The following is a 120,266-nucleotide window of genomic DNA, read 5'->3' as shown; positions in this document are numbered from 1 at the left end:
GTAACCAAGGAAGATTTTGTGTGAACAATTATTTTGAGTAAAAACCAATAGTGTCCAGTGCCTTTAACTAAGCTTGGGCGATATTGATTTATTTTATTCACGATATATCGCCGACAATATATCGCGATACTCGATATAATCGCGATAAATTAAATTTGACATCATCAGTCTTCAAACTCCCAGTGAAAGTTGTAGAAGAGACAGTCATAGCATTTAGAGAGGTGTTCTAATGACCTATTCTACTGGTTTTACTCCAAACCTATGGGGTGCAAGATGTCTCAGCTAGGAAATACATTGCGATACTTAATCGATATCGCGATATATCTCGATTAAAACCAAATCGATCCGATATCAAAATCGTTTCCAAATTAGTATCGCGATATTCGATTATATCGAGGTATCGCCCAAGCTTACCTTAAACTGCTATTGATTGTTTTGAGTGCTATCAGTTATACTACAATTTCTGAGGTGATTATATTGAGGCGAACAAAGAGAAAATAGACACCTCTGTGGTCACCGAGGGAATTGTTGCTTTAATCATAGCCTTATGTCAATGTTTCTTTTATAATACCCAATACATGTACATATAATTGCGTCTACGGGATTAACATTAAAGTCATTCATCATTTTCTCTCCTAGAAACGGGCAGAGTGTTGACCCATTTCACCTGACGTCATCATCAGAAAAATCTTGAATGCGCCATACTGGTGGGCAATTTCACTGTGCGTTTTCATATATATAACTCTATGTATAGAGTATGCTGTGCGTTATGCAGTGAAGTGCGCGTTTTAGGCAATGCGGCGTTAATACACGTAAACCTAACTGCCTACCAACATGGTGAGCGTGGCATCAGTCGCCGCATGTGACGCGCGTGCAAGGGGTCAATACATGTACTGTTCAAAATCTTCATTGAGAAAAACCCTGCCTCTGTGGAGGACAGTACTGTACAAAATGTTGTTTGTGGTTGTATAAAGAATTTTCTCCTACATTATGCAAAGCATTTAATCCTACTCAAGTCTGTTTCATTTCATTTTTAATTTTAACGCATACTAACTGTTAATTTTGTTTTGCTTTGCCTTCGTAGAAGTGTTTGTGTATAGAAATTTTAATTCCATGACAGTGCCTTATAGTGAGACTATCTTTCATCATAAACATCTACTAAGCGAAAAAGCTTTTGCAGGTTTGCAGGTAACAGGGAATCTGAGGATGGAGTAAAAGTTCCTATTATAAGTTAGCACACAAGCGCAAATTGAATACTAAAAAAAATATAGCGCTTCTGCGTCCCATATCCATTGAGGCCGAAGGGACAGAGGCGCGCTATAGGCCTATATGTCTGTAATCCACGAGCGCGCGTGTTACAAAAAAATTCTTTCAGTCTCACATACAACGTGCAAAGTTCGGGGCGAACAGCATGCGCGCACTCAAAATTTAGAATGTAATTCGTGCACTGACTGTATATGGAGCGTGACGCATTGTCGCTCACAATATGCACTGTGTAATAAAACAAAACTGGAAGTAGGTTAAAGGTTTTTATGCCACCCTCCAGTTCGATCATCTGATTGGTGGATTAGCGCGTACTGGAAAAAGTATCGTATACACCCCTGCTATGAAAGCTTTGTCATTAAAGGCAGAGGACACTAATGAGTAATGAGGAGAGGTTGATGGTATAAAACATCGTGAGAAACGGCTCCCTCTGAAGTGCCATAGTTTTGGAGAAAGAAGTAATTTTACACGAATTTGATTTTGAAACCTTGAGTTTAGAATTTGACGTCTCGAAAGCAAGCGTCTGAAAGCACACAACTTTTTGTGATAAGGGTGTTTTTTATTTCATTCATATCTCGCAACTTCCGACGACCAATTGAGCTCAAATTTTCACAGGTTGGTTATTTTATGCATTATGTTGAGAAAAATCCAAATTAATACAAGTTTCTATCGTCGTACATTTTTGGAGTGTTTACCAAACGACTATCTTCAAAACTTGTCTTCTGTGTACATGTACAATCCAATACAATTTAAACTGCAATAGAGTATTTGTGTTTGTACATGAGAAGTCCTAATTCATCGGTTCTCCCAGCCTTCAATATTCCCCCTCGATCACTGGCCAGTGCTACTGGCAACTGGCCAGTGCTACTGGCAACTGGCCAGTGCTACTGGCAACTGGCCAGTGCTACTGGCAACTGGCCAGTGCCACTGGGCCAGTAATAACATTGAAACCGATTAAATCATGCATTCTTAGGTTACTTCGATACACATACTTTTGAAAATTGATAATCGTGCCAGACTTTAGCTTTTGAAGTCCATACTTCCTTACAAAAAGTTACACATACAGAAAAACACACTGAAAATTCCAGTAGCTTCTGATCCAGTGAAAATTCTGAGCTACACACATAACCTGTGTATGTGGTTTTGTAATGACAGTCAAGTCATGATTTTGGGTGAACCTCCTTGCCTTGTTGTGTTTTTACTCTATTTGGGCACTCTTTATGTAGTTGGTTAAAAGTTTATCAATTATGTACATTATTGAAAACACATGTTTATTCCTTTCTCTGGGTTCTTTTTTCCTTTAGCCTTAAAAGATTTCTTTTGCTGTGTTGGTATTAAACTAATTGCCGAAACATGAATTGCTGTACTGATTGACTTAAATAAAAACCAATTTGTTAATGCACACATTACTTTGAATCTAGTGTGAACTTTATTGCTCTTATGCTTTGTAAATCTTAGAGATAAAGGGTGCGTTTTATTACTGTAACCAGTAACTGTTTCGGTCAATAGAGAGGTTTCGCAAAGTCGCGGATACAAATACACATACAGATATCGAACCGTACGTGTTCGCGTCAAGTGAGCTGTGAAGTTCTGTTTCGCAAAATTCTAACGAATACCCTCAACTTGAGGCTCAAGAGGGCGCTATTAACCAAATGGCTGCACCCATGGACAATCGCCATTTTTATATTTCTGAAGCATGGTGATAACAAATGTCCAACTACATCCATGTATGATACCTCTAAAAGACATGGTGAAACCTGGTACATTAAAAAAAAACAATCCGCTACTAAAACATGCTCAAAATGTACTCGTCGTTTACGTGTATGGCGACTGATTCCCGTTTTGAGCGACTATTCTAACTTGTGTACAACGGTTATTCGTCACATGGACCTCAAAAAGTGATGACGTATTATGACCTATCCGTTCACGTAAGAGTATCTGTGACTCTGCGAAACCTCTCATATGGCCAGTGGCAAAACCAACGGAAACAATTACATGTATTGGTTACAACCGTTGAAACGCACCCAAAGATACATAATTTGTATTAACATTATTATCTCAATGTCATTCTCTCTCATCTCTTGGTGTTTCTAATTCCACAGCTTTTGAACCAAAGGTGGTATCAAAATATTCTAAAGCAGATATAGATTATGCTCTTTTAAAATGTATGAAAAATACCAAATTACACATCGGTCAACTAGCCAGTCATTTTGCTCGATCGCATTGCACCCCGGCATCACCTCTAGACTTGATGACAAGTCGTTAGGCGCTGCCTATTTGTCTGCCTTTCATGCAACAGTCACAGTGCGATGTTACACATGCAACAGTCGTAGGTAGCGCTGTAACTGCACACCGCGCTTAACAATTACTGTCTTGACTTCAAGATTACATCCCCTCTAGCATTAACCGCCATGACCTCCCAGCAATCAAGTTGTGAAAGGTATTGTGGTGAATCGGGTGTTTCCTTTCCAGACAATTTGTGGCTAAAGCCTTGAGTAAAGGCTACCCTTACATTTGAAAACAAATCTGTAGTTATCCCAATATGCACAAAAAACCACCAAAAACATCTTTGTTTTCCAAGATACATAGTTTTATTATCCAGCTTCAATGAATACACACTCCATGAATGCAAAAACAACGCTGTAAAAAAGCTCTAAAAAAACCCAAATTTATTTGCTGATAGAATTTTCTCACTAAAAATTGCTACAAGATACAATAAAAAGGATACATACCAATATTTTGTTTTTGATTTGTCCCTTTACCCTGGTGGAGAACATAAAGTGTAGGTTTTACAACGACATAATACAAAACAAAAAATCCTACCCAAGCAAATAAAGTTTTGTTTGACACAAAAAAGTTGAAGTTCAGACACATAACTATAAGAAACACATGGAATAAAACTTGGAAGATGTTTGGTTCAATCACTTTCTCCTCTTGTCCGAAAAAAACAAACACAGAAAAAGTTTTTCCAGATTAAACACAATGTACACCTAAAATTTCAAAACTGAAAAAATTAATTCTTCGGTTTGTCATAGTGGTACTTTTATATCAATGTGGGCAAACTGACGCTTGAAAGAAAACAACATAGTCAGATCCCTTTATGTAATAAACGGGTCAGAACTTGCTGTTGCAGAATACAGTTGCACACAGGGTGCCAAACAAAGGTGTAGACACATGATCATGTACAATGCATTCCTGAGAATATTCCTGAGCAATACTTTGCTGGCTGCTATTTGAGCGTGTGTTTTGAGACAAAAAGATCTGTCTGACAAAATGTACCATTTTGCTCTCGCAGTTACAGACTGACAAAATGTATACAGGTCATTGGCACGATATTTCATATTAAAACGTCACCATTTGCTCCTGTTTTGTTTTGGCAGTCACAAAGTATACACAAGTAGAATGATATTTCATACTAAATCCTACCCCAATTTGCATGACAAAATACCAACAAATGACTAATGATGTAATGTCCCTTGAAGCAACATAAAATCGTTTTAAAATTATCCTACTACGCAATGCCGTGTACACCCCTACCACCAGTACAACCATTTTAGAACATAATGCAATAGTACGGCGATATAACGCAATAGTACGGCGATATAACGCAATAGTACGTCGATATAATGCAATAAAATACAGCGATATAAAGCAATAAAATATGGCGATATAGCGCAATAATACGATATAACGCACTAGTACGGCGATATAACGCAATAGTATGGCGATATATCGCCGTAAAATAAAACAAGAATTCTCTAGGAATTGGCGGATATGAGCCACCGTAGATATGAGCTAAATATTGAGTAAATTTGTGTTTTGTACAAACCATAAAAAAACAAAGACAACAACAACACCACCATGTAACAGTATCGTCGAACACTAACTAACCTCTAAAGATAAAACAGATAGACCAAAGTCCCTCAGTATGATACTTTTATTAACTAAATTTATTTATAGAAAGCTGAATATTTTCTAAAGCTACTCAAAAACCGTATTTTAGTCAAATATGTTAATCTTTCACCGACCCCAGGGCCAATTTTCAAAAAGCCTTCTGGTAGACAATTTCTGCGTATGCAGTTGCTCTTTACCCATTGTCACAGTTGATGCCTACCTAAACAAAAGTACTCAACTGTAAAAGATCCTGTGAGCCTATATGAGTGAAGCAACACTTCAAACCCATTGTATGATATTGACCGCATATGAAATATACTTTCTTTTGCCCACATTCTTCTGCTGTATTACTTCAAAAACTTGCTTAGTACCGATAAAAACAGCTTCAGAAAATTGGGCCATGGGTTGGAATCTACAAGCTAAACAGAATAATATGTTTTCTTTATATTAATGAGTTGTTTCAACAAAATCCAACAGAGACGAGCTGATGTATTAACCAAAAATGTATTCATTTTCTGTGCATGAATTTCTCAAACTTTTGCTTTCATAAAACATGCTGTTTTTTTAAACTTAAAACCGATAAGTGTACATTTAGACAAATTATTTAAGGGTTTTATTGGTTTGCACTTATGAAGTCAAACACTGAAATTCATATACTCCATTACTTTTATAGTCACCTTTTTTTAAATGCGGGGAATGTTAAATCCATCTGGGCAAATATTGTTAATAGTTTTTCCGTCAAAATGTTTCGTTTTAATTACCTTTGACACAGTTAAATGCTAGTACTGAAAAGCTGTGGTTACAAATAGTCAATTACTTTAAAGACATCCACGGGGATATAACAAAAAAACTTAAAACCTTGTGAGCTGCGTCTGCATGAAATGGTAACTCCTAGAACTGAACAACCAAACAGTCTCGCCCAACACTTCAACTTTTTGTAATTTTGTACACCAACAAAGGTCACTGCTACTTTTCAAAAAGCTATATTTTGGTCCGACTCTAACAGTTGTAACTTAAGGGGAAAATAAGTCAAGTGGATGTAGCCAGTAGCCAGTAGCCAAAGCATTCATTTTCGCAAGTCTAAAACAAAGGTTACATTTTTTGTTTGCGATGGGATACAAAATCTCTTAACAATCAAATTTGAAAGTGTGGAGTACAATTTTATCAGAGGTGACTTCTTAGTGTATGAGCTTGACGTCATCCCTACGTTTGAAACGCATCCTACTTGACGCAAAACACAGGAACGAGACGGACATAGTCATAATGATAAGGGCGAGGATACCGATCACGGCTACCATCATCCAGTGCATGCCCATTTCCTCTTTATCCCACACCTCTGGTGAATGCTCGCCTGGTCGCTCTACCTCATACATTTCTGTCACACACACACAAAATGAGAAGTTTGGGTTACTATTATTATTATTAGCGTTATTGTTATTTCACAAAGTACAATAACAATACATGTAATTGCAAATAAAAGTTGAGTTATAGAAAAAAATAAAAATAAAATAAACATGTTGAGCAACTAAAGCACTGGTTCTGAATGAAGATGACTGACATAAGGTTTGAATACAATAAGGAACATGTGAAGAATAGATGATGAAGGTAGATTGGGTAAATGCTGAGTCACACTGCAGCGGTAACGAGAACGATAACGATCACGACGCTAGAGAACGCATTGCATTGGTTGATCTGCTCCACGCAGAATACGCACACGCTCATTCAACCAATAGAATGCATTCTCTTTAAGGCGTTCTCTTTAAGTTGTATCGCTGCAGTGGGACCGGGCCTTAAGGCCAGGAAATAGGGTGGGAGAGGGAACAGCAGGGAACTAGGGACAGAGACAACCCATTTCAAGCTAGTCAGGATTAACATAATAATATTATACAAATAATGAGTGCAAAGAAAGCAGGGCGGGGACGCTAACAAGTTTTAATTTCTTTTATTTGGCCCTACAACTGTAATTTTATAAGATAATTAATTGAGTGGAAAATAAACTGAACTGAACTGAAGAGGAGTGTAGTGAAGCCTACATACCATTGAGACAGGTGGGTCCGGTCCATCCAGGCGCACACTGGCAGCGCATTGCTTCTCCTAGAGTGGGACTCATTACAGACAGGCAGGTACCGTTGTGCGCACAAGGATGAGAGTCACACAAAGAAACACCACCTGGTAATTCTGTATGAGCGGGGAAAAAAAGAAAGCTGCTGTCATTGTTGGCCATGTTTTGAGTTGCTGTTACTGTCATCCAAATGGTGTAGCAGTGTCATGGCCGAGCGATTAAGAGCACTGGATTCAAGCACTGGTGTTTGATCGGCAGGGTGTGGGTTCGGATCCCAGTCGTGACACTTGCTACGTAAAATTGGGGAGGTAGTGCTTTCTGCTCTACCGGCCAGGCTTCGGACTGATGATACCCAAGCCTAACTTTCGTATGGACTGTAAAAGGGGTAACCCTGTTTCAGCCCAAGGAGTATGAGGCAACGGCCTCTGGAAAAAATAATTGTAGCCCACAAAGTGGCCTTCAGGCCTTGTGTGTCAGGCGACTTGCATAAAAAAAAAATAAAAAAAAATATATCCACATATTTTCTGGTTGTAACGACTTAAAATTCTCTATTTTTGTGTATATATTTTAATATCTATAAATTGTTAACTTTTCTTGCTGATGTAATAATAAAAACTCAATTCAGCCTCCTTAAGTTTTTGAAATTAACCAATCAACCATATTATCTAGATGCCGAATAGGCTTTGATGAGTACTGACATAGATGTAGATGTAGAAAAGACAGAAGGAATGTTTAATTTTGTTAAACAAAATTATTTATATATTTATAACCAACAGTGTGGTCGCAATTGACACTAACAGGTATCATCAAGCAAGAAACAAGAAAGCATAACCAATAGTAACTAAAGTAACCTTCGACTGTGAAAACCATAAAAAGTAAAAATGAACAAAAATAAAACGTAGAATTAGAATAAATAACTATAATGTTAGTAAGTCAACAATATACATATCAACCATCAAAATGACCGAAACCGAGGAAAAGAAGAATATCAACATCAATAACCAGAACAAGAAACAAATATGAAACAAATAATATAAAAATAATAATTTTGCCAAGCTGCGTTGCGTTTAGACCCCTACCCGACGTACGACGACAACCTCACCAGGTGTTTGTACGGAGACCAATACAGATAATACACATAATAATAAAGTACAGTGATTGTACAGTGCTATTCCAAAGAGCATGATCATAGCACCTTACAATAATAAGAAAAAAATACACACAAAAGTTGTTAAAAACAGACAAAGCAAAAAAATCATTTATAGATATTAGCAAAGCATCAAAGATACATTAGTTAACTCTTCCAGTGTCAAGATCGTACATGTCTACCTATTTTATGTACTCCAAAAGTGTCATTAATTGTACATGTACATGACCCATAATAGACCGATCCATTAAGCTCCGCCCCATTGCGTATTGACCAATCACAACGCAACGGAGGTTCGACATTAAGGTCAGACATGCGTGCGCCAATCTTGGCGCATGCGGCAGAGTTGTGCAGAAAGGCATTGGAGAGCCCCACATGTTCTTGCTGACACATGCGTCGTGGGCGGAGCCTACTGGATCGGTCAATTTACATCACGAGAAGGCATTGTTACCCCAACAGAAAGGCATTGGAGAGCCCCACGTGTTCTTGCTCACATGTGCGTCGTGGGAGGAGCCTACTGGATCGGTAAATTTACATGCTATCACGAGAGGGCATTGTCACCCTAATAAGAAATGCTTGGCTTTAGAATTTACCACGACAACACAAATCAGCAAGATACACTTTGATTTGGTAATTAGACTTACTTTGAAGCTGGGCATTTTAGATCCAAAACGCAAAAATAAAAGGGAAGCAATTCGGGGAATGCAAGCGTTAGTTTCACTTAGAAAAGAATTTATCGAAGAAGAACCGAACACATCACAGATTGTTGTAGGCAGAGGAGATTCTCGATCTCAATTATTTATATGTTGGATTACATAAAGTGCATACTGCCAGCAATTGCTTTGTTACCAAAAAATAATTATGTAATTTTACTTATATTGCGCACGTAACTACCTTACAAGGTACATGTAGGTACTCAATGTGTTTAAAATATACAAACTTTCAGAAAGATATTAAGGTTATTGAAGTGGTGAATTCTGAGACCCAATTATGTAACATCGTACAAGGATTTAAACGGTGCTATGGCGCATTTAGCAGCTAAAGCCAGGAACACCGGGGCGAACCCCTTCTCTTTTTGATAAGTGCACTGGGGTCCTTTTACATGCGTAACACAATTACACATGGGACCAAGAGCTTTACATACTTAAAGGCCACTAAGTGTCAAGACCAGGACTTGAACCCAAACTCAGACACACCGGAGCTCGAGTCCAGTGCGCTAGACTTGTCAGCCACGTCAGAAAGGTAAAACAAATTATTGGAGCAGACACAAAAATGGTTGAATCTCTATGTAAAAGGATCAAGCATTGTCAAAGGCAGTGACTTACCAAGTCGGTCGACTGATCGTCTACGACGACCTACAGGAAAACAAAGAGGAACAGATCATTGGAGTGGATTTTCAATTCAATTCAATTCAATTCAATTCGATTCAATTCAAGAATACATTTATTTCCATCCTCTCATTAAAGAATTACGACAGTTACATGTATTACTGAGGAAAGTAAAACATAACTTACCTGTTGCCATACAGAGGAATGTGTTTTCAAAAAAGAAACACTCTTGTCCAAACGGGCATGGGTTGGGGAAGCACGGATTAATAACTGAAATTTGGAAATATAGATTAAATTTATAAGCATCAATAACGTTTAGCAACAAGTGAATGCCACCCATATTATCACAAGCCTATATGTATCAAAAATTTAAGTAATAATAATAATGAAAACTTGTATTGCGTCAATATCCGCAGCAAGCAGCGCTCATGGCGCTGCGCTACAAAAAACAACCAACAAGCAATGGAGTGCAGGTGTACTTAAAATTACTCAAACAATTGAATCGCTATAAAAACATACCTAGTAGGAAGCGTTATGAATTACGTCTTGAGAACCATTTACCTTTACAGGAACTTGCTTTTAGAAAAAGAGATTCCAAAGCAATTAAAACATTTTTGCATGATTCGTTTTCTCAGATTGTGTATTTCAATAAGGGAATCAATGTGTGGTGAAGAGCTTTTCAACTAATAATAATAATAATAATAACCGTAGTTATAACGCGCCTTTTGCCAAAGGGTACAAAGCACCAGGTATTATTACTGCAAGGAGTGGGGCGACTTTTTGAGATATAAGACCTAATCCTTAAGCACCATGTAATGGTTTACAAGGTGCTATGGCGCAATATGCTGCCAATCCAGCCAGGAACACCGGGGAGAACCCCTTCTCTTTTCGATAAGTGCACTGGGTTCTTTTACATGCGTTTACACAACACATGGGACCAACGGCTTGTCGTCCCATCCGAAGGACGAAGCAATGGTTATGTGTCTTGCTTAAGGACACAAGTGTCACGGCTGGGGATTCAAACCCACACTCTGCTGATCAGAAACACCAGAGTTTGAATTCGGTGCTCTTAACCGCTCGGCCACGACACTCGTGGTTTAATCCCAACGAGGCATGGTTCTTGATAATTTTACCGAGACAAAGTCAAGGTAAATTATCAAGAACCAGGCCTCGGCGGTTTAAACCATTAGTTGAAAACCGATTCAACACACTTTGATTCCCATTCATAAATTCCTTTTCGGTCAAAAAACATCAACACTTTTGGTCAAAAAGTAAAATAAATGCAAAAATTAATATTATTCAATGATTACTTTGAACACAACACCCCTCCAGCTATGAAATGGTAAAGCCCTCCGCCGCCCTCGCGTAAACAACTCCTTATAAGGGAATGCTGTGAGGGCATATCGCTTGATGTTGCACAACGGTTTTAGCCGTTGCTTTCGACCAATAGCAATGAAGAAACTGTCTTATAAACAGGTAAAAGCGCGCATGTCACGCCCATGTTATAACACTTTTTACTGGTGTTATATCATCCGTTCAAACAACCCCTCGTGATGCCCTCTCGACCAATCAGAATGGATAAACTGTCTTAGGTATTTATGAATAACGGATTATTCTCCATGCAGGAAAAAACTGATTCAGATTTTGGGTGAAAAAAAACCCGCTATCACCTTTTGCAATGAAATGCTCAGAAGTTGCTTTAGTATCTGCGTTAGGACTAAAAATCCACCATAACAAAGATATACTTTGCTTTTGACAAGGGGCTTGAAGGTTGATTATCTGTTTTTGTAACATTTTCTGAGATAAGTCGTTATAAAACCTCTCTAACCTCACATGGAAACAACTTTAAAAACCTTGTATTATAGACCTTTATCACGGTGTGGCCTTCTTGATTTTACTCCATCCCAACTCATTGTAACCAAACTGAGGCTGGATGAAATAATAGTCGTGTGCCATTGTTTGCACAATGAATGTTTGCTTTCATTACTGTTATTGGAAACAGGGAACATGACCGAAGATGGTGACAGGGTGATAAAGGTCTATAGAGCACTTCCAGTGGCAATTCGGTCAACATCCTAAACCTTGCAATGGAGTCATATTTCAAATAGGTCTGTACGTGTTAGTACAGGAATGTTTAAAGGCAGTGGACACTATTGGTAATTACTCAAAATAATTATCAGCATAAAACTTTACTTGGTAACGAGTAATGGGGAGAGGTCGATAGAATAAAACATTGTGAGAAACGACTCCCTCTGAAGTAACGTAGTTTCCGGAAAAGAAGTAATTTTCCACGAATTTGATTTCGAGACCCCAAGTTTAGAATTTGAGGTCTCGAAATCAAGCATCTGAAAGCACACAACTTCATGCGACAAGGGCGTTTTTTTTTCTTTCATAGTTATCTCGCAACTCCGACGACCAATCAAGCTCAAATTTTCACAGGTTTGTTATTTTATGCATATGTTGAGATACACCAAGTGGGGAAACTAGTCTTTGGCAATTACCAACAGTGTCCTTTGTCTTTAAAGCTCATTCCTGAATTTGTTTTTATATATTCAATCAAAAAGGCATTGAATTTGACCTTTTGACCGAAGAAAAAATCGTCTAAAAACAAACAAGATTCTTGTTTGATGGTGAATACTACGTTGAGAAACGTAGAGACCAAATTCAATTCAATTTAATTCAGTTTGATTCAATTCAATTCAGTTCATTTTGATTAAATCTCATTTCAATTAAATTAAATTTATTTCAGTTCAATTCATTTCAGTTTCTATTCAATTCAATACAATTCATCCCAATTCCATTCCATTCAATTCAACTCAATATGATGCTTATTTCATACTCTTTTTGGAAAATAACGAGAATTTTATAAGTACATGTACATTAGAAAAGTAACAACATCGAAATTGTATACAAAATTAACATAAATGGATGAATTGATACAAACCTGTGACTGTCACAACGATGGTACAAGAGTCCTGCTGACTACCGAAGATGCCGGTCACACCAACGTTAACCATGATGACGCCGTTCTGAGGAGAATTCACCATAAATGCCCTGGGATTTGGAATAGTGTTCCCGCTTTGATCGGTGTAGATAAAGTTCGGGGTATTAGTAGTACCGCTGAAAGTTGGTTCAGGCAGGTTAACGGAGGTGGGGGTGTTTGGTGCTCCCTCAACTGCTACAGGCGAGCAACTAATCTGGAAACCTAATAACAATAATGAAAAATAATACTCATGAAAAATAATAACGAAAAATTGTATAGAGTGCAAAAATCCATCAAAGTGCTGAGTATACAGTGCTAACACACCGGTGTATGGGTAAAAAAAAAAAAAAAAAAAAAAAAAAAAAAAAAAAAAAAAAAAAAAAAATATTCCCATGTATAATAACCAAAAATTGAAACGTAAGCCTAAGCTGAGACGAAATCCAGAACATGTGGTAGAGAAATAGAATACAAATGCGACATCTAAGAAAAACATCGTGCAGGGTAAAACTCCAACGATTTACTCAACGAGACGAACATGGGATTGAAAACGTGACATCATCACCACAAACAATTGGTAGAAAGAAAACTTTTCCCTTGAAGAGCCACTCTTTATAGAAAACAAAGGGATTCTTTGTTTATTTATTAAAACTATTATTATTCTTATTATTTTTTTTTAAGGGGCAGGGTGCGTGAGCAGGATTTAGACCTGCGATATTTGGATTCACGTGCCGCTGCTCTACCAACTGAGCTACATGTATTCGCACCATGATGGTGGTCACCCGACTTGGTCATTATTATCCTTGTTAATCAGTTCAATTGAAAGGCCAGCTAATTTAAATTGCTATTTATCAGGTTCAGGTTCATTTCCATACCATTAAGCAGTACAATATAAGGGAAAACTACTTATCGGAACTTGATAATAGTATGGGGAGGTCGGACAAAAAGCCAAAGGTTGTATACATGGTGTGGCCACTTCAAAAAAGTATAAAGTTAAAATCTGGGATCACACCAAACTTAATATTTTATTTCATATTTTATATTTATTCATTTCTCGGGTGATAAATAGTATTGCTGGTTTGATTTATTTTTAAAAAAATAAATAAAATAAATGGAACTTTGGTTAAAAACGAAAATCACATCCCTGAGGGGTGTTACAGTTATTGATTATTTCTGTTACGCACTACCGGTTGGAGGATTTTGACAGTTCGCTCCAGAGTATCCGTTTATGCACTGACAGAAGCCGTTAGATCCACTGACTTGGCAGGCTCCTCCGTTTAGACAATTGACGCTGTTGCATGGATCTGCAAAGTAGTCATAATAATACCAATAATAATAACAATGATAATAACAATTGTTTATATAGCGCTTTTCAGACCTGAAAGGGGTCTTAAAGCACTTCCAAACTTATTATCCCAGCAAATTCAATCCCTAAACTATCTCAGCTCCCTGGGGGAGGTATTCAAATACAAAACAAATATGCGATACTATAAGCTAAATCAATCACAAGAACCATCTCTGCCCTCACAGGTAACCATTTACCCCGGGGTGGAGAGAAGTAGTTTTAGTTCAATTGTCTCTCCCAGGGACACAAGTGTCACGACCGGGATTCGAACCCATACCCACACTTGATTCGTATTGAATCGAACAGAAACACCAGGGCCCAATTTCATAGAGGTGCTTAAGCAAAAAATTCTGCTTAAGCAAAAAAAATCCTTGCTTAGTAAAATCAGATTATCGGCCAAGACCCCACTCAATTGTTATGCTAAGTAAACAACAGCTAAATACCAGTCTCAAGCAATGTACATGGCATGAAATTTTGGCCAGTAACATGTGTAAAATAAGCCAGCTATTTTCGTGCTTAAGCAATTTTTTTTGCTTAAGCAGCTCTATGAAATTGGCCCCAGAGCTTGAGTTCAGTGCTCTTTTTCGCTCTAGGCCATGACACCCCATTAGGGGTACATTTATGTAATACAAATCATTAATACATAGTACTAAAGGCAGTGGACACTATTGGTACATGTACATGTTATTAGCTATGAAAGCTTTGTCATTAAAGGCAGTGGACACTATTGGTAATTACTCAAAATAATTGTCAGCATAAAACCTCACTTGGTAACGAGTAATGGGGAGAGGTTGATGTATAAAACATTGTGAGAAACAGCTCCCTCTGAAGTGCCATAGTTTTTCGAGAAACAAGTAATTTTCCACTATTTGATTTCGAGACCTCAGATTTAGAATTTGAGGTCTTGAAGTCAAGCATTTGAAAGCACACAACTTCGTGTGACAAGGGTGTGTTGTTCTTTCATTATTATCTCGCAACTCCGACGACCGATTTGAGCTCAAATTTTTACAGGTTTGCTATTTTGTGCATTTGTTGAGCTACACCAGGTGAGAAGACTGGTCTTTGACAATTACCAGTAGTGTCCAGTGTCTTTAAAACAAATTGGTGGAATGCGTAATCGTGCATGGGCTTTGGACTACAGCAAGGGGCAGACTAGCTGGAAACACAAATCTAAAATGGGTTATTTTAATAATTCACCAGGTGTGTAAATGTTGTTAAAGGCAGTGGACACTATTGGTAATTACTCAAAATAGTTATTAGCATAAAACCTTTCTTGGTGACGAGTAATGGGGAGAGGTTGATGGTAAAAAACATTGTGAGAAACGGCTTCCTCTGAAGTGCCATACATGTAGCTTTAGAGAAAGAAATAATTTTCCACGAATTTGATTTCGAGACCTCAGATTTAGAACTTGAGGTCTCGAAATCAACCATCTAAACATACGCAACTTCGTGTGACGAAGCTCAAGTGTTCACAGGTTAGTTATTTTGTGCATATGTTGAGATACACCATGGAGGACCAACTGTGAAGACTAGTCGTTGACATAGTCCACTGTCTTTAAGTACATTAGAATCAATTGAAGGAACTGTGACAAAATGTTAACCCACCTATTTGGCAAAGAGAGTGCGGTTACTTTTGTGTTACGAGTTAAAATTTTAATTGCATGTGCCTCTCATAACCTTTGTTAAATTTGGTTTTAATTAAGACTTTTGTGGCCATATATCAAAGTTTTTTTTATAATCAACCAACAATAAAAATGCTAGATGGTACCCGTTGGTAACTGCAGCTAAAATAATAGGAATCCAACTGCCGGGCAATCTTGGTGGTCTAGTTGGTATGACACTACTCTAGTTGCAATGGTGGAGGGTGCGAATCCAAACCAGGGTAATATGCCTGTTTTTTTATTTAAAAAAAAATTTTTTTTTACCAGAGCTCAGGAAATTAGTGAGTATACATATGGGTAAAACCAAAATTAATAATGAAAATAATTTAAATGTCCATTGATACTCTCGCCATTTTGGGAGTCAAATTACAACTAAAAATGATGGTATATCCATGAAAGCGCTGCGTTGGCTAAACGCACGACATACAAGGAAAATGACTCCCAAAATGGCAGTACCAAGTATTGTGATGATTGTGTTGCGGAAATTGGGTCAATAACAGGTTGGTTGTTAACCATTGATTATACCAAATTGACAGTTCGTTCCAGTATAGCCAGTCGGGCATGAACAGAAGTAAACATTTCCACTGACTTGGCAATTTCCTCCATTTACACACGGGTTGCTCGAACATGGGTTGGTGTCAGTGACTGCAGAAACAAAACAAAGAATGGACAATTATTCAAAGTAAACGGTTACGACAATATACAAGCATGACATCCGACTCTTGAACAAACAGTAGAAAAATTCCTGTTTAGGGGTGTCAAAAACACCATCTAGACATAAACACTAATGTCAACACTGAAGTTTCATAAATTTTAACCAAAATATCACAGCGCAGCAGGTTCTTCTGTGATTTGGCCCAACGTTTTGTCGTGTTGTCCTTGCTTGTGCCTTTAAAGGGAAGGTACACGTTTGGTAATTGTCAAAGACCAGTCTTCTCACTTGGTGTATCTCGACTAAGCAGGAAATAACAAGCCTGTGAAAATTTGAGCTAAATTGGTCATCGAAGTTGCCAGATAATGAGAGAAAAGACACCCTTGTTGGACGAATTTGTGTGCTTTCCGATAGGAATAAAAGACTCATAGCTAGAAGTCGTTTATTATTTTAGTGAGAAAATACCTCTTTCTCAAAAACAACGTTACTTCATAGGGAGTTGTTTCTCACAATGTTTTATATTATCAACAGCTCTTCAATGCTTGTTACCAAGTCAGTTTTTAAGTTAATATTTGTTTTGAGTAATTACCAAACGTGTACACTCCCTTTAAATAAAAAACAAACGAAACAAAAACCACAATTAAATATTATATTTTTAGCTCCTTGAAAAGAATTTCTAACAGTACAAAAAGCTGTAAATCAGACTTTAGTCAAAAAGAATCATGGAAGAGTATCATGGTTGAATAAAAGGTCAACATTATTTTTTAATTGCCTTTGGAGTTTTCATACAGAACACTCTTAATCCACTTCTGAACTCATGATATGGTTTTAGGAACCACATTAAAAACATAAACAAAAACATAAACAAAAACATACTAGCAGATGGATATTATACATCTTTAACCTCGATCTGTGAGATTGTCTTATTATTCCATCGCCAATTTGCACGGATGGCGCGATGTCTACCTTTAAACAATATCATGCCATTCGTGCGAAATAATGGAGCGAAGAAGCAATATAGCATGACATAATGCACTTGGTGTAAACGCCCTCGGGTCATTTCTACCCCCGAATGGCATGCACCGCGGGCATCCTATACATCACAAGGATATAATACAGGCCAGTTTCTAACCCTTGCAGTCAAGGGCCCAATCTGTGTAGTTTCCCGGTTTGATATTTGACTAGACCAGATTGAATAACCCTTTCTCGCTATGAAAGTAGCCATCTTGTAAGGCAAAATGTATGCGCGTCTAAACGCGTGTATCAAATAAGCATGCACTGTTCCCGGTTTGATTTCTACGTCACATAAATGCACACCCCACACACGCACTCACAGACCCCATATTTTAGGGCAGATATTTGAGAAGTGGCGTCATATACGGTCTATACCGCACTGCTTCAAAATCAGAGCACCATGATGGTTGCTGGGATTGCTTAGACTCATTGAATTTCACCCACAATCATTTGCGCTATCATCATGCGCCTTGGGACACGCATATGGGCTATTAGGCTGATTTAATCCACATTGCTTTAAGGCAGTGGACACTATTGGTAACTACTCAAAATAATTATTAGCATAAAAACCTCACTTGGTAATGAGTAATGGGGAGAGGTTGATAATATAAAACATTATGAGAAACGGCTCCCTCTGAAGTGACGTAGTTGTCGAGAAAGAAATTTTCCACGAATTTGATTTCGAGACCTCAGAATTAGATTTTGAGGCCTCGAAACCAAGCATCTGAAAGCACACAACTTCGATGTGACAAGTGTGTTTTCTTTCATTATTATCGCAAAACTTTGGTGACCAATTGAGCTCAAATTTTCACAGGATCGTTATTTTGTGCACCAAGTGACAAGACTGGTGTTTGACAATTACCAATAGTGTCCAGTGTCTTTAAAGGCAGTGGACAATATTGGTAATTACTCAAAATAATTATTAGCATAAAACCTTTCTTGATGAAGAGTAATGGGGAGAGGTTGATGGTATAAAACATTCTCAAATGCCATAGTTTTCGAGAAAGAAGTAATTTTCCACGAATTTGATTTCGAGACTTCAGATCTAGAACTTGAGGTCTCGAAATCAACCATCTAAACGCACACAACTTTGTGTAACAAGGGTGTTTTTTCTTTCATCATTATCTCACAAGTTCGAAGACCGATTGAGCTCAAGTTTTCACAGGTTTGTTATTTTATGCTTATGTTGAGATACACCAATTGTGAAGGCTAGTCTTTGACAATTACCAATAGTGTCCAGTGTCTTTGAGTTGGTTTATTTACCTGCTGTAACTGTGATTTGAGTGATGCAGTTATCTTGTATGTTTGTATTAGGAACAATACCATACACGGTAACGTCAACTACAGATGGGGATGACCCCGCAGCTGGTACAAGAACATCGTAAGCGGTAGGGTCTTGGATGATGGTTGACCCTTGATGCAAAAAGTAGATCGTGGGTGCGACATTGCTACCAGTGTAGGTTGGCTGTGGTAGGTTCACTTGTTGAGTGGAGCCAGGAGGCCCAGCAGCAGCAGCAGGGCTACATGTTAGCTGGAAAACTAGAACAATCAATGACAACAAAATAATCAATCAGACAATTTTGAAAGCAATGTTACTCCGGTCAATGTTCTCATCCTAAAGTTTCAACTTTATATCTGAACAAAATTGGTGAATCTTAAAAGTATGACACTGGATCGATAGAGCTGACAAAAAAAGTTGACGACAGTGTTCATGCTTTGTTTCATAAGAACCATGTTTGTTTTAACGACTGCTATATACAGTTCATTCCTATATAACCTTTTATAAAAAAAAGACCTTCATCCCCAGTTTTTCTCGTAAGCGTAGTTGATATACATGTGACTGTGCAAGTCTCGTGCAAGTCTTGTGCAAGTCTCGAGCAAGTATCGCCTGTAAGTAGCTGAACTTCTGCGACCATTATAGTCTCAACCTTATGGGGTTTTGCATGGGGGTGATTTTCTTTCGTCAATTATTATAGTTTACTTATTTGGTGACCATGAAAATTATATATGTTGTTGAAAATGTAATACTAATTAGCAAAACATATAAAAGGTACAATCAAATCAACAAATTAACAATGAAAAACCGAGAATAAAACCCGACCTCAGCTTCCGGTTACTTGCAAAATTTAAGAATTTGTGCCCGCCTCTGATAATTAAAATTATGCAAACGCTTGTTTTGGTCAATTTTCATTAGGCGATGATGCTTCCTCTTTACACCACGTCACGCATTAATTTACGCCCTTGCAACCCTCAGGAGACCGCGTATAAACATTCGGGCATAGATTTAATATCAAAGAAACATCCTTGTCCAAGAGCCTTACTTTTATTTACATAATATTTAACAAATTATTTGTGTATTTCATATAACAATAAAACAAACTCGTACATGTCAGAACGAGTATTTTCGTCCTTCAGATTTTGTCATCATGAATAATCTGAAGCAAAGATTTGATTTCAGAAAGAATAAAGTTTTTGTTTGATGTGCTTTCTCGTTTCGATACGCGCGAGACTTGCAGTCTATTACGCTGATCACATCAGTTTTATTTGTCCTACTTTCCCAGCCACCATAATCAAGTTAGACTATACATACCACCAGTAGGAGGACTTGCACAGAATTGTCCAGTGTACCCATTGACGCATTGGCAGTTGAAGGTATTGCCGACAACTTGGCATGCACCTCCGTTAAGACAATTGATATTGGTGCAAGGATCTGGATAAAAATGACAGGTGTTTCTGTTAAAGAAGATAATTGTTACTGTGGGTGAAGAATTGAACTAGAAGGAAGGGGTTCCTCTTGAGGCAATCAGTCAATGGAAATGTGGTCGGAAAATGCACAGAGGAAAACAACAAACAAAAACAAGACAACCCCCCCCAAAAAAAAAAAAAAAAACCAAAATAAATAAATAAATAAATAAATAAATAAATATATAAGAAATAACTAAAAATACACCCCAAACCGAATACCTTAGAGAAACAATTTTTGGGGCACATTGCTTTAAAGGAACATGCTGACTTGGATCGGTCGAGTTGGTCTTTGAAAAGAGTTTGTGACCGTTTGTTATAAAATGCATATGGGTAGAAAGATGTTGTAAAAGTAGAATACAATCATCAACACAAACATGCCTCGAAATTGCACAGTTTTCCTTTTACCTCGTCGACTAACACGGTCGGCCATTTATGGGAGTAAAATTTTTGACTCCCATAAATGGCCGACCGTGTTAGTTCGCAAAGTAAAAGGAAAACCACGCACATGCGAGACAAATTTGTGTGGATCATTGTATTCTACTTTTAAAACATCTTTCCAACCATATGCATTTTATAACAAACGGTTACAAACGCTTTTTATAGACCGACTCGTCCGATCCAAGGCAAAGTGTTCCTTTTTTAGTTTTGGACAATAATTTGTCGAAAATTGTTTAATTGGTTTTAAAAGAAACAGGTTTATAGCTTCGTTATATACGCAGCATTTATTTCACATGTTGTATTAATCTTGAGCATGCTGAGGGAAGCTTCTTATAAATATTTCATAAACAAAGACCAGCTTCTTACAGTTGATTCCTCCAAAATTGTGGGTGGGTAGGTTAAAAGATATAACTGAAAATCGCAATTCAGTTTTCTGAAAAAAAAGATATTCAGTTTTTAGTTGTTGGAGACAAACTCCAACTTGGGAAAATCAGCACGGATGGGTTAAAAAAAAATAAAAAAATAAAAAAAATACCCAGCTGGCCAAGATCGTTAATTTAATTAAATAAAATTCTAAAGCCTAACTGGAGAAATCACATCCCTGAGGGGTGTTACAGTTATTGATTATTTCTGTTACGCACTACCGGTTGGAGGATTTTGACAGTTCGCTCCAGAGTATCCATTTATGCACTGACAGAAGCCAGTAGATCCACTGACTTGGCAGGCTCCTCCGTTTAGACAAGTGACGCTGTTGCATGGATCTGCAAAGTAGTCATAATAAAAATAATAATTCAAATAATAATAATTGATTCTTAAATAGCGCTTTACACATATGAGGGGCCTCTCAAAGCACTTCCAACATTATTATTTCTGGTCACTGGGCCATTTAAAGGGACATTACAGGATTGGTTTTTGCTAGCAAAAAAGTTGCTGGCCGTGTAAGCACTTTATGTAATCCACCGTATACATAAACTGACAAACCTGTAGAAGTTCGAGATCGATCGGCCATCTTGGTCACGACAGAATAGTGAAAAACCGATTACAAATTTTGCATTGCATCGATGGCAAAATAAAAATGAATAAAACGCTCACTGAGCGATAAACTCCAAACGCGAAATAGATAATTTTTTCTCATCAAATATGAAGTTTCAGACAGAAATATTTCAAGAGATGTTTTCTACTGTCATCATCTTTAGACTGTGTAAGTTTTATGTAAATCTGTGATCTTCGCGATATTTGTTTCTTACCAATTCTGTAACATTCCTTTAATCAATTACTTAAACCATCCCAACCCCCCCCCCCCCCCCCCCCCCGCCCGCCTCGGAGTATACAGCCTTGTGCAATAATTATGCGCTACTACAAGCTAAATCAATCACAAGAACCATCTCTGCCCTCACAGGTATCCATTTTGAGATAAACTCAAAGTTGGGAAACCAGCACCAATGGGTCAGCAAAAAAAAAAAAAAGACAAAATACCAAATTGGCCAAGATCGTTTATTTAACTAAATTAAACTATAAAGCCAATTTGTTTTGTTCTAAGTCAAAGTTGGAGCAGTTTGCACTAAAATATCTTTTTTTGGGGCATCACTTTGAGCATATATTATATTATAAAGCCATTCAATTTTTAAAATAATAAAATAAGGATGGGCAGGTGGGTCAAAACAACTTTTAAAAAAATTAAACAAAATAAAATCCATATAAAAAAAACCCCTGAAACATTGGCTTCTCCAATATGGCCTCTAAATTGGGTCAATAACGGATTAATTGTTAACCATTGATAATACCTAATTGACAGTTCGTTCCAGTATAGCCAGTCGGGCATGAACAGAAGTAAGCATTTTCATTGAATTGGCAATTTCCTCCATTTACACACGGGTTGCTCGAACATGGGGTGTTGCCAGTGACTGCAGAAACAAAACAAAGAATGGAACAATTATTCAAAGTATATGGACACCGGTGTCCCGGCCTAAGCCGTCCGGCATACTCAGAGCTCCGGGTGACGTCACCGGTAATTTTGGCACGCAGTAATCAAGGTCTCAGATCTCTAGCATGTCAAGCTCTCCGGGATGACGTAGCATGCTGTCGTTGCGGGTGTAAGTCTCCGGTGCTCCTCTGCTATATGATACCTCTTCGAGATCTGTTTTGTTATCGTTTGAGTGCTTTTTCGACAAGCAAACCCAAAACCCTCTTCTTGTACAGCTTTTACTTTCACAACTCATGGATTTTATGTGGAAATTATGACACACAATGTCAACTTTCCCATATAGGACCAGTGTAGTATCTTGCCTGCCAGACTACTCTCAGATTGACAAGGTCACACTTTTTGTAAACCAGGTTCCCATGGTCTAAACAGTTAAACAGTGAATCAAAATGGACGCCATGCTGTAGTTGTCAGGTTTATTATTTGAGTACAGCATTGCAAGAGAATCAGAGCGCCAGGATTGAGGCTGGTGCTGCTCATGTTTTACCCATAGAGTAATATAGTTTATATAAAAGAACTAGAGGGCGCCCTGGTGATGCTTCTTGCAGAAACGCGACAGGACCGCAAGGAGACACGCACGTGCCATTCTGTACGATGCTGTTTAATCAACTTACATAATGGCCGCACAAACACACGCTGTGCAGTAGCAGTTTTGTCAACTTAGAAAATGGCTGCCTACGCGCATGCCTAGTCGCATATATAGGTCAGTGCGCCCTCTAGTTCTTATATATAACTCTATGGTTTTACCCAGAATCCTTTGCGCTTGATTATTTGCATTTGGACACGCACATGGGTTATTAAGCTGATTAAATCCATATTGCTTGAGTTGGTTTATTTACCTGCTGTAACTGTGATTTGAGTGATGCAGTTATCTTGTATGTTTGTATTAGGAACAATACCATACACTGTAACGTCAACTACAGATGGGGATGACCCCGCAGCTGGTACAAGGACATCGTAAGCGGTAGGGTCTTGGATGATGGTTGACCCTTGATGCAAAAAGTAGATCGTGGGTGCGACATTGCTACCAGTGTAGGTTGGCTGTGGTAGGTTCACTTGTTGAGTAGAGCCAGGAGGCCCAGCAGCAGCAGCAGGGCTACATGTTAGCTGGAAAGCTAGAACAATCAATAACAACAAAATAATCAATCAGACAATTTCAATGGTTGGAAGTTGGGGAAATGATATTGCTCTAGTCAATGTTACCATAACAGATTCAACTTTAAATCGTACAAAATTTGTGAACTTTAAAGTCAGGAGAAAATAGTGAGAAACCACGCAATATTCAGCATGTAAACACAGTCCTTGATTTCAGTTTTAATAAACCAAAGTTAGCTGCTGCATTTTTGTTCAGCTACAGATTTCTTGCATGTTCAGAGGGAAAAAAAATCACAGAAAACTTCATAATCAGTATACTTTCAGACTAAAATTAAAGAACTATGTTTTGTAATCCTAACCAATCTGTGTGCAACCTTTAATGAGACTGTGTTAAAAAATTAATACACTTTATTGGTTAAAACCAATTTACATACCACCAGTAGGAGGGTTTGCACAGAATTGTCCACTGTATCCATTGACGCACTGGCAGTTGAAGGTATTGCCGACAACTTGGCATGCACCTCCGTTAAGACAATTGATATTGGTGCAAGGATCTGGATAAAAAATGACAGGTGTTTCTGTTAAAGAAGATAATTGCTACTGTGGGTGAAGTATATTGGACTAGAAGGAAGGGGTTCCTCTTGAGGCAATCAGTCAATGGAAATGTGGGACGAAAGTCCATGGGGAAAGAAGAAAAAAAAGAAGAAAAAAAAGAAGAAAAAAAAGAAGAAACAAAAGAAGAAAAATAGTTTTTGACCACACCTTGGTTTAAACTTCATTAGTCTTGACAATCTTTTGATGAAATTATTTTTAAACTTTTTAAACTTTAAATAAGGGAGTCAATGTGTGGTGATGAGGTTTTCAACTAGTGGTTTAATCCCAACGAGGCCTTGTTCTTGATAATTTACCGAGACGAAGTCGAGGTAAGTTATAAAGAACCAGGCCTCGGCGGGTTTAAACCACTAGTTGAAAACCGATTCAACACACTTTGATTCCCATTCATAAATACCTTTTTAGTCAAAAACATCATCACTTTTTGGTCAAAAAGTAAAATAAATGCAAAAATTATAATTGTTAAATGATTTCTTTAAACACAACACCCCTCCAGCTATGAAATGGTAGAGCCCTCCGCTGCCCTCACGTAAACAACTCCTTATAAGGGAATGCTGTGAGGCGTCAAGCGTATCGCGTGATGTGGCGCAACTGTTTCAGCCGTTGCTCTCGACCAATAGGAATGAAGAAACTGTCTTATAAGAACAGGTGCAAGGTCGTGTGTCACGCTTATGAATTAACACTTTTTACCGGTCATTAACAAATGGTTTATGCACACCCACGTGACGTGCTCTCCACCAATAGGAGTAGAGAAACTGTCTGGGGTATTTATGAATGTTTTGTTAACGTATATTGAAGGATGTTATAAACAAAAGCAAAGGCTACAAATACCTGTCCCCGCGTTTTTGCCAGTTTTGGACAACTCTAATGTTTCCTTATACGTACATGTACATAGGTGAAACAATTTATGTTATGTAAGGTTAGAACAATATTAATAAAGGTTTCATTTGATATCTTGTATTACTCCAAAGGAACATATCCCATTACCCTAGGGGAAGGGTAACAACAATATTTAAAAATATAAAAATTGCTGTTTACATCATGATGAAGGAGTTAGCAAAAGCCTCAATGTTAAACCATATAAACTATAATTAGTGTTTAAAATGTTGGACAAATTAGCCTAATGCAACTCTTATGGGCTTCTGGTAACCCAGTGGAGTAAGAATTCAATTTCCCATTACATTGTAAACTTTTGCAAAACTTAAAGGCAGTGGACACTATTAGTTATTACTCAAAATAATTGTCAGCAAAAAACCTCCTTTGGTAACAAGTAATGGGGAGGGGGTTGATGGTATAAAACATTGTGTGAAATGGTTTCCTCTGAAGTGACGTAGTTTTCAAGAAAGAAGTAATTTTCCGCGAGTTTGATTTTGAGACCTCAAGTTTAGAATTTGAGGTCTCGAAATCAAGCATAAAACACACAACTTCGTGTGACAAGGGTGTTTTTTTCTTTCATAGTCAACTCACAACTCCAACGACCAATCGAGCTCAAATTTTCACAGGTTTGTTTGAGACACACCAAGTGAGAAGACTGGTCTTTGACATTTACCAATAGTGTCCATTGTCTTTAAAGGAACATTACAGAATCGGTTTTTGCCAACAATACAGTGTCAGCACTCTATGTATCCACCATAAAACATGTACATGTACATAAACTGACAAACCTGTAGAGTTTGATCAGCCATCTTTGTCACCAAAACAATAGTGAAAAACTTATAACACATTTTGAATGACACTGATATAAAAGAAAAATGAATAAAATGATCACTGAGCGACCAACTCCAAACAGAAAATTAGTCTTATTTATTTCTCATCAAATATGACATTTCAGACAGAAACATTTCAAGGGATGTTTTCTACTACATGTTTCATCATCATTAGACTGTGTAAGTTTGATGTAAACCCGGTAATTTTCCCTAAAAAAAAACCCCCAAAAACCCACAAAAATATCAACACTTTTAAAAACTTCATCCCTCCCCCAATTAAGTTACTTGAAGTTAGTCGTACATGTACATACCTCCAACCACTAGTTGGCAGTTATTGCCTGTAAAGCCTGTGGTACAAGCACACGTATAACTTGTTCCGACATTAGTACACTGACCACCATTTAAACAAGGACTGTTACTGCATGCACCAGCAGCTGAGGGGGAAAAATACAAACACACATCCTCAGATAAATGTTTCTCTAGCCACTCCACCACCTATAGTCACCACTGAAGTATCTACGTGAACTTTGATTCAAATGGGTTTTATCGGGAGGGGAGAGGTGGGTTATACAAAAATAGCTTTGGTTAAAACAGTTTTTGTTACTAAAGCTTGGTTTTTACTTCCAGCGAATGCGAATGCAAAGCTAACATCGACGCCAAAAGTTCCCAACAAATAGGTCGCAGCAGTTGATGTGTGTGTTTAAAACTATGCTGCGAAAATAGCCCTATGACGTCAAAATTCTTATTGAATTTGCATTCGCATTCGAAGGAAGTATGAACCAGGCTTTTTTAGATGTACTTAAAACCCCTCAAACAAGTTAAAATAATAACTAAATTCTGCCGCCGATTTCACAAAGAGTTAGGACTCGTCTTATCTCGAGTTAGGACGAGTAACTCGTCCTAACTTAGGATTAATCTTAAGGTCTGCATGCTACAGTGCAGGGTTGGGACTCGTCCTAAGTCCTAAGATTAGTCTTAAGTTAGGAAGAGTTTTGTGAAATTGACGGCTGGATACTTACTTAAGAATGTGATATCAATCATGCACACTTCTTGCATTCCACCACCGGATATTCCATGTACAGTAATCGTCTCTGTTGCTGGAAGAGTGTTTGGAACAGTGACAACATGGGCAGTTGCGTCTGGGATCACGATCCCCAGAGAAGTCACAAAGTAGAACTGCGGCGGGGTAGTAGTACCGGTATACGTGGGCGTTGGTAGATCCACAGTGACCATTGAACCGGGGTTACCAGGAGGCGCGGTGATGTCAGTACAGGCGATATTGAAACCTAGTGTAAAGAACACGAGCCAGTTGGTGATAGCAAAAAGGGCTTTCAGACACAATGCACAGCAAACAGAAACGATATTCTTTATCTAGAAACAAGGAACATAATTTATTTGTCCTTTGTTATACTCCAAACTTATTGACAACAGGGCAAAAGTAACCTGCGACCGATTTCATGGCTCTGCTTACCGTAAGCACAGAATCGGCGCTTAAGGAAACAGTGAATTCTGTGCTTACGGCAAGTGTATTTCACGGGTTAGCAGCGAATTTTGGCTTCTGCGCATGCGTACATGTACTCCACATTACTAGGCATTCTATGGAACAATTTGCCAGCAAACATTTGTAAACTGCATTCACAAAGTCTTTTTAAATCACATCTCAAAACTTTTCTTTTTTAGAAAGCCTTCGGCAATGTTTAGTGAGTTTTGTATCTGTTGGTTTTTGATGTTATAGTTGATATTTGTGTGTGAACTTAAGAAAGCCTTCGGTAATGTGTAGCGAGTTTTGTATCTGTTGGTTTTTGTTGTTATAGTTGATATTTGTGTGTGAACTTTTAAAATCTTGTCTTGTACCAAAGTTGCATTGTTCTTTTCAGCCTTCTTTGTTTTATGGTGTTCATGCACCTTTTTTGCCTATAAATTTGTTAATACTATTTTGCTTTTATTTTTTACTGGTGTACTTTTCTTAAAACTGTTCACTTAATGTATGTAATTTCCTTTATCTTTTGCCATTTTTACATGTTATGCACTCTCAAACAGGCTGGTACTGGCGAGAGCGCAATAAAAACCATTATTATTATTATGCTTACAAGGCTAGCGCAGAAATTTGGCGTTTGTATGTAAGCGGGGAATCGTGATCGTGAGCACAGAATTTGGCGGTAAGCACAGCCACGAAATTGGGCCCTGGGGATGTGAGGTGGCCCTTTTAGAACTATTTTACGCACCTGTTACAAGGGTTTCACAGAATGTTCCAGTGTGGGTGGCAGGACATTGGCAACTGGTAAATGTAGAACCTGTGGGGACTTGGCAAATACCTCCGTTCTGGCAAACGATGCCACTGCATGGACCTGGAATGTAGAAAGTGAACAATTTGACTCTGACCAAATGACAAAGCATGGCAGTGGCAATAACAAATTTCTACAAATCAGTGTTTTGTGACTAGTTTATTTATTTTTTAATATTCCTGTCATAAGTGTAATACATTAAAAAAAAAATTCCGCATCAAGACATGAGTTTTGAAAAAACTGTCATCATAGATACATGTATGTTAGACTCATGTATGTTAGACTTTTTATGTTAAAAATCTCTATAAAATAAGAAGGTTAAAGGCAGTGGACACTATTGGTAATTGTCAAAGACTAGCCTTCACAGTTGGTGTATCTCAACATATCCATAAAATAACAAACCTGTGAAAATTTGAGCTCAATCGGTCATCGAACTTGCGAGATAATAATGAAAGAAAAAACACCCTTGTCAGACGAAGTTGTGTGCGTTTAGATGGTTGATTTCGAGACCTCAAATTCTAAATCTGAGGTCTCGAAATCAAATTTGTGGAATATTACGTCTTTCTCTAAAACTATGGCACTTCAGAGGGAGCCGTTTCTCACAATGTTTTCTACCATCAACCTCTCCCCATAACTCGTCACCAAGAAAGGTTTTATGCTAATAAATATTTTGAGTAATTACCAATAGTGTCCACTGCCTTTAACCAAATTTGCGTAGTATTTTACATACCTGCGTTAGGAGTTTGGCAAAACTGCCCAGAGTAATCGTTTGTACACTGACAGTTGAAATTTGTTCCAACAACCTGGCAATTTCCTCCATTCTGGCACACAATACCGGAGCACGGAGCTGTAGTCAAGGTTCAAAAAGGAGGAGGAAAATTGTTTGTTGTTTGAAAGTGTCTGAGTACATAAATTATAATGTCCTGGCTGTGACACTTGCTATACATACACTGCTAAAAATGGTATTCTTGAAACAAGAAAAATATCTTATTTTGAGAAAATATTTTTTGTGTCACGCCCTAGAAAAAGTTTCTAGGGCGTGACACAAGAAATAATCTTATTTCAAGAATACCAATTTGAGCAGTGGTAATGTTTGGGAGTTACTGCTTTCTGCTCTACCAGCCAGGCTTGTGTTATTCTTGATCCTACATTTACATCCGTATGGACTGTAAAAGGGGTTACCCTGTTTCAGCCCATGAGTAGCTGGCAACGGCCTCTGGAAAAAATAATTGATTGTAACCCACACCTTGAAGTGGCCTTCAGGCCTTGTGTGTCTGGCGACTTGCTTAAAAAATATATACAACAAAACCCTCCCAGCCGAAATAACACACCTTGAGTATAGAAAAGACCTTGCAGTAAAGACAAGAAACTTTAAAGGGAGACGTTGCCTTGAAAACGGTTTGTGCAAAAATGCATATGGGATGGAAAGATATTGTAAAAGTAGAATATAATGATCCACACACAAAATGCCACGAAACTGCCCAGTTTTCCCTATACATGGTGAGCTAACACAGCATGCCATTTTGAGAAGTCAAGGACCTCTGTGGTAGTGCGAGAAAAAAAGAGAGAAAAAAAAGGAAAACCTCGCAATGTCCAGGCATATTTGTGTGGATTATTATATTCTACTTTTAAAACATCTTTCTAACCATATGTGTTTCATAGACCAACTCGCCCCGATCCAAGGCAACGTGCCCCTTTAATTTCAGAGAAAGATTATATAAATCTACATGTTCCCTACATGCCATCGTTGTAAGAGTCAACTGGAAGTTACAATCTGCCGTCTGTCCGGAACCGTCCACAGCTTTATATGCGATAATTCCAGAGAATGGTACATTGGTGAAGAACTGTTGCCCGGTGGCACCGGCGTTGGTAACGAAGTAGCCCAGTGTAGGATTGCCGGCTTGATTTGTGTACGAGGGATTGGGTAATGTGTAGGTGTAGCATGTTGTGCCTTGTGCCAGCTCCAATGTAACTGGATCGGGACACTGCATGGTGAAAGCTGTTCAGGAAAAAAAACAGAACATTTTGTAGGTCACAAATATAATTATTCAAGTCCTCAACACTTTTTAAACGAATAATAATAACTAATTCTTACATAGCGAATTTCACAATAAAGTCTCAATGTGCTTTACATCAGTGCCCTGGGGTGAAATCGACCCCTGGTCTTTGGGTCAAACACATCCTGTTAATGTTTCTCAGCTCCGTGTGGAGTATACAGCCCTGAGCTGCCAGATGGCGCTAATGGCTTTTTCATATACGATATCAAACCTCTCTATACCCTCACAGGTCCCCCGGGTACAGAGAAGCAATTGAGCTCAAATTGTCACAGGTTTGTCATTTTATGCATACATGTATGTTGAGATACACCAAGTGAGAAGACTGGTCTTTGACAATTACCAATAGTGTCCAGTGTCAATGTACATGTATATTTGGTTTGCGGTAACACCATGTGTGTATCTACTTGCTAGGTAGAGTTGTTCTTAGAGAACTGTCTTGCTATATTCTACTGCCGCGGAGTAGATAATCGGAGGTTCGGGAGACTTCTCAGTTCTGAAAAGTACTGTCCTGCTTTTAACTATTACCAGGGCGGATGGTATAGAAAATAGACTGGACTACTACTTAGCTTATAGGATGGTAATAAACTGTACTGCCGCGGAGTCAGTTCTAAAAAAAAACACCCCAAAAACATGACGTTATGGTCGTAAATATTAGACAAGTTTACCTGGGACTCTGGTGACTACAACATCCATCTGGCATGTAGCCGTATTGCCAGAGATATCAATCGCTGTGAAAGTGACCTGCACTGTCCCCTCAGTGAACAGCGAACCAGACTCCCGATCACTGGTAACCAGGGCGTTTCCTTGGTTGTCAAACACAGTTGGAAAGGGGAACGTCACTCGCACTGACTGCTCGTTGCCGTAGATGAAATTGTTGGCAGTAGGCGGGCACGTGATTATTGGGCTGTTGGAGTCTCCTACCATGTTTCCTGTTGAGCGGATTGAGAAAAGAGGACATGCGTTAATCAATGCAAACAAAAGAAACCGAGAAACGCACATGATCGCTGCGCAGCACTTTGGAAATTAGTTTCTGTAACCATGATTAATACCAATTTATTACTATCAAATGCTCAACACTTATACATGTATAGCACACTTTATCTGTGGGACATTCAAAGGTGCTGGTCAAGAACAAGAAGAAAATTTCACTCGATATCTTTATAGGCTAATCTGAAGAGATGGGTTTTGAGAGAATGTTGGAATTGTGAGATGTCATGTGTGTCCTTGAGATCAATGAGATGTTGAGGTAGAGAGTTGCAGAGGCGTGGTGAAATGTAACTGAATGGCCTATCCCCATACATGTACATTGTACATGTAGCTGGATAAACGGGACAGTAGAGGAACAAAGAGCATGCTGCATGATGACCTCAGACCCGGCCAGACACTACGGGGCTGATTATGCTCTGTATGTGGGTAGGGGCTAATAAAGAGATGATCGAGATTAAACTATTGAGAGAGTATCACCCGTTTCAGAGAGGCCTGAAGTACGTGAAAAGTTTGAGGTCTGAAACAGTTAGGAGCGACTGGACAAGCTACAATGTAAAAGTCAAAAGATCTACTGTTACTGTCGTTCGAAACCACTCTGGAACGTCTTGGTTTCAAACGCCAATCTTGTCATGAGATGAACCTAATGTAAATGCTACGATAAGTTCGACTGTCTAAAACCAAAATTTATTTGGGTCGACCCATGAGTTTGGTGCGACTCTGGTGCGCCTGTCTGAGACGGGTGTTACAGTAAGAGTGAAACTGTGGAAAGATGTGGTCTGTATGCAAGGTGTGCTGAGTGAGGCCACTGGGCAAACTCGGTTTGTCTGGATCATAGTTCATCTTGGTTATCATATCTTTTGGCGGAAGAAGGGTGAGATCATAATGAGAAAGATGTAAGAAAGAAGTGCAAAATTATTGTATCTCGATTAAGCAAAAATGCACACAGAGTTTGTGCTTGTACTTGTTTTATGCCTGTACATCCGGGCTTCGATCAGCGAGACATGACATTTTTAACAATGTCAAATTTGCGAGTAAGTTAAGTGCTATTTTACGCTATCTTCAAGTACGTGCTAATCCTCCCATCAGATTTGCAGTGATTAAAAACCTATATTGCACGGCTAATATCACTACATGCGTCTTGTGTGTTCTATGGTTACGCGCCAAGTTTGCTTGAAGATAAATACATTATCACACGCGTGCTTGTGGAAATATGGAAAATATAGCGCGTCTGCGTACCATATCCAACGAGGCTTCGGCCTCGTTGGATATGGGACGCAGGAGCCCTATATTTTTCCGCACTCCACTCGCGCTTGTGTGATAACTTGTGGTATTTACAAGCTGACAACAATAATGAGAGCAAGAATTAAAACCCGTATCAACATCATCATCGTAATTACCAAAGACCAAAACGTTAAACGTGCACTTGGCGACATTTCCAGCGTCGTCGGCATAGATGTAGCTGACAGGGGTGTTGGTTCCAACGTTGAAAGTGTCGTCAGGTTGATGGGACTGGTATTCCAGAGTTCCACCGACAACTTGGGGAGGGGGCCAATTGAGAACGAGACTCTGCTGTGAACCAGCGTCACGGATGAAATTTGACGGGCAGGATATGACAAGCGGTGCAGTAGTATCTGTCGAAACAACAATAACAAACAATTGATCAGACTGTGTAATAATAATAGTAATAGTGGCTTCTTAGGTTTTTCTGCAATTTTCAACAAATCTATTTTTAATAAAACTCTGTATTTTAAAAGTATTTCAGCCTTTGGCTGCCAAGTCTGAATGTTTCTAATAAATCAATAATAAAATATATAGAAAAAAACCCAGTGACGCTCAATGCGCTTCAACATTTATCGATGAAAACAAAATATTGTACATTTTATTTTTGTGGGATTTGTGGAATTATTAAGGTAGAATACGAAGAGTTAAAAAAGGTAATATTTAGAGTTGTCTTTATCAAAAAATAAACTTGCCTTTTGTGTGTGTGAATTTAAACAATGAATGGCATGGCACTAATGCAAGACTATGCTCACTCTCGAATTTGAGACAACATTAGGGAACGAAAAGTGTTTCACATGAACCTGGCAGACATTTTCCTTTCCTTAAAAAAAAAGTGTTATCTACCTGTATCAAGTCTTTTCATTTGAACTTAAACAATGAATGTCATTATGACAGGCCTCACACATTGTATGAATATCCTTACTTATGCATGTGGTGAATGAAAATAATAAAAATAATAATAACAATAACCCGTTTTTATATAGCACTTTTCACACCCGGAGGGCGTCCCAAAGTGCTTCACATTATTACCCCTGGTCACTGGCCCTTAAATCACTCCTTAAACCATCTCAGCCTGTGCAACATTAATGCGCTACTCGGCTAAATCAATCACAAGAACCATCTCTGCCCTCACAGGTACCCGTTAACCCCTGGGTGGAGAGAAGTTAATATTTATCAATATCTTTGAAACACAAAAACAAACAAACATTAAAAAAAAACCAATACCTCCGGCAGTGTTTTCACACAGAGCTCCAGTGTAGCCGGGTGCACATGAACATGTATACTGGAGTTGATTCTGGGTGCACTGACCACCATTCAAGCATGGGCTCTCAAGACATGGGTTGACGACTAATGGAGAAATAAGGAAAATAGTATAATAATGATGAACACTTATAAAGCGCCAGTATCCGCCACTGATTGGCGCTCATGGACAGATACTCACTCTTTGTTTCACGCAGAGTTATGCATAAGAGACTTCTTTTCTTTATCTTAAAAACCTTGGGCCAATTTCATAGAGCTGTTTAAGCAAACAAATTGGTTACGCACGAAAACAAGCTTGCTCATTTAACACATGTTACTGGCCAAAATTTCATGTCATATACATTGCTTGTGACTGGTATTTAGCTGCTGTTTACTTAGCATAGCAAATGAGGGGAGTCTTGGTCGGTAATTTGATTTGACTAAGCATGGATGATTTTGCTTAAGCAGAATTTTGGGCTAAAGCAGCTCTATGAAATTGGGCCCTGCTTGACCGAAAATGTCAAGTCCTGAACTTTGCTGAATTACATTTAAAGGCACTGTACACGTTTGGTACTTGTCAAAGACCAGTGTTTTCACTTGGTGTATCCCATCATAAGCATAAATTAACAAGCCTTAGGAAATTTGGGCTCAATTGGTCATCGAAGTTGCGAGAAAATGAAAGGTGCTATGGTGCATACAGCAGCCACAGCCAGGAACACAGGGGCGAACCCCTTCTCTTTTTGATAAATCACTGGGTTCTTTTACATGCGTTACACAATACATGGGACCGACGGCTTTACGTCCCATATGCTACCTATGAATGCAATGCTTACCTTCAGTCTCACAGTGTTGTCCGATGAATCCAGCATTACATGTGCAGTAGTACTCCACCGACTGTGTGTAACTGTTGTAGACGTTGCTGCACACTCCGCCGTTTGCGCACGGTCTTACGAGCATTCCGCAGACGTTCATCCCTGGGGCAGATGCTGTTGTGGAGAAGAAAAAAATAATGAAAACCCTGACTCCGCGGCAGTATACTGTAGTTAATTACGATCCTACAAACTAAAGTACTAGTCCAGTCTATTTTCTATTACCATCCGCCCTGGTAATAGTTAAAAAGCAGGACAGTTCTTTTCAGAACTGAGAAGTCTCCCGAACCTCCGATTGTCTACTCCGCGGCAGTAGAATAAAGCAAGACAGTTCTCTAAGAACAAACTCTACCTGGCAAGTAGATACACACATGGTGTTACCGCAAACCAAATATACATTACTTCAAATATGTTACACTGTTGTAGGGTTGCTAAAATTTGCATCTCACAACTGAAAAGATGATTAAAGTTGCTATCCAAATACTACTAACAATTTTCATATTGAGCAAATCACATTTGGTCAACAATCAATGCAAAATGAAAATTTTATTTGGTAGTCATGTTTTTATCAAGGAAGAAATTTCATGCTTAGCAAATTTGTGTGCTTAGCAGCTCTATGAAATTGGGCCCTTGGTTAACCTTTTTGAAGTCTTTGAATCGAACTTACCTGATTGGGTGCCACAGTTAGATCCTGTGAAGCCATTACTACATACACATAGGTACTGGCTCTCGTAGTTAACATTGTTGGATGTACTGTCAAAGCTGTTACTACATGTTCCAGCTATGCATGGGTTAGGATTGGCAGAGCACGCACTGACTGCACCAGTTGCCGCTGAAACGGGAAAGAAACACAACAGAAAGCATGAATTATGTTTTAACTATTATTTTCCCGCTTTCGTGCACCACCAAGCTAATCTGCCTCCATAGTATTGACGCAGCGTGCAGCATCAGAGTCCAGCTTTCTCCAGAAGACGATCAGAGCATACTGATTGAAATGTCGAGTTGAAACCAACGGTTCTTTTCAGAACCACCCCAACTCATTAGAGATAGTCATTACATGGTGTTACCGCAAACCTTTCCATTTCGTGTTTCCACCATGCAAAGTTTCAAATCCTACTTCTTATTTTTTTAATTATTGGTAAACATTTATCAAAATGACCAGAAGCAGAAGCTGAAAGGGTCAAAGTAGCAACAATCACATATATTACATGGCAATAGGTGAATCAAAGCGCCTGTAGCAATCAGACATGCAACTCTTTAATTGCAAATAAAAAGAGGAACAACCGATCACTCTTAACTTTTGGCAATGTTTTATCAGTTTTCTATGGCACTGTTTGGAAAGAAAAAGAGCAAATCAGCTGATCAGCTAAAAATATTGCAAGCTTAGAAACCTCCGTTCTGCTAAAAAACAAAGATTCCCTTGTTAGGACTAATGTTGCCACCAAAGCATACGGTATGTAGTTTTCAGTTTGCTGCACCTCATTTATGGAACAATCTCCCGCTACACATCAAACACCACTATCTAAAACTTCAACACTCTTTTCAAAACATTTCTGATCATTGTTCCTCTGAGCGCTTAGAGACTTTCTTTTGGAGTTGTCAGGTGCTATAGAAATGCAGTTGTTATTATTATGGTCAAGTGCCTTGCTCACAAGGGCATAAGTGTCAAACCCAGGTATCGATCCCACACTCTGCTGCTGTTAACACCAGAGCTTGGGTCAGGTGAACTAGATCGCTCGGCCACAACACGCCACATACTATGGGTTAGTACATTGGTTGCTATGGAGGTAGAACATGTACATCGGTGCTTCAAGTGTAATTGGCAGCTGTCTCGGAAAAATAAGACACATCATGTGATGCTATCTCAACCAATCAAAATGCAGAATCTCTGTAATGGGTGTCACCTCCCCATCTCATTCTTACCTACATGAGGTACTGTACCTCTATTAATTTTGAATGGTTTTTATTATACAGTTTATCTTTCATCTTGACTGTCCTTGATATTTAACAATTCTTACTTCATACAGTATGTTCATGTTTATACTTTGGATGTTTTAGCCGAATAAATATAACGTTGAGACCAATTTAAGAACTCACTCCACGGTAGTACAGTTAATAACAATCCCAAAGTTGTAGTCTCAGCCAATTTTCTATAACTTCCGCCCAGGTAGTAGTTAAAAACCACAGTTCTTTTTAGAACTGAGAAGAGTCCCGATAAATCTACTCCGCAGTAGTAGAATATAGAAGTACAGTCCTCTAAAGAACAAACTCTACCTGGCAAGTAGATAACAAAAATATATTGACACCTCACCATGCAATGCCTCAAATCAAATAAATAATAATGATACTTACTGATTGCTACTGTGCATTGGACGCCAGTGTATCCAGTCAGGCATTTGCAAGTGTAGTCCTGTCCCCCGTCCATATTGAGGCAGGCAGCCCCGTTCGCACACGGAAAGCTGTTGCAAGGGTTGTTATGTATAGTAATTCCTGGGGAACAAACAGATTGAATTTGAGTCAATTTGAATATTCTGACGTCTCAATGTCAATGACATTTTTGAGTTCATGTACAGCTTCACCTCTGATAACTCAAACACTCTATTTAAAGGCACTGGACACTATTGGGAAGTACTCGAAATAATTGTCAGCATAAAACCACTGGTAAACAAGCAACGGAGAGCTGTTGAAAGTATAAAACATTGTGAGAAACGGCTCCCTCTGAGGTACGGTAGTTTTTGAGAAAGAGGTACTTTTTCTCACTCAAGTATTTAAATGTGATAAACTTCAGGCTTGAAGCCATTTTTAGGCAACAAGGGGGGTTTCTTCTTTCATTATTCTCTCGCAACTTTGATGACCAAATAAGTCAAAATTTTCACAGATTTGTTCTTTTATGCATATGTTGGGATACACTGGTAATACACAAGTGATAAGTGGTCTTTGACAATTACCAAAGGTGTCCAATGTCGTTAAGAGGAGATTAAAGTCCCCGTCACACTGGCCTTGAATAACGAGAACGAAAACGAGGACGTTAGAAATGCATGCCCTCAATTGGTTGATAAAGGGTGGGCGTATTCTACGTGGAGCAGTTCAACCAATACAATGCGCTCTCTTTACGTCGTTATCGTTATCGTCTTCGTATTGCTGCAGTGTGACTCGGCCTTATCTCTGACCAAAGAGAATCTGGAAAGGTAAAATATAAACTTACCCTGGCATCTGGGTCCAGAGAACCCATTGGTGCAGTCGCACTCATACGCATAGCAGAGACCAGAGGTTTGTCGACACGTTCCGCTGTTCTGACAAGGGTTCTGGTCACAGGGGTTTGGAATAGCTGAAACAGATTTAAATTCAGAGGAATGTGTTTTAGCGCTACATATGACGTGTCAATCTGAGAACAAGAGAAGTCTGAATAATGATAAGACTTGAAACACTATGTGGAATCACACAGTCGTGTTTGACCATTTCATAAGAGGACACCTATTGTTCTTTCTGTTGTTCCTGTATTAAAGCAATCCCTATTGGGTTTTTGTACACAAATGACTAGCGAGGACCCATGAAAACAAAGAACCGACTAGTGAGGACCTACATGTATTGCATACACACAGTCGTGTTTGTCCATTACATTAGAGGACACCTATTGTGCTCTCTGTTGTTCCTGTATTAAAGCAATCCCTATTGGGTTTTTGTACACAAATGACTAGTGAGGACCCATGAAAACAAAGAACTGACTAGTGAGGACCTATATTGCAAACACACAGTCGTGTTTGACCATTACGTTAGAGGACACCTATTGTGCTCTCTGTTGTTCCTGTATTGAAGCAATCCCTATTGGTTTTGTACACAAATGACTAGTGAGGACCTATTGCACACACACAGTCGTGTTTGACCATTACGTTAGAGGACACCTATTGTGCTCTCTGTTGTTCCTGTATTAAAGCAATCCCCTTTGGTTTTGTACACAAATGACTAGTGAGGACACATGAAAACAAAGAACCGACTAGTGAGGCCCTAATGCATACACACAGTCGTGTTTGACCATTACATTAGAGGACACCTATTGTACTCTCTGTTGTTCCTGTATTGAAGCAATCCCCTTTGGTTTTGTACACAAATGACTAGTGAGGACCTATTGCACACACACAGTCGTGTTTGACCATTACGTTAGAGGACACCTATTGTGCTCTCTGTTGTTCCTGTATTAAAGCAATCCCCTTTGGTTTTGTACACAAATGACTAGTGAGGACCCATGAAAACAAAGAACCGACTAGTGAGGCCCTATTGCATACACACAGTCGTGTTTGACCATTACATTAGAGGACACCTATTGTACTCTCTGTTGTTCCTGTATTAAAGCAATCCCCTTTGGTTTTGTACACAAATGACTAGTGAGGACCCATGAAAACAAAGAACCGACTAGTGAGGACCTATTGTCCCAATTGAAAAACGTCCTCGGAGGGTAGGCCATACAAACACACATGTACACCCATCCACACTCTGTTATTTACAGTGTTATTTTAATGTATACACTGGTCACATAAGATCATTCAGTTTCATTAGGCCGTATAAAAACTTGTTCAATTTCGTAAAAAGTCATCAGCTAGCTGGTAAACCATTCAATTTCAATAAATGCACATACATGACATAAAGTAGTAGAAATTCAACATACATGTAAGAATGGTGAAAGGTAGTCTAGGAGTGCTGTTTGTTGTGATACAGGTCCTCAGATCAATATCATTACGTACTATTCACTCAATACAAAGACTCACGGAAGACGATTTGTTGTTAACTTTTTCTGCGTGCAGTCTATTTATTTCTACCTAAGGCTTTTCATAAAGCAGTGCACCCTTAGGTGCCCAAGATAAGCGTAATTCATTTACATTTCCCATCCCTCTTTTATTTCCCTTCAACTCCTTAAGGAGTGCTCATTCCTGGAATGAGGCAAGAACCACATCCTTGAGTCCAGGTAGGTCACTGACCACTGACCTCCACACCCACCTCAGTATTCTAGGAATACCCATTACTACCACAATGACCTTCTCACCACCAGGCTCTGGGTGAAATTTAGGTCATGACTAATAATGACATCACAAATACCTATAAATAAAACAGATTGACTGAAATGAGTCTTAATGAGGTAAACAAAATCAAGCAAAAATAATTGGAACCAAAATTATTGGAACTTTCCCCTTATGCCAAGTTGATGGACTTACCTGTCTGGCAGTTATAACCGGTGAAGCAACCGACACACTGGCATGTGTAGCCCGTACATGAGTTGGCAAGTGAATTACAGAAACCTCCGTTCCCACATGGTGACCCATCGCACGGGTTGTACACTGAAAAAAAAAAGGGAACAGAGCCAAAACCAAGACATTTTATTCAGCTGAAAACCGGACCCCTAAGTCACGAGCGTTTCTTAGATGCACCACCAATGTTTTTCATTATAGGTTATCTTCCATTAAGTTATTCTCTGCCTCCAGACAATAAATACCAACATAAGATGTTTGCTACAAAAAGGATATTTAAAAATATCCTTGATCTAAAAAAACCAACTTGTTCACCACCTCCTGGGACTGTGCTACGAGTTACTGCGCTCCAAGCTACATGTAATCATTCTCATAAACCATCACTGCCTTCACAGGTACCCATTTTACCCCTGGGTGGAGAGAAGCAATGGTTAAATGTCTTGCTCAAGGACGCAACTGTCACAACCGGGATTCGAACCCACATCCCGATGACTTAACCACCAGAACTTGAGTCTGATGTTCTTATCCGCTCGGCCCCACAAGCCAGTTAAAATCTGGACCCAATTTCATATGCACAACAATTTGCTTAGCATGAAATTTTGTCCTTGATAAAGACAGCATAACCAACCAAATTTCCACGTGATTTTCAGCTGAATCAGCTGAATACCAGTAACAAGCAATATGCAACAACTGGAAATTTGGTTGGTAATCCTGTTTTTTACCAAAGAAGAACTTTCATGCTTAGCATATTTTGTGTGCTTAGCAGCTCTATAAAATTGGGCCCTGAACTCAAAAGTTGAAGTAGATTTGGACAACTCACCTTCACTGCAGTAGGCTCCTTGGAAGCAGCCAGTGCATGAGCAAGAATATTGGAGACAACCTTGGGCCATGCACATTGCACCGTTTGCACATTTGTGATTATCACAAGCGTCCACCTCTGCATTCGTTTACACACAAGAAAGAAAATAAGCGGTGACCGAAACAAAAATAAAAAACATACATTACTAGGAAATATAAAAAGCCTGTCTTCTTGTTGTGGGCACTTTTTGTGAGTCACAAAACACAAATGCTACAGATTGGCATTACATTTACACACTTTAAAGGCAGTGGACACTATTGGTAAATACTCAAAATAATTATTGGCATAAAACCTTTCTTGGTGACTAGTAATGGGGAGAGGTTGATGGTATAAAACATTGTGAGAAACGGCTCCCTGTGAAGTGCCATAATTTTCGAAGAAAGAAGTAATTTTCCACGAATTTGATTTCGAGACCTCAGATTTAGAACTTGAGGTCTCGAAATCAACCATCTAAACGCACACAACTTTGTGTGACAAGGGTGTTTTTTTCTTTCATTATTATCTCGCAAGTTCGATGACCGATTGAGCTCAAATTTTCACAGGTTTGTTATTTTATGCATATGTTGAGATACACCAACTGTGAAGGCTAGTCTTTGACAATTACCAATAGTGTCCACTGTCTTTAAGAAAGTTTTAATTTTATGATCTTAAATTATATATACACTGGACACTATTGGTAATTGTAAAGACCAGGGCCCAATTTCAAGCAAAAAAAAACCTTGCTTAGTAAAATCAGATTACCGGCCAAGACTCCACTCAATTGTTATGCGATTAGATGGTTGATTTCGAGACCTCAAGTTCTAAATCTGAGGTCTCGAAATCAAATTCATGGAAAATTACTTCTTTCTCGAAAACTATGGCACTTCAGAGGGAGCCGTTTTTCCCCATTTCTCGTCACCAAAAAAGGTTTTATGCGAATAATTATTAAGAGTAATTATTAATAGTGTCCACTGCCTTTAAGTAGCAGAGTATTTATTATTAATTTATTACGAGTGATGGCAGTGGCAGTGAAGCTAAGGACTCTTGGAAAACTCAGTTTTCCAAGTGCTTTGCGACGTCCGAAGATAAACGGCTATATTCATTTGTGTGTGAATATTATGATAATTAATACTACTCACGTTGGTCGCAGAAACGCCCATAGGAGCAGGCGTTACACTGACAGGTATAGGCCACACAAGACCCCGATACAGGCAGACATACGCTACCAGATGCACAGTTGTTATTGATACATGGGTTTGTAGCTGTCAGAAATTTGAAAAGAAAAGTACATTTAAATCACATTAAGCTTGGGCGATATCGATTTATTTTATTAACGATATATCGCCGACAATATATCGCGATATTCGATATAATCGCAATTAATTAAATTTGACAACATCAGTCTTCAAACTCCCAGTAAGTTGTAGAAGAGACAGTCATAGCATAAGAGAGGTGTTCTAATGACCTATTCTTGTGGTTTTACTCCAAACCCATGGGATGCAAGATGTCTCAGCTAGGAAATACATCGCGATATTGCGATATTTAATCGATATATTGCGATATATCGCGATATATCGATATTTCGATTAAAACCAAATCAATCCGATATCGAAATCAGTTCCAAATTAGTATCGCGATATTTGATAATATCGTGATATCGCCCAAGCTTAAATCACATAAAATATATTTTAAGCTTGTAATAAAAAGGTCGCCAAAAAATGATACCTTGGGTGAACATGGACATTTTTTGTCTTCTGATCCGAGTAGGTTTAAGTATAGCATAAGAAGATCGACCAGTTAGTAATTAACTTTTGTTTTAAAGATCTGGGGTGGATTTCACAAAGAGTTAGGACTAGTCTTATAATGAGTTAGGACCAGTTACTCGTCCTAACTTAAGACTATCCATGCAATTTGTATATCTCCTAGGACTGGTCATAAGTTAGGACTAGTCCTAACTCTTTGTGAAATCGACCCCAGGTGGACCTTCATCGGGGCTGAACAGTAACCAAACTGTACAATCAAGAATCCGATAAATAGCAAGCATAGACTAACTCAAGGGGAGGGGGTTAAAAAAAAAAAGGATTTCTGGTTAAAGACGAAGAAAATCACATCCCCTGCTACTTACATATTTGGCAAGTGGGGCCAGTGAAACATGGGGCACACACGCACATGAAGTCATTATTGTTTGGACCTGTAGGCACACAGTTTCCTCCCATGCCACATGGGTTGTTCGTACACGGGTTTGCTGCAAACAAGAACAAACAACAACAGGTTGAAATGTTTCTTCCAACGATTTATGACAGATGAAGCCCCTTCCATAACGAAAGAACAGCAACTAGTCTGATATTTTGTCACTTCATTTCAGAAAGAGTGGAAGCTAACAAACTTTTTTTTTTTTTTTTTGCTCTATATAATAATAATAATAATAATAATAATAATAATAATAATAATAATAATAATAATAATAATAATAATAATAATAGTAATAATAATAATAATAATAATAATAATAATAATAAAAAGATATTTATAAAGCCAAAATGGCCTCAAAGCGCTAGATACAAAGGAAAAAAAAAGCAATATCCAAAATACACATTACAATACAGAGGGTTTCCGAAGAAAACAATTTAAAAAGACAATTACAACAAAATGCTACAAGGCAGTTTAAAAATAAAAAAAAATATAATCAGCACAAATAGGCGCCTAGCTGTGTTCCAATACCATAAGGTGACCCAAGCTGTGACGCTACAACTTTTCCTTAATAGAAGTATATTAAAAAGAGACTGCACCAAGTATTGTATTGTAAATAGATCCCTTGTATGCGACGTCACACGCTCACAAAACGCCCTCAAAAAAGCGTCATCAATCGAATCAAAGGAGGCAGTTGACTGGACGATAGCAGGGCCTAATTTCATAGAGCTGCTATAAGCACAAAAATTTGCTTAGCATGAAATTTCTTCCTTGTGAAAAACAGGATTACCAACCAAATTTCTTCTTGTTGCATATTGCTTGTTACTGGTATTCAGCTGTAGTTTGCTCATCCTGAAAATCACGTGGAACTTTTGGTTGGTAATCCTGTTTTATCGAGGCAGAAATTTCATGCTAAGCAAATTTTTGTGCTTAGCAGCTCTATGAAATTGGGCCCTGGTCTTTGTGCGTGAAAGCATGAAAGCGTGCGCGCCAGTGAAGTACTTTTCGTTATGCAAGGGGTCTAGTGTTGACTTTCAATGACTGTAAACATTCTTGCATTAGACAAGTCTCAACACAAATAAGCACCTGCTGTTGGTTGACTCTAGTTCCCCAACCACCATCCCATCGGCAGGATCCCACTGTGGGAATCCCAGTCAATTTGTCTGGCAGAATGACAACCATTATTTCGACCGAATTCTGACAAATCTACTCCAAGGTAATAGAGAAGTCTCCAGAATTTCTTAAAAATGTACTCCGCAGCGGTAGAAGACAAGTCCTCAAATCAACATAATCTACCCAGCAAGTACACTTGTACATGTACATGTACATAAAACACATGAATACATATATACTGCAAACCAATAGACCGATCCATAAGGCTCCGCCCACAGCGCACGTGTGAGCAAGAACACGTGAGCCTTTCCAATGCCTTTCTGCACAATCTGCCGCGCACGCCAAGCTCACGTGCACGCATGTCGGACCTTATTTGTCAGACCTTCGTTGCGTTGTGATTGGTCAACACGCAATGGGGCGGAGCTTAATAGATCGGTCTATTGATACATGAACCTCACCATGCGAAAAGCCTAACATGCCATTTACAACCAACAGACCAATATAATTTGGATTCAAAATAGAGGTGGGCGAGGGCACAGAAAAGTTTGTAATGAAGTATGACTACTTACACACGGTAACAGTAACAAAGAAAGAGCATACATCTGAGAGTCCTGCACCGTCAGTAACAGTGTAGGAAACCTGTGTTGCTGTAGATGTGAACAGGGTACCATCAGGCGGAGTCCGAGAAGTGATTGATGCTATTCCTGAGGCATCAAAGAACAGCGGTGCGGGCCAATTCACTACAGCTCCCTGGGCTGGCAGCTCAAATACAGTGTGTACGATGTCAGACGGACAGCGAATGAACATTGGCCCTGTGGAATCCACTGCAAATACAAACCAAATCCAACATTAAAAATACAAATCAAACTGCCAATAGCTACCGGGCAATCCTGATAGTCCAGTTGGTAAGACACTGCTTTAGAATTGCAAGGGGTTTTGAATCACACCCCAGTAATATGCCTGTGGTATTTTTTCACATGACTCGGGAAAGTACTGAGTATACAGTACTAACACACATCAGAGTATGGGTAAAAACCAAAGTAAATATTGCTTATCCCGATGCAAATTTGACATCTATCAAATCCAACATGTTTTCAAACAGTGAATTCTTGATGATTTGGTTATATTCAAAAGGAAATTATGTAATTAGCTCGGTACTTTCAGCATTAACAAATTTTACTGAGGAAACCCATCTTACACTCCAAAAACTGGTTTTACTCTCACATATTCCATTCCATCTAATTCTAATTCCGAGGTCTCAAAATCAAATTCATGGAGAACTACTTCTTTCTCAAAACTACGTTACTTCAGAGGGAGCCGTTTCTCACAACGTTTTTATACTACATGTACAAACGTACCAACAGCTCTCCATCGCTCGTTACCAAGTAAGTTTACATGCTAACAATTATTTTGAGTAATTACCAATAGTGTCCAGTGTCTTTATTGGAGGTGTATTTAAAACCTTTTATTCAGGGTCATGACGATGTGATAAAGGACCTCTCCTTCAGCTATCGTGTAGCCACAATCCTGCCAGGGCCCAATTTCATAGAGCTGCTAAGCACAAAAATTTGCTTAGCATGAAATTGTTTACTTGATAAAAGCAGGATTACCAACCAAATTTCCACATGATTTTCAGGATAACCAAACAACACCTGAATACCAGTAACAAGCAATATGCCACAAATGGAAATTTGGTAGGTAGTCCTGTTTTTATCTGGGAAGAAATTTCATGTTAAGCAAATTTTTGTGCTTAGCAGCTCTATGAAATTGGGCCCTGGTCTTATGACCCTGTCACCTCTGCTTTTATTCCCTTTATTAAAAATCATAGTGAATATGAAGAGTAGAAGGGCCAACTGTACTGTACATGCATTCCATGGTACATGTACATGTATATCTATCATCTAAAATCTCAATGGATGATAGTCAAAAAGACTACACCAATTTATCCATCTACCCTATCTTAAACGGAAGGGACACGTTTGGTAATTACTCAAAACAAATGTTAACTTAAAGGCAGTGGACACTATTGGTAATTACTCAAAATAATTATTAGCATAAAACCTTACTTTGTAACAAGTAATGGGGAGAGGTTGGTGGTACAAAACATTGCGAGAACCAGCTCCCTCTGAAGTAAAGTAGTTTTCGAGAAAGAAGTAATTTTCCACGAAACTGATTTCGAGACCTCAAGTTTAGAATGTGAGGTCTCGAAATCAAGCATCTGAAAGCACACAACCCTCGTGTGACAAGGGTGATTTTTTCTTTCATAGTTATCTCGCAACTCCGACGACCAATCAAGCTCAAATTTTCACAGGTTTGTTATTTTATGTATATGTTGAGATACAGCAAGTAAGAACACTGGTCTTTGACAATTACCAATAGTGTCCACTGGCTTTAAAAACTGACTTGGTAACAGGTATTGGAGAGCTGTTGATAGTATAAAACAATGTGAGAAACGGCTTCCTCTGAAGTAATGTAGTTTTTGAGAAAGAGGTAATTTCTCCCTAAAATAATGAAAGACTTCTAGCTAGAAGTCTTTTATTCCTATCTGAAAGCACACAAGTTCGCCCAACAAGGTAGTTTTTTTCTTTCATCATTTTCTTGCAACTTCGATGACCGATTGAGCCCAAATTTTCACAGGCTTCTTATTTTATGCTAATGATGGGTAACACCAAGTGAGAACACTGGTCTTTGACAATTACTAAACGTGGTCAGTTGCTTTAATACCTGGATTAATTGTAACAGTAAAGTCACATGAAGCACTGCGACCACTTTGGTCAGTAGCACTGTACTGGACAGTGTGGGTTCCAGCCGGGAAGAAAGAGCCAGAGGGCCTGGCTGTCAGAAGAGTGACGGTGATTGGACCCCCTGATGCATCAGAGACGGTTGGTTCAGCCCAGTTAATGATTCTCCCATCGTATTTCCCGATCTCATATGTTTGTTGTATAGCGGCCGGGCATGTGATCATTGGGGCTACGGAGTCGACTAGAAACATAAGAGGGGAAACAAAGAGCTCATTAATTACCGGGTGAAGATAAACGTGATGCAATTACTCGAGCTTGGCAATCTCTCCATTGGCTTCCTATTCATGCCCACACAACCTTCGAAAATTCTCCTCCAAACATTCCAATGCAGTCGTGGAAGTGGACCAACTTACCTAAAAGATCTACTCACTCCTAACACTCCTACTAGAAACAGCGAAATCCTTGTTATCCCTAAAAGCCAGTTTATAGTCGGTCGCGCGATGAAACTCTTGACGCGCGATCCTAAAAAACACAGTCTATAGTCATCGCTGAGGCATAACAACTGTCTTTTTTGGATCGCCTGGCCATCGCGCGACCGACTATAACTCGGCCTTAATGTTGCCACCAAAGCGTACACACATTATATGGTCACATAGTTTTCAGTTTGCTGCACCTCAATTGTGAAACAATCTCCCGCTACACATCAAACAAGCTACTGCTAGCTCAAGTTTCAAGGCCATATTATAATTTTTCATATGTTTTCTCTAGTTCCTCTGAGCGCTTTTGGAGGTGTTAGGCTCTTTACAAATGCAGTTGTTATTAGTTTGACTACTATTATTATTATTTAGAGAATTCTTCATTTTCACTCGATAGAGTAAAAGAATAGACCTTTATCACGGTGTGGCCATCTTGATTTCACTCCATTCCAACTCATTGTAACCAAACTGAGGCTGGACGAAATAATAGTCTGGTGCCATGCGCAATGAACTATTATATTACTGTTATTGGAAACAGTGAACATGACCAAGATGGTGACAGCTAGCCTGATCAAGGTCTATAGAAGATTTCTAGTTCTGGGCCCAATGTCATAAAGCTGTAAAGCAGACTAAAGCTTTTTCTTTCCTGTTGAAAAATTGAGTGGGGCACCAGTTACAACAATGTAAACTTTATGGAGTTTTGGCTGGTGGCCACTTTCTGTTAAGCAAGATTTGTTGGTGCTGTAATTAAGTTTTTATACTTACAGGCTTTATGCAATTGGGTCAAGGTATGTACAGCAGGGACAACGAGTGTGCAACACTCTGAGTACACCCAGGTCAAAATTCCAGTTGAACCTAGTTAACTGGGGTCAACTGGTTCAACTGGATAGTGACCAAACTCGTCCATTTTCCATATTAACCAACTGGTTTGGACTAGGTTTAACTGTGTTCAACTAGGTTGAAATTATAAACCAGTTGGTCTCTGTCCATTTTCCATATTAAACCAACTGGTTTTAACTGTGTTTAACTAGTTTATCAACTGGTTTCCACTAGTTCCAGTTAAACCCAGTTTAACTAGGTTCAACTGGAATTTCGACCTGGGCATGCATGTACCCTGAGAGTAGCTGAAGAACAGGCGAAGTAACAGAAGGCAATAATTCTCAAGGAACAGACATAGGTTCTTAAAGCAATGTCAGCCTTGGATCGGACAAGTTGGTCTTTGAAAAGCGTTTGAAACTGTTTGTTAAGAAATACATTGGTTAGAAAGATATTTTAAAAGTATAACGTAACGATCTACACAAGTATCACTCGAGATTGCATGGTTTTTCTTTTACGCCGCGAATTAACACGGTTGGCCATTTTAGTAAAAATTTTTACTCAACAAAATGGTGGACCGTGTTTCTTCGCGACGTATGTGAAAACCGTACAATTTTGAGGCATGTATGCGTGGATATAAATACATTCTACCTTAAAATTATCTATCTAACCATTTGCATTTCACAACAAACGGTTTCAAACGCTTTTCAAAGGCCAACTCAACCGATCCAAGGCAATGTGTTCCTTTAATTCTCAGAAGAGCGTTCTAACCTGTGTTGACCACTATGCAGAATCTGCACTCCACAAAGTTGTTGTTTGCATCGGAGAGACGGTACACAACGTCATGTACCCCTGCACCTAATGGAGACCCACGCTCCGGGCCACTCATCTTGTTGACAGACACTTGCCCATTGGAGTTGTCCGAGGCAGTCGGTAGTGTCCAGTCCACGTTGACCGTTTCTGCAGAGTTTAACTCCACAGTCCGTATAATTGTGTTTGGGCAAGATGTCAGAACTGGAGGAATATCATCCACTACGACAAAAAGGAAAAAAACAATGATAAAGATTTGGGCTTGGCTCCCAAATGTCTTTCTTCCCAATGTAATATTAAATCTCTTGATCAAAACTTCAAACAGAAAAGCAGAGATTTTTGATCAAAACACTGGAATATCAAAATGTCCATAGCGGCAGCAAACAGCCTAAAAATACCCCAAATATTTCAGCCAAAAAGCTCAAGGTCATGGCTTGAATGGATCATTGACAAAATTTACTTCCAAAGTTATTAAGTTATGAACAGTACTTAAGGTGTTGGACACTGTTGGTAATTGTCAAAGACCATTATTCTCACTTGGTATATCTCAACATATGCATAAAATAACAAACCTGTGAAAACTTCATTGGCCAATACTGTGCACCGGGCGTACAAATCTGTGCGTTTCGATTGTTTTGTCATCGTTTTTCCTATAAGATAGCTGCTGGATGACATCAATGCATAAAGTCTATTTTGGTAGGTAGGAATTTTGGACTGCTTTGATAATTCTTTTCCAATAATTCTTCACGAAAGAGTTCCACAAAGAGTTTGAGACCTACAATTTTGTACAAAAATCCACAAAAGTGCTTATAGCACTTAATACATATAAAAGCACAAAGACTACTAAAATATTAAATGCAACAACAAAACAGAAAACCAGAAAGATATCTTTCAGCTTAAGAAACATTCAAGTACCTCCTACTGAAACGATGACACGGAATGAGCAAGTAGCTTCATTTCCAGCTGCATCTGTGGCTGTGTATGTGATGACAGTATTGCCGGCATTGAATGCACCCGGGCCTCTTGGTGAAACCTGTGGAACAATGTTGGCCAGGGAGTTGTCAGTTGCAGTCGGGGCAGTCCACGACACTGATACAGCTGTCGACCCAACAGGAATTTCACGAGTTATGTCAGACGGACAATCCACTAGTACCGGTGCCTCTGTATCAGCTGCAAAATAAAAGAATAGAGGAGATATGTATAAACAATATCCAATAGACTTTAATGCATGCGACATCATTTGAGTAGGGCGTTATTGCAAAGTGTGATGTCACAGTACACATCACTAAGGCAATACTGATAACTTAACTTAAGATGAATCTGACGGAGTGTAAACTTTAGGTCGTTCTTAGCCAAGTGGGGAGCCGTGCCGTTGAGTGCTTTGTTATGAAAACTATTTAACCATTGGTATCAGTTTTGTATCAACCCTACTCGTAAACTATTAAAACTTTAGTTTGAACTCTGCATATCTAGTTAGTAGATCTGTGTGGAACTTCCAATCTATATTTCAGGAATAATTTTGCTAATTTTTTGTTCACAATTGTCAATGCCAACTCAATGATTTATACTTTTGAACTGGCAATATTGTGTTACAGAACCTTAAAGCCAATGGGCACTTTCGGTAAACAGTATTGTCCAAAGGTTCACACTTCGTGTATCACAACTTGTACATAAAATAACAAACCTGTGAAAATTTAGGCTCAATCGATAATCGGAGTCGGGAGAAAGTAATGGGAAAACCCACCCTTGTTTCGGCACGTTTCGCCATGTCATTATATGTGATAAATCCGTAATTCTTGATATCGAAAATTGATAATTGTTTTAGTGTTTTCTCAAAAAGTAAAGTGTTTCATGGATAATATTTCAAGAGAAGTCTTTCACCATTACCTTCTGTAAACCCTGTAAGTTATTTGTAAATCTGTGAACCTTTTTTGTATTCTGTTCCGAAAGTGTATAATGGCTTTACAGGCAGTGGACACTATTGGTAATTACTCAAAATATTTGTCATCATAAAATCTTTCTTGATTACATGTAATGGGGAGAGATAGATGGTATAAAACATTGTGAGAAACAGCTCCCTCTGAAATGACGTAGTTTTCGAGAAAGAAGTAATTTTCCACGAATTTGATTTCGAGACCTCAAGTTTAGAATTTGAGGTCTCGAAAACAAGCATCAGAAAGCACACAACTTCGTGTGACAAGGGTGTTTTTTCTTTCATTATTATCTCGCAAATTCAACGGCCGATTGAGCTCAACTTTTCACAGGTTTGTTATTTTATACATATGTTGAGATACAGCAAGTGAGAAAGCTGGTTTTTGACAATTACCAATAGTGTCCAGTGTCTTTAAACAATGTTACAACCTAACCAGGCAGCTTAATACTCAGTGACGCTTGATTCCCCCACAAAATCCTGGTTAAAAAGCTATGAAATAAAGTAGTTTACCGTCCCATAATACTACTGGAAGTAACAGGCTACACCCTCCACTAATAACACAGCCAAAATGATTGTTGTAGAGGAGGATAACTCTCGAATTGATAAATTCAAACTTAGGTTGTGACCAATGATTTACAAAGTGTAAGATAATTTTTTTGAAGGTTAACAAATAGCGGCTTCAAATATTTGTCACATTTAAAAAAATATTTTGCTTTTCTTCTTTTGAGACATCACCCAATTCAACACCACGCTACCCCCCTCCCCCCCCCCCCCCCCCGAAACCCCCCCCCCTAATAAACACAGAAACCTCAAAACCTACCAACCAACAACCAACCATCAAATCCCCCCTCCCCCCCGAAAAAAAAAAAAAAATAAAATAAAAAACTTAAAAAACAAACAAACTTCTGTCTTACGTAATTGTGTAACTTCAACAATGAAATTGCATGTAGCCATGTTGCCACTTCCATCTGTGGCTGTGTACTCTATGGTGGTAGTTCCGACAGTGAAAGGACCTGGGCCTCTCGGTGAAACCGTAATATCAGGCGTCACCCCAGAGTTATCAACTGCAGTTGGTGGAGTCCACGTTACATCAACAGTTGAAGATAGAAACGGAACAGCCCCAAAAAGGGTCCCGGTTGGACAATTTAAGGAGGTTGTTCATTAGCCAATCCTTTGTGCTGCACATACGATTATGTGTGTTTTAATTGTTTCATCAAAGGTTTACGTCTAAGATTGCAGCTGGGTGACATCAGTGCAAGGTCTAATCAATTTTTGGAATAATACTAAAAAACACTTGCATAATGAAACATCACCAAACCCCCACCTGCCACCTCCAAAAAAATCCTCATAAACCAACCAAACAAACAAATACCTGGAAACAAACGCACAAACACCTCAACGAAACAAACAAAAAACCCAACAACTACATGTATACAAATAAACAAGCTTCTGTCTTACGTAATTGTTGAACTTGAACAATGAAATTGCATGTAGCCATGTTGCCACTTCCATCTGTGGCTGTGTACTCTATGGTGGTAGTTCCGACAGTGAAAGCACCTGGGCCTCTGGGTGAAACCGTAATATCAGGCATCACCCCAGAGTTATCAAATGCAGTTGGTGCAGTCCACGTTACATCAACAGTTGAAGATAGAAACGGAACAGCCCCAAAAAGGGTCCCGGTTGGACAATTTAAAAGCGTTGGTGGCACCGTGTCAGCTGCAAAGAAAGGGAGTAAACAGAGTGAATGGTTTGTGAAGTCTCTTGAATGTTGGAAATAAACAAACAAAAACACTGCTCACTTTGTACAAGTCTATTGTTTTACCTCTTTTAGATTATTGTTCTCCTGTTTGGCATATTTATCGAGTTAAACATGAGACTCAACTAGAAAAGGTGCAGAGGTATGCCACAAGGCTAACGTTTCATCAAAGGAGACAGAAACAACGCTACAATAGCAGGCTTATAGAAACAGGGCTTTCCACCCTAAGTAATAGAAGGGAATACTTGTTCTTTGATTTTGTATGTAAACAATTGGTTGCTCACAATCATACGGTTGCCTTGACATCCTTTTTATGCAAAATATTGGTTAATGCTAGACACAAGGATAAACTTGTTTTTCATCATTTATCATCCCGTACCAATTTGTTTAAATTTTCCATTCCCTGCCGTTTTGCTCGTAGCTGGAGTAATCTGCCTACTGACCTTGTTAACAATTTCATATGTGCCCCCTTACCGGAATTTTTATCTAAGCTCAAGAAACATTTTGATGTCTAAACTGGCTTTTTAAAGTACATGTATTGCTTGTTTAGTTGTTCCATAATTTGTATCATGTTCTGTCCTTTTTAATATTGTTTGATAAATGTTTCAATTTTCATCCCCTGCCGTTTTACTCATAGCTGGAGTAACTTGCCAACAGACCTGTTAATAGACTTGTGGACGGGTCGTAAGGTCGGCCCTGCGCGCTGGGATGGTGTTCTCACGGGATCGCTGCTCTCGCACGGGCTGGTGGCTCCCCGATTTCGACTCCTCATTAATGAGGGGTCGAGGGGCCATTGGTTCGCGCGGGAGCGGTGGTCTCCCGGGAGTGCTGTCTCGGCGCATGGGGCGGATTTGACGACTTGTCCACAAGTCTAACCTGTTAACAATGTCATTTCATTTGTATCCCCTTACCGGAGTTTTTATGTATTGCTCTAAACCATTTTGATGTATTGTCCTGCTTTTTAACGAATATCCTTTTTGGATTGTGTGTATTATTGTGTATATCTCTGCTTGTTTGCCTTTTATAGTCGTTCAGTGATTGTTATTATCTTCTGTGCTTTTTTATATGCCCTCTCTTGCCTTAATATATTTTTGGGGATTTAGGGGCCATTTCCCCCCTCGAGTGTACAAAACGCCATGGACCCCGCCACAGCGTGCACCAACCATCACTGGTATTCTGCACCATAGTTTCGATTCTCATTTTATGTTGGAATCGATAGAAACATTTAAATGGTTTAACAAAAGTCAGAAGTTAAATCAATTAGGAATTTAAAAAAGATTCTAAACACTTCCTTCATCGAAGTGCAAGTGAAAAAAACCTTTTGACATGTTTATCTGACAAAAAATGCTACAGGTTTAAACTTGCACAATGCTGTTCTGCTTACCTTGTGGTATAACTTGGACCACAAATGTGCAAGTGGCTTCATTGCCGCTAAAATCTCTAGCTGTGTAAGTGACGGCAAACGAGCCAAGACCAAACGGACCTGGAGACTCTGTAGAGCTCACAGTTGGATTTTGGTCAATGTTGTCAGTCGCTGTTGGTACATTCCAATTTACAAATACTTGCACTTGTCCCACAGGAAGTTCGGCAGTGACTATTGTTTGTGGACAGCCTGTCAAAACTGGAGCCACACTATCAACTGCAATTCAAAAGTGAAAAGAAAAAGACAAATAATAATTTGAAATCATTTTCAATAATTAATAGAGTTTGATTGAGAATCACCATCAAATGTACACAAGGCACAGACAACGAATCAATGGAATATTTGATCAGCAATTGGGCTGTGAGTCTAATGGCGTCCATTGTGGTAAGCAGTTCTGTAACTTCTTATTTCAGTGTGAAATTAACCATCTTGCAACTGCAGTGAAAAATATACCGAGATGCATCTTAGGCAATATGAAAAAAGGTTGCAACAATTGTCAAAATCATGACTATTTGAAGCGCGATTTGTCAAGTAGCAGATATCACTTGTCATCAGTTATATGGTAATTATAAGGCGATCGGTGTATAAGACTTGAACAGGCATAACTGATATTGTTTATATTTTTTTTGTTTTTTTGGTTTTGAATTTTGTGCTCCAAACATAGCTTTATGGTTTTCAAGCACACACACATGTCAGCAGCGGTGGCAGAAGGGTAATTGCCACTAATGCGCCATTTAACAAAGCATACAAATCACAATAGCGCTCATATGGCGCTAAATGCATCAAAAGAACTAAAGTATAAAATACTAGAAAACAATAAAAACAAAATAAAAACAAGCATTAAAAGAATTTTCAAAGAAACATAGAATGTCTAAGTACCTGTTTGTGTAACGATGACAGGAAATGAGCAAGAACCTTCATTTCCAGCTGCATCTGTGGCTGTGTATGTGATGAAAGTATTGCCGGCACTGAAAGAACCTTGGCCTCTTGGTGAAACTTGTGGAACAATGTTGGCCAGGGAGTTGTCAGTTACAGTCGGTGTATCCCATGTTATTGATATAGCTGACGCCCCAACTGGAATTTCCCGAGTTATTTGAGTTGGACAACCCACTAGTACTGGTGCCTCTGTATCAGCTGCAAAATAAAAGAAAAAAGGAGTTTTATGTATCAAAATGCAATCCACATGACGCTTTTTAAGTTAGGGCACCCTCAACTAGAGGTCAAAAGGAGGTTGTTCATTAGCCAATCCTTTGTGCTGCACATACGATTATGTGTGTTTTAATTGTTTCATCAAAGGTTTACGTCTAAGATTGCAGCTGGGTGACATCAATGCTAGGTCTAAACAATTTTTGGAATAATACTAAAAAACACTTGCATAATGAAACATCACCAAACCCCCACCTGCCACCTCCAAAAAAATCCTCTTAAACCAACCAAACAAACAAATACCTGGAAACAAACGCACAAACACCTCCACGAAACAAACAAAAAACCCAACAACTACATGTATACAAATAAACAAGCTTCTGTCTTACGTAATTGTTGAACTTGAACAATGAAATTGCATGTAGCCATGTTGCCACTTCCATCTGTGGCTGTGTACTCTATGGTGGTAGTTCCGACAGTGAAAGCACCTGGGCCTCTGGGTGAAACCGTAATATCAGGCATCACCCCAGAGTTATCAAATGCAGTTGGTGCAGTCCACGTTACATCAACAGTTGAAGATAGAAACGGAACAGCCCCAAAAAGGGTCCCGGTTGGACAATTTAAAAGCGTTGGTGGCACCGTGTCAGCTGCAAAGAAAGGGAGTAAACAGAGTGAATGGTTTGTGAAGTCTCTTGAATGTTGGAAATAAACAAACAAAAACACTGCTCACTTTGTACAAGTCTATTGTTTTACCTCTTTTAGATTATTGTTCTCCTGTTTGGCATATTTATCGAGTTAAACATGAGACTCAACTAGAAAAGGTGCAGAGGTATGCCACAAGGCTAACGTTTCATCAAAGGAGACAGAAACAACGCTACAATAGCAGGCTTATAGAAACAGGGCTTTCCACCCTAAGTAATAGAAGGGAATACTTGTTCTTTGCTTTTGTATGTAAACAATTGGTTGCTCACAATCATACGGTTGCCTTGACATCCTTTTTATGCAAAATATTGGTTAATGCTAGACACAAGGATAAACTTGTTTTTCATCATTTATCATCCCGTACCGATTTGTTTAAATTTTCCATTCCCTGCCGTTTTGCTCGTAGCTGGAGTAATCTGCCTACTGACCTTGTTAACAATTTCATATGTGCCCCCTTACCGGAATTTTTATCTAAGCTCAAGAAACATTTTGATGTCTAAACTGGCTTTTTAAAGTACATGTATTGCTTGTTTGCCTTTTTAGTTGTTCCATAATTTGTATCATGTTCTGTCCTTTTTAATATTGTTTGATAAATGTTTCAATTTTCATCCCCTGCCGTTTTACTCATAGCTGGAGTAACTTGCCAACAGACCTGTTAATAGACTTGTGGACGGGTCGTTAGGTCGGCCCTGCGCGCTGGGATGGTGTTCTCACGGGATCGCTGCTCTCGCACGGGCTGGTGGCTCCCCGATTTCGACTCCTCATTAATGAGGGGTCGAGGGGCCATTGGTTCGCGCGGGAGCGGTGGTCTCCCGGGAGTGCTGTCTCGGCGCATGGGGCGGATTTGACGACTTGTCCACAAGTCTAACCTGTTAACAATGTCATTTCATTTGTATCCCCTTACCGGAGTTTTTATGTATTGCTCTAAACCATTTTGATGTATTGTCCTGCTTTTTAACGAATATCCTTTTTGGATTGTGTGTATTATTGTGTATATCTCTGCTTGTTTGCCTTTTATAGTCGTTCAGTGATTGTTATTATCTTCTGTGCTTTTTTATATGCCCTCTCTTGCCTTAATATATTTTTGGGGATTTAGGGGCCATTTCCCCCCTCGAGTGTACAAAACGCCATGGACCCCGCCACAGCGTGCACCAACCATCACTGGTATTCTGCACCATAGTTTCGATTCTCATTTTATGTTGGAATCGATAGAAACATTTAAATGGTTTAACAAAAGTCAGAAGTTAAATCAATTAGGAATTTAAAAAAGATTCTAAACACTTCCTTCATCGAAGTGCAAGTGAAAAAAACCTTTTGACATGTTTATCTGACAAAAAATGCTACAGGTTTAAACTTGCACAATGCTGTTCTGCTTACCTTGTGGTATAACTTGGACGATAAATGTGCAAGTGGCTTCATTGCCGCTAAAATCTCTAGCTGTGTAAGTGACGGCAAACGAGCCAAGACCAAACGGACCTGGAGACTCTGTAGAGCTCACAGTTGGATTTTGGTCAATGTTGTCAGTCGCTGTTGGTACATTCCAATTTACAAATACTTGCACTTGTCCCACAGGAAGTTCGGCAGTGACTATTGATGGTGGACAGTTTGTCAAAACTGGAGCCACACTATCAACTGCAATTCAAAAGTGAAAAGAAGAAGACAAATAATAATTTGAAATCATTTTCAATAATTAATAGAGTTTGATTGAGAATCACCATCAAATGTACACAAGGCACAGACAACGAATCAATGGAATATATGATCAGCAATTGGGCTGTGAGTCTAATGGCGTCCATTGTGGTAAGCAGTTCTGTAACTTCTTATTTCAGTGTGAAATTAACCATCTTGCAACTGCAGTGAAAAATATACCGAGATGCATCTTAGGCAATATGAAAAAAGGTTGCAACAATTGTCAAAATCATGACTATTTGAAGCGCGATTTGTCAAGTAGCAGATATCACTTGTCATCAGTTATATGGTAATTATAAGGCGATCGGTGTATAAGACTTGAACAGGCATAACTGATATTGTTTATATTATTTTTGTTTTTTTGGTTTTGAATTTTGTGCTCCAAACATAGCTTTATGGTTTTCAAGCACACACACATGTCAGCAGCGGTGGCAGAAGGGTAATTGCCACTAATGCGCCATTTAACAAAGCATACAAATCACAATAGCGCTCATATGGCGCTAAATGCATCAAAAGAACTAAAGCATAAAATACTAGAAAACAATAAAAACAAAATAAAAACAAGCATTAAAAGAATTTTCAAAGAAACATAGAATGTCTAAGTACCTGTTTGTGTAACGATGACAGGAAATGAGCAAGAACCTTCATTTCCAGCTGCATCTGTGGCTGTGTATGTGATGAAAGTATTGCCGGCACTGAAAGAACCTTGGCCTCTTGGTGAAACTTGTGGAACAATGTTGGCCAGGGAGTTGTCAGTTACAGTCGGTGTATCCCATGTTATTGATATAGCTGACGCCCCAACTGGAATTTCCCGAGTTATTTGAGTTGGACAACCCACTAGTACTGGTGCCTCTGTATCAGCTGCAAAATAAAAGAAAAAAAGGAGATTAGTATCTAAATCCAATCCACATGACGCTTTTTAAGTTAGGGCACCCTCAACTAGAGGTCAAAAGGAGGTTGTTCATTAGCCAATCCTTTGTGCTGCACATACGATTATGTGTGTTTTAATTGTTTCATCAAAGGTTTACGTCTAAGATTGCAGCTGGGTGACATCAATGCTAGGTCTAAACAATTTTTGGAATAATACTAAAAAACACTTGCATAATGAAACATCACCAAACCCCCACCTGCCACCTCCAAAAAAATCCTCTTAAACCAACCAAACAAACAAATACCTGGAAACAAACGCACAAACACCTCAACGAAACAAACAAAAAACCCAACAACTACATGTATACAAATAAACAAGCTTCTGTCTTACGTAATTGTTGAACTTGAACAATGAAATTGCATGTAGCCGTGTTGCCACTTCCATCTGTGGCTGTGTACTCTATGGTGGTAGTTCCGACAGTGAAAGCACCTGGGCCTCTGGGTGAAACTGTAATATCAGGCATCACCCCAGAGTTATCAAATGCAGTTGGTGCAGTCCACGTTACATCAACAGTTGAAGATAGAAACGGAACAGCCCCAAAAAGGGTCCCGGTTGGACAATTTAAAAGCGTTGGTGGCACCGTGTCAGCTGCAAAGAAAGGGAGTAAACAGAGTGAATGGTTTGTGAAGTCTCTTGAATGTTGGAAATAAACAAACAAAAACACTGCTCACTTTGTACAAGTCTATTGTTTTACCTCTTTTAGATTATTGTTCTCCTGTTTGGCATATTTATCGAGTTAAACACGAGACTCAACTAGAAAAGGTGCAGAGGTATGCCACAAGGCTAACGTTTCATCAAAGGAGACAGGAACAACGCTACAATAGTAGGCTAATAGAAACAGGGCTTTCTACCCTAAGTAATAGAAGAGAATATCTGTTCTTTGCTTTTGTATGTAAACAAACAGCCTTTTTATGCAAAATATTGGTTAATGCTAGACACAAGGATAAACTTGTTTTTCATCATTTATCATCCCGTACCGATTTGTTTAAATTTTCCATTCCCTGCCGTTTTGCTCGTAGCTGGAGTAATCTGCCTACTGACCTTGTTAACAATTTCATATGTGCCCCCTTACCGGAATTTTTATCTAAGCTCAAGAAACATTTTGATGTCTAAATTGGCTTTTTAAAGTACATGTATTGCTTGTTTAGTTGTTCCATAATTTGTATCATGTTCTGTCCTTTTTAATATTGTTTGATAACTGTTTCAATTTTCCATCCCCTGCCGTTTTACTCATAGCTGGGGTAACTTGCCAACAGACCTGTTAATAGACTTGTGGACGGGTCGTTAGGTCGGCCCTGCGCGCTGGGATGGTGTTCTCACGGGATCGCTGCTCTCGCACGGGCTGGTGGCTCCCCGATTTCGACTCCTCATTAATGAGGGGTCGGGGGGCTATTGGTTCGCGCAGGAGCGGTGTACTCCCGGGAGTGCTGTCTCGGCGCATGGGGCGGATTTGACGACTTGTCCACAAGTCTAACCTGTTAGCTCATTTATAGGTTGGCTCACATGTAGAGCACCAACCATCATTGTTATACCTCGGTAACAAACTGTGAAGTTTGATTGGTCGAGAACCAATCATGTGATGCGCAACAAAAACGCATGTTACATGGCTCGACGGGCCGGGTAACATGAAAAGTGATGTACACCGGTGTACATCACCTAGATCGTTCCCAGCGTTGGTCGATTTCAAGCGCTGCGTACGAAACAACCGCGTGTTCGAGGGAATTGTTTCTTGTTCGTCTGCTTATAACAATGAATAGTCCGTAGTAATAATGTTTGAAGATAAAAACAGAACTTCGAGAAGAGGAATAACAATTATACAAAGGTATAACAAAACAATTGTTGCACGCTGTTACTGGGGTCCATGGCGTTTTGTACACCCTCGAGGGGAAATAGCACCCTCGTCTTCGCCTCGGGTGCCATTTCCCCCCTCGAGTGTACAAAACCCCATGGACCCCGCCACAGCATGCACCAACCATCACTGGTATTCTGCACCATAGTTTCGATTCTCATTTTATGTTGGAATCGGTAGAAACATTTAAATGGTTTAACAAAAGTCAGAAGTTAAATCAATTAGGAATTAAAAAAAGATTCTAAACACTTCCTTCATCAAAGTGCAAGTGAAAAAAACCTTTTGACATGTTTATCTCACAAAAAAAGCTACAGGTTTAAACTTGCACAATGCTGTTCTGCTTACCTTGTGGTATAACTTGGACCACAAATGTGCAAGTGGCTTCATTGCCGCTAAAATCTCTAGCTGTGTAAGTGACGGCAAACGAGCCAAGACCAAACGGACCTGGAGACTCTGTAGAGCTCACAGTTGGATTTTGGTCAATGTTGTCAGTCGCTGTTGGTACATTCCAATTTACAAATACTTGCACTTGTCCCACAGGAAGTTCGGCAGTGACTATTGATGGTGGACAGCCTGTCAAAACTGGAGCCACACTATCAACTGCAATTCAACAGTGAAAAGAAGAAGACAAATAATAATCTTAAAATCATTTTCAATAATTAATAGAGTTTGATTGAGAATCACCATCAAATGTACACAAGGCACAGACAACGAATCCGGGTGACTGAAAAAACAACTCAATGGAATATATGATCAGCAATAGGGCTGTGAGTCTAATGGCGTCCATTGTGGTAAGCAGTTCTGTAACTTCTTATTTCAGCGTGAAATTAACCATCTTGCACCTGCAGTGAAGAATATACCGAAATGCATCTTAGGCAACATGAAAAAAGGTTGCAACAATTGTCAAAATCATGACTATTTGAAGCGCGATTTGTCAAGTAGCAGATATCACTTGTCATCAGTTATATGGTAATTATAAGGCGATCGGTGTATAAGACTTGAACAGGCATAACTGATATTGTTTATATTATTTTTGTTTTTTTGGTTTTGAATTTTGTGCTCCAAACATAGCTTTATGGTTTTCAAGCACACACACATGTCAGCAGCGGTGGCAGAAGGGTAATTGCCACTAATGCGCCATTTAACAAAGCATACAAATCACAATAGCGCTCATATGGCGCTAAATGCATCAAAAGAACTAAAGCATAAAATACTAGAAAACAATAAAAACAAAATAAAAACAAGCATTAAAAGAATTTTCAAAGAAACATACATGTAGAATGTCTAAGTACCTGTTTGTGTTACGATGACAGGAAATGAGCAAGAACCTTCATTTCCAGCTGCATCTGTGGCTGTGTATGTGATGAAAGTAGTGCCGGCACTGAAAGAACCTTGGCCTCTTGGTGAAACTTGCGGAACAATGTTGGCCAGGGAGTTGTCAGTTACAGTCGGAGTAGTCCACGTTATTTCTATAGCTGACGCCCCAACTGGAATTTCCCGAGTTATTTGAGTTGGACAACCCACTAGTACTGGTGCCTCTGTATCAGCTGCAAAATAAAAGAAAAGAGGAGATTAGTATCAAAATGCAATCCACATGACGCTTTTTAAGTTAGGGCACCCTCAACTAGAGGTCAAAAGGAGGTTGTTCATTAGCCAATCCTTTGTGCTGCACATACGATTATGTGTGTTTTAATTGTTTCATCAAAGGTTTACGTCTAAGATTGCAGCTGGGTGACATCAATGCTAGGTCTAAACAATTTTTGGAATAATACTAAAAAACACTTGCATAATGAAACATCACCAAACCCCCACCTGCCACCTCCGAAAAAATCCTCTTAAACCAACCAAACAAACAAATACCTGGAAACAAACGCACAAACACCTCAACGAAACAAACAAAAAACCCAACAACTACTGTACATGTATACAAATAAACAAGCTTCTGTCTTACGTAATTGTTGAACTTGAACAATGAAATTGCATGTAGCCACGTTGCCACTTCCATCTGTGGCTGTGTACTCTATGGTGGTAGTTCCGACACCGAAAGGACCTGGGCCTCTTGGTGAAACCGTAATATCAGGCGTCACCCCAGAGTTGTCAACTGCAGTTGGTGCAGTCCACGTTACATCAACAGATGAAGATAGAAACGGAACAGCCCCAAAAAGGGTCCCGGTTGGACAATTTAAAAGCGTTGGTGGCACCGTGTCAGCTGCACAGAAAGGGAGTAAACAGAGTAAATGGTTTGTGAATTCTCTTGAATGTTGGAAATAAACAAACAAAAGTTAAAGTAAACAAAAACTTAAACAGATTTCCGAGGATGGATCTACAATTTCTACAATGAAAAGAGAAGGCTTTGTCATTGCTGGCACAAAATCACTTCAAATGTTGTGCAGGCAAACCACACTTTTTCACCATAGTTCTCTTCCGTGTTTTGTGTGAACATGTTTTGAATTCTTTATTCATAACATTCATGCATGTTTTCGGTCCTTTCTGGCGATGTACAGTGACTAGCAAGTGGCAAAACAGTCATTACTGCAATTTCTTACACAAATTCTTTTACACCTTTGTTTGTACAATGGAAATGCTAAATGAACTCAGGAGATGTACATGAACATGTACCTGAGAGAGTCTATTGTCATATGCAACTCATTTATAGGTTGGCTCACATGTAAAAGCACCAACCATCACTGGTATTCTCCACCATGGTTTTGATTCTCATTTTATTTTGGAATCAGTAGGAACATTTAAATGGTTTATCAAAAGTCAAAAGTTAAATCAATTAGGAATTTAAAAAAAGATGCAAAACACTTCCCCCACCTGAGGCCTGCAGCAAAGTAAAAACAAATTTTTGAAATGTTTTTCTGACAAAAAAAAAGCTACATGTAGGTTTTAAACTTGCATAATGATGATGTTCCTCTTACCTTGTGGTGTAACTTGGACGATAAATGTGCAAGTGGCTTCATTGCCGCTAAAATCTCTAGCTGTGTAAGTGACGGCAAACGAGCCAAGACCAAACGGACCTGGAGACTCTGTAGAGCTCACAATTGGATTTTGGTCAATGTTGTCAGTCGCTGTTGGTACACTCCAACTTACAAAAGTTTGCACTTGTCCCACAGGAAGTTCGGCAGTGACTGTTGTTTGTGGACAGCCTGTCAAAACTGGAGCCACACTATCAACTGCAATTCAAAAGTGAAAAGAAGAAGACAAATAATAATCTTAAAATCATTTTCAATAATTAATAGAGTTTGATTGAGAATCACCATCAAATGTACACAAGGCACAGACAACGAATCCGGGTGACTGAAAAAACAACTCAATGGAATATATGATCAGCAATTGGGCTGTGAGTCTAATGGCGTCCATTGTGGTAAGCAGTTCTGTAACTTCTTATTTCAGCGTGAAATTAACCATCTTGCACCTGCAGTGAAGAATATACCGAAATGCATCTTAGGCAACATGAAAAAAGGTTGCAACAATTGTCAAAATCATGACTATTTGAAGCGCGATTTGTCAAGTAGCAGATATCACTTGCTGTCGTCAGTTATATGGTAGTTTCCTGCATATACATAAGGTGATCAGTGTATAAGGCTTGAACAGGCATAACCTGTATTGTTTATATTATTTATTTAGTTTTGGTTTTTAATTTTGTGCTCCAAATAGGGTTTTCAAGCACACACACACGTCAGCGGCACTGGCAGAAGGGTAATTGCCACCAATGCGTCATTTAACAAAGCATTTAACTCTCACAGAGGTATATACATTACATAGTCTATGCTGATGACACTCAAATATACATCGCTATGAAACCTAATGAGCAACGCGACATCTTGCAGAGACTTGGGAAATGCATTGAAGATGTCAAGACCTGGTCTGCTGTCAATAAGCTACAGCTCAACGAGCTTAAAACAGAAATGCTGCATGGCTCTACACAATTTAGAAACTCCAGTAATCTGCCATGTCTCATCCTTGAATCCGGGAGTGTACCATGCTCAGAGAATGTCCGTGACCTTGGAGTATTTATGGACAAGCACCTCACCTTCAACAAACACATCAAACATATCTGCCGCTCAGCTTCATGGGGGATATGTAAAATTGGGAAGATTAGAAAGTATCTTGGATAAGACATCCACCGAGCGCATTGTACATGTTTTTGTTTCTTCCCATCTGGACTACTGCAATGGGTTACTGGCAGGTCTTCCAAACACTCATCTCGTTCCTCTACAAAGAATACAAAACTCTGCTGCCAGATAAGTCACCCTTACGAAAAAATCAGAACACATAACACGCATCATTCGCTCTTTTCATTGGGTTCCAATTCACTAACGCATCCACTTCAAAATTCTTCTTCTTGTGTATAAAGTTGTTCATAATTTGGCTCCGGTATATCTCCAAGACCTCATAGCCCTTTGTTCTTCTTCACTTTCATCAGCTACCCGACGCCTTCGCTCTTCTTCAATAGCTCAACTATTTCAACTATAAACCCATCTGTTCTGTCAATCTGGTTAAAGCGCTTCGAAACATCCGTATTTAGCGCTCTACAAATGTTGTAATTATTATTATTATTACAATTATACGAATCACAATAGCGCTCATATGGGGCTAAATGCATCAAAAGAACTTAAGTATAAAATACAAGAAAACAATAAAAAAACAAAATTAAAAAAAGCATTAAGGAATTTTCAAAGAAACATAGAATGTCTAAGTACCTGTTTGTGTAACGATGACAGGAAATGAGCAAGAACCTTCATTTCCAGCTGCATCTGTGGCTGTGTATGTGATGAAAGTAGTGCCGGCATTGAAAGAACCTTGGCCTCTTGGTGAAACTTGCGGAACAATGTTGGCCAGGGAGTTGTCAGTTACAGTCGGAGTAGTCCACGTTATTTCTATAGCTGACGCCCCAACTGGAATTTCCCGAGTTATTTGAGTTGGACAACCCACTAGTACTGGTGCCTCTGTATCAGCTGCAAAATAAAAGAAAAGAGGAGATTAGTATCAAAATGCAATCCACATGACGCTTTTTAAGTTAGGGCACCCTCAACTAGAGGTCAAAAGGAGGTTGTTCATTAGCCAATCCTTTGTGCTGCACATACGATTATGTGTGTTTTAATTGTTTCATCAAAGGTTTACGTCTAAGATTGCAGCTGGGTGACATCAATGCTAGGTCTAAACAATTTTTGGAATAATACTAAAAAACACTTGCATAATGAAACATCACCAAACCCCCACCTGCCACCTCCGAAAAAATCCTCTTAAACCCACCAAACAAACAAATACCTGGAAACAATGCACAAACACCTCAACGAAACAAACAAAAACCCAACAACTACATGTATACAAATAAACAAACTTCTGTCTTACGTAATTGTTGAACTTGAACAATGAAATTGCATGTAGCCACGTTGCCACTTCCATCTGTGGCTGTGTACTCTATGGTGGTAGTTCCGACAGTGAAAGGACCTGGGCCTCTCGGTGAAACCGTAATATCAGGCGTCACCCCAGAGTTATCAACTGCAGTTGGTACAGTCCACGTTACATCAACAGTTGAAGATAGAAACGGAACAGCCCCAAAAAGGGTCCCGGATGGACAATTTAAAAGCGTTGGTGGCACCGTATCAGCTGCACAGAAAGGGAGTAAACAGAGTGAATGGTTTGTGAATTCTCTTGAATGTTGGAAATAAACAAACAAAAGTTAAAGTAAACAAAAACTTGACAGATTTACGAGGATGGATCTACAATTTCTAAACGAAAAGAGAAGGCTTTGTCATTGCTGGCACAAAATCACTTCAAATGTTGTGCAGGCAAACCACACTTTTTCACCATAGTTCTCTTCCGTGTTTTGTATGAACATGTCTTAAATTCTTTATTCATAACATTCATGCATGTTTTTGATTCTTTCTGGCGATGTACAGTGACAAGCAAGTGGCAAAACAGTCATTACTGCAATTTCTTATACAAATTCTTTTACAACTTTGTTTGTACAAGGGAAATGCTAAATGAACTCAGGAGATGTACATGAACATGTACCTGAGAGTACATGTATATTGTCATATTGTGACTGAAAAAACAACTCAATGGAATATATGATCAGCAATTGGGCCGCGAGTCTAATGGCGTCCATTGTGGTAAGCAGTTCTGTAACTTCTTATTTCAGTGTGAAATTAACCATCTTGGGCCCGCAGGTAAAGAATATACCGAGATGCATCTTAGGCAATATGAAAAAAAGGTTGCAACAATTGTCAAAATCATGACTATTTGAAGCGCGATTTGTCAAGTAGCAGATATCACTTGCTGTCGTCAGTTATATGGTAGTTTCCTGCATATACATAAGGTGATCAGTGTATAAGGCTTGAACAGGCATAACCTGTATTGTTTATATTATTTATTTAGTTTGGTTTTTAATTTTGTGCTCCAAATAGGGTTTTCAAGCACACACACGCGGCAGTGGCAGAAGGGTAATCAACAGATGAAGATAGAAACGGAACAGCCCCAAAAAGGGTCCCGGTTGGACAACTTAGAAGCGTTGGTGGCACCGTGTCAGCTGTAAAGAAAGGGGGTAAACTTTGAAATTAAAAGGATCTTAAATTTATACAAAGAACAAGATGAAGCGCAAAGGTTTAAACATCATCCTCTGATTTTACTATATCATCGTCACTATTTCATCGTATTTCTCTTTCATGTTTTGTGTTAACTTGTTTTACCTTCTACCTACAAGTTACTAAAGTGTTCACTAACTCTTTTAGGTATGAATTTTTTAAACTCCCAACTTCTGTTCTGAACCAGAACTATAGCACATATTTATGTGCACTAGTGGGCCAGTTGTTGGAACACCTGAGGAACGAACATTAATAGCAGTTATTTGCCATGTCCATTCGCTGAAGTTGCTGGTACCCTTCAACTTTCCATAAAAATCATCGTGTGCCTTTTACACCTGTTCAAAATGCTCTTAAGGTGGTGGCTCTTCTCTCCAAATGAAGCAAAAACTATCAAATATTTCAAATGCTATCAAATGTTTCAAACTGTCAAATGCATTCATACAATGGAGAGAACATTTCCATTCAATGAAATATGAAAATTTCCATTCAACTTGGCCACTCACCTCCTTGCAATGGAACAATGGAACATTCCATCTTTCAACCCAAGAAAATATTCTCACCAGCTTACGCATAAACATTCATTTGTATAAAAATGCATGACCAATATCAAACCCTGTTCTTCTTCAGCATATTGTGCTGTTTTAAAGACCCTGGACACTATTGGTAATTGTCAAAGACCAGTCTCCTCACTTTCTGTATCTCAACATATGCATTAAATAACAAACCTGTGAAAATTTGAGCTCAATTGGTCGTCAAAGTTGCGAGATAATAATGACGGAACAAAACACCCTCGTCAAACGAAGTTTGGTGCTTTCAGCAGATGCTTGATTTTGCGACCTTAAATTTTAAACCCAAGGTCTTGAAATCATATTCGTGGAAAACAATTTGTTTCTCAAAAACTACTGTACTTCACTTTAGAGGGAGCCATTTCTCACATTGGTTTATACTATCAACCTCTCCCCATTACTCATTACCATGTAAGGTTTGATGCTTATAATTGTTTTGAGTAATTACCAATGGTGTCCACTGCCTTTAAGCTTTGGGTCATCTTTGCATCCATATACGATAAGCAAAAGTGCTTTACATTTCCTTTATTCCACTCATGCTTGTGTGATTATAATGGTAATTACTAATTGTCTCAACTTAATGATCAACTAATGGTTGTACAACAATATTCTTATATAGCGCAGAATCCACCTAAAAATGCGAATCAGAAAATACTCTAACCGACTGTGATAAGCTGCAGCACCTTTTGCAGAGGTGAGAGTCATTACTAACGAAAAGGTTTGAAACTTAGATACAAATTCAAAGGTATGTTGAAATGATGCCATTTCAACCATTTGGTAACCCCCCTGGGTTATAGATTCCAAGGAGCTTTTAGAAACAGTATCCAAAGCACTAGAGAAGTAGACCAATGAGCAGGATTTCTTTAAGTGTGGACAAAAATATTGTCTCGTTTTCTTCACCAGGCCGACATATAAAGTCTGAATTTAGCCGAAAGTCTGAACAATCTCATCCTTGCTTTTGGTAATAACTTTTCTGGATGTACATACGAGGTTCTACTGGTCTCAGATGCCGTCATTCAGGAATCGATGTGTGGATTCAATAGAGTTTTTCTGCCAAGCGGTTTCACATTAATTGCTTCTTATCTTCCATTCTAGTTTGCACAGCCAGGACAGGAACATTTGTGACACCAAACGTCTGACAACAGACAGGAACATAAATATACGTACCGACTGCCGTGCTGATATTCGTGCAAGACGCACTGCTCCAAAATGCAGGTTAAAGACAAGCTGCGTACACAGAGCGCGGAGCCTAAGTCTGAGCCGGAGCCCAAGCCGAGCTTTGAGAAAGGCCCGGGGTTCTGAACTGGACTGAGATACTGATGGCATACGGATCAGTGTGTGATGGATTTAAATCCAAAGTTATTGACACTAGAGTGATTCATGGCATGACACTTATGGCATGACACTTCACTTGAATTGTGATGAAATGAAGCCGGACTCTGCCGGTAGAGAAATCACAACAAAAATCCCAAATTAAGACACTACAGTCATTTATGAATTGACACTTCACTTGAATTGTGATGAAATGAAGCCGGGACTCTGCCGTCGGGTTAAAGAAATCACACCCCCAAAAAAATCACATTTTTAAACAGGGATCCTGGTTAAAGTCATGCTGATGAACTAGGACTCCCGGCGGGATGATTCAAACTGGGATACCGGTAGAATTTTTTAAATAGAAATTTGCTATTGGGAATTTCAGACTTGTTTATAAACTGTTTGTGATTTTTGTTGACTTCACTGGGAGACTTTTGGGCGAGGCTTGGTGGCAGCAGACTTACCAGGATAAAATCCATTGTTCTCGGTCATGTGCGCAAGCTCAGAACTGCATAAACAATGGGAGTTTACCTGGTAAGTCTGCTACCACCATAGAGCTATATATATTGACTAGAGCGCTAACACCCAGTTATACACGCACTAAGGTTTAGAAGCCGTGTGGGCGCATCCATGTTTATGTACAAACCAATACATAAGCTTGAAATTTTGTACGGCAATTGTACGGCTATTTGCATGATAGTGCGTCTGTTCTTTTTTATGTGCCATCGAAGCAAAAAATGCAGTAAATGTGAACGCACCATCTGCTGATCAGCGCACAAACTGCGAGCATCATGTACGTCATGATTAAAAGGCGCGTTTACTTTTTCAAGTACGGCAATCAAGTCGAAGTTACGGTTTTCGTAGCGCATACGTACGCGAGTGGACGGTTGCGTATGTATACGCACACGACGAATGTAAAATAATCGCGGCAATGTGTGTTCTCTTAAAATTCCGAATTCACGCAACACACCAAACATGTCTGCGCCCAGGGTGGCTTCAAAACGCAGAGCAAGTTAGCGCTCTAGTCAATATATATAGCTCTATGGCTGCCACCTAGCGTCCCAAAGTCTCCAATTAGAGTAATTTTGCCCGGACACCTCACATTAAATGTTTCTCCTCTTTCATTGAAAGCAAGCCGGCCTACACAGCTATGACATTTGTAACCTTTAATTTAACGTTTCACAATAGACAGGGACATAAATAATACTTACTGGCGGTTTGACAAAATTGTCCAGTGAATCCAGTTGTACACTGGCAGGTGAACGAAGTTCCCAGAACCAGACATGCACCTCCATTTTGGCAGTTAATATTTGCACATGGACGTGTGTCATAGGAAGTAACATTAAAAGAAATGTCATTTTTACATTAATTGCTTCTCCTCTTCCCTTCAGGTTTGCACAGCAAGGACAGGAACATTTGTGACGGCAAATATTTGACAACAGACATGAACATGTATATACGTACTGACAGCCGTTTGACAAAATTGTCCAGTGAATCCAGTTGTACACTGGCAGGTGAACGAAGTTCCCAGAACCAGACATGCACCTCCATTTTGGCAGTTAATATTTGCACATGGACCTGTGTCATAGGAAGTAACATTAAAAGAAATGTCATTTTTACATTAATTGCTTCTCCTCTTCCCTTCAGGTTTGCACAGCAAGGACAGGAACATTTGTGACGGCAAATATTTGACAACAGACATGAACATGTATATACGTACTGACAGCCGTTTGACAAAATTGTCCAGTGAATCCAGTTGTACACTGGCAGGTGAACGAAGTTCCCAGAACCAGACATGCACCTCCATTTTGGCAGTTAATATTTGCACATGGACCTGTGTCATAGGAAGTAACATTAAAAGAAATGTCATTTTTACATTAATTGCTTCTCCTCTTCCCTTCAGGTTTGCACAGCAAGGACAGGAACATTTGTGACGGCAAATATTTGACAACAGACATGAACATGTATATACGTACTGACAGCCGTTTGACAAAATTGTCCAGTGAATCCAGTTGTACACTGGCAGGTGAACGAAGTTCCCAGAACCAGACATGCACCTCCATTTTGGCAGTTAATATTTGCACATGGACCTGTGTCATAGGAAGTAACATTAAAAGAAATGTCATTTTTACATTAATTGCTTCTCCTCTTCCCTTCAGGTTTGCACAGCAAGGACAGGAACATTTGTGACGGCAAATATTTGACAACAGACATGAACATGTATATACGTACTGACAGCCGTTTGACAAAATTGTCCAGTGAATCCAGTTGTACACTGGCAGGTGAACGAAGTTCCCAGAACCAGACATGCACCTCCATTTTGGCAGTTAATATTTGCACATGGACCTGTGTCATAGGAAGTAACATTAAAAGAAATGTCATTTTTACATTAATTGCTTCTCCTCTTCCCTTCAGGTTTGCACAGCAAGGACAGGAACATTTGTGACGGCAAATATTTGACAACAGACATGAACATGTATATACGTACTGACAGCCGTTTGACAAAATTGTCCAGTGAATCCAGTTGTACACTGGCAGGTGAACGAAGTTCCCAGAACCAGACATGCACCTCCATTTTGGCAGTTAATATTTGCACATGGACCTGTGTCATAGGAAGTAACATTAAAACCATCACCATCTCATTCATTAACAATAAAAAAAATTACGATAATTATTGCCTGGCCAATATCAATTTTTTTATTTTTTATAATTCCGCATAAACGCTGTTTTAAGTTTTGTGTCACGTTTCTTTGAAAATGATGCCTTATACTGAGCATACCACGTAGCATTTCTGTTACCTGTTTGCTCCAGGCTTGTATTAATGGTTGTATAATAATATAAAATAATAAAACAGACTTATGTTGCGCACAGATACAACCTAAAAAGGCGCATGAGATAAAACATGAGAAAAAACAACTCCCACCAAATGGTTTGCACAGCTGAGACAGGACCATTTGTGACATCGATCGCTCGACAACAGACAGGGACATGTATATACGTATTGATGGTATTTTGACAAAATTGTCCAGTGAATCCAGTTGCACACTGGCAGGTGAACGTAGTTCCCAGAACCAGACATGCACCTCCATTTTGGCAGTTAATATTTGCACATGGACCTGTGTCATAGGAAGTAACATTAAAAGAAATGTCATTTTTACATTAATTGCTTCTCCTCTTCCCTTCAGGTTTGCACAGCAAGGACAGGAACATTTGTGACGGCAAATATTTGACAACAGACATGAACATGTATATACGTACTGACAGCCGTTTGACAAAATTGTCCAGTGAATCCAGTTGCACACTGGCAGGTGAACGAAGTTCCCAGAACCAGACATGCACCTCCATTTTGGCAGTTAATATTTGCACATGGACCTGTTTCATATGAAGTAACATTAAAAGTAATGTCAACAAAAGTTCAATTTAATAAAATACAAGGAACACCCAGCCAAATAAATAATAATAAGCATTTAAGCACAGAATATTTGCACATGGACTTGTTTCATAACGTAAAAGGAATGTCAACAAATTTAAATTAAACTAAATTTGCACTTATGAGATGGTAGAAATGACTGTATATTTCTGTGGAGCAACTTGCTAACCACTCAAAACAAATTGTGCTGATCCCAACTCATTCACCAACAGCATTGGCGAAATAGGTACAAGGGGTGAGAGTCATTACTAACCAAAAAGTCTGAAACCTAGATACGAATTCAAATGTATGTTCAAATGATACAATTTCTACCGTTTGGTAAACCCTGGGGTTAATAGATTCCACGGAGCTTTTGGAAACAGTATCCAAAACACTAGAGAAGTAGACAAATGAGTAGGATTTCTTGAATTTGTGGAAAAAATCATTCCTCATCAGGTCGATATAAACAGTCTGAATTCAGCCAAAAGTCTGAACACTCTCATCCCCGGAACACTTGGTTTTGCGAATAAGGGAGCCAAATAGTAGAAGCTTCATCACCCACAGAGAGCCTGCTTGGACACCCACACAAACTCTTTCTTTCCAAAGGACCGTAATACGACTCATTAGTGAATGCAGAGAGCTTGAACAACTTCAAGCAACTGCAGGAATAGAATCCACACCCCCCGCACAAGCCTGGCATCATACTCTCAACAAGTCAAGCCAGTACAAGAGTGAACAGGAAAATGAAAGTGTTCTTGAGGAACGCCATTGACGCAATAGCATTTCTCTGTTTGGGCACAACCGCTAATAACACATTGTTTGTCCTATATAGATCAAATGCTCCATATTCTGCATAGTCTGCTCCTAAAGAACGAAGGGGCAATTTAATCAGGCCACTTGGAGGCATCCAAGTGCACTGCATGCACAAGGAACACTTGTTTGTTTGTCTGTTTGTTTAGACGGTCTTCCCATCAAGGGAACTCGGCAAAAGCCCACAAGGGGATATAAACACCAAGCTTGCAACAGCCAAATTATGAATTACACAAATCAAGAAATTGTGATTCAGTAACTAGACGACAATACTTATTCTAGTCATTGCAAAATCAGCGGTTAGCTGGGGTTCGAACCCATAACCTTGTGGTTGCAAGTACTGCAGTCTAACCAATCATGTGTAGTTATTTGTGCTCCTGTATTAAAGGTTCATAGAAAATACGCTTTCATCTCTATTAGGTTGAATGTTTTCTTTCATTGAGGCAATGTACACTTTGCGCCTGAAGGGAGTCCAGATTAAAAAAAAAAAAACATTGTTTTGGGATGCCATTCATCAAAAGTACTTGCAAAAGTTAACCTTGCTTTAGAATTATTCTTACTTATTGCTGCATTGGTAGTGATCATATATGAACAAAGCACAGATGGTCTCCCAGACTGGTCTTCTACAAAAGTTACGATGGTTGTCACAGATGGAGCTGTTGTACTTAGCTGTTGATTGTTAACTGGTACAAGACTTCCAGAGGGGCCCACTACAAAGTATGTAAAGGTCACAGCTCCAACTGCGCCAGTAACTGTTGGTTGAGCTAGTACTATATTTTGACTATCAGCAGCATTGACGGTCCTACTTACGGGGCAAACAATACTTAGTTCTTCCACTGCAAAAATAAACATCAATGGAAAGCAGTTTAGTGTTTGTAAAAGGAAGCAACAGCTAATTTTGTTTGCTCAAAGTATAAAGTAGTTGTGGGTTTGAACAAAGACAAATCGTCTTCTCCAGAAGATGATCATAGCATACTGATCGAAACGTTGAGTTGAGAAACCAACGGTTCTTTTTAGAACCACCCCAGCTCATTAGAGATAGTCATTACATGGTGTTATCGCAAACCTTTCCATAAAGACAAATTTACTAGAGCAGGAGTTGAACCGTCAACATAGGGCTGGATATAGCTCAATTTGTAGAGGGCTGGTACATTAACCAGGAAGTTGTAGGTTCAAGTCCAACTCCCGTATAAAATAAATTGTGTTTAATCCCAAAACTATTTTAAGTATAGAATAGAAATTTTTAAAGGAATACGTTGCCTTGGATTGGACGAGTTGGTCTATATAAAGCGTTTGTAACCGTTTGTTATTAAACGCATATGGTTAGAAAGAGGTTTTAAAAGTAGAATACAATGATCCATACAAGTATGCCTCGAAATCGCACGGTTTTCCTTTTACCTCGTCGACAAACACTGTCGCCCACTTATGGAAGTCAAATTTTTTACTCCCATAAATGGTGGACCGTGTTAGTTCGCAAATTAAAACAAAAAACACGCAATTTCGAGGCAAATTTGTGTAGATCGTTGTATTCTATTTTAACAACATCTTTCTAACCATATGCATTTTATAACAAACGGTTACAAACGCTTTTTAAAGACCAACTCGAGCGATCCAAGGCAACGTGTTCCTTTAACCCAAACACTGATGTTAGCATCACTACATGTACATGCACTTCCCGGAGTGATGTTAAACAAATCCAAAGGCATGTTACTTCTTCATTTTTTACTCCACAAGACGCTGGGAAATTACAGTGCTACATTAACACATTCTTTATCCCTGATATCAATAGACTGATCGATTTTAAAGCTCCACCTCATTGCGTATTGACCAATCACAACGCAACGAAGGTCCGACAACAAGGTCCGACATGCATGCGCGTATCTTGGCGCGCGCGGCAGAGTTGTGCAGAAAGGCATAGGAGAGCCCCACGTATTCTTGCTCACACGTGCGACCTGGGCGGAGCCTACTGGATCGGTCTATTGAACATCTACTAAAATATCAAACAAGCATGACAAGGTGGTAAAATTTGTCCTCCTTCAATGAAACAATCTTTAGAAGGAATCAGTATCCCTTTGTCAACCATACTTTTGTAGGGAGGTTGGTAACACTAGCACCTGTGACCTTACAAAAGAAAGTTCTACGTGAATTCAATAAATCGAATCCCAGCCGAGTAACATGCCTGTGATATTTTTTCACAGGACTCGGGAAAGTACTGAGTATACAGTGCTACTACACATCGGTGTATGGGTAAAAAAAAATTAATATTCTTTATCCCCGATGCAAATTTAACATCTCTTACATTGTATATCGTTGCGGTACCCGCTGCCAAAACATAGGATTCGAACTGCCTCTAGCTACCGGGCAACCTCGGTAGTCTAGTTGGTAAGACACTGCTCTAGAATTGCAAGGGTCGTGGATTCGAATCCCACCCGGGTAACATGCCTGTGATATTTTTTCACAGGACTCGGGAAAGTACTGAGTATACAGTGCTAACACACATCGGTGTATGGGTAAAAAAAAAAAAATTAATATTCTTTATCCCCGATGCAAATTTAACATCTCTTAAATCCAAGCAACAAAATACTAGGTACATAAGCTCTACTCCAACGCAATGAATTTGGTAACCAGCAATTAGCATTGTGTTTTTATATGAGGATGCTATGTTCAAAGGCTTTTGAACACCTAGATAATGCAGGACAGAGCAGTATTTAAAAAATCGTTTATTGGAACAAATTTTACTCTCATTTTGAACTGATTTGTACATGTTGGCATATTGGAGTTAAAGAGGGGTACCAGAGGGCCTTTCTCTAAGCTGGGCTTGGGCTCCGGCTCGGCGTGCTGATATTCGTGCAAAACGCGCTGCTCCAAAATGCAGGTTAAAGACAAGCTGCGTACACAGAGCGCGGAGCCTAAGTCTGAGCCGGAGCCCAAGCCGAGCTTTGAGAAAGGCCTGGGGTTCTGAACTGGACTGAGATACTGATGGCATACGGATCAGTGTGTGATGGGTTTAAATCCAAAGTTATTGACACTAGAGTGATTCATGGCATGACACTTATGGCATGACACTTCACTTGAATTGTGATGAAATGAAGCCCGGACTCTGCCGGTAGAGAAATCACAACAAAAATCCCAAATTAAGACACTACAGTCATTTATGAATTGACACTGCCGTCGAGTTAAAGAAATCACACCCCAAAAAAATCACATTTTTAAACAGGGATCCTGGTTAAAGTCATGCTGATGAACTAGGACTCCCGGCGGGATGATTCAAACTGGGATACCGGTAGAATTTTTTAAATAGAAATTTGCTATTGGGAATTTCAGACTTCGGTCATGTGCGCATGCTCAGAACTGCATAAACAATGGGAGTTTACCTAGTAAGTCTGCTGCCACCATAGAGCTATATATATTGACATCCATGTTTATGTACAAACCAATACAAAAGCTTGAAATTTTGTACGGCAATTGTACGGCTATTTGCATGATAGTGCGTCTGTTCTTTTTATGTGCCATCGAAGCAAAAAATGCAGTAAATGTGAACGCACAATCTGCTGATCAGCGCACAAACTGCGAGCGTCATGTGCGTCATGATTAAAAGGCGCGTTTACTTTTTTAAGTACGGCAATCAAGTCGAAGTTACGGTTTTCGTAGCGCGTACGTACGCGAGTGGACAGTTGCGTACGTATACGCACACGCCGAATGTAAAATAATCGCGGCAATGTGCGTTCTCTTAAAATTCCGAATTCACGCAACACACTAAACAAGCAGCAGACTGACATCAAAACTTATGGATTTCATTGAAAGCAAGCCAGCCTACACAGCTATGACATTTGTAACCTTTAATTTAACGTTTCACAATAGACAGGGTCATAAATAATACTTACTGGCGGTTTGACAAAATTGTCCAGTGAATCCAGTTGCACACTGGCAGGTGAACGAAGTGCCAACAGCCAGACATGCACCTCCATTTTGGCACGTAACAGTTGCACATGGATCTGTTTCATTGTAAGTAAGGTTAAAATAAATGTCAGCAAAATTTCAATTAAATGAAAGTACAAGGAACATTTAGTTAAACACAATATAATTGTCTCAAAACGAATCCATGAGTTTATGAAAGAGCAGATTAACATCCAACTTTTGTGTTTCATTTGACCTCTTAAAGACACTAAGGACACTATTGGTAATTGTCAAAAACAAGTCTTCTCACTTGGTGTATCTCAGCATATGAATAAAATAACAACCTATGAAAATGTGAGCTCAATTGGTCGTCGAAACTGTGAGATAAGTATGAAAGAAAAAAAACACCCTTGTCACACAACTTGTGTGCTTTCAGATGCTTGATTTTGAATCCTCAAAATCTTATTCTGAGGTCTCGAAATCAAGTTCGTGGAATTCTACGTCTTCTTGAAAACTACGTTTTTTTCACCGGGAGCCGTTTCTCACAATGTTTTATACTATCAACAGCTCCCCCATACTCGTTACCGTTACCAAGTAAGTTTTTATGCCAATAATAATTTTGAGTAATTCCCAACAGTGTTCACTGCCATTTTTCACTGGTAATGCCAACTTTACATTGCATTGAACACTTTTGAAAGGAGATTGCAAGTGTCTTTTGAAAACTCGAAATGTGTGGTGGTCGGAAGGAGAGGTAATTTGAAACAGTTCAAAAGTAACTATATCACTCTAGGAATATTTGTGCCAACAAACGCCTGACAACAGACAGGGACATGTATATACGAACCGATGGTCGTTTGACAAAATTGTCCAGTGAATCCAGTTGCACACTGGCAGGTGAACGTAGTTCCCAGAACCAGACATGCACCTCCATTTTGGCAGTTAATATTTGCACATGGATCTGTTTCATAGGAAGTAACATTCAAAGTAATGTCAACAAGTTCAATTTAATAAAATACAAGGAACATTCAGTCAAAGAAATATAATTGCCTCAAAACAAATCCATGTGTTTAATGAAGAGCAGATTAGCAGCACAACATTTGGATTCATTTGACCCTGTGAATTGTTCAAAGGAACAGCCAAAGAAAAATAATCGTCTCAATTTCTGGTCAATCAGAAATTAGTGTGTGCAGGGTTCTGCCCAGAATTTCTTCAGAGGAAAAAATCTTTCCCGGGAAACCATTGCAAGATGGATCAGTTACACGGTTGATCATACTAGACTTATATCAATATAAAGAAGTGGTCTTGTCGAATGGCTTTGAATATCATTTTTACTGGTAATGCCAAATTTACATTGCATTGAACACTTTTGAAAGGAGATTGCAAGTGTCTTTTGTAAACTCGAAATGTGTGGTGGTCGGAAGGAGAGGTAATTCTTCCAATGTGGTTGGGCATAATTGACTGAAGAGCAGGTTTTCAGGCACAACCACTATGAGCATAACCCTGTGCCTGTGTGTGGGTTCAATAAAGTTGTTTTCACATTAATCGCTTCTCGTCATCCATTCTGGTTGGCACAGCCGAGACAGGAACATTTGTGACATCGATCGCTCGACAACAGACAGGGACATGTATATACGTACTGACGACAGCCGTTTGACAAAATGTTCCAGTGAATCCAGTTGCACACTGGCAGGTGAACGAGGTGCCAGAAACTACACATGCACCTCCATTGAAGCAGGTAACACTATCACATGGACCTGTGTCATGGTTAAAAGTAAATGAAACTAAATTCCAACTGAATAAAGATACAAGGATTTTTTAGAAAAAGAAATATAACTGTCTCACAAGTTTCTGAAGCAGCAGACTGACATCAAAACTTATGGATTTCATTAAGCTTCTTAATTTGTTCAAAAGTAACTGTTATCACTATATAAACATAAAGGCAAAACAGTCAAAGAACCAACCCAAGATACATTTGTAGATAAAACTGTCCATTGAACTTATATACTACATACTGATGGTTGTTTGACAAAATTGTCCAGTGAATCCAGTTGCACACTGACAGGTGAATGTAGTGCCAGCAACCTGACATGCACCTCCATTGAAGCAGGTAACACCATCACATGGACCTGTGTCATAGTATGGTTAGAAGGGAAGTTCACCAACTATATTCCAACTAACTAAAGATACATGTATCGGTACGAGGAACTTTCAGACAAAGATAAAGTTGTCTCTACAAATTCATAAGTTTTTAAAAGAGCAGAGTGACATCGAAACTTTCATTTAATTTCGTGTTAGGGGACAATATAAAGACAAGGGCAAAAGTGATTGGTTGGTTCTAGGAACATAGAATGGATAAGAACAATTTGTCATGAAATGAAAATTTACACGCTGGTGCTTTCAGTTTGACAAAACTGTCCATTGAATCCAATCAGGCATTTGCAGACGATAGTCGCGCCGAGATCCTGACACACCTCCATTGAAACACCGAGTAATTCAACCTTTGAGCTGCATCATGTACTGTATTATGAGAACAGTCGGTTCTGACAGAAGCTTTAGAGCTGCGTCAAATTAAATGATTTCATTAAGTGCATGAAAAGTTTGACATCTGCACAAGAATAAATTTGTCAGTAACCTGAAGAGAAACATATCATGTATGGGATAATATAGAATTAGTATAAAAAGCAAGACGCACCAAACAGATAACAAATTTACGGTAACACAGAAAGCTGCTGAAAATAACTTTTGTCAAAAACTTGGAAACTTGGAAAGTGGTTTGGCAAAGTTTGAGGGACAGTTACGTGAAGAGGAAGTCAGAATGTTCAAATAAATGTAATCTGTTGTTGAACATGAAGCTTTAAAGAAACCAGGGGCGGATTTAAACAAAGCATGAGTTAAAGAAGAAGTTTTAAATTCAAATTCAAAGAGCGTCATCGTCAAAGAGTGACAAAACTGTAGTTGCTTGGACCATTACCACAGCAGCTCAAGCAAGCAAATAGAAGAAAAATTGTCAATTACTCTAGTGATGATACCAAGGATGCCTCAAAAGTGAACTGAATCACTCAAACTCACAAGCCTGAGGAAACCTTTATACAAGGGTGCTTGCTATGTGAACCAAAAGGCACAAGGATTAAATCTGACTCTTCCATGATAGGTGCACAACAACATAAAGAAAAGAGGTGTTTTAGGTATGCAACCAAGCAGTTGTATGCATGTATTGCCCTGGTCGGAAAGTGGACAGAAATTAGCATCGTGTTTGCTACAAGTAGATGTTTCAGGAGAAAGCAGTATTTAAGACAAATATATTGCAACTTAGCGTATCATGTTATCAACTGAACTTGGCTACTGGTGGCACATGGATCAGTGTGTGGGTTCAAATCCCAAGTTTAGGCACCAAAGTCATTCTGGCAAGACACTTAAGGTGAACTGTTTGGGCAGAAACGGATCTTGGGATTAATTTATATTGGTGAACCTCAGATCAAAGAAAAACAAGTTAAAACATTTCAAGCATATTTGTGAAAGACAGGTTTCCAGCGGTGACTTCATCCAGCATTAAGTGAGATAAGGAAGATTTGCGAGAGGAAGAAACAAGAATTTCCCTGACATGTTACAAACAGAGATGTTGCTGACAGGTTTTCCTTTTTGTTTTGATCACCTGCCAATAAAAGTAAGCTGGCTCATTTTTACTGACACGCATTATGGCAACGCACATGGACATGTATATACGTACTGACGGTTGTTTGACAAAATTGTCCAGTGAATCCAGTTGCACACTGGCAGGTGAAGGAAGTGCCAGAAACCACACATGCACCTCCATTAAAGCAGGTAACACTCGCACACGGATCTGTGTCATGGTTAAAAGTAAAGTCATCTAAATTTCAACTGAATAAAGATAAAAGGAATTTTATTGACATCGAAACTAACGGATTTCATTTGACTTCTTGATTTGTTCAGAAGTAACTAAATCACTTTAATATAAACATAAGGGCAAAAGTGAAACAACTGAGGAGAACTTCCTTAGATACATTTGTATACATGTTCTTACGATACCAGTTTGATAAAACTGTCCACTGAACTTATATATATACGTACTGACGACAGCCGTTTGACAAAATGTTCCAGTGAATCCAGTTGCACACTGGCAGGTGAACGAGGTGCCAGAAACTACACATGCACCTCCATTGAAGCAGGTAACACTATCACATGGACCTGTGTCATGGTTAAAAGTAAATCAAACTAAATTTCAACTGAATAAAGATACAAGGAATTTTTAGAAAAAGAAATATAACTGTCTCACAAGTTTCTGAAGCAGCAGACTGACATCAAAACTTATGGATTTCATTAAGCTTCTTAATTTGTTCAAAAGTAACTGTTATCACTATATAAACATAAAGGCAAAACAGTCAAAGAACCAACCCAAGATACATTTGTAGATAAAACTGTCCATTGAACTTATATACTACATACTGATGGTTGTTTGACAAAATTGTCCAGTGAATCCAGTTGCACACTGACAGGTGAATGTAGTGCCAGCAAAACTGTCCATTGAATCCAATCAGGCATTTGCAGACGATAACCGTGCCGAGATCCTGACACACCTCCATTGAAACACTGAGTAATTCAACCTTTGAGCTGCATCATGTACTGTATTATGAGAACAGTCGGTTCAGATAGAAGCTTTAGAGCTGCGTCAAATGAAATTATTTAAATAAGTGCATGAAAAGTTTGACATCTGCACGAGAATAAATTTGTCAGTAACCTGAAGAGAAACATATCATGTATGGGATAATATAGAATTAGTATAAAAAGGGAGACGCACCAAACAGATAACAAATTTACGGTAACACAGAAAGCTGCTGAAAATAACTTTTGTCAAAAACTTGGAAACTTGGAAAGTGGTTTGGCAAAGTTTGAGGGACAGTTACGTGAAAAGGAAGTCAGAATGTTCAAATAAATGTAATCTGTTGTTGAACATGAAGCTTTAAAGAAACCAGGGGCGGATTTAAACAAAGCATGAGTTAAAGAAGAAGTTTTAAATTCAAATTCAAAGAGCGTCATCGTCAAAGAGTGACGAAACTGTAGTTGCTTGGACCATTACCACAGCAGCTCAAGCAAGCAAATAGAAGAAAAATTGTCAATTACTCTAGTGATGATACCAAGGATGCCTCAAAAGTGAACTGAATCACTCAAACTCACAAGCCTGAGGAAACCTTTATACAAGGGTGCTTGCTATGTGAACCAAAAGGCACAAGGATTAAATCTGACTCTTCCATGATAGGTGCACAACAACATAAAGAAAAGAGGTGTTTTAGGTATGCAACCAAGCAATTGTATGCATGTATTGCCCTGGTCGGAAAGTGGACAGAAATTAGCATCGTGTTTGCTACAAGTAGATGTTTCAGGAGAAAGCAGTATTTAAGACAAATATATTGCAACTTAGCGTATCATGTTATCAACTGAACTTGGCTACTGGTGGCACATGGATCAGTGTGTGGGTTCAAATCCCAAGTTTAGGCACCAAAGTCATTCTGGCAAGACACTTAAGGTGAACTGTTTGGGCAGAAACGGATCTTGGGATTAATTTATATTGGTGAACCTCAGATCAAAGAAAAACAAGTTAAAACATTTCAAGCATATTTGTGAAAGACAGGTTGCCAGCGGTGACTTCATCCAGCATTAAGTGAGATAAGGAAGATTTGCGAGAGGAAGAAACAAGAATTTCCCTGACATGTTACAAACAGAGATGTTGCTGACAGGTTTTCCTTTTTGTTTTGATCACCTGCCAATAAAAGTAAGCTGGCTCATTTTTACTGACACGCATTATGGCAACGCACATGGACATGTATATACGTACTGACGGTTGTTTGACAAAATTGTCCAGTGAATCCAGTTGCACACTGGCAGGTGAAGGAAGTGCCAGAAACCACACATGCACCTCCATTAAAGCAGGTAACACTCGCACACGGATCTGTGTCATGGTTAAAAGTAAAGTCATCTAAATTTCAACTGAATAAAGATAAAAGGAATTTTATTGACATCGAAACTAACGGATTTCATTTGACTTCTTGATTTGTTCAGAAGTAACTAAATCACTTTAATATAAACATAAGGGCAAAAGTGAAACAACTGAGGAGAACTTCCTTAGATACATTTGTATACATGTTCTTACGATACCAGTTTGATAAAACTGTCCACTGAACTTATATATATACGTACTGACGACAGCCGTTTGACAAAATGTTCCAGTGAATCCAGTTGCACACTGGCAGGTGAACGAGGTGCCAGAAACTACACATGCACCTCCATTGAAGCAGGTAACACTATCACATGGACCTGTGTCATGGTTAAAAGTAAATGAAACTAAATTCCAACTGAATAAAGATACAAGGATTTTTTAGAAAAAGAAATATAACTGTCTCACAAGTTTCTGAAGCAGCAGACTGACATCAAAACTTATGGATTTCATTAAGCTTCTTAATTTGTTCAAAAGTAACTGTTATCACTATATAAACATAAAGGCAAAACAGTCAAAGAACCAACCCAAGATACATTTGTAGATAAAACTGTCCATTGAACTTATATACTACATACTGATGGTTGTTTGACAAAATTGTCCAGTGAATCCAGTTGCACACTGACAGGTGAATGTAGTGCCAGCAACCTGACATGCACCTCCATTGAAGCAGGTAACACCATCACATGGACCTGTGTCATAGTATGGTTAGAAGGGAAGTTCACCAACTATATTCCAACTAACTAAAGATACATGTATCGGTACAAAAAACTTTCAGACAAAGATAAAGTTGTCTCTACAAATTCATAAATTTTTAAAAGAGCAGATTGACATCGAAACTTTCATTGAATTTCTGTATTAGTTCGAAAGTAACTATTGACCCAATTCAACTGCCGTCATCATCAAAATAATCATCGATGGGCCCTTTTGGTGGTCAGTGGTGTGCACATTTTAGGCGATGCGGCGTTTACGTGTAAACCTATTACTCAACAAAATGGTGAGTGTGGCACAGTCGCAGCGTGTGACGTGTTAGGGGACAATATAAAGACAAGGGCAAAAGTGATTGGTTGACTCTAGGAACATATAATGGATAAGAACAATTTGTCATGAAATGAAAGTTTACACGCTGGTGCTTTCAGTTTGACAAAACTGTCCATTGAATCCAATCAGGCATTTGCAGACGATAACCGTGCCAAGATCCTGACACACCTCCATTGAAACACTGAGTAATTCAACCTTTGAGCTGCATCATGTACTGTATTATGAGAACAGTCGGTTCAGATAGAAGCTTTAGAGCTGCGTCAAATGAAATTATTTAAATAAGTGCATGAAAAGTTTGACATCTGCACGAGAATAAATTTGTCAGTAACCTGAAGAGAAACATATCATGTATGGGATAATATAGAATTAGTATAAAAAGGGAGACGCACCAAACAGATAACAAATTTACGGTAACACAGAAAGCTGCTGAAAATAACTTTTGTCAAAAACTTGGAAACTTGGAAAGTGGTTTGGCAAAGTTTGAGGGACAGTTACGTGAAAAGGAAGTCAGAATGTTCAAATAAATGTAATCTGTTGTTGAACATGAAGCTTTAAAGAAACCAGGGGCGGATTTAAACAAAGCATGAGTTAAAGAAGAAGTTTTAAATTCAAATTCAAAGAGCGTCATCGTCAAAGAGTGACGAAACTGTAGTTGCTTGGACCATTACCACAGCAGCTCAAGCAAGCAAATAGAAGAAAAATTGTCAATTACTCTAGTGATGATACCAAGGATGCCTCAAAAGTGAACTGAATCACTCAAACTCACAAGCCTGAGGAAACCTTTATACAAGGGTGCTTGCTATGTGAACCAAAAGGCACAAGGATTAAATCTGACTCTTCCATGATAGGTGCACAACAACATAAAGAAAAGAGGTGTTTTAGGTATGCAACCAAGCAGTTGTATGCATGTATTGCCCTGGTCGGAAAGTGGACAGAAATTAGCATCGTGTTTGCTACAAGTAGATGTTTCAGGAGAAAGCAGTATTTAAGACAAATATATTGCAACTTAGCGTATCATGTTATCAACTGAACTTGGCTACTGGTGGCACATGGATCAGTGTGTGGGTTCAAATCCCAAGTTTAGGCACCAAAGTCATTCTGGCAAGACACTTAAGGTGAACTGTTTGGGCAGAAACGGATCTTGGGATTAATTTATATTGGTGAACCTCAGATCAAAGAAAAACAAGTTAAAACATTTCAAGCATATTTGTGAAAGACAGGTTGCCAGCAGTGACTTCATCCAGCATTAAGTGAGATAAGGAAGATTTGCGAGAGGAAGAAACAAGAATTTCCCTGACATGTTACAAACAGAGATGTTGCTGACAGGTTTTCCTTTTTGTTTTGATCACCTGCCAATAAAAGTAAGCTGGCTCATTTTGACTGACACGCATTATGGCAACGCACATGGACATGTATATACGTACTGACGGTTGTTTGACAAAGTTGTCCAGTGAATCCAGTTGCACACTGGCAGGTGAAGGAAGTGCCAGAAACCACACATGCACCTCCATTAAAGCAGGTAACACTCGCACATGGATCTGTGTCATGGTTAAAAGTAAAGTCATCTAAATTTCAACTGAATAAAGATAAAAGGAATTTTATTGACATCGAAACTAACGGATTTCATTTGACTTCTTGGTTTGTTCAGAAGTAACTAAATCACTTTAATATAAACATAAGGGCAAAAGTGAAACAACTGAGGAGAACTTCCTTAGATACATTTGTATACATGTTCTTACGATACCAGTTTGATAAAACTGTCCACTGAACTTATACATGTATATACGTACTGATGGTCGTTTGACAAAATGTTCCAGTGAATCCAGTTGCACACTGGCAGGTGAACGAGGTGCCAGAAACTACACATGCACCTCCATTGAAGCAGGTAACACTTGCACATGGACCTGTGTCATGGTAAGTATGGTTAAAAAAGTAAGACCACCTCATCAATAAAGATTCAAGGAAATTTCAGAAAAGAAATATAATTGTCACAAAACAAATTCTACAATTCCATAGACCCTGGTCATGTTGTGTATGGTTAGAAGGAAACATGGCGTTTATACGTATATTAAAAAAAAAAAAAAAAAAAAAATAGCAGAAGGGGTACAGGTTTTGTGTTAATATGCACAATAATAACGAGAGACACATGTATTGGTTCTAAAAACATAAAGAACAGGGGATAAAAGATCTGTCTTTGTCATGAAATGAAAGTTTACACACTGGCTCATCTGGTTTGATAAAACTGTCCACTGCAGGCATTGGCAGATGATAGTAGTGCCAAGATACCTCCATTGAAACACTGAGTATTCAACCATTTAGCTGTGTGTATTATTTTAAGATGGGATGGGTGGAGGTTTAAGGACTGTAGTCAAGCATTAGAAACAAAACATGTTCCAGTTTGAAGAGTCACAAGTTGCACATTTTCTATTTACAATACATCAATTATAAAAACATGATGCTTGATTTCGAGACCTCAAATTCTAAATCTGAGGTCTCAAAATCAAATTCGTGGAAAATTACTTCGTTCTCAAAAACTATGTGACTCCAGAGGGAGCTGTTTCTCACAATGTTTTATATTATCCACAGCTCCTCATTACTTGTTACCAATTAAGGTTTTAAGCTAATAGTTATTTTGAGACTTTACCGATAGTGTCCACTGCCTTTTAACCAAAAACATTTTAGAGGACAAGGCACAGTGCATGAGACACAAACGAGCAACAAGCAATGTACTGAATGAATGTGCTGAACATTTGTTTTTGCATCACAAGCATCTTCAACAAGCCAGTAGTAATGATATTTCGCCCTTGAACACATGGTGTAGGCTTTAATAAACTTTTCAGGCTATAAAAGGTAGTGGACACTATTGGCAATTACTCAAAATAATTATTAGCATAAAACCTTACTTGGTGACGAGTAATGGGGAGAGATTCGGAGAATAGCACAAGACAGGAGAGAATGGGAAAAGCTTGTGTCCGCCTGCTGTGCAGTCGACCGATGATGATGATGACGAGTAATGGGGAGAGGTTGATGGTATAAAACATTGTAAGAAACGGCTCCCTCTGAAATGCCATCGTTTTCGAGAAAGAAATTTTCCACAAATTTGGATTTCGAGACCTCAGATTTATAGAACTTGAGGTCTCGAAATCAACCATCTAAACGCACACAACTTCGTGTGACTAGGGTGTTTTCTTCTTTCATTATTATCTCGCAACTTTGATGACCGATTGAGCTAAAATTTTCACAGGTCAGTTATTTTATGCATATGTTGAGATACACCAACTGTGCAGGCTAGTCTTTGACAATTACCAATAGTGTCCACTGCCTTTTAATCATAGGGTTTTTTTTTTGCAAGGGCAACGGAAATCAGACTTAAGTACAATAGGACGAATATATTGGCTTATACATTGTAAATGGTAATGCTAAGCAGCAATTTTTTCTTTTATTCATTGTTAGCAGAACACAGATTGAACAATTATTGTTGTTCGATAAGGAGTCCCTTCAGAATTATCATTAATTTTGTTCATGTTTCAAAAAGGATTTGTGTTTATTTTTCAAATCATCTGGTTGGTCAGATAATTTTGAAAATCAGAAATTGATTTAAAAATAAAAATGTGGGAAAAGAAAATCAAAATTCAGAAACATTGATAATTTTGAGGGCCTTCAAGTGAAATGATGGTTGTATTTAAAGGAACACATTGCCTTGGATCGGACGAGTTGGTCTATAAAAAGCGTTTGTAACCGTTTGTTTAATGCACATGATTGAAAAGATGTTTTAACAGTAGAATACAATGATCCACACAAATTTGCCTCGAAGTTGCGTGGTTTTCCTTTTACTTTGCGAACTAATAAATTTGACTCCCATAAATGGCCGACCGTGTTAGTCGACGAGGTAAAAGGAAAACCGTGCAATTTCGAGGCATGTGTGTGTGAATCATTGTATTCTACTTTTACAACATCTTTTTAACCATGTGCATTTTATAAAACACGGTTACAAACGCTTTTCAAAGACCAACTCGACTGATCCAAGGCAACGTGTTCCTTTAAGGTGATTACAAATTGATGGTTGGCAATTTTGTACTCATTTGTTCTTAAAAGGTGGGTGATTATTTGGATAACCCGATTCTTTGGATAAACCCAATTTCATGGCTGAGTTCTATGCTTGCAGCAAACTGCAAAGCATGTAATTCTATGAGCCAAACAGTCTGCGTTAAGCAGAGCCATGAAAATTGGTTCATAATTAGTAATTGGGTCTCAGCTGTTAAGAAGGTAACACATTGGTTACAGGCCTGATACTTCACGAAGGCAACAAGGGCAATCGCCTCCGTGCCCCCATGTCATTTAATTGCTGTGGTGCCCTTGAAATGCTCTAGTAGAAATTTACAGTTTCCTCCTACTTGTATGTTGCCCTTTACCAAGGAGAAAATGCATTGGTGCCCTTTTTTATTTTATTTTTAATTTTTTTTTAATTTTATGCAAGTCGCCAGACACACAAGGCCTGAAGGCCACTTTAAGGTGTGGGGTACTATTATTTTTGTCCAGAGGCTGTTGCCACCTACTCCTAGGGCTGAAACAGGGTTACCCCTTTTACAGTCCATACGGATGTACATGTAGGCTTGGGTATCATCAGTCCGAAGCCTGGCCGGTAGAGCAGAAAGCACTACCTCCCCAATTTTATGTAGCAAGTGTCACGACCGGGATTCGAACCCACACTCTGCTGATCAAACAGCAGAGCTGGAATCCGGAGCTCTTAACCGCTCGGCCTTTTAAAAACGAAGATCTGGCCTGCATTATGTTTATAATAATAATACTAGAATAACAACTTATAGCAAGATTTATAGAGCACCCTTACACAGAGCACAGCGCTTTACACGAAATAAATAATAAGCAAATAAATAATGGCACTAATATTGGGAAAACAATTTGTGCATTCTGTATTAGAGGCTAGTTGAGCTTTATTCAAGATGATACCAGCATAGTGACTTACATGTACAATGCATGTGAGCGGCCATGTTATATAAACACTAGACTTGAGTCAGTCTGCCAATGGCATACTGCTTCATCGGCAACTATAACAAGGAACTCCCCTTGTCCTTTCAATAATATTATTGTTGTCTACTTAGATTGTTATTAGCATGCATAGTTTTGTTTAATGTGCGACATTGATCAAAGCAAATACATTCAATTCATGTCATTGTATTTTAACTCTCTGTAGGCTCACTTTCTTCTGCATCCCTCCTGCGCCAGGAGTGTACTTCAGACTAACATGGCGCATTACAAACGGCCACTATAGACCATATTGAATATGATGTCATGCGGCTCAAATATCTTACCTACAAGATGACGTCTGTGCGTGTGCGAGTGTGTGTGCGTGCATGTGCCATAGAAATCAAACTGGGAATGTTACATACTGCGTACTTGGATGATGTACGCGTTTGGACGCGCATACAGTTTGCCCTATAAGATGGAGACTTTTCGTAGTAAAAAGGGGTTATTCAATACGGTCTATTATTGTTATTGTTTTTATTATTATTGTTAAATACATGTAACAACAAGACATTTGTACAGCTTGAGACAATTTGCCAACAATTTTGAGCATGCAGCAGTTTTGCAAAATTTTAAATGCGTTTGGAATACATACTAGTAGTAGTTTGACAAAACTGTCCTGTGAATCCGGTCAGGCATTGGCAGATGAACGTAGTGCCGAGATCCTGACACGTTCCCTGGTTCAAACACTGAACGTTTGCACACTGACCTGTGTATTATGATCATTGTTAACATATCAATTTGTTATTTAAAGTACTCGAGCAAATTTGGTAAAATTAAGCTTTTGTCAAAACCACAGTTTCAGCAATTTTCACAGTACAAAATTAAAGACAACAGTCGTTACCAAAATGTTATAAAAATTTGCAAAATTGGAAGAAAGTAAAGAATAAATAAAAACACTCGTTTTTTTATTATTTTGATGCACACTGGAAGGCAATTTTCATGTTTTTAACGTGATGTAAATATTAAATTGAAATTGAAATTGAAAAGCTGGTCATGGTTCTCCTCAGAATGTTAAAGAAATGAGGGGCATTACTGGACCTACGTTTGGGGGCTTGGTCGGAGGACGCTGAATTCAAACAAGGTCTTCTAAAAGTTTTCTAATTGATGTTTTAACCTTGATTTTAAATGCTCTAATGTGCAATCTGGAGCAATACAAAGGATTTTATCAAGATATTTTTTGCGAAATTAGTCTATTAAAATGTATGTTAAAAAAAAAATAATACAAAAATTATTGAGTATCGCCTGAAATTTCGGCACGAAAGCCAACATAAGGCGCAATTTGCTATAGATTGTGTATAACTGTACAAGGAGTACCCTGATGGTAATGTCCTACGTTACATTCCTTCGAAATTATGCCAAATATCAAGAATCTTGACCTACATGACCTACTGGAATAGTGGAATTTATATTTTGGATGGAACCTAGTCCTCTCTCTCTCTTGTAAAATAATATACAACAAATTATAACGGCTGTTTCTAGGCGCACATTCAGAATTGTCCTGCAAGGTACTATGGGGCTACATGTTAGGTGACACTTCGTTATTTTGAACTATGATACCTACATGTACTCCTTTTAGAAAAGCTCCATACTTGATAAGCTTGGGCGATATCACGATATTATCGAATATCGCGGTATTAATTTGGAAACGATTTTGATATCGGATGGATTTGGTTTTAATCGAAATATCGATATATCACGATATATCATGATATATCGCGATAATCGCGATAATCGCGATAATCGCGATAATCGCCATATCGATTAAATATCACGATGTATTTGCTAGCTGAGACATCTCGCACCCCATAGGTTTGGAGTAAAACCAGAAGAATAGGTCATTAGAACACCTCTTTTATGTTATGACTGTCTCTTCTACAACTTTCACTTGGAGTTTGAAGGCTGATGATGTCAAATTTCATTGATCGCCATTACATGTATATCGAATATCGTGATATATGTTGAGATACACCAACTGTGCAGGCTAGTCTTTGACAATTACCACTAGTGTCCACTGCCTTTTAATCATAGGGTTTTTTTTTTGCAAGGGCAACGGAAATCAGACTTAAGTACAATAGGACGAATATATTGGCTTATACATTGTAAATGGTAATGCTTAGCAGCAATTTTTTCTTTTATTCATTGTTAGCAGAACACAGATTGAACAATTATTGTTGTTCGATAAGGAGTCCCTTCAGAATTATCATTAATTTTGTTCATGTTTCAAAAAGGATTTGTGTTTATTTTTCAAATCATCTGGTTGGTCAGATAATTTTGGAAATCAGAAATTGATTTAAAAATAAAAATGTGGGAAAAGAAAATCAAAATTCAGAAACATTGATAATTTTGAGGGCCTTCAAGTGAAATGATGGTTGTATTTAAAGGAACACATTGCCTTGGATCGGACGAGTTGGTCTATAAAAAGCGTTTGTAACCGTTTGTTTAATGCACATGATTGAAAAGATGTTTTAACAGTAGAATACAATGATCCACACAAATTTGCCTCGAAGTTGCGTGGTTTTCCTTTTACTTTGCGAACTAATAAATTTGACTCCCATAAATGGCCGACCGTGTTAGTCGACGAGGTAAAAGGAAAACCGTGCAATTTCGAGGCATGTGTGTGTGAATCATTGTATTCTACTTTTACAACATCTTTTTAACCATGTGCATTTTATAAAACACGGTTACAAACGCTTTTCAAAGACCAACTCGACTGATCCAAGGTAACGTGTTCCTTTAAGGTGATTACAAATTGATGGTTGGCAATTTTGTACTCATTTATTCTTAAAAGGTGGGTGATTATTTGGATAACCCGATTCTTTGGATAAACCCAATTTCATGGCTGAGTTCTATGCTTGCAGCAAACTGCAAAGCATGTAATTCTATGAGCCAAACAGTCTGCGTTAAGCAGAGCCATGAAAATTGGTTCATAATTAGTAATTGGGTCTCAGCTGTTAAGAAGGTAACACATTGGTTACAGGCCTGATACTTCACGAAGGCAACAAGGGCGATCGCCTCCGTGCCCCCATGTCATTTAATTGCTGTGGTGCCCTTGAAATGCTCTAGTAGAAATTTACAGTTTCCTCCTACTTGTATGTTGCCCTTTACCAAGGAGAAAATGCATTGGTGCCCTTTTTTATTTTATTTTTAATTTTTTTTTAATTTTATGCAAGTCGCCAGACACACAAGGCCTGAAGGCCACTTTAAGGTGTGGGGTACTATTATTTTTGTCCAGAGGCTGTTGCCACCTACTCCTAGGGCTGAAACAGGGTTACCCCTTTTACAGTCCATACGGATGTAGGCTTGGGTATCATCAGTCCGAAGCCTGGCCGGTAGAGCAGAAAGCACTACCTCCCCAATTTTATGTAGCAAGTGTCACGACCGGGATTCGAACCCACACTCTGCTGATCAAACAGCAGAGCTGGAATCCGGAGCTCTTAACCGCTCGGCCTTTTAAAAACGAAGATCTGGCCTGCATTATGTTTATAATAATAATACTAGAATAACAACTTATAGCAAGATTTATAGAGCACCCTTACACAGAGCACAGCGCTTTACACGAAATAAATAATAAGCAAATAAATAATGGCACTAATATTGGGAAAACAATTTGTGCATTCTGTATTAGAGGCTAGTTGAGCTTTATTCAAGATGATACCAGCATAGTGACTTACATGTACAATGCATGTGAGCGGCCTTGTTATATAAACACTAGACTTGAGTCAGTCTGCCAATGGCATACTGCTTCATCGGCAACTATAACAAGGAACTCCCCTTGTCCTTTCAATAATATTATTGTTGTCTACTTAGATTGTTATTAGCATGCATAGTTTTGTTTAATGTGCGACATTGATCAAAGCAAATACATTCAATTCATGTCATTGTATTTTAACTCTCTGTAGGCTCACTTTCTTCTGCATCCCTCCTGCGCCAGGAGTGTACTTCAGACTAACATGGCGCATTACAAACGGCCACTATAGACCATATTGAATATGATGTCATGCGGCTCAAATATCTTACCTACAAGATGACGTCTGTGCGTGTGCGAGTGTGTGTGCGTGCATGTGCCATAGAAATCAAACTGGGAATGTTACATACTGCGTACTTGGATGATGTACGCGTTTGGACGTGCATACAGTTTGCCCTATAAGATGGAGACTTTTCGTAGTAAAAAGGGGTTATTCAATACGGTCTATTATTGTTATTGTTTTTATTATTATTGTTAAATACATGTAACAACAAGACATTTGTACAGCTTGAGACAATTTGCCAACAATTTTGAGCATGCAGCAGTTTTGCAAAATTTTAAATGCGTTTGGAATACATACTAGTAGTAGTTTGACAAAACTGTCCTGTGAATCCGGTCAGGCATTGGCAGATGAACGTAGTGCCGAGATCCTGACACGTTCCCTGGTTCAAACACTGAACGTTTGCACACTGACCTGTGTATTATGATCATTGTTAACATATCAATTTGTTATTTAAAGTACTCGAGCAAATTTGGTAAAATTAAGCTTTTGTCAAAACCACAGTTTCAGCAATTTCACAGTACAAAATTAAAGACAACAGTCGTTACCAAAATGTTATAAAAATTTGCAAAATTGGAAGAAAGTAAAGAATAAATAAAAACACTCGTTTTTTTATTATTTTGATGCACACTGGAAGGCAATTTTCATGTTTTTAACGTGATGTAAATATTAAATTGAAATTGAAATTGAAAAGCTGGTCATGGTTCTCCTCAGAATGTTAAAGAAATGAGGGGCATTACTGGACCTACGTTTGGGGGCTTGGTCGGAGGACGCTGAATTCAAACAAGGTCTTCTAAAAGTTTTCTAATTGATGTTTTAACCTTGATTTTAAATGCTCTAATGTGCAATCTGGAGCAATACAAAGGATTTAAAGATATTTTTTGCGAAATTAGTCTATTAAAATGTATGTTAAAAAAAAAATAATACAAAAATTATTGAGTATCGCCTGAAATTTCGGCACGAAAGCCAACATAAGGCGCAATTTGCTATAGATTGTGTATAACTGTACAAGGAGTACCCTGATGGTAATGTCCTACGTTACATTCCTTCGAAATTATGCCAAATATCAAGAATCTTGACCTACATGACCTACTGGAATAGTGGAATTTATATTTTGGATGGAACCTAGTCCTCTCTCTCTCTTGTAAAATAATATACAACAAATTATAACGGCTGTTTCTAGGCGCACATTCAGAATTGTCCTGCAAGGTACTATGGGGCTACATGTTAGGTGACACTTCGTTATTTTGAATTATGATACCTACATGTACTCCTTTTAGAAAAGCTCCATACTTGATAAGCTTGGGCGATATCACGATATTATCGAATATCGCGGTATTAATTTGGAAACGATTTTGATATCGGATGGATTTGGTTTTAATCGAAATATCGATATATCACGATATATCACAATATATCGCGATAATCGCGATAATCGCGATATATCGCCATATCGATTAAGTATCGCGATGTATTTGCTAGCTGAGACATCTTGCACCCCATAGGTTTGGAGTAAAACCAGAAGAATAGGTCATTAGAACACCTCTTTTATGTTATGACTGTCTCTTCTACAACTTTCACTTGGAGTTTGAAGGCTGATGATGTCAAATTTCATTAATCGCGATTACATGTATATCGAATATCGCGATATATTGTCTGCGATATATCGTGAATAAAATAAATCGATATCGCCCAAGCTTAATACTTGATAGTTCGGTGTAACTGACCTATATCATCAAAATTATTACATCATGTTGAAAGCTTGCAAGAGCAGTCAAATGTAAGATGATTTACTAAAGAAACTGTGACTGTAAAGTCCCTGACCAAGAGAGTATCATTCTTTTATACCAAACCTAACTTAAAAAAAAAAAAACCCTGAATGCCGATAAAGGGTGTAAAAAGAAATCATCAACGGCGCATTGATGGGTAAACTTACTGGTAAATTCTATTAAATTGCAATATTAAATCAAATGATTTAATTAAACTTGGGTCATGCATTAAATGTTAGAACAGGATGGGGGGGGGGGGGGGGGGGGGGTGGCTGGGCAGGTGAATTTTGTAGCTTTAAAGGGTTTGTAAAAAACAAAGTCTCTAATCACACAAAAGCTTCGTCTTCCGAGCTGATGGAAATTTGGGGCAGGGGGGGGGGGGCAGGGGAAGGGTAACACTTATAAATATTTGAGAGATGTTTGCTTTCTTGTTAATTAGTACTCAAAAAACACTGTGCAAATGGTCAAATGTTAAAGGTACATTGTAGGCGGGAGGGGGAGCTTAAATATTGCAGCTTCTAAGAGTTCTATGGTTGGTGCTTCATTCTGCAAATGCAATCACCAGTGATGACAAAAAAGAAGAAAATATTTAGCAAATTTTTTTGGACATCTTTTTACAGCTGGGGGTATGGCATTATTTTGGAGATTAGTAAGACTTAAAACTTTGAATGGTGGAAATAAGATATAGAAAGGATTGCGGTAACACCACGTAATGACTATCTCTAATGAGTTGCGGTGGTTCTGAAAAGAACCGTTGGTTTCAACTCGACGTTGCGATCAGTATGCTCCAATTGTCCTCTGGAGAAAGCTTTTGGAGATTGTTGCTATTCGAATCAAGCATCCTAAAATAGTAATCTATTAAATTGAACAGTTTATTGAGATTCAATAGGTACGAAGGCGTAGATACGGTATTGACCGTATTGAATATGTCTCCATTAAAGCCATTGGACATTTTCGGAACAGAAAACAAATTTAAAAGTTCACAGATATTATACAAATAACTTACAGGGTTTACAGAAGGTAATGGTGAAAGACTTCTCTTGAAATATTATTCCATGAAATGCTTTACTTTGTGAGAAAACATTAAAACAATATCAATTCTCGATATCGACAAGGGTTGGTTTTCCCGTTATTTTTCTCCCGACTCAGATGACCAATTGAGCCTAAATTTTATCAGGTTTGTTATTTTATATATATAAGTTGTGATACACGAAGTGTGGGCCTTGGACAATACTGTTTACCGAAAGTGTCCAATGGCTTTTTTAAAACAACCTGCCCTACATTTACAATATAGCATCTGTGAGCGTGTGTGTGTACGTGTGCGACAGGTGCCACAGAAATCAAACCGGGAACACAGCGTGCTGCGTGCTACTTGGATGTGTGCGTTTAGACGTGCATACAGTCTGCCCTACATGTACAATGTGGCGACTTTCATAGCAACAAAAAGGGTAGCCTATTCAATACAGTCAGCTGAGACACTTAGAGAGAGAAGACAAGAGAATGTCACGTGGAGATGAGAAGTGCAATGGACTGAATGTTAGCAGATTCATAGAGATGAGTCTTAAAGACACTGGACACCATTGGTACTTGGTGTATCTCAGCATATTATGCACAAAATACCAAAACTGTGAAAAGTTCAAAAGAGTCATGGAAGAGAAAAAAAACGCCCTTGTTGCATTACTTTGTGTGCTTTCAGTTGCATAATAAAAGGCTTCAGCTGGAGTCCTTTTGTTATCATTTAAATTGAGTGAGAAAGTACCTCTTTCTCAAAAACTCTGTTACTTCAGGGGGAGCAGTTTCTCACAATGAATTATACTATCAACAGCTCTCCATTGCTTGTTGCTGAGTAAGTTTTAATGCTAACAATTATTTTGAGTAATCACCACTAATGTCCAGTGCCTTTAAGCTGGCATTTGAATATTTGTAAAGAGTCAAGTGTACGGTGTTCATAGGGGTGATCAATTCATAGCTTTGGGTGCACATGAAGAAGGCTTACATTACAACTCCCTATATTACATTATATTTTTAACCCATCTAAAACAAAATGGCTGATTGAAACCAAGGAATTCATGTGCCAAGGGAGTGCGAGATGATATCATTAAGAAGTATGTTTCAAAAAGGTTGGAGCCCAGCAGTGACTTTGTTTAGGCATGAAGTGAGGTAAGGAAGATTTGCGAGAGGAAGAATCGAGAACTTTGAAGGCAATTTTTTAATACAAGAAGAGATGTGGTTGACAGGTTTTTCCATTTTGCTGCGGTCACTTGCTTCTGCCATTAAAGTGAGGCGGGCTTATACACAGCGTGGACGGACACATTTGAGCTGACACATTATGCCAGGGAACAGGGACATGTATTTATACGTACTGACAGTCGTTTGACAAAATTGTCCAGTGAATCCAGTTGCACACTGGCAGGTGAACGTAGTGCCAGTTACCCGACAAAAACCTCCATTGAAGCACTGAGCACTTGCACATGGACCTGTGTCATGGTTTAAGTGCGGTTAAAAGTTAAAAATTATGTCAACTGAACTTTGACCAAATCAAGATACAAAGAACCTTCAGATAAAGAAATTTAATCGTCTCGAAACAAATCAATGAGTTACTGAGAAAGAACTGATAGATTTCATTTGACTCCTTGAACTCGAAAAAGTAACTAAATGAACATTCAAACACTTGAAGAAAATAACTGAATTTACTTTGGTCTGTAGCCCTACTTACATGTATGATACAAATCTGATACAACTGTCCACTGAACTTATAAACACATAAGTGCCTTTAGTAATAATAAGATACATTCATATAGCGCTCTTACACGAGGTACCACAGCGCTTTACAAGAACTATACAATAAGCAAACAAATAATGGCACTGATAGTGGGTGAACAGTAAAAGCAATCAATCCTTGAACAGGAAAGTTTTGATGTTTCTTGAAAACTGCAAGTGACTCCGCGGAACAAATTTGATGAGGGAGGCGGGAGACAACATACAGCTACAAGTATGCTCCTTTTTTCCCCTGTGAGAGGGCGATTTGGTAACCCAGTAACAAGGGATGCGTTCCCTAGTATTCTTGATTATTGCAGTTTGGAATTGCATCGTGTGAATAAATGCTCTCAATAGCATCGAGAAAGTACAAAAAAGAGTCTTGAGGTCTCATTCCAAACTGTGTGAAACAATGTCACTGTGGTCAAGTGGTTAGACTGCAGAACTTGCAATCACAAGGTTGTGGGTTCGAATCCCCCAGCTAACCGCTAAGTTCACAATTCCAAACTGTGTGAAACAATGTCACTGTGGCCAAGTGGTTAGACTGCACGACTTGCAATCACAAGGTTGTGGGTTCGAATCCCCCAGCTAACCGCTAAGTTCAAAATTCCAAACTGTGTGAAACAATGTCACTGTGGTCAAGTCGTTAGACTGCAGGACTTGCAATCACAAAGTTGTGGGTTCGAATCCCCACCTAACCGCTAAGTTCACAATTCCAAACTGTGTGAAACAATGTCACTGTGGTCAAGTGGTTAGACTGCAGGACTTGCAATCATAAGGTTGTGGGTTCGAATCCCCCAGCTAACCGCTAAGTTCACAATTCCAAACTGTGTGAAACAATGTCACTGTGGTCAAGTGGTTAGACTGCAGGACTTGCAATCACAAGGTTGTGGGTTCGAATGGGCTCTAAATCCATCAAGTTCAACAACATTATTCATGTTTAGATTGGTGGTTATTACAATCTTGGGGAAATCTGTGCTGGGCAGTACAGTGCTCGGAGTGCTGGGCACCATTTGGTAGTTCTGGGCAGGCCCGCAGTTCTGAGGGCTACATTATCTGTTCAGTCTGCATGCTGCAGTAAATGCATACGCCATTGAGCAAAAGTGGGCGGTTTCAGTACAAATGCAATGAGAGGTTAGGATGAGACACTCTCAGTGGGCGAACTTTAATAGTGCCTTATGATGTATCTACAGTATACAGGCCTGTGAGCGGGTCATGAAAAAAAAAAACGGAAAATTGTTGTCCGGATTTTGGGCCAACACTACGAACGTAATAAAGGGCTTTAATTAAAAACTGAAGCGTAGACAACACATTCACAGAAACATAGGCCACAAATCTTACATGTAACACCGTGTTGTAAATCATCATTTTCAAGATATTTTTGTAACATTCCTTAAGAAATAAATCCACAAGCGTGATGAGTCCTCGTCGTCGACTGCCATATTTCACTTGTCGCAAAAAAAAATACACACCGTACACAAAGTACGTCGCGTGGGGGAAAACCATGTGTGCCTAATCTTGTCTCAAGGTGTTGGCTTTTTAGTAAAGCACCCTCTATTTGTCCAATGGAACAATCACATTGAAGTACATGTAAAATAGACATCGCACTAAACGAAATTAACGGCTCCAATGAAAGACCAACACGGAGCATTTTACTGGGTCTAGCCCCCAACTCACATGTCAAAATCAAATCGCAATTAAAGTGCTTCCCGATTCCAGGTACGTGCTGCTTGACGATCTATTTCGGATGTAATAAAAAGAAGATAAAAACGGAACGGGAAAAAAGCGGAGCCCGCAAGAAAAACAAGGAATGGGAAAAAGCAGAACCATAGAAAAATGCGGACTGGGAAAATTTCAAAGAGCGGAAATCCGCTTTAAAGCGGAGATTTCACACTGAGTATACACAAAATGCTTGTAAAACCACACAGTGAACAGTGTAAAACACAGTGTAAAACCACACAGTGAACTGCGCATGCTCTATAAAACCCCAAAAATTTGGCTCTTGCGCAAATAAGCGGAGAATCGTGCAGCAGAGCCATGAAAATGGGCCCTTGGGTTTTATGCTTACTGGGCGATTTTCCATTCCATAGCGCTGCTTACCGGAAGCACACAAAAAAGGCATTCCAACCTTCCAGTGCTTACAGCACGAAAACTAACAACGTAAAATACAAATCCATTGTGAATGAAAGATGGCTGCCTAAAATTCTTGCTAACCTATGAAATACGTTAACACCTCAGCAAGTTTTTCTGCTACTGTAAGCACAAAAATTTGCTTACAGTTAAGCAGCGCCATGAAATAAGCACAAAAATTTGCTTAAGTATGAAGTTCTTCCTTAATATAAATAAAACAGGATTACCAACCAAATTTCGACGTGATTTTCAGGATAAGCAAACACTAAGCTGAATACCAGTATCAAGCAATATGCAACAAATAATCCTGGGTTTTTTTCAAGAAAGAAATATCATGCTCAGCAAATTTGTGTGCTCTATGAAATTGGGTCCTTCACAGCACACAGAAGGCACTCACCTTGCACGGTAACAACAACATTGAAGACGCATCGAGTTGTCTTCCCTACAGTATCCTCAAACAGGTATTCCACTGATGTGGTTCCTATGGGAAGGTATCACCTGAAGAATGGGTGTTCATGACGAGTCTTACATGTCCAGAAGCGTCATATGCGGTCGGGGTCGTCCAGGTGATAGCTGGCAGCACTGTGGCAGAAGCAACCTCTTGTTCCATATTTCGAGGGCATGTTCTAAGAACCGGATCATATTGGTCAGCTCCCGCTGGGTGGAATGGTACAAAAGAAAAATGCGATAAAAACAGGAAGAATAGCATGACAAAAGTACAATTTTATTTTTAAATTGCTGTTTTTTTTCTTCTCCTTGATGTTTGTTTGTGTGGTAGTTAAATTCGTTTAACAGTCCTGTCAGATTTATAATATACAAATATAACATGGTTTGAGGGTGACTAGTCGATATTAGCTCCCCGAGGTATTGGAAATTACCAAACCAGTTCCTGAGGCGAATTGTCAATTTCCATGTCAACTTCCAATACCGAGGGGAGCTCATCGACTAGTCACCCAAATAAAAACATGTTTTACTTGTTTTACTATACTTCATACATATTCAGTTCCCGGAACATGAGTTTTGTGCAAGAGAAAATGATTACTGTGAAACAAAATGCACATGATAAGTTTGTTCATGTGTTGGATGTCGCTTAGAGAGCGCTGTTCGTGCGTGTATACAAAACGGTGCCACGATCAATAGCGCCCGGGGATGACTTCACGCAATGGTAGTGCGCATGACAAGTAAAATAGTTCCCGGGGAACTATTTCTTGTCTTGCGCGTTTACTACTAGCGTGAATACTCACGTGCGTGTTTGGTAGTTAGCAAATTAACACCTGGCAAGTGATGATGAATGGACCAATGAGAACTCGACTCTCTGTCATGAATATGTATGAGGTATAGTAATAAGCATTGCTTATTTATTTATTTATTTAGACAACTCATGACTGTTACTTCATATGTACCTGTATGTGTATTCTTTTTGAAGAGGCCAGACCATGTAGAAGCCTAGGCTTCATGTCTGCGACCTCCCCATACTGTTATTAAGTTCTGATAATTAGTTTGGCCTTACATTGTACATGTAATTCAAAACCGTATGGAATTAAACCTGAAACCCGATTCTGTGTTTGAGTATTTTTTCATTCTGGTTTTTGAATCCAAGGATTCTCAGAACAGCAAAACTTATTCAATATACTAGCCAAGAACTTCACGGAGAGAATACATGTTTTGGTTTAAGAGCACGCAATCAGGTGGGGACTGAAAACCCAATCTACATAGCTTCCAAGGCAGCATTCAAAGCGGTGTCCTAGAGGTGGAAGTTGAGGAAAGCAAACCACTCCGCCAATTGTTGGAGTGGGAAGTTCAAAGACTGTGTATAGCCATATTACTTACGTGATCTGCTGATGACAAATGAGCAAGAGGCACGGTTGCCGCTGTTGTCATTGACGTTGTAGGTAACTGTCGTGAAACCGACAGGAATTCCAGCTCCAGGATTATGGCTGCCTTGGACAGGTTGAACGCCAGATGCATCAGCTGCTGTTGGGACTGTCCAAGTTGGATTTGCTGATGAAGTCCTAAAGTCGGCGGGGCATGTCAGACTTGGTACGACGTTGTCAGTTCCTGTGAAGAGAATTCAAGCTTGAGACATTAGAACAGTTCAAAAAACAAGAGGGTAAATTAAGTAGAAGAGAGTTAACAAACCATGAGACTAAGGCCAAATAAAAACAAAATACCAGTTCATCATCCCCTCCATCAACCTTTTTTGAGGCCACATCCTTTTTTTAGTTGTTTCTATTTCACACTTCTTTTTCAAAAAGACAAATTTTTCTGTGTGTTTCTCATTAAACTTCCTTATCTTTTAAGAACTTGTAACTCCAAGGACTTTAAAGGACTTTAAACTGAATAACTGGTGGCCAGTTTGAATGAAAATGTTTGGCGGCCACCTTTAAAAACTAAAAAGGACACCTTTTCGGAAAAACCCGGAGAGTCAACAGGCAAATTTTTACTTGGCTTATATTTAAAGGCAGTGGACACTATTGGTAACTACTCAACATTATTAGCATAAAACCTTGCTTGGTAATGAGTAATGGGGAGAGGACGATAGTATAAAATAATGTGAGAAACGGCTCCCTCTGAAGTGACGTAGTTTTTTTGAGAAAGAAGTAATTTTTCACGAATTTGATTTCGAGACCTCAGATTTAGAACTTGAGGTCTCGAAATCAAGCATCTGAAAGCACACAACTTTATGTAACGAGGGTGTTTTTTTTCTTTCATAGTTATCTCGCAACTTTGACAACCAATTCTGCTCAAATTTTCACAGGTTTGTTATTTTGTGCATATGTTGAGATTCACCAAGTGAGAAGACTGGTCTTTGACAATTACCAATAGTGTCCAGTTTCTTTAACTAGGGAAGTAAAATCTGGTTGAAAACTGTTAAGTGTGAATTTCCCAGAATCCTTGGCAAGATACCTTCTCATATACCGCATCGCAAAAACACTTTACTCTGTAGTAATTCAATTTGCCGTATTTTAGAATTACACCCCCACTTACGAACATTATCTTCAAGTATGCGCTAATCCTCCAATCAGATTGGCAGAATGGAGTGGTGATAAAAACCTATATTGCACGGCTAATATCACTACCATGCGTATTGTGTGTTCTATGTCACGCGCCAAGTTTGCTTGAAGATAAATACGTTATCACACGCGCGCTCAGGGAAATACGGAAAATATAGCGTGGCTGCGTCCCATATCCAACTCGACCTTCTCCAGCCGGCTTTGGCGGACTGAATCTCGGGCGGACAGAATTCCCTGGGACACCTCGCGTGACATGGCCATTAGTGAGACATGTTGTGGCCGAGCGGTTAAGAGCACCGATTTCAAACACTGGAGTTTCTGATCAGCAGAGTGTGGGTTCGAATCCCCAGCCGTGACACTTGTGTCCTTAAGCAAGACACTTAACCACTGCTTCGTCCTTCGGATTGGACGTTAAGACGTTGGTCCCATGTGTTGTGTAAGGCATGTTAAAGAAACCAGTGCACTTATCGAAAAGAGAAGGGGGTCGCCCCGGTGTTCCTGGCTTTGGCTGCTGTTTGCGCCCCGTAGCACCTTGTAAATCATTATAAGGTGCTAAATAATTTGGTCTCAAAATTCATCACTGCAATTACCTATCTTTCTGAAAGTTTGTATTATACTCAGCGCCTTGAGTACCTTGTTTGGTAGATACGTGCGCTATATAAGACTTTGCTATTACATTAATATTATTATTATGAGACTGGTTTATACATACCTGAAGTTGAAACAGTAACCGTGAACGTGCATACCAGTGGAGTATTATCATTTGTTGGATCGATCCATTGGTACGTCACTTCTGTAGCACCCACTGGAAAGAGGGTGTTGGGTGCGTGGGATCTCCAGGACCTTCGGACAACGTTGTTATCATCTGTGGCCATAGGTTCATCCCAGCTTGCGAAACCTTGGGTATTAGCGCTGCCTATGGTAACGAATACATCACCAGGGCAATTTACTGAGGGCGGATTGCCATCATTCGCGACTACAAGAGAAAAAAAAAGATCAAATGAGAATGCCATGAAAATTAATTTTGGTTTACCCATACACACAGATGTTTAAGAGGCAATTGGTACAATAATACTACTGAACACAAGTGGAACTTCCTCATTACAGGCTTGTGGTAGTTGACTAATTAGTCAGTTGGCTGGGCTGAATGGATCTACTTTCAATTTGTTGTTATTAATTTGTACCATTTCCGGTTACAGTTAAATTCCCTCTTACCTGGTATGGCCACAAGGAACGTGCAAAGTGCAATATTTTGTGGAGGAACTACGTTGTCGATAAACTCAAACCCAACGGTGGTAAACCCATATGGGAATTGAGTGGAAGTGGTTTGTCCGTACAGGCTCATTGAAAAAGCTGCCGGTGTAGCACCGCTATCAAGATCGAAAGCAGAAATAGGGTTCCAAGTAGCAAGGCTTGTCCCTGAGGTGGTAGTTACTTGGCTGCCTCTTACATCTTCCTTTGGACAATTGAACACTTGCGGAGGTGTGGTGTCTAAGGTGGAGGAAAAAGTACAAGACAAGGGAATAATTATTAGCAAGTTTGCTGCTAGGCGCCACCAATTCATCGCCCTAATTTAGGTAAAATTACAGTAAATTTTATTCCCGTACGAGAAGGTTAAACTGCATATTATTATACATCCATAAAAACAGGCAGAATTGTACAACTCTAAAAAGGCTTGAAAAAAATGTTACAAAATTGCAAGGAGATGGATTACATCTTCAGGTAAACAATTTTGTTACTGAATTTGGGGTAAAAAATTTTTCAACAGTTTGAAAGTGATTTAGATATGACTCTTAGTCGGCATATTAAATGGTTGACACATGTTCAAACAAATGTTCTTTTAAAATCACCTGGATGGAAATAGAAATAACTTTGTGACGTCAATCGAGGCAGACTTTGCCTCGATCGAACGCGTACGTTCAGGTACATTCAAGTCCTAGTCGTGAGTTTGTACATTTCGAAAAAGTTTTTTTTCTTGCATTTTTCCGGCAATGTCGACTAGATGTATTGCTGCTGGATGCAGCCAAACAACTAAAGATCGGGTCAGTTTGCTAAGTAGTCCGGTCCGGCGTCTTTTCCAGTGCTGTGCCGCAAATACTTCGAGCCGACATGCTTCGAGAAAATTTTGACATGAAGAGAAAAGTTCTTTTCTAAAACATGACTCCATCCCAACAACTTTTCCAGCTAGTGGGGAAGTCGAAGAAGGTACCTGAAAGATCTGACGAACCTAAAGGAGCATTTGCCTAACGTGAAAAAATCAGGCATTGTTTCAACTGTGACATGAGGGCATGTTTTTAGCTTGCGCCAAGCTTCACTATCTTGTGTTGGCACTGCGTGTGATTCATCGTGCCTCGATTGACGTCACAAGCAGCGCCCTCTCATTTGTAAATAACATATATGGAAACTAATTTTTTTAAACCTTAGTTAATTGTTCATTCATATGCCACTCATCAAAACACATACTTTAGTGACAAAAGCTTTATTTTTACAAAATACCACTTCCAGGTGACTTTAAAGTGCATGTAAAATTTGTTGTCGCGAATTGTCCTCAGCGGGCAGTGAGTTGTCGGTATTAGTGCAACCCGATAGTGTGACACTCCACAGCGTGATCATGAGTGATCGGGTGAGACCCCCGGCTGAAGTAAACCTCATCTCCAGCTTTTTACTCGCACCTGTACATAATTCTATCTGCACCTGACACAAATTCCTGTTGCCTTAGTCAACACATGCGCTCAAACGCAGTGTGTACATTTTCAACCATTTGAAGGCTGCACTTTATAAGGAAGAAGAAGAAGAAGAGTTAGAGTAGTACAGCATGTACAACTACCTCTATGATAAGTAGGATTTGAAACTTTGCTTTGCATGGTGGAAATAAGTTTTAAATAGAAGAGTTTGCGGTACACCATGTAATGACCATCTCTCTACTAAATGAGTTGGGGTGGTTCTGAAAAGATGGCACATAGTATACTAGTTGAGATAACGTAACCCTCCTGCCGACGGCGTAGCCAGGGTGCAACGCCGTCAGCAGGAGTATTACGTTATCGCAACTAGTAATACTAATACTATAGTATACCATTACCCGTTTTAGAATTTAGCCTTTGGCTTTGCAAATAATTACTTTAAAACGCAACTCTTAGACTCACAGCAAACAAATCCAAACGTCATTCATCTTAAAAGGGCATTACCTGACAAGTAAGTATACATTGCTTACCTTTGGATCAATCCGACCAGTCCTAAGATCCCAGAAAATCATGAATTTTAAGCCAGACACCGAGTCGCGCGAAATTGAGACTGAGACTGAGAGTGTAAACAAGATAATTGGAAGCACGCCCTCTATTGAACGAAAAACCAATGCCCTTCGATGGCCCTTTTCGAAACCACGGCTTCGGCTCTGGTGGCCCCGCGGGGCCGGGATGTGTTTGGTTCAGTCATAGAGCAATAGGTTCAGTGTGCTCATAGTGCTAGGGCTTCAGACGAGAGCACGGAGCCTGAAGCCGAATCCAAAGCCGAAGCCGCAGACTCTCCGATTCCAAATGTCCCATCACCCAAACGGGAGCTAGCCATGGAGGTCTATTTCTACATGCTCCATGGTAGCCGTGCTTGGACCCGCATTCCGAACTGATGTTAACAAAGTTATTAATTTTTGGTCAGGCTGACTTTCGACGCCATTCTGGGCCATTTTGACACATGTTTCCTGGTCATTCTGATCCATGTTCTGATGGACTCACAAGACTGAGTACAGCCACACACAGGACTACTAAGGCCGTGTCCGAATTGGCGACTTTGGCTACAGCTACGGCTAGATCAGCGCGTCTGTCAGTGTTGAAGAATAGCAGACGCGCGCGCCCTAGCCGTAGCTGTAGCCGAAGTCGCCAATTCAGATCGGTGTCCCATAGAGAAATCTTTTCAAAGATAATAGAGCGTCTATTCTGTCGTCCTACATAATTCCCCAATTACATAAAGGTATACCTGCAATATAATTGGAATTATATAAGACAATGAAGGAGAGCGTAGAGCGAGCGAGACCTGATCAGACTGCACACAAGTAACAAAAGACGAGGATCACTGAAAGAACATACATTATAAAGCGGGCTCTTCAAAACTTTGAATATCTAATGAGGACAGTTCCATTAGCTTCAAAGGGTGGATCAGATTGCAGCACAAGGGCAACCTACATAGTGAGTCTCTCCGGAATTGGCGAAATATAATTATTGGGTGCGTTCGTTTCCTGGGTCTACCCCGCGGTGCTCACTCGGGTGAGCCCCTTACACACTCGCCCTCTCGTGGTGACGGCATGCACCTCGGGTCACCCCAAGTGACCCACTCCACAAGATTTGCAATCGAGTAAAAAATTTCACCGATTTGTAATTATATTTTTTGGTTACACCAAGTGAGAATTCTGAACAATAATTTCACCAATTGTATCCAGTGCCTTAAAGCCAGTGGACACATGTAATTGTCAAAGACCAGTCTTCTCACTTGGTGTGTCTCAACATATGCATAAAATAACAAACCTGTGAAAATTTCAGCTCAATCGGTTGTCGAAATGGTGAGATATTAATGAAAGAAAAAAAAACACTGGTCACACAAAGTTGTGTGCTTTCAGATGCTTGATTTCGGGACCTCACATTCTAAACTTAAGGTCTCGAAATCCGCTTCGTGGAAAATTACTTCGTTCTCGAAAACTACGTCAATTCAGAGGGAGCTGTTTCTCACAACATTTTACACTTTTAACCTCTCCCTATTACTCGTAATCAAGAAAGGTTTTATGATAATAATTATTTTGAGCAATTACCAATAGTGTTACGTCCGAGTCATGTATATGGAAAATCACCGGCCAATCTCTCGGAAGGGTGTCGAACCAAAGACCTTTGCCACTGTAGAGCAGGTGTCTTACACCAATCTACAGCGACAGTTCAAATCGTGTTTTTTCCCAGCTATAGCAGGACGTCGAACCTAAACACTCTTTCAATTTCAGCCAGATTTTCAGTTCGAGCGTGGTCAGACGATCTGCTCTAGTATGGCAAAGGTTGTGGGTTTGAATCCCACCACAGTCATATGCCAGATGATGTTATTTTCACAGGTCTCGGCGCGGTATATTTGGTAAATTATTACTCAAAACAAATATTCACTTTAAAACTGACTTGGTAAGGAGCATTAGAGAGCTGTTGATAGTATAACACATTGAGGGAAACGACTCCCTCTGAAGTAACGTAGTTTTTAAGAAAGACATAATTTCTCACTAAATTAATAATAAAATACTTCTACCGAGAAGTTTTTTGTTCCTATCTGAAAGCACACAAATTCATCCAACAAGGGTGTTTTTTCTTTCATCATTTTCTCGCAACTTCGATGGCCGATAGAGCCCAAACTTTCACAGATTTGTTAAAGGTTATGCTTTAATATGATGGGATACACCAAGTGAGAACACTGGTCTTTGACAACTACCAAACGTGTACAGTGCCTTTTAAACACAAATCAGTTAGCGTAAAACCAAATAAATTAGTATTAAAGGGAAGATACACCTTTGGTAATTACTCAAAACAAATATTAATTAAAAACTGGCTTTGTAAGGAGCATTAGAGAGCTGTTGATAGTATAACACATTGTGGGAAACGACTCCCTCTGAAGTACCGTATTTTTTAAGAAAGAAGTAATGTCTCACTAAAATAATAAAATACTTTTAGCTAGAAGTCTTTTATTCCTATCTGAAAGCACACAAATTCATCCAACAAGTGTGTTTTTTCTTTCATCTTTTTCTCGCAACTTCGATGACCGATTGAGCCCAACTAATGTTCACAGGTTTGTTATGTTGTGCTTATGATGGGATACACCAAGTGAGCACACTGGTCTTTGACAGTTACCAAACGTGTACAGTGCCTTTTAAACACAAATCAGTTAGCGTAAAACCAAATAGCATTCATAAGATTTGAAACTTTGCTTGGTGGAATTAAGTATCGGTAACACCACGTAGGCCTAATCATAATCTCCACTAATTTAGATGGGGTGGTTCTGAAACGAATTGCAGGTCTTAAAGGCAGTGGACACTATTGGTAATTACTCAAAACAATTATTAACATAAAACCTTTCTTGGTGACGTGTAATGGGCAGAGGTTGGTGGTATAGAACCTTGTGAGAAACGGCTCCCTCTGAAGTGCCATAGTTTTCGAGAAAGAAGTAATTTTCCACGAATTTGATTTCAAGACCTCAAGTTTAGAACTTGAGGTCTCGAAATCAACCATCTAAACGCACACGACTTCGTGTGACAAGGGTGTTTTTTCTTTCATTATTATCTCGCAACTTCGACGACCGATTGAGCTCAAATTTTCTCAGGTTTCTTATTTTTTGCATATGTTGAGATACACAAACTGTGAAGGCTAGTCTTTCACAATTACCAATAGTATAGTGTCCACTGCCTTTAACCACATACATAAAGAACCTAGGTACTTAATGTCTGTGGTTTCAGCACACTTTTGAGAACCACCCCAACTTAGTAAAAAGTGGTGTTACCGCAAAACCCCACATACATCCATTAGTTTCTTGTCACTTTCCAGTGACTTTCGGAACCACCAATTAGTTTGTTTTGTGTGTGGAAACTACTCTATCAAAAGTTGAAGTTTTGTCATCAGGGTGAATTTGAGCTAGGTCTATTTGCGTGTTTGTAAACTGTACACAGTGTTAGGGGATGTTCCCGTAGGATTATTTTTTTAACTAAACTTGTGGATTGTGCTTCAGTAGGATTTTGCAGTGTCTGACCTGCTATGAAATGACAATTATTTTGCCACATTATTTTTGTTTGTTAACTCTATCTTTACAATGCGTAGTATATAATACATGAACGAGAATAACAACTTACCTTGTGCGAAAGCATGGTTTGTAGTCAGGAGGAAAACTCCGACAATTAGCAGGTGGGACACAGCCATCCCTGCCTTATGGTCTCTCCTGGTTCTCATAGAAAAATGCGCCCAAAAGAAAATCCACGTCCGCTCCACCAACTGTCTGGTAGATCGGTTAGAGTAAAGTTACTAGTCCCTGTACCCCTACTTCTTTTCGGGGACGGTATGCCCAAAACTTTTCAGCACACCGGGCTGGGCGCGGCTGCTGTATAGTTAAACTCGCAAAAGACCAATATGCAAATGTACTCTAATAATGAAAAACCATTCAACCCTACAGAAACCCTTTCATATCAGTTTCCCCCGAAAAAAATATTAAGTTCAGACTGATATTTTTCATCGCCCAGATGAATGTGCACTTTGTGCACTGGCAGGAAGCTTTGCTGAATTGTTATTTAAATTGCTATAATATACCGCGACCTTCATAGAAAATAAAACATTCCTTTGTCACGAATAACTTGTTGTTCCTTGTGCAGTCGATACCTTGTTCTTGTTGATAGTGTGAACTCCATTGATGTAAATGGGTTTATCTGTGATCTTCAAGAACATTAGGGGTTGAACAGTCAAGGTGTTTTATTTGAATTGAGGGGACACTATAAAGTAAGATCTGTTCACTTGGTTACCTGACTGGTGACCTTTACGGACTCGCGTGTGTCTTCTTAAAAGCAGTGGAAACTAATGGTAATTTAATACGAAAAATAATTGTGAGCATAAAAACTTACTTGGTAACGAGCAGTGGAGAGCTGTTGATAGTTTAAAATATTGTGAAAAACGCCTTCATCTGTGTTTAAAATAACTCCGTAATTCTCGCTAACGATAATTGATATTGTTTTAATGTTTTCTCAAAAAGTAAAGCATTTCATGGAATAATATTTCAAGAGAAGTCTTTCACCATTACCTTCTGTAAACCCTGTAAGTTATTTGTAAATCTGTGAACTTTTTCTTTCTTTTCTGTACCGAAAGTGTATAATGGCTTTAAATACGAAGGACCGGCATTTTGGAGAGGAATATTCTGCTTCGGACACTGACTGAGCTATTTTGATGGACAGTTATGACAGTGAGAATTGAAAACAAGTATAGCCTGAGTTCAGGGCGTGTGTATTTATCTACAATACGCATTGGTTTTCCCCATAAAGGCAGTGGACACTATTGGTAATTACTCAAAATAATTATTGGCATAAAACCTTTCTTGGTGACGAGTAATGGGGAGAGGTCGATAGTATAAAACATGTGAGAAACGGCTCCCTCTGAAGTGCCATAGTTTTCGAGAAAGAAGTAATTTTCCACGAATTTGATTTCGAGACCTCAGACTTAGAACTTGAGGTCTCGAAATCAAGCATCTGAAAGCACACAACTTCGTGTAACAAGGGTGTTTTTTCTTTCATAACTATCTCGCAACTTCGATGACCGATTGATCTCAAATTTTCTCAGGTTTGTTATTTTATGCATATGTTGAGATAGACCAACTGTGAAGGCTAGTCTTTGACAATTACCAATAGTGTCCACTGCCTTTAATTTGCCATTTAAGTGGTATCAAAGAGCTCTAAGTTCTATACTTTCAGGCTATGACTTTAGCTTTAAAATTGAGTCTAGACGAGAGCACTAACAGCCCTTAGCTATCCACATTGTGAGATTTGCAGAACCTTTAGCTGTATACGGTCAACGTTTAAAGGCCAAGTTTTTGTCTCCTTTTTTTTTTTTTTTAAATTGTAAAAACATGACTGTTCATCGCAATAAAGCTGTCACGTTTCATAAAATATAAATGGAACTAAATCGGCAAATGTAGTCGAATTTTGACTCCACATAAGGCCAACCGTGTTTCTTCGCGACGTAAAAGAAAACAAACAACATGCAATTTCGAGGCATGTTAGTGTGGATCATTATATTCTACTTTTAAATTATCTATCTAACCATTTGCATTTCATAACAAAATGGTTCAAAATGTTTTCAAAGACCAACTCGACCGATCCTAGGCAACGTGTCCCTTTAAATCCTAATTTGGTTTCGCGCGGCTCACATAGCGGGTGTCACCTGAAACGGGTGTTATTTACTTGTCATGTCCTAGTTCAGAATTTGGTTCGGTGTAACTCTGGAGCGCCTGTTTGAAGCGGGTGTTATTTACTTTTCATGTCCTAGTTCAGAATTTGGTTCAGTGCGACTCTGGAGCGCCTGTTTGAAACGGGTGTAAAAAAAGTTTGATAGTTATAGCATTGAGTGCATTCGATTAGCTTCCCTGGGTAGACCCCGATGTGGCGTATTTTATTTTTTTTCCAGGACGAACGTGGGCACACAATTACCCCACGTTCGTCCTGGAAATGTCGCCTATTTTGTTTTCCAGTACGAACGTGTGCAAATGTTTACCCACGCTCCACCTGGAAAAAAAAGACGCATCATCACGTGAGCCTTCTCGTCGTGACGTCAGTGCACCTCGGGTCAGCCCCGAGTGACCCTATCCACAAGTGGGGCTCTTGGGGCTGGCCCGAGGTGCACTGACGTCACCACGGGAAGGCTCACGTGGTGACGTGTCTGGGGTTTTTTCCAGGTTCGAGGACGAACGTGGGGTAATTGTGTGCCCACGTTCGTCCTGGGAAAAAAAAATACGCCACATCGGGGTCGACCAAGGGAAGCTAATCGAATGCACCCATAAGGTGCGTTCGTTTAGCTCCCCTGGTTCGACCCCGGTGTGTGGCGGGTTTTTGTCCAGGACGAACGTGGGTAATTATCTGCACACGTTTTTCCTGGGGGAAAAAACCGCCACACGACGGGGTCGACCCAGGGAAGCTATACGAACGCACCCTATAGTGCTGCCTCTACAGGATTCGAACTAAACAATCGGGCAAGCTCTTTGATGTAGAGCCTACATGACATAATATGTCTGCTCTGGAGTGACGAAGTTGGTGGGTTTTCCCATATAGAATTCGGCCGAGTGTACACTGCTAAACACACATTGGTGATGAGTAAAACACAAAATAGTACACAGTTATACGCAAACCAGTTGAAAAGTAACTGCACTGATATTGGCATTGGATGCTTTTATTTCAGGGTGTATTTTGGCCACGCACCCTCATGCCATTAAAGCTTCCGAAAGCGCTTGTTAACGTCCAGTCAGCTAGAAGCACCAATCCCAATTCCATCTTACCATTGTCCAACACAGAGTGTCCTTCATCCAATGACCTTAATTGCGGTAGCTTACATTTCACAAATCCGCGAGTTCCTTTGTCCACTATTCAGTCCACGTTTATGTTTTCCTTTTTTTCTATATCCGTTGAGGTCAACCCCCGAGGCTATTAACTTAAAACGAAAAATATAAAAACCGGTCTTAACTGAAGAGTTGACCTTTCAGCTGAATTGGAATAAAATAGTTTGAAGTAAGTAATAATTAGGATGACCTGCAGAGAGGGTGGGGCAAGTGGACGGCTATAACAAAGATGCGCCTAAGCCTCTCTGATAATGGAACATGATCGCAACACAAAACACAATGTCCACAGATGAACATTAAACTTACAGGGTTTGAAGATATTAATGACAGTGGAAGGCTTCCATTATTAAAATATTAACTGCTTATGAGTTACTGTATTTTATTTTTTTAAATGAGTAAAAGCAATATCAGGAAAATACATTTTACATGCTAGTGACTTGTTAAATTCATATGTCAAAAACTACAGCAATTCAGTAGGTAACATTTTAAGGAAACTTTCTACCATCTATAACCGTGTAAGTTTAGTGTAAATATATGGACATTGTGTTTTGTGTTCTACAAAAAGTACCCAAACGATTTAAAGGAGTAAAATATCCAAAGTATAACATAAAGGGAAGCAGTTTGATATGGGATACTATCAAGAGAGAGAGAGAGAGAGAGAGTGAGAGTTGGAGAGAATAACGGAAGAAAAACACCCTTCTCGCACAAGTTGTGTGCTTTCAAATGCTTGAATTCGAGAACTCAGCTTAGGTCTCGAATTCAATTCAAATATTTTGGTGAGAAATTACAATCTCAAAAATCTCAAAAACTACGCTACTTCAGAGGTAGCCGTATCTCCCAAACAAAAACCTAAAAAAAATAAGCATGTTTGTTCGTTCACAGCTTGACATGAATAAGTAGGTTTTGTAAAAATGTCAAACCAGTTCCACAATTCTATTCAACGTGCATGATAGTTTAACCTTTAATATGCAACTAAAGTTAGAGTTCGGTCATGCATAGAGTTATTTATTTTTCAACTTGCTTGGGAATGGCTGGTTATTTTTTGTAATACCCTCAAGCTAAAAAGGGGATCTGTGAAAAAGAAGAAACAAAATATGTAGGATTTTTTCTGTTGGTTACAAAAGAAGTATTTGAATGCTTGAATTTTAAGGGTGCAGCAGCGGCATGTTAAGTTGGGAAGCGGTTCAGTACATTTCTTTCTTCATAAAAGTACACTCACCGGCAAATCTTACTCGGGCGTCACCTTTAAATCAAAAGGCTACGAAAAAAAGGAATGAAATCTGCGCGTATTTTTCCTCTCTGGACACTATCTCAAAATAATTGTTCGCAAAAAAAAAATACACCCGTGCAGGTAACAAGCAATGGGAGCTGTTGATGCTATAAAACATTGTGAGAAACGACTCCCTCTGAAGTAACGTATAGTTTTAGAGAAGGGGGTAGTTTCTCACGCAAATATTAAAAGACTGCGGGCATGATGGAGCCTTTTCGGCATCCGAAATAACTTTTTATTAAGCTGCAGAACACGGCTGCATTGTGTGATTCTTTCTGCACAGTGACCCTATACAATAATAACAGTTTCTATAACAATAATAATAGTGATCAATTAATAAATAAAACTTATAAAATGACATCAGTTTTTTTGCAATCGTTTGGAAACCTTTTAAATGAGTTGGTTCGTTTTTATAATTAGTTGACAAATGCATCGTTCCAGAAACTACTGAACCACAAACATGTCGTGTTTTGTCCCTCAGTGAAACATAATGTTTTGTTTATGCCTTGTCGTTGATATTACATTGGCTGAACCAGTTCCGGGTCTGTGAACAAACACTACTGCCCCTATATTTACTTACTTTCCAACTTCTCAATTCTAGGAAAAGTGCCACCATTGAAACGAAACGAAACCGAGCCCCAAAGTTCATGTTTTCTGTGGTGTTGGGATTTTCGCTGAAATACAGAATTGGGCATTACGTCACAATGACGGTTATATCCCGTAATGTCGATGGTTGACATTTTGTTTTACAGGGCAATTGGGTTGCATTTTTTCTATACATAAAGATTCCCACTGTCAGTGCTTTTCAATGGGGATTTTTTTCTCTTCTAAATCGAATCCCAAAGGGAAACCTTTAAAGGGAAGGGACACGTTTGGTAATTACTCAAAACAAACATTATTTTAAAAACTGACTTGGTATGAGCATTGGAGAGCTGATGATAGTATACAACGTTGTGAGAAACGGCTCCCTCTGAAGTAATGTAGTTTTTGAGAAACATATCCCATATTTACTAAAATATTAACAGACTTCTAGCTAGAAGTCTTTTATTCCTATCTGAAAGCAAAGGGTATTTTTTCTTTCATAATTTCTCGCAACTTCGATGACCAGTTGAGCCCAAACTTTCACAGGCTTGTTATTTTATGCTTACGTTGAGATACACCAAGTGAGAAGACTGCTGCATTCAGCAGCAGTGTGTATAAGCTTTGGGGTGTATCGCGTTGCTGAGTTACTCCCGTTTGAAATTAGCCGCTACACCATTTTTTTTTTAAAACGAATTACAAGTAAAATGATATTTTAAACTACCATTGTGTGCAAAAGGATACAAATTAGACATAAGTATGATCACAAAATTGTTGGATTCATAGCTTTATTGCATAAAAAGTAAGTGTTCTAAAGGTTAACCATGCAACTAAAGATCTTTTACTCTTTTTATTTTTTTATTTTCTTTATTATTTACATTTTCCACATTAAACTGTCCATAACTTAATATTGCAATGGGCGACATGTGACTCATTTTTACAGAGTGGGTCACATTATAAGTGACATGGTTTACATGGTTTGGTTTACATGGTTTACATGGTTTACATGGTTTACATGGTTTACATGGTTTACATGGTTTACATGGTTTACATGGTTTACATGGTTTACATGGTTTACATGGTTTACATGGTTTACATGGTTTACATGGTTTACATGGTTTACATGGTTTACATGGTTTACATGGTTTACATGGTTTACATGGTTTACATGGTTGACATGGTTTACATGGTTTACATGGTTGACATGGTTTACATGGTTTACATGGTTTACATGGTTTACATGGTTTACATGGTTTACATGGTTTACATGGTTTATATGGTTTACATGGTTTACATGGTTTACATGGTTTACATGGTTTACATGGTTTACATGGTTTACATGGTTTACATGGTTTACATGGTTGACATGGTTTACATGGTTTACATGGTTTACATGGTTTACATGGTTTACATGTTTCTATGCTTTACTTATCTTAGGACAAACATTTTAATGAAGCAAGTCGGCTACAATTTCGTCGTACAACATCTGATAAAATATGTTTAAGTTATCTGACCATTCAAGGGCATAGTCTTCATCTAAAACGACGTAAGAGCTGGGAAACATTGAACGCAATTTCCTTTCAGCTTCCGTTTAGTATGACCCCTAATCGGGCGTGCTTTTTGTTTGGCTTTACATTGTTAATTTTTCTGTATTTAAAAACAAAAACTTTGGGAAATGTCGTGGGAAATGTGACTCCGCCCTGTGGATGATTCAAACATTACAGTCAATTGGGAACACACACACACACCCAGTATGTCACACCGGGGTATCTACCCCTCCGAAAAAAATGACGAATGAAAAAATAAAACAAATAATGTACAAAACAAACATGTGCACCGAATTTTGAAGGTTATGTCTAATTAGCATAACGTTTTGTGGCGCGCGTGTGTGATGATGTCATCATAGAATGGCTGTCCAGACCGTAGAAGTGGGGGGGGGGGGGGGATGGTGTTGACGTAGGCTATAACAGAGGTATCACAATTTAAGGCGTAAACATTTGATTTTCACCGGGGTTAAAATAAAATGAGTTCATATCACCTTTTTTTGTTGCGATTTACAGTTTTTATCTCATGCGTTGGTATGCGAAGAATCTAACTTCCTTTGTGCTCTTACTAATAGACCGTGGCGAGACGTTGTTACTATTTGCTTCACGGAGTGTAAACGGCACGTTGACAAAAATACTATCACCAGGATATTCTAGATGACTCTAGAGGGCTGGTGATCAATCACTCAGAAAGCTGGCTAATTTTAAAGGTAGATTAGTTTTTTTCTCCTCCCCCCCACAAAATAGTGACCCGAAACAGTTATCTTTGTTAGAAGCACAACAACTGTTGATGTGATAAGGTATTTTTTAATTAAGACAAAAATTCATTTGAAATTGGGATGGTAGGTCGGGTGGGAGTATGGATTGAATATTTACCCCAAACATCGGAAATCGTTTTCAAAGAGTGACTACATTTTAAATGGTCAAAATACAAACATAGTTGCTGGCGTTAAATAGTACACCATCAACATTCACCTATCTGGAAATTGTTTTCAAACTTCAAAAAGAGTTAGACAATATTAAAAGTAAGTTAGTTACCTGTTCATGTTTGTTGTGTTGTCATTTAGCCTTCGAGAAAGACTCTGCTAGGGTCGAAACGTCAGGCCATTACCTATTCTTTACAATTAAAAGTATATCCATATCAAGATCCAAACTGCACAACGTTATTATCTACCGCAAACAATAATGTTGAGAAAAATGGACGTTTCAAAAGTATAAAAACTCATGTTGTTGAAATTTTAAACCCACTTACAAAAACAAACACCAATACTTAAAATTGACAGAAGTTGACACATTTTAAAATGTTTTATTTGATAAACAATAGTCTCTGACTCATACGACTCAAGCACACAATGCAGTATGAAAATGGGAGGCTACATGCAACATAGCACCAAAAGTGGCACCATGCTGGCAACAGAAATAACCCCAAACAGTTTAAACTTATGACCATTGATTTTTTTTTTGTGGAAATGAATCATCAGTCATAACCATTTTTACTGAAACAAAAAGACCAAGCCCCTTTTACAAAAGAGTAACCCAAAGTTTGGGTTAGTCTCAAACGATCGAGAGGTTCATTCATTTGATTGAAGAAGCAAAGGACAGCACAATTTTTTTATGGGGCTGTGTGAAAGGAGTTCAGTGTTTTTTGAGGTTTTTTTTAGAACTCTTTTAAAGCCATTGGACACTTTTGGTAAACAGTATTGTCCAAGGCCCACACTTCGTGTATCACGCACCCTGCTTCCGCACGTTTCACCGTGTCATGGCATGATTGTGTTTAAAATAAATCCGTAATTCTCGCTATCGAGAATTGATATTGTTTTAATGTTTTCTCAAAAAGTAAAGCACTTCATGGAATAATATTTCAAGAGAAGTCTTTCACCAATACCTTCTGTAAACCCTGTGAGTTATTTGTAAATTTTATGAACTTATTTGTCTGTACCGAGAGTGTCCAATGGCTTTAATGGGTGTTTTCTTTTTTAATTATTTGACGGGGAGTGTCTTATAATATTTAACCCTTTTCTTGCAAAGTGTTGTTCCTCTTGGCTAGCATAATGAGTAATTGGTAAAAAGTAGATAACCTTTGTTTGCACTAATTATGCAACTTTGTTTAGTTTTCTGCTTGGTCTTGCACTACTTGCTCCTGACTCACGTGACCAAGGCCCAAAACTTTCACAGGTTTGTTACTTCATGAATAATATTACCACAACAAAACTACGATGTCTTCAAACAACACAATGAAAACAACACACACAATTTATGAGTTCAAAGTGATTTCAGGTTTGTGCCACCCTGTTATTACATTGAAATGAAAACAATACACACAAATTGATTATGTCATTCCCCTGTTCATACATTTAAATGAAAACAAGTCACACAATTTATTGGTAAACGAAGTTCAAAGTGATTTCAGGTTTGTGCCACCCTGTTCATACATTTAAATGAAAACATAATTCACACAATTTATTGGGTAAGCAAAGTTCAAAGTGAATTTATAGGTTTGTGGCACCAAGTTCATACATTTAATAGAAAAAAAAAAAAAAATCACACAGTTCTAAGTATAAGCGAAGTTCAAAGAGAATTCAGGTTTGTGCCATATACAAATCACACATTATTTATTGGTAAACGAAGTTCAAAGTGATTTCAGGTTTGAGCCACCCTGTTAATACATTTAAATGAAAACAATACACACAATTGATTATGTCATTCCCCTGTTCATACATTTAAATGAAAACAAGTCACACAATTTATTGGTAAACGAAGTTCAAAGTGATTTCAGGTTTGAGCCACTCTGTTAATACATTTAAAGAAAACAATACAGATACATAATGGTAAGCGAAGTTTCAAGCGAATTCACGTTTGTGCCATCCTGTTATTTAAATTGAAAAAAAATCACATAATTTATTAGGTGAGGAGGTTCAAAGTGAACTCAGGTTGGTGTGCTTTTGTAACACCCCTCCCAGTTGGCCAATTCCGGTCTCATATAAAGGTCAAAGCATTATTTGTGCTTAGCTATTTGAATTGTTGAAATATTTAACTTAAAAAAAAGTTGTTTGAAGAGGGACTGTCCGATTGTACCATTGATTGGTAATTTTGCGCGATATCTGCAGACAGACGCACATAAGAAAAACAAAAACAAAACGTGGAGTTCATAGAACCATTATGCCTAAAGTCTTGAAATCAAGTCGGTGATTGTTAACCGGTGTAGTCACGGGGATACACACATCCTCGATCCCAGTATGTGTGGTAGAGCTGCAGCTTCTGACGGACCTTGCGGGCGCTACCTACGACCGTTGCATGAATGTATAATCGCACTGTGACTATTGCATGAACGACAGAATGTGTGTTTGTAACAGGCAGCGCTAACGACTTGTACTCAAGTTGAATAGAACCAGAAAGCAAGGTAGAACTGTGTGTTTTGTGCACGTGTCTTTTGGCACAGCCATTTTTCATTTTGAAACCAAGCTCTACATGTCCTCGTAAATCTGGACAAGGGAAGTGGTATTGGACTAGACTGGTCCCCGTCTTTACCCGCAACGAAAATGAAAGGTTCCAGCCAGTCTTTCAAAACCAGTGATTTCAATTGGGTACAATGATCTCATTGGATAATCGTGTAGTGACGTAAGCTTTCCATACTTGTGTTTTGATTGGTCCGATGTGATGTGGGTGCAGCTGACCAACTTCATATCGGACCAATCAAAACACAGATTTGGAAAGCTTACTTTCGGTCGTCTGCTTGCATGTATTGGTGTAGGACTCGACTGCGTGTTAAATGCATGTAGGTGAAAGGTGGTTATGGACATTGTAGATGGGTTGATGTTGGCTATACAAACTTTATACGATTTATAATCTTTTCAAAAAATAGTTAATTGCCTGACGTTTCGACCCAGGCAGAGTCTTTCTCGAAGGCGGTTGGTAAGCAGTTTGCAACAGCTTATTTTATATTGTCTCAAAACTAGTCTTTGCAATGATTTTCTCAATGTAACAGTCAATTTGTCAGCCTCGCATTTTAAACAGTGTGTTCAAAAACGTACCAAGCTGACAAAACGCTGCATATTAATTGTTCAAACTTTGATCAAACCAGACCTCAAAGACCAAATTCCACTCCT

General features: G+C 38.9%; 3 protein-coding genes across 3 annotated transcripts; all 3 read right to left on the bottom strand.

Annotated features, from left to right (window-relative positions):
• Positions 1-2,669: 2,669 nt before the first annotated feature.
• On the bottom strand, positions 2,670-70,099 carry LOC117288937 (the record flags this gene model as incomplete). Its single annotated transcript, XM_033769810.1, has 47 exons — positions 2,670-6,532; positions 7,195-7,335; positions 9,692-9,721; positions 9,881-9,964; positions 12,639-12,899; positions 13,859-13,978; positions 16,206-16,325; positions 18,610-18,885; positions 19,937-20,056; positions 21,174-21,290; positions 22,314-22,433; positions 23,350-23,625; positions 24,040-24,159; positions 26,235-26,357; positions 26,943-27,209; positions 28,149-28,271; positions 28,939-29,055; positions 29,947-30,207; positions 30,931-31,194; positions 32,650-32,883; positions 33,758-33,880; positions 34,606-34,758; positions 35,309-35,473; positions 36,994-37,131; positions 37,847-37,969; positions 39,849-39,971; positions 40,702-40,818; positions 41,859-41,981; positions 42,845-42,964; positions 44,592-44,846; positions 46,747-47,004; positions 48,827-49,087; positions 49,781-50,035; positions 52,257-52,514; positions 53,939-54,193; positions 54,857-55,111; positions 55,513-55,770; positions 57,203-57,457; positions 58,121-58,375; positions 58,776-59,033; positions 60,640-60,894; positions 61,587-61,841; positions 62,246-62,503; positions 63,216-63,470; positions 65,001-65,255; positions 65,653-65,910; positions 69,979-70,099. Coding segments are annotated over 47 exons (9,036 nt in total), but the record flags the coding sequence as incomplete, so codon positions are not given.
• A 40-nt stretch (positions 70,100-70,139) lies between these two features.
• LOC117288936 (fibropellin-3-like) lies at positions 70,140-71,556 on the bottom strand. Its single transcript, XM_033769809.1, has 6 exons — positions 71,547-71,556; positions 71,256-71,405; positions 71,000-71,113; positions 70,744-70,857; positions 70,488-70,601; positions 70,140-70,345 (listed from the first exon to the last, which is right to left on the bottom strand). Exons 1-6 carry the CDS (start codon positions 71,554-71,556, stop codon positions 70,155-70,157), a joined length of 693 nt encoding a protein of 230 aa, XP_033625700.1. The 3' UTR covers positions 70,140-70,154.
• A 52-nt stretch (positions 71,557-71,608) lies between these two features.
• Positions 71,609-106,387, bottom strand: LOC117288935 (fibropellin-1-like). The gene is made up of 19 exons (XM_033769808.1): positions 106,333-106,387; positions 103,891-104,166; positions 103,388-103,651; positions 101,492-101,719; positions 100,059-100,157; positions 97,138-97,251; positions 93,306-93,419; positions 89,573-89,686; positions 83,097-83,213; positions 82,735-82,848; positions 80,973-81,089; positions 80,611-80,724; positions 78,896-79,009; positions 78,521-78,637; positions 77,728-77,841; positions 76,871-76,981; positions 73,547-73,822; positions 72,026-72,139; positions 71,609-71,883 (listed from the first exon to the last, which is right to left on the bottom strand). Exons 1-19 carry the CDS (start codon positions 106,385-106,387, stop codon positions 71,624-71,626), a joined length of 2,832 nt encoding a protein of 943 aa, XP_033625699.1. The 3' UTR covers positions 71,609-71,623.
• Positions 106,388-120,266: the final 13,879 nt, after the last annotated feature.

The sequence above is a fragment of the Asterias rubens genome, chromosome 4, assembly GCF_902459465.1.
Source record: "Asterias rubens chromosome 4, eAstRub1.3, whole genome shotgun sequence".
NCBI classification, from domain to species: Eukaryota; Metazoa; Echinodermata; class Asteroidea; order Forcipulatida; family Asteriidae; genus Asterias; species Asterias rubens.
Note: the sequence above shows the minus strand (reverse complement) of the source record. Positions and strands in the feature narration are given on the sequence as shown.

What these genes read in the sequence shown, in the direction of transcription:
- LOC117288936 (XM_033769809.1), bottom strand. An exon ending in ATTTTGTCAAACGGCTGTCA is followed by an intron (nt 70,858 to 70,999) that starts GTACGTATATAC and finishes CCTATGACACAG; the next exon opens with GTCCATGTGCAAATATTAAC. An exon ending in ATTTTGTCAAACGGCTGTCA is followed by an intron (nt 70,602 to 70,743) that starts GTACGTATATAC and finishes CCTATGACACAG; the next exon opens with GTCCATGTGCAAATATTAAC.
- LOC117288935 (XM_033769808.1), bottom strand. Translation starts at nt 106,387, where the DNA reads ATGGATCAGAATGACCAGGAAACATGTGTCAAAATGGCCCAGAATGGC. An exon ending in TGTTGTTGTTACCGTGCAAG is followed by an intron (nt 97,252 to 100,058) that starts GTGAGTGCCTTC and finishes ACCATGACACAG; the next exon opens with GTCCATGTGCAAGTGCTCAG. An exon ending in TTGTCAAACGGCTGTCGTCA is followed by an intron (nt 80,725 to 80,972) that starts GTACGTATATAT and finishes ACCATGACACAG; the next exon opens with ATCCGTGTGCGAGTGTTACC.